The sequence below is a fragment of the Hemiscyllium ocellatum genome, chromosome 6 (assembly GCF_020745735.1).
Source record: "Hemiscyllium ocellatum isolate sHemOce1 chromosome 6, sHemOce1.pat.X.cur, whole genome shotgun sequence".
NCBI lineage: Eukaryota > Metazoa > Chordata > Chondrichthyes > Orectolobiformes > Hemiscylliidae > Hemiscyllium > Hemiscyllium ocellatum.
In genome coordinates this window covers 73,647,076-73,768,971 of record NC_083406.1, presented here as the reverse complement: position 1 = coordinate 73,768,971, position 121,896 = coordinate 73,647,076, and the positions used below count along the sequence as shown (strand labels likewise).

Below are 121,896 nucleotides of genomic sequence, written 5' to 3'. Positions count from 1 at the left end.
CTATAACACTATTCTGTTCCCATTGGTTTAAATGATGCTGTTATTACATGATTTTCTTAACACGGGATTGCACAGAACTATCACTATATCACAGACTGCTTAAGCTTTGACTAAACAACTGAGAAGTAACTTCACTCAAAACTTACATACACAAGGGAACAGTGATGAAAAGAGGGTGGAATGAGGAGCAGAGATTTCTGAAATACATCATTAAAATTATGCAGATTTGAACTGAGAAGCTGAAGTGCTCAATACTTGGTGAATTAAATTTTCCTTTGATATGCAGAATATATACATATTTAAGAATACATTTGACAGAAAATATTACTAATAATTTGAATATACTATGCCTATTTTGAAAAATCAGTTCTGTGCTAAGAAAATACAAAATTGTAGGCATGACCAAGTAGAATAGTTCATACAATGTAAATTTTATTATGTAATACTGGAGTACTGTATATGTGTGGTATACAGGGGAAAATACATTCTTTAATGATAAGATAACACAAATTTAGTATGTTTCCCATTACATCGCACTGGAAAATATCATTAATTTTCAAGAAATTAAATGTAGATGTTACCATTTAACTACTTTGAGAACATACAAGTAGGTAATTATAGAACTGACATTTGAGATGAACTTGTTTTCAGATTTTACCCCATCTCAAAACTTAGCACCAACATTTATTACAAGATTTAAGAAAAACTGCAAACTGTTTGGAAAAATTGTTACTGAATACTATTAATTGTCCAAGAGTTTTAATATTTAAATTAAACTTTATAAAACACTACATAACTTGCATCTGTTATTGATGACTTGTAAAATATCTATGCTGAACTGTAAGGTGTAACTGTAAAGTCACAGATTTCTTTAAGATGTGAGAAGTTTCTCTAGACAATGTTATACTTTTCATAGAATATGTGGTTCTGTTCGCCGAGCTGGGAACTTGTGTTGCAGACATTTCGTCCTCTGTCTAAGTGACATCCTCAGTGCTTGGGAGCCTCCTGTGAAGCGCTTCTGTGATGTTTCCTCCGGCATTTATAGTGGTTTGAATCTGCTGCTTCCGGTTGTCAGTTCCAGCTGTCTGTTGCAGTGGTCGGTATATTGGGTTACACTGACCACTGCAACGGACAGCTGGAACTGACAACTGGAAGCGGCAGATTCAAACCACTATAAATGCTGGAGGAAACATCACAGAAGCCCTTCACAGGAGGCTCCCAAACACTGAGGATGTCACTTAGACAGGGGACGAAACATCTGCAACACAAATTCCCAGCTCGGCAAACTGAACCACAGCAACAAGCACTCGAGCTACAAATCTTCTCACAAACTTTTCATAGAATATCAATAATATCGCAGTTGATCCATTTTGTTTTCAAGTACATGTAGGGAAATCATAGCACATATTAAGTGTTGTATTACAGTATTTACCATGCTAAATATATTACGAAAAACAATACTAAATTGATTTATCAGGTTTTTAAAAATAGCTCATGCAATCAAAGCTAATTTGTCAAATTTAATTATTGTAGCTATTACATTGAAGATGAATAAAGGTGGAAATGAATAGAGAAATGTAGAAATAAGCTACCAGATGGCATTTGGTGTAAGATTTTCCTGCTTTACATCTAACTGTTTTAGTTTATTACAGTATTAAAAATTAAAGCCACCTAGTCTATAATCCTTTATTTTTGAATGGATACTGGTAATTTAGCTTGACCTAAGCAATTTTTCTACCTTATGGAATTTTATCTGGCAATAATGCAGCTTACAATCAACACCCTATAGTGGTTACAAACTGTATAAAAATAGTAAAGGTTTATGCATATAGATTATTAGAACATATATATCGAAAAAAGGTTAGAATGACTGAAGAAATGTGAAACTGTGAATTTTGATTTAATTTTTTTGTAAGTGTCTAACTTCACAATCATATACAATGAGAAGAGTAAAGAAGCCTTGCCTTGAATACTTTATGTAGTGTAGGTTTAGCGTGAAGCATTTTAAGTATAAGCTATTTTAACATTAAGCTTTGAGTGATACCTTTACCCACAGCAGTTTTGAGTATTAAGTAGATAAGGATATGATTTGCCTAACTCTTAGTTACTACAAATGAGCAGATTAGACACTAGTTCCCTATGTTGTAATGGGTTTGAACAAAATCAGTGTCACTTCACATTTTCATATTTTGGTGTGCACGTGGAGATGTAACAGCATATACCAAAATGTTTCTGAAAATGCAATAAAACAGTACCATTTTAGAGGAATAATGTATACAATTCTCCACTTTTTGATGGAACTCTGTTGTAGCATGCAGACCAGCATGCCATTAGAATAGTGTGATTTGGGTTCTGAGTGAATTCACAAAATTAGTCAGGCCATTGACAAGGCACTTCCCTGTTGGAAGGGAGACGTACAATATACAAAAACCTTGTTCGTGCTGAATCACAATACTGCTCTGACATAACTCGTTGGGAGCTGTTGAGAGCAATAAAAAAGCAACAAGGAAAACTTCATCTCGAGAACAAAGATTTTCCAATAGGGTTTACGTTTTGATAGTATGTTGACCATATAGGTCTGCTTCTGTAAGGATAAAGTCATGAGTTTTGTTCCCAAAATTAATCTTTAGCACGGTCTTTTGGCTTTAAATCACTTGCATTGAGAATATTGTTCCAGAAGTACTCAGCTGACTTGCTTTTAGAAAAATGTTTGAATTTAAAAGAGCTACTTTACATATTTACTGTAAACCACAAGTAGGCTCCTTACTTCCGTCCAGTACTTTCTGCCAATTTCTTCAGTCTTTTCTTCAGCTCCAGAGGGAACTTCTCATAGCATTTCTTGCAAACTGGTTTCATATCAAACTCTACAAACTTGTTTCTATCGAACAAAGAAAGAACTTTTTAATTCGCCTCAATGGAAAAGGTCAGTGAGCATGCACTGTCACAGATCCTATCCTGTTTTAATCTTATAATTCAAGAATTTGTCATACAGTCTTGTACAGAAGCTTTAAATATTTTCTGTCAATTCAATGAAGGAGGTTTTAAACTGCACTAAAATATAAGTAATAAGAATTCAACAGGAACCATTACCACAATGTAATAATTAAACATTGGTATAACAAGAAAAGTCAGTCAGCATGTTCCAACAAAACCCTTTCATGCTACAAAGCTGAGCATGACAACAAAAAATCTGGGATAATTCAATGGATAAAATTTGATTATTTTGCTATCTGATTTAGTTTTTAACTTGAAATATCTTATCATGACTGCTGCTAATTGAAAGTAAATGTGAAATTAAATAAGTACATGAGAAACAGGAACATAAGACAGACATTGAACGCCTCAAGCACAACCTGACATTCTACCAGATTATAGGTGATCTGTGCCAAGCCTTTGCTCAGCTTTTGTGCCAGCTTCCCATATGCTCAACTCATAGGTAATCATAACACTCTAGTGACCACTTTGTTAAATAATTCCAGTGATCTAACTTCCGCAAAACTCTGGGGTAGAGAATTCCATACTTTCACTACCTCCGAGAAGGAATTCCTGCACACCTCAGTTTTAAGTAACTGTTCCTTTATTCTGTAACTATGTCCGCTATTAAAAGCTTTGAAAGTGGGAGATGTGTGTCGTGTAAACAATGTGCTCATTTTAAAGGAATACAATAAAGAAAGGGTTAGATGAGCCTTGGAGAGGTTAATTGATGAAATTGTACAGATATTTTTAATCCAAAGTAGCTGAACATATGGCCACCACTGATCAAATGTTACAAATTGGGCTGTGAGAGGTCAGTATTGGAGATCTTGGAAAGGCATAGGGAAGGACAAGCCAATAGAGTATTTTGAAGATATAAACATGATTGAAGTCAGTTAAACAGGACAATGATTCAATGATACAGAATGAGTTCACGTAAATATAAGACACGTGGAAAGATACTAACCAAGGACAGAAGAGAAGATAGAGGGATTGCTTACAGGCAGATATCCATCATTTTTTTCTTTTTCTGTTTCTCTTTTGCATCTCTTTCTCGTTTAGCAAGTCGCCGTTTTAACTCTTCAGGCAATCGTTCGTAACAATGCTTACAGACTGGTTTCAGATCAATTTCAACAAATTTGTCTCTTCACATAATTAATAGTAGACAGAAAAGGATAGAACACAAATAGAGTAATGTATGAAACAAGGAACCAATAGAACCACACAGAAAAAAAATTGAGAGTTGCACTGACAGTTATTTTTGAAGATGAAAACAACCAAAGCTTAATCACAGAAAGAAACTAATTAAAAGTTAAATGGTTTGAAAAAGTACACTTATCAGGTAACAAGAATTAAATTGCTTACTTCAGTGTCAGCTTGGTGTTGCAAGTTGAACAGGCAAAACAGTTAACACACCAGGCCTTATTCAAAGCAGATACAACTGTACAGAAAACAAGAAGTGAAATATATAATAAAATCACAATACTAGCATCTTATTTATTTATCCACTTGATTCATTAGAAATGCATTACATTCAGTTCTAAAGCAAATGGTCCAACATTTGACAGATTTAAAATTCAAAAGGCATGAAAACTAAACATATAAATCCAGATTCTTAGGATTACTGATTTGTTAAATAAGTACAGGGTCACCAGGGGGAGGAAGAGGAAGACTCAATACCATGCAGAAAATGGTTATAACTTTTTTTGCTACGTTTAAAATAATAAATAATACATTTCACTGAAACTGCATCAAGTCAGCAAACAGAAGAAAACACAAGAAATGGAGCTTTTTCATTATATAAAAATGTCACATACATTTTTCAGTAAGTAAATCAAGGAATTACTTAAAACTTACCATCTCCTTCAATCACACGATTACAGTGGTAACAGACATCACCAAATAGCTGAAAAAGATAATTTGTGTTCAACATGTTCATGACATCAAAAGATATCAATTCAAGACTAACACATCTCCTTCAATGCAAACTTTTATTTTAAAACTGCCGTCAAAACTTTGTTAGAATCAACTTAAGTAAACAGTAGCATTCTCACCTCCAAGATCAACATGGTGCAATTAGCATTCATCTTGAAAACTTAAAATACCTCACTTTAGTGCATGGTCACATGTTCTATGCTTTACATATGTTAAGGAAAGTGCTGCCAGTTTGTGTGGGCAAAAAAAGTCCATGAATATTCTAACTGATATTAATTTCTCAAATCAACACTGCCAGGAACAAATCAGTTACCTCATAGCTATTTGTGGGACATTGCTGTCTGCAAGTTTCTTGCTAAGTCTATTTTCAATAATAATGTCGACATTTTAAAATAACCTACTTCACTAAATGCTCTACATAAGTGGGACCTTTCTTCTTGGCATATCTATTCCGAATAAATGCAGGACTGGACAAAAAGTACTGCTATAGGTATTTTACATAATTGTTTTAAAACACGCAAATATAAAAAAAACAGAATTTGTGATTCAATACAAAAACAAGGATAAACAACACAAAAGGTTACTTAATCTATTAGCATAGATATTAATAAAAGATCGAACATGGCGGGTGAATGTATTCCAAAAGTAGCAAAAAAATGATATTCTTACCATTGGAATTAGAAACATGCCACATAAATATTAAATTTAAAATGAAGTAATATTGCCATGATTGTTCAAAAAAGGAAATACATTGTTTCTAAATTAAGTGTTTTGCAGCATTACCTGATTATAGTGAGTTTCACAATAAGCCAAACCCTTCCTTTCATAGTGGCGATGACCCAGAAAAGGTTTCTCACATTTGGCACATACAAAATGCTGCAATTAGATGATAACAGTTTCAGTTTGATGACTGATCCTTCTACACTAAGTAATTAGATGCAATCACTATGATTATCAAAGATCAGGAAAAATAAACAAACAAATTGTCAGAGTAAAGTATTATCAAACGTACGTGTATTTTCTTTACTCTTGTCATTCACAAAGTATAAAAATAACTTTACAAACCTACATGCAAACTGTTGAACAGGGTCAAATACAGAAAGGAAACCAGAGAGGTAAACCAAAGAATTCTGGTTGATACAATTAGAGAGATCCAGAGGATACGGTGGTGATGCAGGGAAACAGAATAAAATACAAATTAGCATTTGAAACACTCACTGTTACTTTGGCTACTTACATAGGTCCCTAGGATACTTTGAAGGCACACTACTCCACATCTCTAGAACAATTTGTTAGGAGGGTTTTTAAAATAAAAATCATGACAGGCAGATGTTGCTGACCAGCCCAGTATTTATTACCCATCCTTAAATGCCCTGGAGGTGCTGGTTGTGATGATGAGCTGTCTGCTTGAACTGTTGCAATCCTTGGGATGTCAGGACACCCTCCATGTTGGTAGGGCATTCCAGGAGTTTGACCAAGTGACAATGAAGGAACAGCAATGTATTTCCAAGTGAGGATGGATAGCTCAGAGAGACACTTGTTGGTGTGATGTTCCCATGCATTTGCTGCCATAGTGCTTCGAGGTCGTATTGGTCACAGTGCTGTCAGCGCAACCTTGGCTAGTTACTTTAGGGCATCTTGTAGATATTACATATTGCAGCCACTGCACTTTGGTGGTAAATGGTGAGGATCATGAATGTGTTATCAGTCAAGCTGGAGGCTTCGTTCTGATGGGGCCAAGCTCCTTGAGTATTGTTGGAGCTCCAGTCACTCAAAGAAATGGAGTGTGTTCCATTGCACCTGACCTGTGCATTTTAGATGACAGACAGGCTTTGGGAGAAAGGAGATGAATTGCACTGCAGAATTTCTAGCCTCTGACTTGCTCGCATTGCTGCAGTATTTATATGGCTGATAGAGTTGAGTTTCTTGTCATTATTTACCCCAGGATGTTGAGAAAAAGGGGCTTCAGTGATGGCAATGCCATTAAACATTAAAGGGGCAGTGGTTAGATTCTTTTACGATGGAGATGGTCATCGCCTGGTGTGATGTGAATATCAGGCCAAAGCCTGACTGACGCAAAAGCTGAGGCAGAGTCTACAGCACAGAAACAAACCTCTCAGTCCAACCCGTGCACAGATCAAACATCCCAATCTGATCTAGTCCAATTTGCCAGCATTTGGCCCTTATCCCTCTAAATCCTTCCTATTCATATACCCCTCCAGATGTCTTTTAAATATTGTAATTGTAACCTCCACCACCTCTGACAGCTTGCTCCAGACATACACCATTCTGCGTGAAAAAGTTACCCCTTGGATCTTTTTTTAAATCTTTCCCCTCCCACCTTAAACCTATGCCTTTTAGTTCTGGACTCCACTAGCCTTGGTTATTCACTTTACGCCCCTCATGACTTTATAAACTCCTACAAGGTCAATCCTCCGCCTGCAACATTCGGGGAGAAAAAGTCCCAGTCTATTCAGCCTCTGACTAATACTCAAAACCTTCCAAACCCAGCAATATCCTTATAAATCTTTTCTGCATCCTCTCAAGTTGAATAACATCCTTCCTACAGAAGGGCGATCAGTATTGTATTCTAGAAGTGGCCTCATCAATGTCCTGTGCAGCCACAACTAGATGTCCCAACTCCTACACTCAACGTCTGGCCACTGAAGGCAAGCAGCAAAATGCCTTCTTCACCAACACGTCTGCCTGCGACTCCACTTCTGAAGGAACCATGTACCTGCAACTACAGGTCCTTTTGCTCAGCAACACTCCCCAAGATGCTGCCATTAACTGTTGTAATGGTTTGCTTTATCTCAATGCAACACCTCATATTTTTAAAATTAAACTCCATCTGCCACTCTTCAGATCATTGGCCCAACTGATCAAGATCCTGTTGTACTCTGAGGTAACTTTCTTCACTGTCCACTACACTACCTGTGTCATCTGCAAACTTGCTAACCATGCCTCCTATATTCACATCAAAATCATTTATGTAAGTGACAAAAGGCAATGGACACAGCAGCAATATTTGTGGCACAGTGCTGGTCACAGGCTTCCAATCCAAAAAACAACCATCTACCATCACTTTGTCTCTCCTATTTCAAGCCAAATTTGTATCCAGTGGCTAGCTCTCCCTGGATCCCATGTGATCTAACCTTGCTAATCAGACTACCATGTAGAACCTTGTCAAATACTTTGCTGAATTTCATATAGACAACATCTACCACTCTTCAATCTTCTGAGGAATAATAACTACTAAATGTTCAGCATGATTTATCAGTGAGCATCTATATCTGACCTTATAATGGAAGAAGTATATCAGTGATGAAGCATCTGAAAGCAGTTGGATCTAGGTCAGTGCCCAGAATTGATTAATCTCACAACCAATTCCTATAGGCTCCAATTTCGTCATAGAGCTCCTTGATGCCATATTGGGTCAAATGCAGTCATGCTGACTTATGTGGGAGGAAGAGGAAAACATGAGGAGCAAAAATGTGCCTGCCATGCTTCCCATCCTGTACCTAATTGCCTATTTGTCCAGATGGAAAACTAAGGCTGTGACAGCGGTCTGTTTTAAAATGCCAGCACCAAAGTTTTAGATAACATTTAAATCACAACTAAAAGCTCAGTTACTAGTAGAAACTGGAGATATCTATAGTTACGAATACAAAAGCTTGGGTAGTTGTGCTGCAGCATATTTCCTACAACGTCAAAATAACATTCAAAACAATTACATAAAATCTTTAGTCTGGAGGCACGCTATCCTAATCTGAGACACCACTTTCAAGGCCAAGGGAAAAAGATGCTCAGGGTCACACTGAATGCCATTTTAATACATTACAAAACATATTTTGAGATTTTTTTTGAAACACGATAAGATGAATCCTTTTGTAACTTTCAATATTGATTAAAGTTACATCCCTCGTTCCACCATCAATGATCTACAAAGGACTTTAGCAGTGCAAATGCTAGGTTCACCAGGATGTGGAGCATTGGAGATGGGAGTGTTGTCTCTTGGGCTGTAAAAGTCTTCACAATACCACCCGCCAGCACTATATTATATTTTTAAAATACCATCACTTCGGTACATTATGGTACATGTTTTCAATCCTCATTTTCCTATTTTTAACAAATTATTTGTTTAGATGTGTTATGATACACCTTTACAGCAGGAGGACCTTTACCCAGGCCTACTGGCTTAGAGGCAGGGACATCATCATTGTGTCACAAGAAACCTTAATTAAATTCCAGCAGATGGAGTTGGTAGAATTTGAAACTCTGCCTCTAGAAAATTAGCCTGGGCCTTTAAATTGCTAGTCCAATGACACTACCATCTTTTGCCAACATCCTTCTTTTTCTACGCTGAAGCTAGAGCTCATATTATCAAATGGTAGAGAAAGCAAAGAACTACAGATGTTGTGAATCAGAAACAATAGACAGAAATTTCTGGAAAAGCTCAGCAGGCTGGCAGCATTTGTGGAAAGAAAACGACCCTCGACATCACCAAAATATTAACTTTGATTTCTCTCCACAGATGCTGCTAGACCTGCTAAGCTTTTCTAGCAATTTCTGTTTTTGTATCAACGTTATTAGCCTAGGTAAGGTCCTGGGAGAGTGTTGCTAAACAAAGAGATCTTGGAGTGCAGGTTCAAAGTTTCTTGAAAGTGGGATTGCAGGTAGATAGAATAGTGAACGCAGCATTTAGTAACTTCCCTTTATTGGTCAGTGCATTGAGTATAGGAGTTGGGAGGTCACGTTGCAACTGTGCACAACATTGGTTAGACCACTATTGGAATACTGCATTCAATTCCGGTTTCGTTGCTATAGAAGTGGGGTTGTGAAACTTGAAAGGGTTCAGAAAAAGATTTACAAAGGTGTTGCCAGGGTTGGAAGGTTTAAGGTAAAGGGAAAAGCTGAATGGACTGGGGCTGTTTTCCCTGAAGCATCAGAGGCTGAGGAGTGACCAGATAGAGATTTATAAAGTCTTGGGGGGCACGGATAGGGTGAATAGACAGGGTCCTTTCCCCAGGGTAGACGAGTCCAAAACTAGAGGGCATAAGTTTAAGGTGAGGAGGGAAAATATTTTAAAAGGGACCTAATAGGCAACTTTTTCATGCAAAAGATGGTGAGTATATGGAACGAGCTGCCAGAGGAAGTGGAAGAGGAAGAGGTTGGGACATTTAAAAAAGGTTTAGAAGGATATGGGCCAAATGCTGGTAAATGTGACTAGATTTATTTAGGATATTTGATTGGCAAGGACGAGTTGGACCAAAGGGTCTGTTTCTGTGCTGTACATTAGATTAGATTACTTACAATGTGGAAACAGGCCCTTCGGCCCAACAAGTCCACACCAACCCTCCGAAGAGCAATGCATCCAGACCCATTCCCCTACATTTACCCCTTCACCTAACACTACGGGCAATTTAGCATGGCCAATGCACCTAACCTGCACATTTTTGGACTGTGGGAGGAAACCGGAGCACCCCAAGGAAACCAATGCAGACACGGGGAGAATGTGCAAACTCCACACAGACAGTTGCCTGAGGTGGGAATTGAAGCCTGGTCTCTGGTGCTGTGAGGCAGCAGTCCTATCCACTGTGCCACCGTGCTGGCCACATCTCTATGAATCCACAATTCTAAGAGGCACTTAGTCTTCACATAAATGATTTTTATTACATAAACTGTACCTAGTACTATTATGCAAACTTGTTAGACATAATTACTGAAGGACTCGAGAGCTGGACAGGACACATCATCTTTCTGGTACTCAGACAACTCAACTGTTTCCACCCAGAGATCATATATACAGGCTGCTCTGCATGCATCATAATTTCCCTGAATACACTTTCTTCAACACAGAAGTTGCTGGAGCTGCCATGTTTCTCCAGTACTTTGCTTTTGCTTAGGCAAAATTCCAGTATTCATTTAGATTCAAACATATTTTCTTCTACAATCTCTCTGCAGCATAAGTTTACAACACAAGTGAATCATTTGTACATTCATTACAAAAAAATTTCAAAAGCCATTGCATCCATCACTTTTCTCATTCCTGACAAGATAAATAGCACACGTTTTCTAGCTACTTTTGTGGGATTCAATTAGTACAAGAGCTAGCCCTATTACACAAACAACATTCTCACTACATAATCTTTGAATTAAAAGTGACATCAGGACATTTGAAAAAAAATTGAAGTGAAATGTGTAATCAAATAATGAATTTTCACAAACATTAGACTGTGGACTTCAGTTTTCTTCAATACGAAAGGAGGATTGTATGAATTAATTGAATACTTGAGACAAACTGAAAACAGCAAGAGATAATAATGATTTTGTAAAAATTTGACGGTCAAGCTGCAAAGGCAATGTTTTAAAATAGGCTTATACCTAGACCAAACAACTACATACAATTGTGACCACTTTTCAAATCATGAGTTTGTTATGATTTCAGCTGCCGGGTCAAGGAGCATGTCAACTACTGTCTAACCAGCACCCTATTAAAATAACTGAAAAAGGAAGGAAAACTATCTGAGAAAACAAACAACCAGAAGATATTTTAAGCCTTTCTGCAGCAGTTTGGAGCTACTGCACGGCTAGATTATGATGCAGCGTGTTGGGAGGCTAAAATTACTCTAAGAAATAAAATGGGAATAATAGGTTTGAAAAAGCTTTCTGTAGGTTCAAGTGGATCACCAGTAAAAGATTTCCACTTATAATCAACAAGTCTGCTGCTACTACACAAAGCACAAGTATTTGAGGGAGCATCTTAATGAATCAGCATCTGATCAAACATGTATACATGTTAGGGTTGGGCAACAAATACTAGCTTGGTTAGTAATGCCCACGCCCTGTGAAAGAATTGTTTTTTCCACATGCAAAATCTAGAGTCAAGCTGCAAGGTAAACTGTCACAAAATATGATGGGAAATGGTTGTGAAAAAGGAGTTCTTGAGGCCAGCAGTGACGTTTTAGTAAAAACTAAATGGACTTCGGATGCTGTCACCGAGACTCAGTCCAGCCTACATTTGATCCCAAAATGTACTAACAACAAGTAGTCAAAGGCCAAGTTCACATTATTCAGAATCCAAGAACAATTAAAAAACTTGTGTTTGGATGTTTGGTATACCTAGCTGATTGACACAATGAAAACTTTCTGAAGGCATACGGCTGAGGAGGGATTTCAGATTTAGAACTGAAGCTTCTAACTGATCTCACCCAGAGGCTAGGCATAGAAACACACACTTCTGTATCCATTGCTCAGCACCAACCACAACTGGACTGCAGAGATGCTAACCATTATAATGGGATGATGTGTGTTCATGCTGTTGTCAGGGGTATGAATGGTGGTTCTGCTGGCTATACTATTAAAGGACAAGTGCTTTACTCAAACCCCTGCCAGTTAGTTATGAAAAAAAGTCAATTAGTTTCAGTGTTTCAGAGAAAGGACATATTGACACGTTAACTAGTTTCTCGTTTTGCATATGCTGCAAGAATTTTTTAAACAATTTCTTAACTCTGACTTTTGACTAGTCAGCTTGCTTTATGGAAGTGGCATAGATTCTTCCCCAACTTAACAAAACCTTTCTTGCAAAACAATAGCGGTTTTTGGTGGACAGCAGTGTAAGGTCAATCAGTTATATGCTTTGGTTTTGCCTTTTAGCTTGTGAAATTTCATAATTATTCTAATGTCATGAGGTCAACAGGAAACAGAGACTGGTCTTGAACCAATGGATGTGTACCAGTGAACCCACGGGCACTCCACTATGGAGGATTTAAACCCTAGCAGTGACTATAATTTGTCAGTAACTTGGATAATCTTAAATATAGTGATAGATTTTCACATTTGTTGGACACCTTGTAGACGCACAAATAAATATTCAAGTATTGGTTAGGTAGTCAGGTTCTTGGCTCTCATTGTTCTTGAGCGATGTAACCATTTTTCAGCATCAATCCAAAGAATCAATCAAGCTAAAAGAAACTTCACTGGTGAAATTAACTGTTCGTATCTCTCAGAATCATATAGGCCTAGAATTTCCAATCAGGATTAAAAACCCTATTTTCCGACTAGACAAAAGAAATCCAGGAAAACAGGAATGGGAGGCTCCCTTTTTCAGTGGTGGGTTTCATATTCTGGGATTTAAAAGATCTGGTCACCATTTTGAAAGCTATTGAGAAGGTAAGTGTGGAGTTATGTGGGTGGGTGTTGGTGATGAATGGTAAGTGGGTGAAGGAGGGTTGAGTGCCAATTGGGTGAGGGAGAGATAGAGTGATAGGAGGGTAGGGTGAAGGGAGTAGGCTGGCTTGCTAGTGGATAATTGCTTGGGGTTGGTTGAAGGGTCAGCTTGGGGTGGAGGTGGCAGTGTCACATGGGCTTAGGCTCAGTTGGACTTGTGGCGGGTGGCGGTGGGGGGGGGGGGAGGAATGTCAGTGGTGAGTCAAGGCTTCAGTTCAATAGTTACACAGAAATTACAGATTATTAATTTCACATGGTCATAGTGTGCAACTCTAACGTATGCTGCTTTAATGACTATCATCCCGTCAGATCATCTGGGCCACACTGCCCAACTCTAAAGATATGTTTGCATTATAACTTTGCATTTATTAGTAATGGAGAGTATAGATCAACATTAACTCATTCAGCAGCTATAGGGAAGTGACCCCAATTCCCTCTACTCTCCGTCCGATTTAAATCCATCAACCAGTGCTGAGAAGACTGCATTCTGGACTATATTTAAAAAACGGGAAAAAAGACGAAGGTTTGTTTATCTTGGCTACTCAAAGTGACGGTTACAACACTGGGAAAGAATAACAAATTTTCAGAAACAAACATTTTAAAAATATCGAATCCTTATATTTGCAATCATCACCAAATTTTAAAGAAAAAAAATAATGTCAAAGCAATGAAGTTGACTTGATGTTGATTAGTTTACCTCCACATGCCACTGCTTTCCCATTGCATTAACTACACGTCCTTCAATTGGCCGTCGACAAGCACCACAAATAGGGACACCCATTTTATCGTGGCACGGCAGGCAGTATAATTCTCCTTTCAGCTCTCGAGCTTCAGCAGTCAATTCTTTCCTGGTTAGAAAGGATCAAAAGCATACTAAACAATCAGTTGTGCATATATCCTCTACACAACTGATGACAGAGTAAGTTTGAAGAAAGGATTAGTTACATTTCCTCTTTGTATAACAGGTTTTATATTAATTTTCACAGCAAGGAAGTTCTCAACATATATTGTTGTGGTTCTGTTCGCCGAGCTGGGAATTTGTGTTGCAGACGTTTCGTCCCCTGTCTAGGTGACATCCTCAGTGCTTGGGAGCCTCCTGTGAAGCGCTTCTGTGATCTTTCCTCCGGCATTTGTAGTGGTTTGAATCTGCCGCTTCCGGATGTCAGTTCCAGCTGTCTGTTGCAGTGGTCGGTATATCGGGTCCAGGTCGACGTGCTTATTGATTGAATCTGTGGATGAGGGCCGTGCCTCTAGGAATTCCCTGGCTATTCTCTGTTTGGCTTGTCCTATAATAGTAATGTTGTCCCAGTCGAATTCATGTTGCTTGTCATCTGCGTGTGTGGCTACTAAGGATAGCTGGTCGTGTCGTTTCGTGACTAGTTGGTGTTCATGGATGCGGATCGTTAGCTGTCTTACTGTTTGTCCTATGTAGTGTTTTGTGCAGTCCTTGCATGGGATTTTGTACACTACATTGGTTTTGCTCATGCTGGGTATCGGGTCCTTCATTCTGGTGAGTTGTTGTCTGAGAGTGACTGTTGGTTTGTGTGCTGTTATGAGTCCTAGTAGTCGCAGTAGTCTGGCTAACAGCAGACAAACCAACAGCCACTCTCAGACAACAACTCACCAGAACGAAGGACCCGATACCCAGCATGAGCAAAACCAACGTAGTGTACAAAATCCCATGCAAGGACTGCACAAAACACTACATAGGACAAACAGTAAGACAGCTAACGATCCGCATCCATGAACACCAACTAGTCACGAAACGACACGACCAGCTATCATTAGTAGCCACACACGCAGATGACAAGCAACATGAAGTCGACTGGGACAACACTACTATTATAGGACAAGCCAAACAGAGAACAGCCAGGGAATGCCTAGAGGCATGGCACTCATCCACAGGTTCAATCAATAAGCACATTGACCTGGACCCAATACATCGACCAATGCAACGGACAGCTTGAACTGACAACCGGAAGCGGCAGATTCAAACCATCACTAATGCCGGAGGAAAGATCACAGAAGCGCTTCACAGGAGGCTCCCAAGCACTGAGGATGTCACCTAGACAGGGGACGAAACGTCTGCAACACAAATTCCCAGCTCGGCGAACAGAACCACAACAACGAGCACCCGAGCTACAAATCTTTTCCCAAACTCTCAACATTTATGCTCAGCATGTCAGTCCATGAAATATAAAACACAAGTCAAACCAGTGGGGTTTCTGGATTGTCTGGTGACATTACCATAGTGCCACTGTCTCAACTCAAAGTCTAATATAAAGCTTATTAACTCACAAGCATACAAAATAGGGTGACAATTGTTAAAACTTTTCCAGATAACTTCTCAATTTGTTCTGTTCTCAAATTTCATGTACATTAGATATTTTTGTTACTAATTAACGAATTAGAATATGTTTCATCTTCCTGTCATTTGGAACCCCATGATAATCACTAAACCTCAATGTGCATATAATAGAATTAAAGTAAACTGGGATGCAGCAAGAAAGAATGTTAATGGAAGTTAACTCTTCAGGAGCATAACATTTTGGAAAATGGGGAGATTACACTTAAAAATTTATTCAATCTCATCTCACAAATACCTATTCAATCCTGGGGGACTGTGTCTTACTTTAGCATTATTTATATTATCAGAGCTTGCAGAATCAAAAATCGGCACAACCTTGGGTTTAATATATGCTTGAAGAAATTCAATAGGTAGCTTATCTCATACCTTGCTGTAAGTCAAACTACATTTTTAATTTTGTAATATTTACTTGTTCTCAGGTTAGGCCAGGATTTATGGCCCATTCCCAAGTGTACCTCAGAAGGTGTAGTGAATCTAATTGTTAAGTCTAAAAAAAATACAGTAGGCTTGAGATTCCAATTATTTGGGGGCTGCCTAAGAGATGTAGTTATGCTAAGGAACTGAATTTGAACCATAAACCAAATGCCACAGGGTTACAGTCATTCTAAAATACACACAAAGTTGCAGCGAAAGGGAGTGCTGCCAGATGATGCAGACTCTCCCTCCACCTCTCTCTCTCTCTCTCTCCTCCCCCCTCCACCTGCCAAAAAGTACTCCTCTTTTCCTAATAAGATAATCATAAAAACTGCCGCCTTCAAAATGCTGCCGTTCACTGAGTTTTGCTGAATTTATATTGTATACCATGCCAAACCAAAGAATGACTATGTTCAGAAGCTTTGGAATATTGACAAAAATCTGAATTATCATGTTTGACTGAATTAATATTAAAAAAATGTTTTCTTAGCTACATTCCAAAGAGTTATTCGACAAATGACTACTAGGCAACCTCAGGCAAGAAAAGCTTTCGCTTGCCATTTTCTACCATGGATTCCTTACCATGAGATTAGGTGGCCATTTCCCTATCTTTCCTTATGACAGAGGTAGGACAGGATAAGGAAGAACAGGAAATACCAGAGGTGCACAGGATAAGGCTGGACCGAAGGAGATAATCTAGGAAATAACATTCCAGCACAGTCTACAGGCCAAGCAGCTCACTCTGATGTCTCAGATGATGTTTAAACACACAATGAATTATTAAGGCAGCAGAAATGGAATTCCACATCCTGTTGCAAAGTGACCTTGAAATATCTTTTCAAACATGAGGTTGACTTATTGGGCCCATGTTTGAAAATACAAGTTTTGAAACAAGACCAAGTTTCAGTATTTAGATATGAGCTTTGCACTATCCTTTCACAACTGTCTTTTAGCAATTTCACATTATACCAAAGTCAGATGCATTATAATAATGTACATACATTTACAAGAGTTATGCTGTCTCAGTGAATATAAGTTTACGCTTCCAAAATACAATAGTGACTCATTTGTAACTTTTAATGAAAGACATAAGTAGTGCAGCAATTCAGAAATCCTGTTTTGTTTTACTAATATTGATCAGTGTTTTGTTAATAGGCAACAAATATCAGCTACATTCAATTAAGTTATAGCTTCAGAAATTTTGAAATGCTAATTAACTAAACAGAAACAACTGTATTCTGGGCAAGAATGCCGTAGTTAGCCCCAGTAGCCAGGTGAGTCAAGTGCTTATTATTGACAATTTCCTGATTATGGAAGGACTGCTTGAGGGAATAAATGATCAAAGATTATCAACTGTGATGCTCAACCCATGACTGAATAGTCTGTCAATGCTCAAAGGACAAGTTCACATCAGAATGACTGTTTAAACAATATACCAGAACTGTAGTGCAGCAACAGAGCGAGCCAGAGAGCCAGCGCAAGTGAGAGACCGACAGACAGGTGCAGAGACAGAGAGGGGGGAGAGGGGGAGAGAGAAAATACACAAAATTTACACACACAAGCAGAAACAAAAAAAAGCAAGTCAGGGGAAAACAAAAAGATAAAGGAAATAAAATTTGAGGGAAAAAAGCAATGCAAAAAATGCAAAGGAAGTGATATAAAAGAGAAACAGACTAAGATGGACGGAGCGACACAAATGTTTATTGTTGAATCAATGAATGGGAATTGTATATTTATTGAAAACAATTGAAAATCCTACTTCCTTGTATTTACACTTTAATCACAGTATGCAGACTTATGGGGGGGGGGGGGGGGGGGGGGAAAGGCAGGAAGATGCATTTTTGGGTAAAGTGCTCAGACAGCTAGTGAGGCATAATGGGCTGAATGGTCTCCTTCCGTAATCATGAATGATAATTTCTCCAAGACAAGTACCCATGGTTTAGAATTAAAACGAAAATATACTGAAGGAACATGAATTAGTAATTCAAAATTTCTCACCCGCAATGGGCACAGTTGAAATGATCAGGGTGGTAAGGATCATTCTTGAATATAAGAGGCTGTTCATCAATGATGGCATGACATTTCTGACAGATATATTTTCCCAGACCTCTGGCCTTTTCACGGTTATGACATGGACGGCAAAGGTGTCTGAAAATAGAAAATTATAAAGGATTACTCATGAAATGAAGTATTTTCTCTCACTCTTCTAAAGCAAGTGTATACTTCTAAAATGGAATAACATGGTGACGCCGTAACATCTTTTTGAAGCAGTCTTGAAATCATTTCTACTCTGGTCCACTGACAGTGATTGAGAGGCTGAAGCAGACAGATCAGTAAGAATCCAGCTTGACCTCCAGTCAGTATTGGGTTAGCTGATCTCTACTAAGGCAGTGATTAAGGCATTACACCAAGACTGCATGATGGAACTAGGCATGGAGAATATGGGTAAGTCAAATAGACTAAGGTATTTTCACCCAGTCTCCAAGATACTTCCATCATAAGTGAAAACCACATCAGATACCTACTGTAGCACTGAATCCACAGCTTTAGGGAAGACTAAATTATTTGCAAGGAAATCTTGTGATTTGAATGCACGATCATAAATAAGATTTAACTTAAATCAATATTACTAAGTTGATAACATTTTCTAGGATGATCAGAGTGGTTTCAAATGAGCAAACCAATGAACTCCTGGAATTTGACTTGGCACGCCTCTCAATTATTTCCCTATTACTTTAGTTTTCTGCATTTATCTTCTATGTTTTGGTTTATTTGTGTGTTTTAAGATGGCTCCAGAAAGTGGTGACACTTTTCACTGTATTTTATAACAAAATACATGTGACAATAAATAAATCAAATCAAATAAATAAATCACAATCAAATGTAAAAGTCTGTGTAATTGACCTATATGTATGAACTGCTACAGGGAGTGCAGTAAAATCCAGTTCCACATTTATATCAAGCCCATGTAACAGGCAATAGCATTACATCAAATGAAGACTAAATTACAATGTACAGCAGATCCACATTAGCACATGTATAAGGAATAGCTTAACATATATCAACCACTTCAATTAAAAATACAAACCAAAAAAAATTAGTTCAAGGGAATACGAGTAGGAATGTGTTTAGAGGATTTTTTGATAAAGATTCTTGGTCATGGGGAGCATGTGAATCAAAAAACTGGTGCAGAGATAACAAGAGTCGAGAGTTTGATGCTGGAAAAGTACAGCAGGTCAGGCAGCATCCAAGGACATTTCAGACATAAGTCCTTCATCTGGGATGAGGCTTGTGGGTTGTGGTGGAGACATAAATGGGAAGGGGGTGGGGTGAGGTGAGGTAGTTGGAAAAGCGATAAGGTGGACGAAAGTGAGGGAGAAGATGGTAGGTCAGAGGGGGCAGTGATGGACGGGTCCGGAGGGCAGTGCCGAGTTGGGGGCTTGGGACTAGGATAATGTGGGGGGAGGGAAATGAGGAAGCTGTTGGAATCCACAATGGAAACCTGAAACCACACTGGATCAAGGCGAAAAAGAAGGAGTTCCTCCTCCAGGCAAAATCGGGTGGTAATGGTTTGGCAGTGGAAGTGGCCCAGGACCTGTATGTCCTTGATGGAGTGGGAGGAGGAGTTGAAGTATTCAGCTATGGGCAGTGGGGTTGGTGGGTGCCGGTGTCCCAGTCATGTTCTCTGAAACAATCTTCAAGAAGGTGACCTGTCTCCCAACATAGGGGAGACCACACTGGGTGCAATGGATGTAGTAGATGGCAGCGGTGGAGGTACAGGTGAATTTCGGATGGATGTGGTTGGATTCCTTGGGGCCTTGGACAAGGGTGAGGAGAGTGGTTTGGGGAAAGTTTTTGCACTTCCTGCAATGGCAGGGGAAGGTGCCGTAGTGGGGTATGAACCTGATGAGGAAGTTGCAGAAGGAATAGTCTTTTCGGAACATTGATAGAGGCGGGGAGGGAAATCTCTCTCTGGTGGTGGGGTCCGTTTGGAGGTAGCGGATGTGGCTGAGGAGGATACGTTGTATGCGGAGGTTGGTGGGGTGGAAGGAGAGTACTGGGGGGCTTCTGTCCTTGTTGAATTGGGAGGGGTGGTGTTAAAGGGTGGTGGTGCAAGTGGAGATGTGCTGGAAGGCATCAACCACATGGGAAGGAAAGTTGCAGTCGTGGAAGGAGGCCATCTGGGACTTGGTCATCCTGGGAATAAATGCGATGGAGGCAGAGGAATTGGGAATAAGGGATGGTGTTTTTACAGGAGGTGGGGTGGGAGAAGGTGTACTCTAGGTAGCGGAGGGAGTCTGTTGGCTTGTAGTATATGTCTGTGGTTTGTTGGTCATGACAGACAGTGATGGAAAGGTCCAGGAAAGGCAGGGAGGTTGCTGAGATGGTGCAGGTGAATTTGAGGTCTGAGCGGAAGGCGTTAGTACATTTGATGAAATATTCAACTTCATCTTGGGAGGATGAGGTGGTGCCGATACAGTCATCAATGCAGGTGGGGAGTGCTGCCGGTGTAACTGCAGAAGATGGACTGTTCCACATATCCGACAAACAGGCAGGTATAGCTGGGTCCCGTGTGGGTGCCCATGGCTACCCTTCTGATTTGGGGGAAGTGGGAGGATTGGAAGAAGTTGTTGAGGGCGAAGATCAGTTCAGCCAGGTGGATGAAGGGGGTTGGCGGAAGGGTACTGGTTAGGATGGCATGAGAGGAAGAAACGGAAGGCTTAGAGACAAAGGTCTCACGCCATCCTAACCAGTATCCTTAACTCCCACACCACTCCCCCCACCTCCATTCAAGGCCTCAAGGGATCCTTTCATAGCCATCAGAAATTTACCAGTACCTCTACCGATGCCATCTACTTCACCCGGTATGGTCTCTTCGATATTGGGAAGACTGAATTGCCTTCTTGCGGATCATTTCAGAGAACATCTCTGGGACACTCACACCCACCAACCCTGCCGCCCGTGGCTGACCACTTCAACTCCCCCTCCCACTCAATCAAGGATATGCAGGCCCTGGGCCGCCTCCACCGCCAAACCATTACCACCCGATGCCCGGAGGAGGAACGAGTCATATTCTGCCTTGGAACCCTGTAACCACATGAAATAAAAGGTGGATTTCAACAACTTCCTCATTTCCCCTCCCCCCACATTATCCCAGTCCCAAGCCTCCAACTCGACACCACTCTCTGAACCCATCCATCACTGCCCCCTCTGACCTATCACCTTCTCCCTCACTTCAATTTATCTATCACTCTCCCAGCCACCTCACTCCACCCCCCTCCCATTTATCTGTCAGCCCCGACCCAAGCCTCATTCCTACTGAAGGGCTTATGCCCTAAACATCGATTCTCCTGCTCCTTGGATGCTGCCTGACCTACTGTGCTTTTCCAGCATCACACTCTCTACTCTGATCTCCAGCATCTGCAGTCCTCACTTTCTCCTAGATCGAGTCCAAATGGTGTTGATCTGGTTTACTGAGACATGACGTGTCCTAACATCTTGGCTCAATTCTCTGATGGTTATACCCACTATAAAGTACCATAAATTAGAGCAAAATTTTATAATGTTAAACGCCTGTATCAATACCTCAAACATCTGTTAGCCTAAGGCACAACTCTGAGCAAATCATATCAAACATAGATACATCATCTGAGAGAAAAAAAAACCTTAGCTTAAGCCCTTTTCTATTCCTCTCAAATTCTAGCTTTGGGAAATATTTAAATTAAGGCTGAGTTTGTGCTTTCCATATTTCATTGTAATATTTTCAGGAGCTTCTCCCACTTCATTCCTATCCACGAAAAGTCGAGGGATTAACAATCAGGAATTGGTTGATCAGAAATGTGAGTATGACTTTAACTATAGCTTTTACTAAAAAGTTCCAAATATTCATCTTAATGTAAATACAGGCTTTGTAATTAATAACTATTTTAATCAACAGAAATACCAGCTTATCCTGAAGCTTTGTTTGGTACTGTGCAAGCAAGAAAGAAAAGGAAACATATTGTAAAATACATGCTCTCAAACTGCAATAGGATATAGTCTACAGTTAGGAAAAGGAAGCTTCTATTTGTGACTTTTGACGGAGATTCTATTTTCTTACGTGAAGACAGTGAATGGATCACTTGGAACGGTATTCCCAGAGGAAGTGCTTCCTGCATAATTAACACTGTTGTTGTAAAGCAGCTTTTAAAAGGTGGCATTGAAATTGCTTCCTTATTGTAATACACAGAATAAGTTGTTAGTGCAACATCTCACAGCTGCTAAGTATCTTACCACCGCTGTATAAAAGGATAGAGTTATTTTCACAGAAAAGGGCAGGAGCTGTACACTACTGGAATGATTGCTCTTTGTACAGCTGCAGACTACACCTCAGCAAAACTGTAAGTAAATCACGCTAAAGCTGGGAAAAGCCTCTCAGTTGATGTTTGTAATCATTTTCGCAAATAAATTTAACTGTCAATAATGTCAGAAGTTCGTTTTGTTGTTATAAATGATCATTAATATATTTTGCATGTAATTATATGTTTTCAAATGATATGAAAACATGTCCAGGTAGTCCTTCTATAACATGATGGTTACATTCTTGTGCAACCCCACATTATAAAAACATTGCACTTTAGAAATAGCATTTAATATTGGCCATGTAATTGCGTTACAGCAAACAGACAGCCAAAGTCCACACTTTAGAAACCATGTCCCCAATCCCCAATACATCAATCGTGTTAAATCAAACTCGCGCTAACGAAACACATAGCAGAACAACCTGTAAATGCATGCACTTATAATACATACCTTTTAATCTACATTTTGTTAATCTATTTTCTTCTTCCATTTCTTACAGCATTTAATGCAAGATATTAAGAGGAAAATATTTTAAGTTTAAAAAAGGAAAATGCATGAATTTTAGAATTTTCAGGTATAAAAGTAATCTTATTCTTAACTGCAGTCTACAACCATTAGACGGAACCATGGCTTATGATTCTCTGCACTGGACGAACACAACTATAGGAACCACAAAGCTGCAGTTGGTAACGGGGCCCAAATTCAACTTAACTGTTGCTGCAATTGAGAGGATGATTTATATTGTTATCTACAGCACTGTATTCACAGCTGGACTAATTGAGAATAGCATCTCTGTATGGGTCTTCTGCAGTCGCATGAAGACAAAGACTATAACCAGCATTTATATGTTAAATCTTGCAATTGCTGATCTCTGCCTCATTCTGACCTTGCCATTACGTATTACGTATCATATACTTCAAAGTCACTGGCCCTTTGGGGAGACGGCCTGCAGAATCACTGGCTTTCTTTTTCACCTCGACTTGTACAGCAGTGTCTATTTTCTTACCTGCATCAGTATCGATCGTTACCTTGCAATAGTGCATCCAGTTCGATCACTCAGCTTTCGAAAAGTCCGTTATGCAAAAATAATCAGTGCAACAGTGTGGGTTACTGCTATACTTGGAACTTTTCAACTCGCAGTGACCACTCAGTCTGTACAGGCACAAGAGAACACTACTGTGTGTCTACAATTATACAGAGAAAAGCCATCTCTCTATGCCTCTGGAGCTCTGATAGTTGGGTTTCTTTTTCCATTTCTAGTCATTATCTGTTGCTACCTATGCATAATCAAACATCTTCAGTCATACAGGAGACTCGACCATAAGCACAAAGCCTCCAGAATGATTTTCACAGTATTAACGGTCTTTCTGGTTTGTTTCTTACCATATCATGTTGCCCGCTTACTGTACATTATTATGGCGAACCAGCAATTGGGGGCTACGCCCAAACTTGAGAGTCTTGCCATCATTAATCGTGCTTTTTTTTGTTTAGCCAGCATTAACTGTTGCTTAGATCCAGTGGTTTACTTTTTTGTAGGGGAGAATTTTAGGGAGTCTCTTTGCAGAGAGGAAGAGTGGAAGACTACAACTGAATATATTAGCAGAGAAACTCGCCCCACTGTTATCACCACTGCAATAGATGGTACATAAATACAGTATTTGATCAAAAATTCAAAGACTAGCTTTATTTTTTGAAAAGGCTGTCTTTTGTGGCCTCACCTAAAATGATACTGCTCTCCATTTACAGCAGTAGTTTTGTGAAAGCAACTACTTAAATAAAAACAAATCGTTAAACAGTATACCAACGTGCTAAATTTAAATCACCGCAAGCCACTAGTAACCGTTGTCTCAGACAAATGATTTCATTTTCTCAGATTCCATCCAGTTCACTTCCCAACCAAAAGATTTGGCAAATAAACCAGCTCCTCAACCTTCCTCATTGTGAAGGAAGAACCTAATTTTTTTTTTAGGCTTTCATCAATGTACACTCAAAATTCTGAGTGAACAGCCACATTTAATAGCAAGGTAAACATTAGCTAACTCAAAAGTTAATCTCAGACTAACACAAGTTAGATTTTCCAAAACTTATTTTTTGGTTGTAATATATTGTGTGATAAAGTCTGATAACATTTTTAGTACATTCTATATTTGTAATGGTGATTTGAGATTGACTTGCAGAATGAAGTGAGCAGGAATTAGCAAGTTTGCAAAAAAATAGTCATAATAACAAAAGTAAATGGAAAAAGAACACCAAATGTAGCCCGAAGATCTATTACTCAGGGTGACATAGGAAACCTGATCATATTCTAGATCAATTTTAAACTCAATCACACTTGAAAAATCTAAAAATCGTTGTTCTTTCAATGTCTTGGTGCACCTCTTTATTATGATACTGAGTCACAGAATATTGTTTGTAATTTAGTTTTGAATTTGTACACTTAATTATGTAAATTAATAATTTACTTCATTTCAGTGAAAAAGTTAATACATTTAATTTGCCCAGAGTGGCCTGTCAAGTGGGAATTAAAATTTCTTTTTAGAAATTAATAGATGATTGGATGACATGACTTAATGTTTTAAGATGTACATTGTAAAAACACTAAAGGCACTACTAACTAAACCCTATTTTTATAGGTAAGCATTTATTTAAATCATGTAATACTTTTAACACAACTTAAAATAATCCATCATCCAGTATAGGTTACACTGTTCTTTTGGTAGCTTTCTAACACACATCTGTCCTTCACAGCAAAGTACAACTGAAGACTAGGCAAATCTGGTAGTCTTGTTCCAACTCCATCCAAATATGGTCCTTTCCGACACAGAGTGAGCTTCCATACATATTCTGGCGCAATGAATCACAGAGACCTTTACCCTCCGGCTGTTCTTCATCCCCACCCCCAAACCATGGCAGCCTAATCCATCCAGTGTTTTTTTTAAATAAGAAAGCCTGTGATATTATTATATTACAATAACCTTCGAATCTCCAAGTTCATTGCAAAATCTACTTGCGTTTTTGGACTGTTGACTAAAGAACTGGAAAAGATGCACTACTTTCCTAATTTAGAGCAGTAAGATGGTGTTTATAGTTTTACAGACAAGTTACTAGAACACAGACTTATATATACAACGTTATTGCAGTGAGTAGGTTAATTGCAAATGAAATAGTACAGCTTCTGTGTGTTCCAGGCACTTTGCCCAGTGACAAGCTTTGATTGGCTTTTCAAATAGCACCAGATGTTGAGAGAGAATAATTTGGCGGAAACATCCAGTCTGCGAAAAGAAAGCATTCATCTCTCACTCTATTCCTTTGGTGTGGAAAAGGGAAAGAAAGTCCCTAGTAGTTAGCCACTCTGCCTCACCATTCTCTGAGCTGATCTTATTGAAAACCTTCTATTGCAAGGGGAAAAAAAATCCCCTTCAGAGACACTGAAAGGATGAATCCTCGACGAGTGAAAGAAATACTGAGAATCAGCACATCGACAACCTCTATGTCATCAAAGAGTCAGAAGCAATTGAATGTGTCAAAAGAAAATGACTCAACAGTAATCTGGATTGGTACAAGAACTATGCTTCTTTCAATATTTTTTTGTCCTTTTCCACACAAAATTTGTGTCTCATCTTCTCCTTGTTCATGTGTATGGAAATTTTAAGAAAGGGATAGACTTTCAGTTATAAGAAGTTTAGATTATATATTCAACTTCTTACTTTTCACTGTCGTTAACAGTTTGATTACAATGAATAATTGTTTTCATGCTAATGGGGAAAAAGAACTGGTGTTCTATCATTTTAATTGGAATTAGACAGGTAGAATTGTGAAATTTGGTAATTAAATGTGCGCTTTTGTGCTGATTCTGGGAATAATGAGACATCATTTTCAGTGGACCACCCCAATGAATTGTGATGCTATCACGGCAATGAGAATCCAGGTAAGGATGCTGATGAAGTATTTCTAATTCTCCTTCACCTTGGAAAGATTGGCATTTTGAAGCACTGCCATTGCAATCCGTCATTCTCAACACTTCTCTGGGAAGTTCATCCATTGTTAGCATAAAAACTTTCCACTGTCACTAAACACAAAAATCTTGTATGTCCTCCCAGTAAAGAAAAAGGGCTCATTTTAGCCTGTATTTTCCTCCATCTGGGAACCAACAACATAGGCAGGGGAAAGAAGGCAGTTCTACTTTGTCAGTATGAAAAGCTATGCACCAAAGGAATCTGCAAAACCACAAAGATCATAATCTCTGCATAATTGCCTATGCCGCATTCAAACTTGCAGAGCAAAAATTAGATTAGAGAGATAAATGGCTTAAAGACTATAGTGGGAGAAGTGGATTCCTGTCAGTGGAGCATAGGCTTCAGTCCTGGAGAAAATGGGTTGATGCTCAACTGGGGAGGTAGTGGGGCTTATAAATAAGAGGGATAAGGCATCAAATTTGGGAAGATGTGCTAAATCAACAAGTAGTGTCAAAGAGGAATAATGTGTATCAATATCTGTACAGGAAATGATAGACTGCAGCAGGAAGGGATAGAAGTGATATTCTTTATAGATGATTTACAGAACAACCTCGGTTATCCAAACGTCAATTATCCGAATTTCGGATTATCCAAACAGGATCTCAAGGTCCTGTAAAAACGTTATCCGAACAGAATACTCCCCGTTCACCTTGTTCAGATGGTTGAGGTTATTTTGTATATAATTTTGACATTTATTTTAAGTTCGGATTTTCTATGTGGCTGAAATTAATAAGTATTTCTGTTGCATGGTGATTTCTTTTACAATAGTTCATGAGAACCTTTTGGGTAGCTTGCTGGATCTTTGTTTACTATAGGATTTTAATGACATTGCAGATAGATAACGATACCTCAAGGAAAGTTCTGGACTGGGGTTGTGTGTTTTTTTTAAACTTGGAGAACACCCATTGCTTGTTTCAGTTCCTCTTTGTTTTAGGAGGTTGTGTAAAGTCATTGCTTGGAAATACATGTGAAGAGTGGGCACTCGAAGAAATGTGGAAGGAGGGAAAGAAACATTACATTTGAGTGAGAAGTTAGACATAGTCTCAAACCAAAAGAGTGTTGACATACTATCTGAAGAGGTTTTGAAACAGAGTTGGTTTAAACTCAAGTGTACAATAGCTCCAGCAATAGCAGACGTTCAAGTCTAGCAGATAAAATCACAGGTTGAGATTTAGGGTGTAGGTTTGCTCGTTGAGCTATAGATTTGATATCCAGACATTTCATTACCTGACTAGGTAACATCATCAGTGGCGACCTCCAAGTGAAGCGAAGCTGTCATCTGCTTTCTATTTATCCCTTTCACCTGGATGGGGTTCCTGGGGTTTGTGGTGATGTCATTTCCTGTTCATTTTCAGAGGGATTGATAGATGGTATCTTGATCTACGTGTTTGTTTATGGCATTGTGGTTGGTGTGCCAGGCCTCTAGGAATTCTCTGGCACGTCTTTGCTTAGCCTGTCCCAAGATAGAGGTGTTGTCCCAGTCGAAATGGTGTTTTTTTTTTCATCTGTGTGTAGGGCTACAAGGGAGAGAGGGTCGTGTCTTTTTGTGGCTAACTGGTGTTCATGTATCCTGGTGGCTAACTTTCTTCCTGTTTGTCCTATGTAGTGTTTGTGGCAGTCCTTGCATGGAATTTTGTAGATGACAAACCAAAACTAACAAAACTTAAAAGACCCAGTACATCCCATGGACAAAACCAATGTCATCTGCAAAATTCCATGCAAGGACTGCCACAAACACGTCGCAGGACAAACAGGAAGAAAGTTAGCCACCAGGATACACGAACACCAGCTAGCCACAAAAAGACACGACCCTCTCTCCCTCATAGCCCTGCACACGGATGAAAAAAACCACCATTTCGACTGGGACAACACGTCTATCCTGGGACAGGCTAAGCAAAGGCATGCCAGAGAATTCCTAGAGGCCTGGCACTCCAACAACAATGCCATAAACAAACCCATAGATCTCAATGCCATCTATCAACCCCTCAGAAAACAATCAAGAAATGACATCACTACAAACCCCAGAAACCTCATCGAGGAGAAAGATATAAATAGAAAGCAGGAGACAACAGCTTCGCTTCACTTGGAGGTCGCCACTGATGATGTTACCTAGCCAGGTAATGAAATGTCTGGATATCAAACCTACAGCTCAGCGAGTAAACCTACATCCTAGATAAAATCACAGTTAAATGTATTGAGGTGACAGAAAATGATTCTGGTGCAAGTACTGTACAAAAGGTGTTGCCACTGTTTGAACTTGTAAAGAGGTGCTTTGGAATTAATGGAATTATACTTTTATTGTATGTTTAAACTGCTTTGAGTTTTTATTATTAGCACATAAACTGGTTTATCCCATCTTATCTTCATTTGTGTTACTGAAAAAATGTCTTATTATTCAAACCAACTCTGCAATATTGAGTACTTCTGTCTCAGTGAGAGATGACCTTGTTAAAACCAAAATAAAACATGATCTATTGTACAATTTTCAGCCTGGAATCTGTCCTGTAGCAGGAACCTAGTTTTGTAATTTCTGTATTATGACCAAAGAATCAACTATCAGAAAAAGCTAGGAGTTTTCAAAAAGGGTAGAAAGGATAAAACTAAAGGTTCTGTATCTGAATGCATATAAACATTCCAAACATGAACCCAGAGCACAAATAGAAATGAGTGTGAGAAATCTGGTAGCCATTACAGAGACAAAGTTGCATAATGGATTGAGACCTGGAACTGAAGGATATAGCACATCCAGGAATGGTAGGAAAGTAAGAGAAGGTGAATAGGTGGTTCGGTTAGTTATTGAAACGATTAGCAGTTCAGAGATATGACCCAAGTTCAGGAGCCCAAAATGAGGATGATGTTTATGTACAGATGAGTAATGATAAAGGCAAGAAGTGGTTGAGAGAATGGTGTACAGGCCTCCTAGCAATAACCGCATGGTAAAGTACAGCTTAAAGGAAGAAACAAAGCTTGAATGAATAGCACAGCAATAACCATAGGAGATTTTAATCTATATATTGACTGGAAATGCCAAATGGGCAAAGGTAGCCTTAATGAAGAACATTTTCAGGTTAGTTTCTTAGTACAAAATATTCTGGAGCTGATCGGAGAGCAGGGTATAATAGATCTGATAATGTACAAAGAGACACGATTAATGAATGAAATTATAATGAAGGAACCCCAAGGTTCCAAAATAGGAATGCATTATAAATTCAGTTTGAGGGACAGAGGAGTGGGTCCAAGACTATTTTATTATATTTAAATAAGGGGCATTATGAGGACAGGAAAGCAGAGCTGGCTAAAAAGTGAATAGGTAAATTAGATTAAAGGAGAAGTCAGTAGAGGGGTAGTGGCAGTCACTTAAAATGGTTATTTGCGAATACACAGCATTGGTCCTTTTAAATAAGTAATAATTCCAAGGGATAGACCCAGCATTCATGATTAATTAGAAATGTCAAAGAAAGTATCAAATGAAAATTAAGAGCATATAAGACAGCTTACAGAATATGAAAGAGCAAAGAATGGCCAAAATCATAAGGGAGAAATTATAGTGTACAAAATAATGCCAACCAGAAATACAAACACAGGCTGTAGAGTTTCTAATAAATATTTTAAGCATTAACAAAGTAAATAACTGGAGAAAGTGAGGCTGGAAAATTAAGGATAGAAAGTAAGGACAATAAGTGAATAATTTGAACAGGTATTTTGCATCAGTCATCACAATAGAAGATCCAAGTTACAGCCCAGAAGCAGCAACAAGACAAAAAAATGAAAGGGGAGGAACTCAGAAAAATCACAATTACTAGAGCAAGTTTTTGAGACAGATAGGCTGACAAGTGCCAAGTACTGATGGACTTTATTTTAGAGTCTTAAAAGAAGCAAGAGTGACAAAGTTGATGGGTTGCTTTTAATTTTCCCTTTTGTCGATCCCCTTTAGCATCTTTTATACCTCAATGAGATCTCTCTCATCCTTTTGATCTCTAGCAAGTACAGGTCTCAACTGCACAATCTCTTATTTGACAAGAGATTTCTCTCTGGAATGAAATCCTGTTTACCAGAGTAATACCGGAGATGAGAGGGTTATTTTTTGAGGAAAGGTTCCAGTGTATGCACTGGAATTTAGAAAAGAAGCAATTTGACTGAAGCAAACAAAATTCTGAGGGATGTTGACAGGACGAATGTGGAGAGGATGTTTCCTTTTCTGGGAGAATCCAGAACTGGCTGTCAATGGCTAAAAATCAGGGGTTGTCCATCTCAAAAGAAGATGATGTGACTTTTTTTTGACTTTTTTTTCTCTCAAAAGGTGACAAGTCTTTGAAACTCTGCTTCCGTCACCTTTTAAAGGAAGAGAGTGCTTGACCTTTTTTTAAAAAAGTGGATAGCTTCTTGTTGAGAAAAGGGATAAAGGTTATTAGGATATGCAGGAACGTGTATTTGATGTTATAATCAGATCAGACATGATCTTTTTGATTGGTGGACAGGTATTGAGGGGCTGAATGTCCTAACTCATACTTTCATATATGCATGCTATAACAATGAAACCATTCATTCACTTATTGTCAGGCAAATTTCAAAACTGGTGACAAGACAATGCTAATAGCATTTTCTATATCTGATTACCATTCAGACATCCTCCTGGATAACTAAATGCTGGATACCAGACAATAACAGGACTAAGTACAGTTATATACCTACAGTGTCAAGTCGTCTGCCAAAGCCCATCAAATAGACTTGGTGATAAAGAATGACTCTTGGTTGAGGAGTTAAGGATTGTTAGTGCTAACCAGAACTATATCCCAACATAAATGAATCATTTCAGGAAAAGCAATGAATAAACTAGGGAAGGGATGAAACTAAGATGCCTCTTAAAACAAATCACAACAATTTGTTCCTCTGATGCCAAGTCTTGGACTGATTCAGATTACAAAGCTGGCTATGTGCATCAGAACAACCGCATTGGGTATAATTGTGTTCAATGCTACAGCAAATTCCGAGCTGACTGAGATCAAAGTAAAGCTGTGAGATTTTCAGGATGTAACTTGCAAAGGATAGAAGAAAATGATCCAAACTGTAGTGGTGCAGTCGCTGGACTAGTAATCCAGCCTAATGTTTCAAGGACATGGGTTCAAATCCCATCACAACAGAAGGTAAAATCTGAACTGGAATTAAAAGCTAGGCCAATGGCAAAGTGCAATATTGATGATTGCTGTAAAAACCTCTGGTTGACTAATGTCCTTTAGGGAAGGAAATTTGCCAGTCACCTGGTCTGGCCTGCATGTGATGCCAGACCCACAGCAATGTGATTGAACCATAACTACCCTCTGAAATGACCAAGCAAGCCACCTAGTTATGCCAAATCACTATAAAATTTAAACAAATGAATGAAATTGGATGCGCTACCTGGCATTGATCTAGGTACCAGAAACAATGACCACAAACACTGCTCTGTCAAATCTATAAAGCTGTCTTTCCTAATATCATCGAATTTGCTCCAAAATTAGGACAGCTGTTTCACAGACTAGTCAAACAACAGCCTGACACAGTCATTCTTACAGAAACATACTTACAAATGACCCTCCCGGCATCATTAGTGGTGGTGACAGAAAAATGGTTTGCTGTCAGATGAGGATTGCCCTGGGAATCCTCAACATAGATCTCATGGAGTCTGGGGTCAATGGCATCAGGCTAAAAATGAGCAAAGGAACCTCCTGATAATTACCTCACCATCTCCAAATCAGTGCTCCTCCATGTTGAATACCACTTGGAGTCAGTAATGAGGGTGACAGAGGCACAGGACTTCATTTGTCCATCACTAAGAATGGCACAGTAGCAGCTCCAGTATTGACCAAGCTGATTGAGTCTTTAAGGACACAGCTGTTAGATTGGTTCCCTCACCATCTGCCGCAGACCCAACAAGAGAAAAATCCACTTGGCCTTGCTGTCTGAACTGACGCATCTGTCCATGACTGTATTGGTAGGAGTGAATACCGCAGTCCAGGTTTTTTTTTGAGACCAAAGTCCCATCTTCACATGGAGGATACCCTCCATCATGTTTCAGGCAAAAGGTCAGACTTCCAACAGATCCAGCAACCAAAACTGGGCATCCTTTGCATGTTGTTAGCCACTAAAACCAAAGCCATAATTTGTAACCCAACCCTATACAAAATTGCCTAGGTATGTTCTCACTCAAGAAGCAGTTCACTCCCAATTATAATTGAAGTAATAGATTATATGTGAAAATGGTAATTATCTCAAAGTCTAAATATCCTGCTTATCACTAAGCAATTTCATTCTTCTCTCTCACTGATTCACAGCCTCATTCTTTTAGGGGCCAAAGTTCAGATTAACCTTGCTCTGCCCTTTTAATTTGATTAACAAAGCTTTTGCTGTCCATTTTGTTATTACTTGCCGGTTTCCCTCAAAGTTAATTTCTGTTCTTTGGTCATCTTTTGTTGTTTTTAAAAGCTTTCCCAATCTGCTGACTTATCAATAATACCTTCCACTTTTTCTTTCAATCTGATGCTACCTTTAACTTACCTGGTTAACCTAGGCTGATAGGTCCCCTGAATCTAGTGGGCTGCTTTCTCTGATATTAAACTAACTACTGCCATAATGGATGAACTAGTTGCAATCTCTCAAGAATACTTAGATTCTAGAGAAGTCTCAGAGGAAGAGAATGCAAAGGAATACCACCAAAGCAAGTATCTCTCCCAGACATACACTATCCCTGCTTGGAACAATACTGCCACTCCTGCATTAACGCCAGGTTAAAATCTTGAGATTCCCTCCTAAACTGTTCCAAATTACATTAAATGGAATGGTATTGGTGATCAATAAATATTGGATTTGTCAGTGATGTTAATATCACAAGCAACTTTTTTCAAAATAGGATAGAAAGTTGGTTGACAAACAGTAAACAAAGAATCAGGATAACTGGGATTTGTTTGAACTGGAGAAGAGCAGAGTCTACTTATGTTCTCAATAAGTGGACCATTGTTCAAAGTTTGGGAGAAGATTTGTAGCTCTGGTGCTCGTTGTTGTGGTTCTGTTCGCCGAGCTGGGAATTTGTGTTGCAGACGTTTCGTCCCCTGTCTAGGTGACATCCCCAGTGCTTGGGAGCCTCCTGTGAAGCGCTTCTGTGATCTTTCCTCCGGCATTTGTAGTGGTTTGAATCTGCCGCTTCCAGTTGTCAGTTCCAGCTATTTGTTGCAGTGGTCGGTATACTGGGTCCAGGTCGATGTGCTTATTGATTGAATCCGTGGATGAGTGCCATGCCTCTGGGAATTCCCTAGCTGTGCTCTGTTTGGCTTGCCCTATAATATGTATGGTAGTGTGGCTAGTCCTTTGGGTTGCGGCATGTCCTCATTCCGTTGTCTACCATACATCACGAGCATTTCCGAACTGACAGCCAGACTACTGCAACCACTAGGACTCATAATAGCACACAAACCAACAGCCACTCTCAGACAACAACTCAACAGAACGAAGGACCCGATACCCAGCATGAGCAAAACCAATGTAGTGTACAAAATCCCATGCAAGGTCTGCACAAAACACTACATAGGACAAACAGGAAGACAGCTAACGATCTGCATCCATGAACACCAACTAGCCACAAAACAACACGACCAGCTATCCTTAGTAGCCACACACACAGAAGAAAGCAACATGAATTCGACTGGGACAACACTACTATTATAGGACAAGCCAAACAGAGAACAGCCAGGGAATTCCCAGAGGCATGGCACTCATCCACAGATTCAAATCAATAAGCACATCGACCTGGACCCAATATACCGACCACTGCAACGGTCAGCTGGAACTGATAACTGGAAGCAGCAGATTCAAACCACTACAAATGCCGGAGGAAAGATCACAGAAGCGCTTCACAGGAAGCTGCCAAACACTGAGGATGTCACCTAGACAGGGGACGAAACGTCTGCAACACAAATTCCCAGCTCGGCGAACAGAACCACAACATTGGACCATGGTATCAAAATACACTTTTTTAAATTGTTAATTTCTGAGATGTGTATTTACTGTCTCCATTTAGTTGCCAAAAGCAGGTGGAGGTGTCAGATCTCTTTCAACTTCTACAGCTATGGGTATGATGTTTCTACAATGATGTCCCATGAAGGATCCCACAATTACACCCAAGCACCAAAAGTAGTAATTTCTGTCAAAATGATACACGCTTGAGAAATTTGGAACAGCAATTCAGAAAATGGTGGTGACCCCGCAACACTGCTGCCTTAGGCATTATTGGTGGTTGAGGTGCCAGAAAAGGAAAAGTCTGTCAAAGGAACGTTGGTGATCCACTACAATCATTTACCTCGTATTATGTCATAGTGGATACTGAAACAAAATGGCAAGGGCATGTTTCAACTAAAAAAAACTTACTTACTTATTGGGTTTGTTAAACATTGCTGTGGGTGCACTCATCCAAGTGAGTGGCATGCAATCCATCACATTGCTGTCAACTAGGTTTTTGGCAGCATACAGCTACTCAGAGGAACCAGACTCTACCCTGTCCTTGAACCCACAGTGCTGGTATAACTACTTGATAACAGCAGTTAGATAAATGGCCCTTACATATGTTGACAGTAGAGGAACAGCATATTAATTCCAGCTGAAGGCCAAGAGAAAATGGTTGGGCTCTTGCTGAATGCTTTAACAGTACTTGCCACTAAAATCATTTAATATGGATTACAGTTGAATTGTTCCAAAATCTTTTCATTTAGGCATAAGAATGGAAAGCTATCAACATGGAATTAAAGGAGCCACAGAATTGTGTTTCTATTCTGAGACTGGCCATTCCAAAATAAAGGGACAAGTTGCAGTGTTACTGTGCTATGAACAAAGCTTATAGCTCAGAAGTAAAGCTTTATAGCTTGGATAAGCACCTAGAAAAGCAGAGATTCTCCATTTTTAGGTTATAAGTCATTAGGATATCAGAACAAGATCAGACTACATTTCCTCCATTGTTGGAAGAACACCTCAAGGCTGAAAGACACCCACAGACACGTAGCAGCCTTGAGAGGGATTATTTTGGGTCTAGAATACCAATTGCATGACTTCCAAATCATTTTAGGATTTAATTCAAGATTGTAGATCTGTTATTGTTTAATGTAATAAACCAGAGAAAAAACACTTGTAGAGAATTGTAGATAGAATTGTTATTGATAGATTAGGAATCTTTTGTCACAAAAATAACTAAAAAGTCTGATCATTGCTTTCACTTATCTGGCAGAGTTGTTGCCCAGTTCACTCAGGGGCAAACGTTACTTGACAATTAACAGTTCAAGCCTGGGCTTATTCTTGCTGGAAGTTTGCCAAGAAAATAATATTGCAGCTGTAGCCAAGTAAGCAAGTCAAAGGAATGAATGGAACTTAGTAATGTGGATCATCTGTGAACACTTCCCACCTCTGACTTTGAGGAGGAGGGAAGGACATTAACAAAGCAGCAGAACATGTTCTGACTGAGGATACTCAATTAAATACTGCCTTGATACGAAACATAGCTTCCCTCATTTTCCCTCAGCTCTCGCATCCAGATATGTTTCAAGATTTTAATGACATTTGGGTCTGAGCAGAATCTGAACAGAGAAGGTTGAAAGACTTGGATGTTATATAGTGCCATTCCTGATTTGCGAAAGCCCCAAAAACCTCATTAACAATAAAATCTCTTTTGAAACATAGTCACTTAAAAAATATAGTTAAAACAAAAAGCAGCCAGGATATGCACATCTTGGCCCACAATCAGCAATTAAATAATGAACAGATTAGCTATTTTGGTCATGTTGGTTGAAGAATAAATGTTGACCAGGACATTATGGAAATGCAGTACCAGGCCACTGGATTAGTAGTAAGAAATAATGTTCTGAACACATGAATTCAAGTCCCAAAATAGACAGATAATGAAACTAGAATTCAATAAAGTCTGGACTTAAAAAAGCTAGAATATGAACACTTAACCATTGGTAACTGCTGTAAAAACACATCCGATTCACTAACTGCCATATTTAGTTCATCTGACAGGCAGGATAGAGTGCTACATGTAATACCAGACCCAAATCAGCATCACCAATTTCTAGCTTTCTTGCTTGGTCAGAGAATGTTCAGTTCAAGACAACAAGGTTGGGCAGTAAACATCAGCAGTGTCAGGGATGCATCTCACGAGAGAGACAACTGCTCTTCTCTCCTTTGAAGCATTTTGTGGGATCTTTCAGTCACCAGAGAAGGCTCAATATAACCTTGTAATTGCACCTTGAATATTGCAGCACTGGTGTAAAAGCCTAGTTTTTATTCTCTGGTTTCTGATCTTGTGCTCTGGTTTCTGAAGTGGGATGTGGGAGATTAAAAGGGTGTCCAACAATATTAGTTGAATGGATTTTGAGAAGGCAAGACAAAGCTTAAAAAAAAGCTTACTGAATCAGTGAAACCTGATTAATGTGTGAACATACAAATTAGGGGCAGAGTGGCAATTTGACCCTTCAAGCCTACTCCACCATTCAATAAGATCTCGGCTGATCTGTTAGTTTTTCAAATTCCACATTCCCATCTACCCCGTTAATTTCCTTGCCTAACAAAAATCGACCTGTCTCGGTCTTATAAATATTCAATGACCCCATCTTCACTGCCTTCTGATAGAAAAAAAACATTCGTTTGATCTGTCCTAAATGGGCAATCCCTACTTTTTATACTAACTAAATTTAATATTTTTTATTAATTCCATTGGCTTAGAGGGGCAAATGGCTAGCTGGGAAGACTTTGTGTAGGGACAATAGTTACTTATTCAAATAGACAGGATGGGGAAGAGGAGCAGAAAATTGCAAAGGTCAGCTCATGGATCACAGATCCATGGCAGATGGAGTTCGACATAGGAAGGTGTCACATTATTCACTCTGAATGCAGAGAATATAGTTTTTCCTATATGGCAAGAAACTGCAGTGAGCAGATAAACTTAAGGACTCTAATAAAGCAAAATACTGTGAATGTGGAAGATCTGAAAATAAAAAGAAAATGCTGAAAAAACTCAGCATGTCTAGCAGCATTTGTAAAGACAAACAGAATTAACATTTAGAACCCAATAACACTTCATCAGAACTGAAGTTCATTTCAAATTATTGCAGATGGTTACATAGATTTGGAATGTGCTACGTTGAATATTGAAGAATAAAAGGTGATCAAATTGAAGTGCTTAAAATTATTTTGATAAGATAGCTAAAGAGAAACTTTTCCTTTGGTGGAAGAGCACAGCACAATTCCAAAACCTTCAAATTAGAAATACGTGGTTCAAGAATAATGCCAATTAGCACTTCTCCATGTATAAGTTGGGGGAGGGGGGGAAGCTGCTGGGGGAAGAAAGTCTGGAAATCATGTCCCCAGAAAGTTGTAGATGCTGGTTTTTTGAAAATTTCAAAACTGAGATTGCCTAACAAGCGTCAGTCAAACAGGTAGTTGGAGTTAAGATACAGATTAGCCAAGATAAAATACGATGACGATAACAACAACAATAACAACTCAAAAAACTAAATAGCCTACTTCTGTTCCTATGATCCCACACTCTATATGGGTGGGGAGTGCCATCACTAAACCAGGGTCAGATTTATTATGTTAGGGCATCATGCTACTATTGGTGATGTCTTGCATCACATCACTGATGATTGAGAGAAGGCTCAAAACACTGCAATTGGACAGGTTAGATTACCCTGGGAAATCTTTTGTTGTTGTCTAGGAATTGTGTTGGGCTCTTCCACCAGAGGAAAAAAGTTTTTCTCTAACTATCTTATCAAAATAATTTTACGCACTTCAATATACTGTAAAGCTAGGCAAGGACAATAGGTAACCTGGTTCCTAGATCTTCTGAACTACAGTTACCATGTTGTCAGGGCCTGTAATCTTTGTTGCGTTTCAGTGCACCCAATAGGTTCCTCATGGCTAGTTGAGTATTTCAAGATGGCTTGACACTGACATTGATAATGGTGTCGTCTCAGGAACAGGGCTTAACGTAAAAGGGTGAAAACAAGAAAAAGAAATATGCATTTATACCGTGCTTTCAGATCATTGTGATAACCTGAAGTCTTTCACAGCCAATTAAATACTTTTGATGGCTATTCAGAATTATAATAGAGTCAACTGTCTACATACAAAATTGACCATTGTAACTATTCTACTAACACATATAATATAAATGACAAATTCATTTAGTGGTATTGTGTTGGTTAAGACACCAACAGAACTCCCATACTCTTTTTCAAATACAGCAAATAGTTGTATTACAGAGGATATGCACTGCTCCAGTTTATCATTGGATCCAGATGATAGTTCCTCTAAAAATGAAGCACTGCTTCAGCATTGCAGGAATATGTTAACTGAGATTGTATGCTCCAAATCACTGGTTGGGTCAGGAATCTATTAGATATTTTATTGTGTAACCTGTTCAGAGATACTGTTATTACCTACTTTGGGAACAAATGGACCCAGGCTTCCTATCTCAAAGATAGGGACACTATTAGTGGAGAGACAGAATAGGGGCCACAAACATCCTCTTGCCAGTAATCTACCTTTTTTAAATGAAATGAACTTTCAATTCCAGAATTAGTTCAATCATTGTTGTAGATTTTTTGAATCAACCGATTCAGAGATGTTATTACATACCTCTGGAGGCAGATGGGGCTTGAATCTGGAACGCCAAGCTCAGAGGTAGGGATACTACCAGTGGGTCACAACAGCACTTCTGTCATGAATATATTGTTCAGTGCACATTAATTGTATGCAAGTGAAGGTACTATTTAGATGAACAGAAGTGAGATTGAAATTAAGATTGTTAAATAAATGCTTATAAAAAATGAGCAAAGATAGATTCCATACTAATGTTCACCATCTAGTTTTCTATAGAACAAAATAGAACACTTAATCTCCTGACCTGGAGGTGAGTGGGTTACCTCTGAGTTAAGACCAATCAATATTTAAAGTAATGGAAGATACAAAGCAAGTTGAGAATGCAAATTTGAAAGATTGATTTTGAAATATTGCAGCAAATATAACAAGATGGGCCAAATGATCTTCTCATGTGACAGAATTCTGTGCTTCTGTGACAATCATGTTTAAGTCAAGTCTACGTAGCAACACCTGATGTAAACATACACTGCAACATAAATGGGCTATCAAACATACTAACCTGCCAGCATTCTTCACAAATCCAATATCAGCAAGAATCTGTTGGCAGAGATCGCAGCAAAAGCACTCTGGGTGCCAGCTATTGTTCATAGCTTTAATCACACGGCCAATGATAAACTCACCTGCAACAAAAGGCCACATTTTGAAAAAAAAATTTACTTTGAGACAACATCCATCCCTCACCCTAACTTGATCTTTGATTCTAGTTATATTGACCACATGAAGACTAAACTGGTCAAGTCTTGAAGAACATAAAAGTCAGTTTGTAGAAATATAGGACATCAGTCTGATTATGTTAATGAGATAGACAAGATTTTAAAATGGCAGCCCAAATCTTGTGACAGACATGTTACATATATCAAACTTTATATTAATTTTGATGAAAGGTCAACCTTAAACGTTAGCAGCATTGTTATTATGAGGGGCATGAATAGGGCAAATAGGCAAAGTCTTTTCCCTGGGATGGGGGAGTCCAGAACTAGAGGGGATAGGTTTAGGGTGAGAGGGGAAAGATATAAAAGAGACCAAAGGGGCAACTTTTTCACACAGAGGGTGGTACGTATATGATATGAGCTGCCAGAGGAAGTGGTGGAGGTTGGTACAATTGCAATATTTAAGAGGCATCTGGATGGGTATATGAATAGGAAGGGTTTGGAGGGATATGGGCCAGGTGCTGGCAGGTGGGACTAGATTGGGTTGGGATATCTGGTTGGACCGAAGGGTCTGTTTCCATGTTGTACATCTCTATGACTATGAAAAAAAAGTGCAAGAACACACAAAGGGACAGAGAAGCAAAGAGTGAGAAAGGGAGGAGAATCACAGAATGCAGAGACACAGTCAGAGCAAATGAAAACTAGAATTATTTAGTTGGGATGGAGGGAAGCAAGACCAAGAGTGACAAAAGGAGGAGTCACAGTAAAGGAACGGCAATATATTTCCAAGTCAGGATGGTGAGTGGCTTGGAGGGGAACTTGATGGTGGTGGTGTTCCCATGTATCAATGCCTTTTCTTTCTAGGTGACAGTGATCCTGGGTTTGGAGAGTACTGTCTAAAGGATCTTGGGTGAATTTCTGCTGTGCATCTTGTAAATAATGCACTGGTGCTCACAGGAAGTGGATGCTTGTAGATATGGTGCCAATCAAACAGGCTGCTTTGTTCTGGATGGTGTCAAGCTCGAGTGTTGCTAAAGTTGCACCAATCCTGCAAAGCTGGAAGTAATTTCATCACACTCCTCACTTGTGCCTTTTAGACGATGGATAGACTTTGGGAAGCCAAGAGGCGAGTTACTGCAATACTCTTAGCCTCTTTTTATATGGGAGTCCATCAACTTTGTATGCAATTTTTCAATTAATGAAGCAATGGCTACTATTTCTAATAATTTCAATGGTACAAGTAGATGAGCTCTATTCAGTACCAAATCATAACAGCTCGTGGTGATTATTACCTTGACTATTCTCCACATGAAATCCAGAAATTCTTTCTGAAAATCGATACGTGCTTATATTTTGACACAGGACTAAAGGAGTTGATCCTGTGTGAGGCTTCTTGCTGCGAAGCTATCAAAAGGACTAAAGTCAAATTATGTTCGTTTCGTCATGGGTGTCCAACACACTTATACAATCCAATGTACCTTTCCACTACGTTTGATTGAAATACATTGATGGAGTAAAGCAAAGATATTTTTAAATTCTACGAACACATATCAGTATAAAGGATATCAGTAAACTAACTTTATCTGATTATTAATTTGGCTGCTATTTTGTTATAAATTGACTATATTTGAGAAAAAAAACGTAAAATTTCAAATATCCTACATTCAAGAGTCTGGCTATTTGAAAACTATTAAAACCCAATGACCAGCAGCTAAGACGCCCCATTGTGCTAACTAATAATCTCATCCCCACGAGATGAGCAAGTGATCCAAGTTTAGCTTTATATTAAAATTAGCTGTACATCTGAACTTGTACTTTTGCCCTACAGGCTTAAGCTGATTGAAGTAAAATGTTTTCACCATTGTACCTTTAAGTTTTTATAATAAGTACTCAAGCAATCTCTCTGATCATTTGTGGATAAGTATTCAGAGGAAATGGAAGCTCTTTCAAAATGTTAAAAACTTGAAGCCATTTATAAATGCAAACCTCTCCCAGAGTTAGAAATGGAGTGTGATTCACACCTTAGTTCAGTATGACTAATTGAAGACAGTACCCTGCAGCAACTGAAGGAAAGCAATCATGCAATATAACGGAAAAGATTATGCATAAAGAAAGAATTAAAGTAAGAGAGAGCAAGTGATTAACAGCATACAGTTAGAGCTATAGAATTGTAAACCAGAAAACAGAGTTTATTCGATATATAACTTAATTAATGTTGAATACTCACCACACTGATGACAACAAGGTGCAAAAAGCATCTGAAAGTCATGCTCACAGTATTTTCTCCCTTCAAACTGTAAATAAAAATATGAAAAATAGTTATTTTAAACTAAGCAGGAGTCCTAAATTTTAAAAGTATTATTTCCAACAAATAAAAACACTAAACTTTCCTGACAAAGCAAGATTACAGGAGAAAAAAACTTAAAAAGATATGGAGGGCACAAAGCCCTTTACAGTCAATTAAGTACATTTGAAATATAGCCACTGTTGTAATGTAAGAAATGCAGCAGCTATTTTCACACAGTAAATTTTCAATAACAGCAAGTGATAATGAACAGAAAATATTGTGATATACAAGAATATGATCTTCCTTTGCTTTAAAATACTAAAATTGTTGTTTAAACATTTAACTTTTAACATACAAATTTCTGAAGTACATGGTTGCTAAATTGAAAGTTCTACCTTCTTTGTTTTATAAACAATACAGAATAAGCTCAATGATCAGTTGGATCGGCAATCACCCCAGCTGAATTCTTATAATGTCAGATCACCCTACGGAAACTACATCTAAACCCTGCTGAGCCTCGAATGCACTTGATCTGGTGTCTCAAATGGTATAATTTATAGAATGCCCCTTCTCATCTTGACTTTTAGTCCCTCTAATATTTCTGCAGCGAAATTATTTTTGTGGCCTGATTTTCCACCATTTTCTGTTGCAGCACTTTCCATCCTCGTCTGATTAATCAGAGGGTTTTCGAAGTAGTGCCTCTGTACTGTGACATATGTTATACACAATTAATGGTCACTGAACATTGGAGAGATATTCCGCAGCTTTTTACAGCTTAATTTTTTTCAAGATTGGGCCTTGGAATCCAACGTGTCTGCTCCCAATATGCTCTCTTTCTTAACTTCATACTTCCCCAAACTTCCTTCATTCATCTCTTTTTATTCATTTGTAATATATTCAATAATTAAATTGATTTTCCAGTTTACAATCTCTTGAAATGCTTATGTCTACATATTCCGAGACTGGGCTCTTTGGGCCGTTCCCACCTTCCCTGACTGTTAAGGTCCCCTCCTGGATGTTTTCAAATCAAAACTCAACCGCAATACCACTGTTTATCCTCAAAAAAAGTATATTTTTCCACTTCATTTAACTTATAACTTCAGTCCTAAATATTTATTCATGTAAATAATGATAAATCATACTTCATTTAATAATTTTAAATACATTACTGCAATTTTACTACTCAAATTATGAAAGATAACCGCTTAAACTATTTCCCTGATATTTTGTAAATTATTTCCATACTTTACTCAATATTTATTTATTATTTTATTATTTTACTGCATCAGACATTGTAATATTGCACTGGATCCTATTATTTCATTATTCTACAGTGCATCAAATTATATAGATGGTAGTATTTGAGATGGTAAGAAACATGGCAGTGTGTATATTGTCACAAATGAGACAAGAAAAAGAAGAGGCCTGGTAAAAAGATGGGCATTTTTGGGAACTTTCTCCTACTACATTTGATCCAGAAAGGCAGGTAACATAATAAAAAAGGCTGGTGTGGGCAGTGAAGGCAGTGACAACATAATCAATCAATTATCCTATTGGAAAGGGATGGTAAAGTGGTGGGGTTTTTCGATAGATTCCATTTGGTTAGACCCAAGGAACAAATCAAGGAATATGACACTTCTAGGTGAATGCTATAGGCCAAGTCCTAATGGGCAGAAGACAGAGGACCAAAATTGAAAGCAAATTACAGAACTAGAGTAACGGCAGGCTTCAATTATCAAAGTTTTGGAAAATGCAATAAACAGCAAGGAAGATGGTACCTATGACCTAGGGCCAACAATCTTAAACTGCCACAGATGACCTTCACTCCATTACAAAGGATGGTCACTGATGATTGCACAATTTCATTGCCATTCACACCCTCTTCAGATATTGAGCCAATCCTACTCAATAGCCTGCTAGATTTGGACAACATCCAGCTGAAGTCTGATAAGTGGCAACTAAGATGTGTGGCACACAAATACCAGGCAACAACCATCTGCAACAATACAGAAAATCCAATCACCACAACCTCTGACATTCAATGGCATTACCAAAGGTGAATCACCCATTATCACTAACCTGACGATTCATTATAAACTGAACTGGACTAGTAACATTCAAGAATAGGAAGACTTTGTGGCAAGTAACTCAATTCTTGATATCCCTAAACCATCAACAAAATAAAGCAAAAGCCAGGAACATGATAGAAATACCCTCCACCAGCCTGGATGACTGAAACTCCAACAACATTCAGGACTAACAACCTTATCCAGGACAGCCAGCACCAATACATATGGCAACAGTGTGTATCACCGAAAGATGCACTGCAGCTATTCACCATGGCTTTATTGATAGCATCTTACAAACTCAAACATTTAGAAGTACAAGGGCAGTAAATGCATGGGAACATCACGTACATGTTTCCCTCCAAGCCACTAATTTAGAACAGTATTGTTATTCTTTCACTGTTATTGGGTCAAAATCCTAGAACTCTCTTCCTCATAGCATTGTGGATCAATGGACTGCAGCAGTTCAAGGCAGCAAATCACTCATCTTCACAAGGGTCATTACAGATGGGAAATAAACGTAGACCCTAGCCCGTAATGCCCACATTCCAGCAATAAAAATAAGAATATGCAAGATGACTAACTGAATGAGCAGACACATGAGAAGTGATGTGTTTTCGGAGAAATACTGAGAAAAGGCAATCTTAGTGCTAAGCTCCCCATACTATATAACATTAACCAGATGGTACAGTTACATGCCCAGATACCTGGCCCTGCATGTACAGGGATTTTTTACAGCAACAAGAGAACTTCAATAGGCTGTTATAAAGAAGCAAGATGAATACGAACAGTGTGAAGGATGAAGAGGAGGAGAAACATGTACAAGAGAAAATTCTTGATCAGTTTACTTTCAATGCATTGAGGAAGGAAGTAATGTTGGATCTACTTGACAAAAATTAAACAAAGCAATGGGAAGCATTGGTGAATAGTGATCATGTCATTGTCAGGATTGGAATAGTTAAGGAAAGTAACAAAAACCAAAGTTAAAAAGATGATGATCACTGTTAATTGAAAAAGGGCTTGGCCCCACAGGTTAGAATCACCATTTGGTGGGAAAAAGGGAGAGGGAAAAGGGAAAGGAAAGGAATCCTGAAGCTGTGGCTTCTTGCATGACTGAACATCTAGAGATTAAAACAAAAAAGGAAGAGGCTGTTGTTGAATGTGATATGCATAATTTAGCAGAAACAACAGTGAAAATAGAAACTACAGAGAAAAGCTATAAAAAGGAATGATAAGAGGGGCCAGGGACAACATTAAATTGCTGGAAAAAGTCAGGTCTGTCAGCACCTGTAGCATGAAAAATAATTCATATTGAATCCACAGATGAAGGGTCACTGGATTTAATGTTAAATCTGTTTTTCTCTAAGTTGCCACCAGACTTGCTGAATTTGTCCCTGCACTTTGTTTTTGTTTCGGATTTTCAGTACTCATAAGTCTTTGCTTTTATTTTATGGTTAATTTACACAAATGATTTGGATGCGAGCATAAGAGGTACAGTTAGTAAGTCTGCAGATGATACCAAAATTGGAGGTGTAGTGGACAGTGAAGAGTGTTACAGTTGAAAATGTGTTGCTGGTTAAAGCACAGCAGGTTAGGCAGCATCCAAGGAATAGGAAATTCGACGTTTCGGGCATAAGCCCTTCATCAGGAATCAGTGAAGAGTGTTACCACAGATTACAACAGGATCTGGACCAGATGGCCAATGGGCTGAGAAGTGGCAGATGGAGTTTAATTGAGATAAATGCGAAGTGCTGCATTTTGGGAAAGCAAATATTAGCAGGACTTATACACTTAATGGTAAGATCCTAGGGAGTGTTGCTGAACAAAGAGACCTTGGAATGCAAGTTCATAGCTACTTGAAGGTGGTGTTTCAGATAGATAGGATAGTGAAGGAGGCATTTGGTATGCTTTCCTTTATTGGTCAGAGTATGGAGTACATGAGTCGGGTCATGTTGCAGCTGTACAGGACATTGGTTAGGCCACTGTTGGAATATTGCATGCAATTCTGGTCTCCTTCCTATCGGAAAGATGACGTGAAACTTGAAAAGGTTCAGAAAAGATTTACAAGGATGTTGCCAGGGTTGGAGGATTTGAGCTATAGGGAGAGGCTGAATAGGCTGGGCTGTTTTCCCTGGAGCGTCGGAGTTTGAGGGGTGACCTTATAGAGGTTTACAAAATTATGAGGGGCATGGATAGGATAAATAGACAGTCTTTTCCCTGGGGTCAGGGAGTCCAGAACTAGAGGGCATAGGTTTAGGGTGAGAGAGGAAAGATATAAAAGAGACCTAAGGGGAAACTTTTTCACGCAGAGGGTGGTACATGTATGGAATGAGCTGCCAGAGGATGTGGTGGAGGCTGGTACAACTGCAACATTTAAAAGGCAATGGGATGGGTATATGAATAGGAAGGGTTTGGAGGGATATGGCCGGGTGCTGGCAGGTGGGACTAGATTGGGTTGAGATATCTGGTCGGCATGGACAGGTTGGACTGAAGGGTCTGTTTCCACACTATACATCTCTATGATTCTATGACTAAAAGGACAAAGGAGGCGTGGGAGAAATTTCTTGTGGAGGCGAAGGGCTCAAACCATACTTCATTCAAGGGACTGCTATCAATGTTATACACAAGGAGGTAACAGCAATAATTTAATAGCGTAAAAATAAATAGCCGTTACATAGAAGGTTGATAGTGGTCAACATAGAAAGGTCACTTGGTGCAGATGGGATGCATCCCCGGTTACTGAGATGCTTGGGTGGAAACTACATACTCTGTAGTCATAGGGTATCAATCCTTCTTAACACGGGCTAAGTGCCAGAAAAATTGCAAATGTTACACCCTGTTCAAAGAGGAGGAAGAGGAATAAACTTGGCAGTTCGTGCTTAGTCAGCTAAATGGTATTTGTAAACTTTGAGATAATAATTTCAGACAAAATTAACTGACATGCAGAAAATTATGAACTCAAATTTTCTAAACTTTAATTCTTTTTGGCAAATTGGATTAAAGCAATTTTGTAAAAAAATGAAATTGATGAGAGCAACAAGATTGATATTGTGTATTATGAAAACATTTGATGAAGTACCACATTATACACATTTAAAACAGTAATTTGAATACAGACTCACAAGGATCCCACTTTCCCATCTGTTTTCTACACCTTTAGCCAATTCAATATTGTCATGTCCTTTTTAATCCCAAGAATTAATTTAATTTTAAATGTGTATTATGTGGTACTTTATCAAATGCTTTCATTGGGACAGCACATCCATCCTCGGATAAGTCAAACAGAGACACGCACAAGAATTCCGAGAAGCATGACATTCCAACCACAACTCTATTCAACAAACACATCAACCTGGACCCTATTTACCACCCTTTGAGAAAAAGAACAGGAATTGACATCACCACAGGAAATCACATCACCAATCCCAGGAAACCTAAACACAAATAGAAAGTGGATCACTAACACCAGTGCTTCACCGGAGCTCATTGATCATGTTAGTATAGTGACAAAAGGTCTGAAAACGAACCTTCCAGCTCAGTGAACAAAAACTTACATCCAGACGTTTTACTATGTTAAAAGTTGCTGCATACATACAATTTATTTTGTTTGGCAAAATGATGTGACACATTTTTCTCGTCTCCCAAAACACAATTTATGCTTTTTCCAATAGTTGGCTCTTACGATGTTTTTGCCAGATAGTACCCTCCCCAAAGATCAACTTTACACAGAAGATGCAAGAATGTTGATGCGGTTTGGAAATTAGACTAAAGAAAGATGGAAAGTATAGGTTTATACAACTCCATGACAAAAAAGTCACAACTTGGATATCCCAACATGCATCATTTTTTAACTTTCATTACTTTCTCAAACTAATGATTTTAGCAGAATTTTCTTAATTCTTCTGACAATTTGTAACTATTGTCATTCTTGCTTTCATATTTTATTTCTTTCTGGTAAGATGGTGTCCAAGCTCAACAGCTACTGGATCATTACCAGCTGTGCAGGAATGCAAACAGATGTATGTTTGTGGCACTTTCTCCTCCAAGCTGCCTAGATAGCTTTCCTGACAAAGACTGGAGAAATTATGAAAGACAAGTCATGATCTGTGAAAATAGTTATAAAAGAGGAAACATCCTTTAGCATTGATAAATGAGTTATTCAAGGACTTAATGGGCTGTGCAGCTGTCCCACAACTGTCCACTCACCTCATAGAAGAGTCCCTCTGGGAATTGTTGGAAGCACTGAGCACATACAAAACACTGCTCATGATACAGTTCTCCATTGCTGTTCACTATTCTCTCAGCAGGTGCAAAGCCACTTTTACATCGCTCACACATGGCATTAGCCAGAGCATTTGCCATGTTGCTGCAATAAAAGAGTTTTAATATTAAGAGTTAGATTGACGTAAAGCACCATTAAATCACCAGAATTAACTTGTCAAGCACATCATTTTAAACAAGTTTCAGATTGAATGTAAATGATCTACATTCTTATTTAAATCACCTGTACCCTCCTAAGTGTAAAGGAATTCACACAAATTCAATGGACCTACCATTAATGTTACAGGACGATATTACATTGCTAGCTTATTACTACTCATTAGCTGGTGACACAGGCATCCATTCCAGAAATAATGCTGTATCTGAAGCATCGATTTCTAATGCTAATTTCAAAGCACCATTGCAAATTATGAAATCAAAATCTAATGTATGCAATGCTATAAATAAATTAAAAATCTGATGTCCTGTAACATTGTTCACATGTATACCAAGATCTTGGGTACATTTGGAATATTAAGCCAATAACATGCCAAAGGTATTCCCCAAGTTTTCCCTAAGTGGTATGATAGTCTCAGAAGGTTGAGCTGATATATAGCTAATTGCTGTTGCTGGAATTCTCTGAATTGGCAATTACTTGGCTTCTCTGATCAAGGAAGGACTGCTTATCGGTCATTTGAAGGTTTGAGGAGAAAAAAGGTTAAAAATTCAGGTTCTTTCAGCTTTGACACACTTTGGAATAAGGAACTATAATACAGCAAACAAGTTACAAGTGAATTATAATGTTTGGCATGAGATGGATATTCCTATTTATGAAAATACTTGGATTTCCAAGTGATGTGGCTATAAATTGAGATTAAGCATAACAGGAGAGAAGATGCCCACAGATTGTACCATGAAAATACTTGCAAAAGATTTTTCTTCCTTCCCCCAAAAAGACAAGATAGATTCTGGTATTTACCACCTAGGCTATGAACTAGACTAAAGTAAACATCCACCAAAACAGTTAGCTCAGCATTTATAGAACTCTGTGGACTATTTTTTCATTCATTTTAATGCAAGGAAAATAGGATTAATTGTATTTCAAGTGTGCAATTTTCCTTGTGAAACCTTTTCTGTTGTTTGCCCAGAAAATGCTTAAAACCAGGCTGTCAACATCAAATTCTTCTCCAGTGTCTCATCCGAGGGGGAACAAAGCACCCATCATAACTGCTGAAAATCTGAATGCAATGACAAGCTAAATGGTAGAAGTGAAAAATACCAATTTTTAACTATTTCCTTTCTCCTAAATAATAAAGCTGCACACAAGTTTCATTATGCCTTGCTCTACTCCTGGCAATAAGAGCCTCAATCTGGGAGGGCCTTAGATATAGGAATTCAATCATATACTTCTTGATCTCTCCATCAAAAACTGTTCTCAAAACAAATCAGTGAATCCTCATCTCTCCCTTTCTGACTGGCAGCCATTTCCTCCTTTATGCCCATGTATGAAGCGGTCTGATTTGTTTAAAACATGGAAGATACTTAAACCACATAAGCATGTTATTTTCAGCACAAAATCCCAGCTCTCATTCAGAGCAGGAGAAAACATAGTTGGAAACTCAAGATAAGACAGAATCATAGAGTAGCGTAACAATGCTGGAATATTCAGCAATACCAAGTGAAAGAGATCCAAAATTCCAACTACTCAGCCAAACCCCTGCACTTCCTCAAAAGTTGCAACAGCTTTTTAAAGCCCCTAAGCACATCAGCAAACATGGTATTTTCCAGGCCAAGAATTTATTATATTGTTTTCAGATGTATCTAGGCAAATTGGTGGCATGGTTCATTTCAAGATGGTGTGAACAGCCTCATCAGTTTTCTAATATTTACACCAAGTACAGCTGTCTAGATTAATAATTGATAGTCTGTCAAAGTACAAAACCTGGGAACATCATACTAAATGTATTAATTTGATCATAAAACAGAAGAGATGAGAGTTTGCAAGGGTATGACAAACTCTCAACACAATTTTGTTGAGGGAAGTAACCATCAAGAACATACCTGACAGCAAAAATACAGGAAAAGATAGTATGGCACCAAAACTCAAAACAAGTGAAATGACTTACAATCTGGCATAAAAATCACAGAATTCCTTATATATTTTTATATCACTCCGTCTTCTCTGTAACTTAGCCACCGCTTTCTGAGCTTCATTGTTTTCAACAGTTTCTGGGCCACCATTGATGGCATTGTGGATGACTAGTTCTGTCTCTGGAATAATATAGGTCAATGCTTTTTCTCCAAGATCCATAGTATATTGGTAAAATGATCCAAACACTCCGATACAGAATACAATCTGAACAAACACGCTGTGCTTTGTGAGGTACTAACAGTCGTCTGGTGATTACTGCAACACATTCTTCCAAAGCTGTGTAAACTTTTCCAACTCCCAGAGAGAGGAGTGTCAGCATAACCTTTTGGAGATAAGTTACAGCTTCAAATTAAGAGTTCTGCCAGAAGAAAGGTCAAAACTTCTCCGATGGGATGCATGGGATCTCATAGCAAACATGTAAAGTAGCGCATGTGCTTGGTACAGCTGTTTGAACAATTTTATGAGAAAAAGGCTGTTATGTCCATTCAATCACAGAATCACAAATCTCTACAAAGCAGAAAGAGGCCATTCGCCCATCAAGTCTGCACCAACCCTCTGAAAAGCCACCCACACAAACCCACAAACATTTTAAATCCTAATTTACTGTAAAAGTGCAGCAAATGTAATAAATAGTCTGTGACTTCACGGATTTCTTTAATTACCCGTGTATATATTTTGCTCGCAAAAATAAAATTCTGGATATGTTTTGAGCAATGGCTCTGCTGAACCTTTAATCTGTAGACATGCAGAATAAGAAAATCCATAAGTTGCTCTCAGTGAGTCTGTGCTCCTCCACGGGATGTAGTAGCAGTTTTCATTGGATGCAAATTCTATCGTTAAATCATGATGACAAAGACATCCACTGTTAGTCTTGCTTTGAAGACTTACTGAGAAGGTATATTATTAAATGACGTGCAACTGTTTAACAAAGACTGACACCGAGGCCAATTTAATATTCGTGGCAAGTCCAATTTGCCCACAATGATGAAAATATCCACATCCTTATCTCTCTTGTTCTAAAAAACATTGTTCATTTTAGCGGTCTTAATCCAATAGTCATTTTTTTTGTTATCTGAATTTTTTAATTAAAAATGAAGTACTAAAATTTCCTACTTTGCTGTACATGGATACTTCAAAATAATCAGCCTCTTTTCTGCTTGGTGGCAACACTGCTACTGCGTAGTAAGTCTTGGCACTAGACTCAAACTGATGATAGAGAGAAAATTTAGGTCTTAAAGATTGTTAAGTAGCAAGCACCCTTATTTTACTTCTGACCACAAAACTCTAAGCTATCTTCAGTAAAGTGTATATAAATATAATGTACAAGAAAGAAATGCCTTTGGAATTTGACTCTATTCAACAAACAAACCAATGCTTGTTTTTTTCATATGCTACTGTCCAGAAGTGAACTGCTTTCAGTGACTAAAGTATTTTTATGAATAAAATGTATTTTATGGAAATAAACACCTTCAAAGTCAAAAGCTTAGTTTTATCTTCTGAAAAGTTTATCCACAAGTTGAAATATTAATTTAGGATTGATAGGAGTTAACATAAGGTTTAAAATCTGTTGATAATGAAGGGTGTAAATAAATCTAAGTAATTAACTATTTTTCCACAGCAAGTTTGGAGATTTGATATAAACAGATGTCCAATTTCTAAATATTGTCAGACAATAAAGTGTAACTTAAATGACAAACATATCTACATCACAAATTCAATGTGATTTCTCTGAGATACAAAGAAAATATCACAGGAAAATAACACGTATTAATCACCAATGTAGTATTCAGTTTAAAAACAAAACAGAATCTTGAGTTCGCTTAGAGGCCTACAAATAGTTCTACATACGTTTATAAACTCTGCTGGAGGAGGACTTTTACACAGTAAATTATGTAAGCAGTCGTGCCTTCCGAATATTTTCGCCAATTCCACAAATAGGCACACATGGTTGTCTCATTTCCAAACAAGGTGCTTGATGACAACAGCTGCTCGAAATGATTTAATTTGGAAATAGACTGCCTACTGGTCTGATTTAAAGAGATATTTACAGATATGGCGTCATTATGGTCTTCACTGGAATAGAACTACCATATAGTATGAATCAAATATTGGTTACTGTGAAGTTCCCTTTGTCAATGCATAACCTTCCCAACAGCCATGGAAGTACAACTGATAGTTATCTGATGTGGAAGTATAAAGCAGTGTTAAAATATCAAAATGTCAAATTTGCAGTCTTTTGGTTAATACTTCATATGACCATGCCAATTTGCCCCTTGGGTATATGCAAAAGTATTCTAGGGGCTCGCATACCTGGCTGCGCTGCTGAACTGCAGCTCTCTGATCAACAGTTTATGGGAATGGATAGGGGAACAATCAGCGATAAATTGATTGGCTACCACTGACAAAGTGGTCCTGGGTCTAACTGACTGCTGAGCGGAGTTGTCAAATCCTCAACTTTAGGGCTTAAAGCCAACACTAAGACATTCCTATGCTTTTCCCCACCCCCTCAACCTCCTCGAGATTGCTTACCTAGCAATCACAAGAGAATTCAGCTGCAGTTTGGAATATCTTTGACAACAGAAACATAATTTAGAAGTTTCTTGTGGTACAGTGGCAGTGTCTCTACATCTGCGCCACAGGTGTGTCATAAAATCTCTGCACTGGTGGATTAGAAAATAACCCACATACATAATTCATGGGCCGTATATGTTTATGCCATAGTATCCTTGGAAATGATGCCCACCTCTACTCTTGATGCCTTTAGAGACAGTTGGGTACTGCAGGATGGGGAGTGCTCAACTCCAAGAGAATTGTGGGGGCCTAGAGTGTTGTAATGGAGCTGGTCAGCTAGGCTGGAAGTGCCTCGTGCAGGTTTCTGGTCTGAACCAGCCTGCATCCTTTAAATGGCACTGAAAGAAGTCTGAAACTCCAGGAATGTGATCAGGAATTCCAGAACTATGCCCTGGTTGCCATTTTCACCTTTCCTCAGAGTCTTTCTGACTTCATGAAAACCCACACTGTTGCTATTAATTAGGGTAGAGTAAAAAAAATGATAATACAGTCTGTAGGGATACACAAAAAAAAAGATGTGATTAAAAAATGTTTGGAATGAATCATAGCATTGACATAGATCTGAAAGTATGTTGCCTGTCTGTCGCCTCTCTTTTGCTAAACGTTATACCAAAATATACCATAAAAGTATTGTACTTGTATTGTAACTGATTATTAATTCATACTAGATTAATATTAAACTTTGTACAACTTCTTGCTGTTTTCTTACAAGCCATGTGCCACACTTTAAAGGTGAGGGGACTGAATCATTGTTTCAATTAAATGGTTGATAACAAATCTGATCAATCCATTTAGAGTGTAACCAATGAGATCAGCAACTTCCTGTTTCAAGCTGCATTCTACCCACAATGATAATGTAGCCAAGAGCAAACAAAACGCCTGTTCAACTCAAACAGCAACTGATGTCAGAAAATATGGACTAGATTTAAGAGCAGAACTCATTTTTTGAGAGTGTGGTTACAGGAATCAAAATCCAAATTGGGTTTTATAAGAAAATATGGATACCAGCAGCATCCAAAAAAAAACATTTTCCTCTCAGGACACCTAGCATACTACAAAACGCAGTCTCATTCTAAACAGTCCTCACTATTTCACTGAATAGCTAACAAAACATTGAGAATATTTTAGTTCTTCTTGCACTGATGATAAACATCGGGCCCCTGCTAAAATAACAACTGCTTTTAAAACTGAAAGCTATTCATGCTTGCAAATTCCAGAACTCTAAACCTAGTTCCCTGCACATTCCTATCACAGGATTTAAATTGATATTCACAACCTTAGGATTCAGATTCATTAGGATGATATGCAAGTGACTTGCACACAATTCAACAAATGCAGTACATAAAAGTACTTGTTTAAATGCAGAATGCACTTTCAATTAACGTACTGAGATTATAAATTACGTTTTCTAATCATCTTGAGGACTCTGCATGGTTTTACTTATCAGCACTTTTCCAACCATTTCACATGTAAGTGCACAGTTAATATGTAGAGACCATTTATTACATTCCTGATTTAAAAATAATTATAGTATCTATGAGCAGAAATAAGCTGAATATTGACAATATGAGAAGGCAACAACACAACTGCAACTTCAATCATGAGAAAGACAGAAATCAGCTTTTAGATACCAGGCTTATTCTTGTGTGTAATTACTACTATATAGATTTCAGCAATTGTTAAATCTCAAATATTAAGGATTTAGCTCCAATGAATAAATGAGTGTTCCAATTATTTTAAGCAAAATTCTGCAATAAGTGTTATAAACGTTTGCATCCCTTGCTGGTGTGCAAATCAACCCTCACCTCCTGGATACTTTGGAAACTGCGAAGAGGCTCTAAATGTGCCACAAACATTCCAAAGTGATGAACAACATAATTGCAAGTGGTAAAAAGACTTACCCAACAACTCTGATCAATGATGATGTGGCACATATTCACTTCGAAGGTTTGAACAGAAAAGGGAAAAGGCAGTTGAAACATGTTACCAGAAGTTTAGACAACTGATTTATTAACAAATAAGATGTATTAATTTGATTTATTGTAGTCACATATACCGAAGTACACTGAAAACCTTTGTTTTGTGAGTAGTCCAAATAGATCATTGCAAACAAGGACAATGAGATCACAGGATGCTCAAAATGAGGCATACTGAAGAATGAAAGAGATAGAAATTTCATTGTTTTTCTTAATGATTCTTCACAAACCCACAGAAAAAATTAATTGTCAAAGTATCCTGTTAAAAGGAAACAATGAATTTTCACTGAGTTGGATCCAAGAATCTAAATAATTCCACCACTCCAAGGGGTCTTGAGATTTTTTTGTTTTTCTTTTGGGTCTACTTTTTTGTTTTTAAACACAAGGAGCACAGGATATAATCCTTCATTGATATTTTTGCTCAATTTTGGATTCCAAACACAATTCCTAATTTACAATCATAAACTAAGACCAGATGATCTCAAATTTCAGCTATTTGACATCACAACAGAAATCAGAGGGCTCCAGGAGAAAAAAATGGATGCAAGACTCCACAAAAGGTTTAACACGATGAACGAGATTCAATGTGGTAATCTAATAAAGATTTTCAATTCTACTTGAGCTTCCTCAGTCTGCAGAATAAATATGTTTGCAAAGCAATTCTGGTTTATGGCACTTTGTTGGAAACAGCTCAAAGCACTGTTACTGTTCCAAAACTAAGAGAACAGCACCACAAGATAATGTTCAAAAACCTTTCTTCACCCACCACACACACACAGAGTGATACACATACAGAGTCTGAGCTGCTGCCCAAGTTGTAAATCTGTTCCAGTTGAAGCTAGGCCTCAAGTTGCATACAGATCCCACAGGATCAGAACCAAGACCTCCTAAACTTCCACCAGCAGCTGAACAAAAGTAGAACTGTGTGCAGGGAGCCTGATACACAGCTTCACTGATAGACAAGTAGCACAAGCAGCTCAGGTTAAAGCAAAGACCCAAATCTTTCAGAACCAGTTTCCAGTTCCCCATCAGCCATATGCACCAGGTACCGTTAGTGAACAAGGGTCAGTGTGCCACATTTGAGACTGGAGGTTCCATCTACAGTCACTCCCAACAAGATCCTGAAGCTACCTGATAATACAACCCATGACAATAAAGGGAGTTCACACCATTCTCTACCTCCTACCTGCAATGAAGAAGAGTTCAACAAGCTGCTGGCAAGACTCACCAAAGCCTAGGACAGCGTCCTGCCCAACATCCAAGCTGTACTATACTGCCCAAGAAATTCTGGCATCCGTGCAGAGTTAAAAGACAAAATTTAGGGGAAAAAACCCACAGGGGAGAGGAAATCTCTGATTGGAAGAGCCACTGCAGCAAAGTGGAAGAAACAATGTGAGATTAGAAAAGGGATACTTCAAGTTCATTTCCTGTACTCATTGCTCCTCCTATCAAAACACGTGGACATGACCTTTCTTAAATTTTCACCTTCTGGTTGAGACTCCGACTATGCCTGAAAGATGCAGCACAGATATCCTCTGATTTTTATTTGGAGTAAGACCTTTGTCAGATCTTAAGCTTACCTATGTTAGTCAATAGCGAAGACAGTCAGAATGTGATCTACTCAAGGACTGATAAGAGCTTTTTTCCTTAGAATGGTGATATCACAGTGGAAGTTAGACCCATCTGGTTTGTAAAGCTAAGACTTCCTGACTCCGTATTTGCATTCAGCATCAGCAATATAAGTGGCTTGACAGTAGGAGATAGGTAACAAAAATGATCCATGAAGCTAAGAGCAAATACAAATCAAAAAAATGCAAAACATGAGGGAAATGAACATCTCACTCTACTACAAAATATCTCATGGTCCACACCTTCAGACAAAAGTTGAAAACAAGTTTATCTCATACATTTCCACAACAAACAAAACACATCAAGCTCACCAGCAATTTTTAAACCAAACCAATAATGCAATTCTATGATGTGCAAGCCTTGAAAGAATCACATTTTACAAAGCAAAAGTAAAGCAACAATCTTTAGGAATCCCTAATGGTAGGAAGTGAATATCGGCATAAATTCTGCACTAGGTTTAGTTTTTAATACTGGCTAATGCAGATGCACATTTCCAAATAGTTTTGTATTTATAATCCTGGTATTTCTAAGGACTCCACGTGATGAAGAATAAACAGAATATGTTGGAAACACTCAGCAGATCAGACAGCATTTGTGGAGAGAGACAGAGTTAATGTTTCAGGTTGATGATCTTTGCCAGATCTGGAAGCAGGTAGAAATGCAACTAGAAATGTAACAGGGTTTAAACAGAGGCAGGGAAGGGAAAGGGGAAGGGAAAGGTAGAGTACAAAAGGAGATTTCTGTGATCGGGTAGAAGGCAGGAGTGATGAAATAATAAAATGTCTCAGATGGTGGGAAAGGTAAAAGTGGAAAACATCTTCATTGTAGAAAGTTCTATATGCTACACATACTTGGAATAATGATTTATTTGTAGTTTTATCAATTTTGCAAGCCATTTCTACTGTTCTCAATGTGGTCTGTTCTATGTTTATTCAAATACAGATCGTGATGCTGTTTTATGAACATCTGTTGAATTTGCACAAGCCCAAATTTCCGTTAACATGTCATTTTAATGTTTCATCCCAGTTTGATCTTGACCTCTTTTACTGTTCAAATAAGCTCAATGTGATCTGAAGGAACAGCATCTTATCTTTTGAAGAGATGCTTTAAAGCCTTCCAATCTCAGAAGTGTATTCAATTATGCCTAATAATTGCATTTTATTTTTGGCTCACCAATGATGGTAACGAATCTGCTTTTCTTATTTACACTTCCTCGAGATTCTTTTGTATCTTGTCATGTCACTACTAATTCAGCCCCACCATCATCCTTTTGGTCATTTGATCACTCTTGCTTTGCAGCGGATTCCCTTTTTGATTCTGCCCAGTCTCCACACCTGCCCTCACTTCCCCTCCCTTTGTGTTTACTTGAGACCAGTTAAAACTTGAAAGTTTCCATTTCTGATGAATGCTCATTAATCTGGAATGTCAATTCTGCTTCTCTTCCCAGATGCTTCAAAGTGCTGGTTGCATTTTCTGTTTTTAAATTCTTATGGTACCATATTTTCCTATTATAAAGCCGATATAGGACTGAGTTTAGGAGGAACTTCTTCACCCAAAGGGTTTTGAATCTGTGAAATTCCCTGCCCAATGAAGCAATTGAGGCGATCTCATTAAAAATGTTTTTAAGGCAAAGATATATAGATTTTTGAACAGAAAAGGAATTAAGGGCTGTTGTGAGCAGAATGACAAGAGGAGCGGATTCCACAAAAAGATCAACCATAATCTTATTGAATGGCAGAGCAGGCTCGACAGGCCGGACAGTCTACTCCTGCTCCCATTTTTTATGTTCTCATGTGAATAGAACAAGTTAAAATGGGGAGGCGACAGACTAGTGAAACTACTACTAGTAGACTATTAATGTGGAAACTCATGTATATTCTGGGCACCTGGATTCAAATCCTGTCATGGCATAACTGGAATGAAGAGTCTAATGAGGAGCATGAAACCACCATCAATTGGCGAAAAGACATCTGGTTCATGAAGGTTCTTCAGCTTCTGAAAATAAACTCGACATTCTTACCTGGTCTGGTCTCCATCGGACTCCAGGTCCACAGCAATGTGGTTGACTCTCAACTGCCCTCTGAAACAGCTTAGCAAGCCATTCAGTTTCAGAGAGTTATGGTAAAGTTACCATAGTCTCCGATGACCATAGGACTTGCTCTCGAGGGAGGTAAAGAGACAGCGGTTGATTTAACTGGAGGGTTTCCATGTTCCAGGCAAGGGGACAGATCAGAAGGACAGGTTTTCCACGGTAACCTCAGCTGGTGTGTGAACTGAACCCATGCTGCTGGCAATTCTCTGTTTGGAATGCCTGATTTGCAATGCAATTTCATTAACCAAGAGATGAGGTGAATGTGACAGACCTTAACATCAAGGCTACATTTGACTCAGTTTGGCATCAAGGAGTCCCAGCACAACAGGAGTCACTAGGAATCAGGGAAAACAAGAGTGGTTGAAGACATAACAAAATGGTTGCAGTTGTTGAAGGTCAGGCATCTCAGCTCGAGTTCCTCAGGGTAGTGTCCTAGACCTATGCATTTTCAGCTGCTTCAATGGTTTTTCTTCCATCACAAGGTCAGAAGTGGATAAATTCACTGACAACTGTACTATGTTCAAATACCATTCCCAACTTCTCAGATACTAAAGCAGTCCATGTTCAAAAGCAACAAGATCTGGACAATATCTAGGCCCAGGCTGAAAAACAGCAAGAAAATGCAGCCACTCACCATCTTGACTTGGAAATAAAGTACTGCTCTTTCACTATCGCTAGGTCAAAAACCTCAAATGCCCTCCTGTGGTCTCCCTCCAGCACTTGAACCATAATGACTCAGGAAGGTAGATTACCATCACCTTCCGAAAGGGCAAATGTTGGCCTAGCTAGCAATGCCCACATCCCCAAAAGACTAAGGTAAACTTAGCATTGAGCTTTATGTTCAAACCAACCATAAAACTATCCTTCCTTAGGAAAAATTTAAAATGTAGAAAAACTAACTTTAAAATTAAAAGATTGTCCTCGAAGGAATCTTTTCACAAAATTGGATGTGCATGTGCAAAAGCTTTGATAAATTATTTTGGTACAAAAATCCCTTGGACAGAACTGTCTTTTATTTTAAACTACTGATTATTTATCATTTTTGTGTGCCGCACTATATTAGGAACATAGGAAAATTAGGCCATTCAGCTCATCAAGCTTGTTCTACCATTCAATGAGTTCACAGCTGATCTGTGGCTTAACTCCATACATCTGTCTTTAGTTCATATCCCTTAATACCTTTACTTAACAAATGTTTACCTTTGTCAGATTAAAAATTAACTGATCCTGTAGTTTCAACTGCAATATACCATGTTTCAATCTGGTATCAATATACAACTCAACAATGCACATAAGTATTCTTTGACCAGCTCAACTCCCTTGATTTCCAGTCCTAAGCAACATTGTATCCCATCCCTCCCCATCAAAAAAGTTTGAATAAATTTATACCAAACCAAAAATTGTTCAACAACCACATCATCTATCCAGGAATATGTTTTTCTTCATGATATTCTACTTGACTCAAGCCACCATGTCAGGAAATAACAGATGAGGACCTTTGGCAGAACAACAAGTCACCTGAAATAACCATCCTACTGTATATCCCACCCTCGCCCTCCCAGCTTTCATCACCTAGATCGATTGCGAGCTTTTATAACTATTTCTGGATTGGTCAAAGGTCCCATGCAGCCTCTCAACATCATTGGAGTCACCAATAACATTTAGGTTGCAGCTGTGGTGTAATCCAAAAATTGCATTCATTGTTGAGGATTAAACTTGACTGAACTTCATGGTAGAACTAAAGAATTCCATCTAGCCACTGAGGGGCTATGCTTAGTTTTTTGATTACATGTATGCTAAATTAATAAACCTATAGATTATCTATTTCAATATATTCATGATTAGTCTCCCTTATTCTAACCCTAAATATACGAAAGTTCTTCCAAAATTCTGCTGCCTATGTTTTAATTTGTACTAAGCCCTATTCCTCTATCATTCCTTTGCTCAATGACCTACATTCAAAGTTCCCAGTCATGTTTTGATTTTAGAAGTTCCATCCTTGTTTTCAAAATCCTTCCGGTACTTTGTCCCTTCCTAACTCAATCTACAGTGCCCCACAATTCTCAAAATATCTACACTCTAACCCTGGGTGCACGTGCATTCTCAGGTATAGTTGCTCCACCATTGTTGGCCAAGTTACCAGGGTTCAAAATTCTGGAATGCCCTCTCAATACTTCTCTAAGTTACCTTCCTACATTAAGACAATTCTTAAAACTTATCGCTATCAAACGTTTAGTTACCTGACCTAATGTCTCATGCGTTTCAGGATCATACTTTGTTTTATAACACCTCTTAATAGCATTTTGGGATGTTTCATCGCTTTAAAGATGGTATAAATCTAATGCGCTGTTGCACTCATTGTCTAATTTAAGGTATTTTATGTCACTATCCATTACAAATGGCTTTGATTAATTTATTACTTGGGAGTAGAGAACATTAACATTGCTAAAAATCAAAGGTTGTTTGTCTTACACTCATTAGGATTAGGATGCAAAGAGATTTGGAAAAAAAAATACCAATTTATACAGCATAAGGAGGGGTTGCTGATTGGTTGGGCTATTGTTGTCATGGCAATGCAACAGAAACTTAACTGTCTATCATAGTTCTCAGACCAGGCAGGCAGACTGATTCACGAGGGTGTTGCTGCAGGAATGCAGCAGAAATCGACAATTCACACTACATCCGAATGATTTCACCTACATAAAACAGATCCAGTGCTACGTGTAAATGCATCACACTATGAGCCAGTGCTCATTTGAATTGGCGTCCCAAGTCAATTTCTTGTATTCTAGCCCTAGTGAGTTTAAGACCATTGGTGAAATTAGAAATGAAACTGACTACCTTCCTTACAAATCTGGAAGTTCAGAATAGGCTCTTCAAATTGCTCACTTGCAAAAATCATTTTGAAAGTTTGTTAAAAACCTCTGAATATCTCTGCTTCTATTACGTTGGCACACACACAAGGCCAACAATAATTATATCATTTCTATTTGTATAGAAGGATACAAAAGATGAAACTAAAGTAAGAGATATGAATCCTGGGTAATATGAACACAAGTGCTTGATAAAACACTCAAATTACTGAATGATAACCACACAGAATTGAAACATCAATCTTCAAAATTTGGCTGGCTTAGATTCTCAGCAACCTTTTGGTTTTACTTAAGCAATGTATCCATTCCGTGGACAGAAGAAAAGCAGCTGTTGAATTTCTTACGATTGATCTTCGTAAACATGTACATGGTTGTAAAAAATGAATCCTCCATTAATAGTCACTTTAAAACTGTGCACATCTATAATGACCAAGGATCACATTGAGGAGCAAGTCATTCAGTGTCATCAGGCATTGTCTTATAAACCAGTGACCTCCAACCTTATGTATAGAAAAGAAAACTATGCGCTGCCTGACATCCCTGCAGGCATGCTTCACCTTAAGACTGAAATGGGGACATCTGCAGAATGTATTACATTCAGTATCCAGGTACATGTTGAGCTGGCTTATATATTAAAAAAGTGAAAGACAAAAGCAGACACTCAAAAAATACTCTCTCATTTCTCCACTGGCAGGGCTGCTTTCAATAAGATTTCTAATTCGCTGTCTGTACACAGTGCTCTGTTGAAAGTCATGAGATATTCTTGATTCTGCCAATGTCAACAAAACAATTTTCAGCTCAATAAACACCAATCCACAAAGTAAATGAAAATTATAATGGAATGTCTAAACATGTACAAAATCATTTTAATTTTAATTCTTAAAATCATACACAGAATTAAGTTTAAGTACTTCACTAAAATATACAAGAGGCATCATGGCTTGAAATACTCTAAGACTATCATAAGTCTAATATCAAGCTTAATCAGTTGTCACATTACTTTCTATTGACTATTAATCTAGGACTATAAGAAAATTTTTAAAACCTGTACACCTTTTAAAACGCACATTTACCGGATTGCGCTTTGCAAGGAAATGCATTTTGTACATTTTAAGTCTGTCCCTTCAAGGTATGAATTCCTTGAATTCCAAATTAGCTGCATCAATGTAAGTAGGATTTTTTTTTGGAAGAGTTTCTTGGTCTAGTTCATACAACATAGCTGTAGTTAATAATATACTTACCTCAAACCTTTCTTCTCCAAACCTGCAGATCCAAAGCTGTCATGACGCTCTAGGCGCCGTCGATACAAATCAGACTGGGAAAGTTCCTTCAACTGCAGTAAATTCATAATGAGGTTTGCAGTGTGCAGGGTGTAGGGCTGTTATTTCCGATATCTGTAGGTCTTTACATAAACCACCATATGGACGAGCCCTGCCCAGTTGTAGATGAGCTAGTTATCACAAAAGCAACTCCTAATAGACGCTTACACCTGTAATACTGTGGGCATACTTTACAATGTAATCACTTGCTTCCGGATTTTCCACGCCCTTCTAAAAGTTACAGCGTTTCATTTGAAAACTGCATGGACATAGCATCAATTTAACTAATGGGGACAAATGCTGGGAAATCTGTCATCTGCACACAAAATAGATAACTACATTTTTAATTATACAGTCCTAGTCAGTAAGTTTCCACCTCTCTCCCAAGTCCTCCAATCCCAACAAAGTTACAAAAGAATAGAAGTCTCCACCCTGCTAGGAGTTACGAGTAGTACATGATTCTCTTACCCCTCCCTTCCTGAATGAAGTTGTACAAGTTTGACTACGTCACAGCTGGCAGGCATTTGATCTGTAAACAGAGTCAAAAGAACACCTTTGCGCAAGACCATTGTGCAACTTTTCAGTTCCTCCAGGTCCTGTTTACATCTCAGCTATCTTTGTCTTGTTAAGGTCAAACCAATCGAATACGAAAGCACACAAGACTGAACAGGTTAATTTTGCATGACTAACCCTCTCCAAGGTGTGTTGTATGCACTGTTTAACTCCTTTCCGACCAAGAGGAATTTTCAACATTTAGCAAAATTGATTTCAGTTTGATGTACATTTCTGTAAAAATGTTTAATGCGGAATCCAAAGTTAGAGAATTAAAAAGTCTTTCTGAATTTCATACCGTAAATCAAACAAAAAGTGAACTAGAATTCAAGTAGCATGCATTGCAGTTAAATATATTTTCGTGAAAACAGGGGATGGAGAGATAACTTTAGATATAATACTTTTGATAATAACATCCAAATAATATATGCTTTTATTGAAGGAGATTCAAGCTAACATTGGAAGAACTGTCCTAGTTCAACATAATGACAATCAGACATCTAGAATCACACCTAACAGCAAACTATCCAAACTCCTTATCGTTACGTGCATCCTGTTGCACCAGCAGGATAGATCCACCAGAAGAAGGAGCCCAGTAGTAGCCAGTAAAATGGATAGGATGTTGGGTCTTCTCAGTGTGGATCCTGGACCCCAGGAAGTATCAGACCTCACAAACTTGAATATGTTCTAATCACAGCTCTCAGCTGATAGCTAGCTCTCCCATGTCGAATGCTAGTTGGTAGAAAGACCGAGTATCACAGGCACAACAGAGTCTTTGGTGCAAGACTTCAATGCCCTTCAGCCAACAGTGGCTTGATTATACCACCACTGACAACATGTCCTGGAAGACAGTTGCCAAACTAGATTCATGGCAGGTTATAATAACAAACCTACCTTTAGGTCAATATCTTCGAGTAAAAAATGAGGTCTGCAGATGCTGGAGATCACAGCTGCAAATGTGTTGCTGGTCAAAGCACAGCAGGCCAGGCAGCATCTCAGGAATAGAGAATTCGACGTTTCGAGCATAAGCCCTTCATCAGGAATAAGAGAGAGAGAGAGAGCCAAGCAGGCTAAGATAAAGGGTAGGGAGGAGGGACTAGGGGGAGGGGCGATGCCCAGTTTCCTCATTTCCCCTCCCCCCACCTTGTCTCAGTCGGTTCCCTCAACTCAGCACCGCCCTCCTAACCTGCAATCCTCTTCCTGACCTCTCCGCCCCCACCCCACTCCGGCCTATCACCCTCACCTTGACCTCCTTCCACCTATCCCACCTCCATCGCCCCTCCCCCTAGTCCCTCCTCCCTACCCTTTATCTTAGCCTGCTTGGCTCTCTCTCTCTCTTATTCCTGATGAAGGGCTTATGCCCGAAACGTCGAATTCTCTATTCCTGAGATGCTGCCTGGCCTGCTGTGCTTTGACCAGCAACACATTTGCAGCTACCTTTAGGTCAACCTGGCTCTGTTGTACATGTGTCAGATGTAGCGTACTGTCTAACACAAAAGTCTTATTAGAAACAAAAATATATCAGAGATTATTAACACAGTCGTGGTGTGCCACTACTACTGTTCTTAAAGGGTTAGTTTCAGAACTAGTTCAAAACATGGCTTTCATTAACTCAATGTCATATTCCACCACAGTCTGTAATTCCATGGCTTGACATATCCCTCATAGATCCATCACAGTCACATTAGATAATCACCTTGATAAATAGAGAAGTAATGCAAAGAACTACACCAGACAAACCCAAAATGATATCACCCTCACACAGCTGAAAGATAACATGTATACTAAACATCCTTCAGACACAGCCACAACTAATAGATTAGGTCAAAGATGGCATTCTCGCTACATCCAGTCAATGGCAGCTAATTATCCAACAAATGGAAAGAGTAAATTTTTGTTGAGCTTCAGCCAGAGCTATCAATTGGATGTTCTGCTTAGGTTCCCACCATTATACATGGCCATCATCAGAAATGTACAATGGCTGTGTTACTTGGACAGATCAAAGACTTAGGACCCTCAGCTACAGTGCAGAAGATGTGCGAACCAGAATTAGATCAGAAGGTAACATTCTTGCCCACAAGTACCAGGCAAGACTCTCTCTTACAAGAGAATAATCATAATTTGTCTTTCAACAAAAATACCATTGCTGAATCCCTATCATGCTAACAACATCCTGGGGGCTACCATTGAGCAGAATCTAAATCATAGCAGAACTTAAATACTATGGCTTCAAACAGCAGGTCAATGGATAGGAATGCTGCAAGCACTAATCACCACAGGTTTCCCAAATCCTGTACACTATTTAAAAAACATGAATTGGTACTGCTTCAACACTGAAGAAACTGAACACCATCCTGAACAAAGCAATCTGCTTGATTGGCATTTCACCCACCACCTTAATCAGAGACTCCCTTTGCCACTGCTACAGTGGTAGCAGTATGTACCTTTGCAAGATGCTCTGCAGCAACTCACCCAAAATCCTTCATCAACACCTTAAAAATTTGCAAGTTTTGTTAGCTAGAAGTACAACAAATGTGTTGATAGACGACACATTGCAAATTTCCATCCAAGCCATGCACAATCCTGACTTGGAACTACAATACTACTCCTTCACTGTCTAAATCACAATCCTGGAATTCCCTTCCTAAAAAGCACTGCTCTTCAAGGACTCAATCAATTTAAGACATCATTCATCACTACCTTAACAAAGGCAATTAGGAATGGGCAGTAAATATGGCTTTGCTAGTGATGTCTACACCTCATGAACAAATAGAAAACAATAACATATCAATGTTCAAGTCTATTCACACACCTTTTCCGATAATGGAAAACATTCAAACCCACAAGCAAGTTTCAGATATGATCTAGGCATGGTTTGATTCATGGTATTCATACAACAAGTACAAGCTATGACCTCTCAAAAGCCTCTATGCCACCAATATGTCACAGTATAATGAAATACTCTTCACTTGCTTGGATGAATGCAGCTACTATACTGAAGAATTGCGCTGACATCTCAAAAATCAGCAATCTGCTTCACTGGCACCCAAGATCAGCATCTCTCCCATGGTTAAAACAACTACTCCCTCCAAAATTGTGTACCATAACTGCCGGGTGTATTATCTACAAGATGTACTGCAGAAACTCAGCAAGACTTCTTCAGCAGCTCCTCCCAATTCTGTGACTTTCATCATCTAAAAGGAGAGGGATAGTTGTGTGGATAACACCATCCCCCTGAATCCATCACTTGGAGCAGCATTCTACAGTCAGTGAGGTTTGCTGGCTCAGGGTCAGCAGGGATAACAGTAAAATGAGTTTTTTTCTGTTCTGAAGAGTATTCATTGGCTGGAAACAGGACTCCTGCCCTTCAGTGAGACAGCTATCCAACCTCAGTGCTGCTGCTGCCATTTCCACCTGCACCAGTGGTAGCAGAAGCCAGGCATAAGACTATAAACAGTATCCAGATTCTGTGTTTCAAAGTCCAGGGCATCTCATAGTAAAGAGGGAAGGTAAGGCTTGGGAAATTGGGGAGGAGAGTTGGCACATGATGGGGTGCACATTTTGGGGGGTGGAGGACGGCAACATCCAATATGCCAGAGTTATCCCTAGCTATTTCTACCCAGAGGCATTGGAGGAGGAACCGGCTAGGTTTACTTCTGGTCCCTGATATCCTCCTGCCAGCCTCCAAATGGAGACACAATGGTAAGCAATCTTCAATTTTCAGAGGGAGACAAGTGGGAAGGCCATAAGGGAATTTTATAGCCCCACAACTCAGTCGAAAACCAGCTGGAGGAAGGCCATAAACTTCTGCCTTGAATTTTTTGCTTCCCAGTCAAAATTCTGTAATTCCCCACAAAACATCGCTGGAGAAGTGCTTCACCACTTGAAGGTGCACTCCATTTTCTCAAAAGGCAACCAGAGATGGGCAATAAATGTTGGCCTTGTCATTATTCCAAATGTGCAAAAGTTCTTAAAAAGCCCATTAGCATATGTTGAAGAAAACAGTATTACATATTCAGAAAGACTGGAGAGCAAATATGCTAGAAATCAAATTCAAGAGGCCTAAGTTCACCAGTAGAAGTGCAGGACATTAGAACTTTTGTTTCTCCAAACACGAGCATAAATCTCATCCCAATCTCTGGGCTTGTATCTAAAGTGAATACCCATGATGGCACTATGGTGGCACATACCGAAGTCTGTCATAGTGAGACGACGTAGCCTACAGCTATCTTGGCACTAAGGCCCATCCTAGACCAAAGAATTGCATTGTTAAAAAAAAGACTTCTGGTGGGAGCATTGCAGACACAAGTGTGTGGATTGCCTTTATCTATAGCACCAGAAAATGTTTCTACCTCTCAGCTGGCAAGCATTGCATTTGTACTGCAACTTTCATAATCACCAGAAAGTGCTTAACTACTACTGAAGTACTCACAGAAATGTAGTCGCCGTTGTAATGTAGGGAACTTTTTTTATATAGAACAAATGCCAATATAGTTAGGACCAGATGATCTGTTTTGTGATTTTGATTGCTGGATAAATATTGGCTAGGACATGGCCCTCATTCTCCTCTTCATAAATACTGCCATGGGATCTTCAGCATCCATCTGAAAGGGCAGGGTTGCCCAGTTTAATACTTTATCCAAAAGATGCCACTTCCAATACTATAAAACCCCCTCAGTACTGCACAGAAGATTCAACATTGAGCTCTTCTGTCAAAGCCCTGGAATGGGAGTTCAACTTCGCAACTCAGAGGCGAACTAAGTGACAGTTTATTTGATTTTATAACTATACTGCTTCAATAAGAGGCAATACAGCCACTGAATAATATTATGTAAAAACTAAAATGGCTTAAAGTTAAATAGGAGACAGAAGGTGCTAATTCACAACTTGAATTTTGGAAAGTTATGGACAAATCATGTAATTGACGCAGAAGTTTACTATTGCGCAACTCTGCTGATAAATATTTGGACAACAAACAAAATTAGTTTTGGAAACAAAATTATATAAAAGGTTAGGTCTAGAAATATGAAAGGCAAACATTTTTCTTATCACAAATGAAAGATTGTGAACTTAGGGATTCAAAGATATAGTAATAAGTTTGACAAAAATTAGATCAGATTAGATTGCTTACTGAGTGGAAACAGGCCCTTCGGCCCAACAAGTCCACACTAACCCGCCGAAGCGCAACCCACCTAGACCCATTCCCCAACATTAACCCCTGCCCCTAACACTACAGGCAATTTAACATGGCCAATTCATCTAACTTGCACATTTTTGGACTGTGGGAGCACCCAGAGGAAACCCACGAAGACACAGGGAGACTGTGCAAACTCCACACAGTCAGTCGCCTGAGGCGGGAATTGAACCCGGGTCTCTAGTGCTGTGAGGCAACAGTGCTAACCACTGCAAAAGATGGATATACAAGATAGAGGCAAAACTGAAACTGATGTTCAATAATTTCCAGAACTAAAATATTTCTCACAGGACATACCAGCAATGTCCTATCAGCCCAAAGGATGCACACTCAATTGATGCATCCTAAAGCCTACCCACGCCTTCCAAGACCCCATCCAACATAAAAAAGCACTTCACGATCAACTCCCTGTCCCTTAATCCTATCTACCCTAACTTACTTAATAACTCTTAGTCTTATCCTCAATTCACAAAAGATGTGTATCCAAAAAGGAACCATTCTTTAACATAGTGCTGCTAATTTGTAATCTATGGAAACAAAAAGTCAGGTACTGGGAATTTTTTTTTAAATGAATTCTAGATCTGGCAGAGTTGCAAATTTAAATTAAACTTCTGCAGTGCAACCAATATCAGATAACAGATCACTAGTTACAGAAGACCACAATTCTTTCTTGTGTTGATCTGGGGACTCTTCAAGTGAGTTATTGTTGCGGCTCAGGTTTTAAGCTCTCTCTCAAGGTTGCACGTTTGGATGTGAATGAAGGTGACTCGTTTGGAGTGTGTAGATCTCAAGTACATGTGCTCAAATAGTCCCACCAGATTAACTTTGCTGGCAGCTCCACTCTGAAAGCTCAAGTCTGTACTGACTTACTGAAAGATGTACAAACTGAAAAAAAAACTGCAAACGCTGTAAATCAGGAACAAAAACAGAAATTGATGGAAAAGCTCAGCAGATCTGGCAGGTCTTCCTCAGAGGAAGGGCCATTCTACCCGATACTGAAACAGGCCTTTTGAGAAGCACTGGAAGTGGGTCAGCCACTTGGTAGTTATGGATCGCCTTTAGAAAGGAAGTGCCAGTCGAGTGCAATGAGGATTCCGTCTAGAAGCAGGCAGAATTAAAATGAATTGCTGAAAACTACACACTCAACTTGCTGATGCTTAAATTATTTATCAATTTTGAAAAGCCTTCCAATCCAGAAATAACTGCTTCAACAAAAGAGATGTTGCTTTGTTCTGCACGATGCCAACCCCGAAACATTCATGAGCCGGTTTAGTGTTTCTGTCATCTCATCTGGGGTAATCACCCAGCAATTTGGGAAGCTCTGAGCTAGAGTTCAGTTAGTTTACATTTTACTACTTTGCAGCGCAGGATGCTGCCAAGCTTTCTGCTCATTTTCTATTGCATGAAGGAGGTTAGATCTTCAAATCAACCTTGTTCAAAGAGGTTTTTACACACCTGTGGAACAGGCAGGATTTGAACCTAAGCCTCCTGGTTAGGAGGTATAGACATTGCCACTGAATCACAAGAGCATCTCAAATGTTTGCAGTTATCTGGAGCTGATTGCATATTTATACGATCACATGCTATGTGTTGATTGTCTCTGGTTATGAATAGACTGCTACAGAGGATCAACAATTTCAAGCCACTCATTGCAAAGATGGACTTTAATTTTTTTGTTTCATTCACACAGAAGATGTTAACATTGCGAGCTAGGCCAGTGTATATTTCCTATTCCTAGCTGCCTTTGAGCTGCCTTCTTGCACAGCTGCAAGTTAGGATACTTTCAGATTCTCTCTCTTGCCTCAACGAGAAATACTAACATGTCTTCCTGAGCAGTATTATAACTACATACTTACTACTGTATAATTATCTTGATTAGGTGGTTATCCTTTTATGCATCAGATGGCAAAATGTGATTTACTTGAAATAGGCAAGTTCAATGAATTGCTCAGTCCCCCATCAATTCTGTTGTAAAACTTAGAGAGTTGAAGGAAGCATATGGCGTAGGTAAAAATGAAAAAAGGAAACCTGCTTGAATGATATATATAATGGGTTCATGCCACCAATTGACACTGATTATGTTGAATTAGTCAATGCTGGAAGCTGTGTTTAAAGTACAATAAATAACAGTTCTAATTTTCATTGCCATTCAAATTGTTGGTTTGATGTTGGCAGTGTGGTAGGTTAACAGCAGCAAAAAAGGTTAATTTATTCTTTAAGAGAATTGTGCCATTCATTGCTGTATTGTGTACTGTGTGTACACATTTCTCCCTCAAGGATTACAGGAATGTGGCGAGGGACAAAGAAGGAAATTTTGAAGAAAATACACTTGGTCTGCTTTAAAAGTATCTTAAAAAAGAATTGCTTCAGGGAACCACACGTTTTCAATGGCAACTTTCAATTTGTTTCATTCTGATGATCCACTTATAAATATTTCTTTTTTTCATGGCTTTCTACAAGCTGGGAGCCTCCTTGAATAAAACTATAAAAAAAGTTTATTCTGAAAGATACTGAAAGAGTGGGTTACTACAATCCTATACCTAAAATCTGTGATGGAGATTGCCCAATTACATCTTTCACAAAACCTTTCTAGCAAACAAATGAAATTTAATTCCAATATTAATGCTTATTATCAAGGTTGATAAAAAGGAATTATGCCCTGCATTTGCCTTCATTTGTGAATACAAAGCTTACTTGAAAACAACAATTAATGTCTACCTACCACAGGCACTCAGATTACTACTATTCTGTGGTTATGAGGCAAGGACCACCTAACTGGAGTCACACAGAGTGAGTATCTAGATACACTCCATCACCCTTGCTTAAGATTTACGTGCAACATCAAGTGGCAGAGCAAAATTCTTAATACCATGTTCTTGCAGGGTGCTGTACAGGGGTGGTGCAAAATTCACCTTTAACAACTGCCAAAACATCCTGGGAAAATTCAAACAGGGAGGTAGAAGAAATGTTACCTCCCCTAAACAGAAGTAACAGCATTTATGAGGAGTCTCTCCTCCAACAGCAGGCTGGTTCTATGATGCATTTGCTACCGATTGTCTTTCTCATGTGTCAACTATAAGCCTGAGTGATGGTAGGGGAAGTGAATGGCAATTGTGAATAGTCATCGAGACCAGAGGGCCTCGAAGCTAAAGAGAGGATGAGGTTACCAAGGCAAGGGTTGGGGAGGGGATTGGACAGGAAGCCAAGCTCCCAAAGCTGAAGGCCTGGAGGGGTATGGCAATTGAGGTTGGGGGCAAGGGGCTGCAAAAGGGAATGAATAGTTTCAAACTTAGCAAATAAATATCCAGGGAGCTAGAGAAACCTGAGGTCAGACATAACAAACTCCTAAATGAAGTTCAGAGTCTCTAGCTTTAGAGTACATAGGAATAATACATCGTGGTGTTATTGTAATGAGCATTGTATCTACGAGAAAATTTAATAATGAGCAGCTTTATTTTATGACAATTGGCATTGTTGTCACATCTAAAAGGATTTCGTATACTATTACTGGAGATGTTATAAATAAACTTGCAACTAGGCAGGACCTCACCACTTCATGAAAAACATGTTTAGGGTTACGACTCTTTCTGCACAGAAATACATCTGTTTTTAAAAATTATCCTTTTGTTTTTATTTTATGCCTGCTGTCATGTGGGTAATTAATGCCTTTTTGTATGCTGGGGCTTTAAACTTAAATGGAGTGCTGATAATTGAAGATATCCATGAATCTTTCTAAAACTGCTTCTGGACATGTCTCAACATCCTATGTTCAACACAGATACAGATTTCATTACCTCCATTATTGGGTGGTTGCATCACCTCAAAAGGAGATAATGATAAAGGAATCACTGAAAACCAAGAGAATAGTCTATGAAAATCAAAAATAATCCAGGGAAAATCTCAGAAAAAGTACTTGGTCAACATGGCAATTTTCTACAGCCATTTGAGCTTCGGAACCCACGCCATAAGAGCTGTCATTGCTTTTCTTGCCTGTCTTGACTTTCAAATTGAATTGATCCAAATTTCATACGGAAAAAAAGAAGAACTAGCTATTTGGATGTAGAACAGGCTCAAAAGTAGAAGACAGAGGGTGGTGTTGGAGTGTTGCTTCTCAGAATGGAGACTTGAGACTAGTGATGTGCCTTAAGAATTACTGTTGGTTTCAGTGCTTTTTGTCATTTATGTAAATGATTTGGACGTGAACATAGGAGGTATGGTAGTAAGTTTGCAGATGATACCAAAATATGAAGCGTTGTGGACAACGAAGTGGTTACCTCAGAGTACAGAAGGACCTTGATCAGATGGGCCAATGGTCCAAGGAGTGGCAGATGGAGTTTAATTTAGATAAATCTGAAGTGCTGCATTTTGGAAAAGCAAATCAGGACATGACTTAATGATACACTTAATGGCAAGATCCTGGGATGTTGCTGAACAAAGAGACCTTGAAGTGCAGGCTCATAGTTGCTTCAAAGTGGAGTCACAGGTAGATAGGAAAGTGAAGGAGGCATTTAGTATATTGGCCAGTGTATGAGTATAGGAGTTGGGAGGTCATGGTGTGGCTATACAGAACACTGGTCAGGTCACTTTTGGAATATTGTGTGTAATTCTGGTCGCTGTGCAATAGGAAGGATGTTATGAAACTTAGAAGGGCTCAGAAAAGATTTACAAAAGATGTTGTGAGGGTTGGAGGGTTTGAGCTATAGGGAGAGGCTGAATAGGTTGGGGCTATTTTCCCTGGAGCAACAGAGGCTGAGGGGTTGCTTTATACAGGTTTATTAAATCATGAGGGGCATGGAAAGGGTAAACAGACAAGGTTTTTTTTCCCCCAGGGTGAGAGTGTCCAAAACTAGAGGGCATAGATTGGAGGTGAGAGGGGAAAGATCTAAAAGGGATCTAAGGGGTATTTTTTTCATACAGAGGTGATAAATGTATAGAATGAACTGCCACAGGAAGTGGTAGAGATTAGTATAATTACAACATTTAAAAAGGCATATGAATATGAAGATTTTACAGTGTTATGGGCCAAATGCTAGCAAATGGGTCTAAATTTATCGAGGCTATAAGTCGACATGGACAAGTTGGACTGAAGGGTCTGTTTCCATGCTGTATATCTCTAATTTTGAGGTGGAATAGAAATTAGAAAACAGGAGCAAGAGCAGGCCATTCAACCCATCGAGCATGCTCAGTCATTCAACAGTATTAGCCGTGATTATGTCTCAAATTCCATCATTTGTGTACAAGCTCTTTGAGCATATTGACTTCTTGTCATGTCTCCTGCCTCTTCCCACACCAGTTGTGATTTAAATAGAAACAATGCCCTCTTGAATGACTCAGTTAAATCTGCCTCCAGGACATTTTCAGACAGCGCCTTTTCTCACATTAAATTTGTTTCTTTTGCAAAACACTGGAAAACCATGACCACTTGTTCTCAATCTTTTTTACAAGGAGGAACAATTTCTCCTCATTCTCTGTCAATGCCCACCACGATTTTGAAAACTTCCACTTAATTCCAAGGAATCCCACCCTCTCCAATCTATCCTTTTAATGAAAATTTCTCATCATTGGAACCATTGTTATAAACCTCTTCTGTACTCCCTCTAATGTGTTTGCACCCCTCCTGAAATATGGCACACAGAACTGGATAATTGGCCTCCAACGCTTTCTGTGGTAGAGAATTCCACAGGTTCACCACACTCTGAAGAAATTCCTTCTCACGTCAGTCCATAATGGCATGCCACTTATTCTGAGAATGTGATCCCTTGCTTTTAGGTGCCTCACTAGGGAAACATCATTGCTACATCCAGTTTGTCCAGCCCAGTCTGAATTTTAGATGTTTCAATGAAATCCTGTCTCATTCTTCTAAACTGCAGTGAATGCAGACCCAGGTGACCCAACCTCTCCTCATACTGCAAACCTTTTATCCTAAAAATCAGGCTGGTGAAATGTTGCTGCATTTTCTCCACAGTAAGCACATTTTCTTTTAGCTATTGACACTAAAACTACACAATGATGGGGCTGTTTTCCCTGGAGTGTCTGAGGCTGATGAGTGACCTTGTAGGGGTTTAGAAAATCATGAGGGGCATGGATAGGATAAATAGACAAAGTCTTTTCCCTAGGGTCTGGGAGTCCAGAACAAGAGGGGAAAGATATAAAAGGAATCTAAGGGTCAAATTTTTCACGCAGAGGGTGGTACGTGTGTGGAATGAGTTGCCAGGGTAAGTGGTGGAGGCTGGTACGATTGTAACATTTGAGAGGCATTTGGATGGGAGGAGTTTGGAGGGATATGTACCGAGTGCTGGCTGGTGGGACTAGATTGGGTTGGGAAATCTGCTCGGCATGGACGGGTTGAACCAAAGGGTCTGTTTCCATGCTGTACATCTCTAGGACTCTAAAATGCAGTCTCATCAAGCCCTTGTGCAGCTGCAGTAAGCCTTCCTTGGTCAGTACCCAAAACTCATCGACACCCACACCCCACAAGTGAGTAAAAATAAATAATCAAGCAATCTCATCATTTAATAACTGCTCTCTACATAGCAGCATCTTCAAGCTATGTGGTGAACAACTCGTGCAGATAAGTCTCCTTCCTGCACTGTTATCCAAAGTGCTGAGAGAATTCAGATGAAGGAGTCCCCCACCCTGCAACTGACCCCCTGTCAAACAAGTTTTACATTTTGGATACTGATTGGGGGTTGGGGCGCGAGGTGGGGGGTGGAAGAGGCCCGTTAGGTGACAGCAGCAGGAGCCAGAACAGTGGCACTGTGACTCTGACTGTACGACGAATCTCTGTCGGGACCTTTATTCTTGACATAAATAAACCCTCTCAAACAAGTTAAAAAGCATAGTTTCGCGATAAGCAGATGACAATACTCTGTTCTATGCATCGGGAAAACGCAAGATCGCCTCAAATCCCTCAGGATGACTTTCTGAAATTCTTCTTAAAATAAACTACCCAATGACCTCTTGTAATGCAAAGGTAAATACAAAATACAAAAACTCCAAAACAATACGTCAACAATCTTTCTTTCCAAGAATGATCCCACAATAGAACAAACTACCAAAAAAAATTTTCACTGTCCCATTATTGAAATTTTTATTTCCAGATAATTCTCACAAGTTTTTTAAAAAAATCAGGGCTACCACTGAAGGTTTAGCTCGTACTGCCCATATAAAATATTGATGGAATGCAAATGTTACCCTGCAAGAACACAACTGGAGCGGAGCCAAAGGGTTTCAAACATTAAAAAAAGGTACGGCTGCCTGCATTGTCACTATGTAATTAAAAGATTAATCACGTTAAAATGCTTCTGTAACACTGTACAACTTCGCTTGACATACCAAAGAAACACAACATAACAAAATCAACAAACATATAGGCTATGCCCAAACTTGTCAGTTCCATTCCAAAGCAACTTAAGAATGCATAATTGACAACGTAACTAATGACATAAACCATCTGTTCATAAATCCAACATGTTCACAGAACAAACAGTATAGTTAAAGTTAGACTATAACAGAACAAAGGAAACAATAGATTTTTACGAGAAAAATTAATGATAAGTAAGATACAATTTACTGTCATTTTCACCCTGTGTTAAAACTTGCCCATAAATGATCGTAACAACCTTTCCACACTGCAATCTTAAAATGCTCCACACGGAAAATAAGTCTAGTTTGTATGAAAATACTGCTCCATCATTAAATGAAGTCATACTAAATAAGTTAGAAGATAACACTATTTAGCTTTTAAGAAATACAATTACAAACATTTCACTGATAAACTTTTTCTTCCTTCCTAGCCAAAAGACATTGACCCATGGATGGTTAATAATTGTGCAGAACTTAGTTATTTTATGTTAGCATATGCTGATGGACAATTTTACAGCATTGTAAAAATGACCAATTAATACCTTTGTGATGTTGAATGAGGGATAAATATTTGCTCGGATAACAGAGGGGAATGCCATCTTGACATTTCAGCTTAAGCCCCAGGGTAGGCCAACATAGTCATATGGCAACTTTTGCAATATACATCCTTGGGACAAAGTTTAAAGTCAAGGATTTGAGTATTTTCAATCCTTCAAAGCTTCAGGCCATTTATGCCACTATAATTGCATTGCTAACTATGTCCCAAGAAACTATGTTTCTTGATACAATCAGTGTTTAATTATTCGTACAATCTCTTTCAATCAATAGTGAAGCATGTTTGACAGCTTTGCAGCAACATGCAAAGTTTTATCTTTCTCTCCTCTATCCTATAGCCCTTAGATTTAATCTGGTATCAATCTTTGTTCTAGATCCCTCAGTCACTAGATAGGTTTGTTTCTAATGTACTGTGCAACTTGAAATCATGTATTTAAAATCGTGTAATCCTGAACCCCCACATCCAACTGTCCTTTCACACATGGCTTTTATTCAAAAGAAGAAAGCGACGCTGGAGATCAAAGTCGAAAAGTGTGGTGTTGGAAAAGCACAACAGGTCAGGCAGCACCCGAGGTGCAGGAGAATCAATGTTTCGGGCACATTCCTGATGAAGGGTTTATACCCGAAACATCAATTCTCCTGCTCCCTGGATGCTGCCTAACCTGCTCAGCTTTTCCAGCGTCACACTGACTTGTATTCAAAGGAGAGTTACTATCCCTTTCCAACAAAATACCTTAATATATGCCATAGCCATAACAAAGCAGGCAACAATCTGGTTCGTTGTATTCATTGATAGATGCAGCAATCCAAAACTAATCCCACTGCTCTGTTCTTTCCCAGCTGTGCATCTCTATCTTCTTTAAATTTTGATTCCATTTTCCCTTTTGAAATTCAAGCCTCTGTTAAAGAGCATCTTCTTAACATCTCTACAATCTGACCAAATTTATTCTTTCCGCTTTTTTGAAAAAGGAGAAATAAAACTAATAGCAATTCTAAAGGTAGCATACACAATTTGTGTATTTGAGGATTAAAAGTTGTAGGCAGAGTCTCTGCTACCTATTTTAAAATAATCTTGGATGTATTCAATCAGGCTTCGGTGACTTACTGAATTCTGTTAGTACTTTCAGATTCAATTCCATTGCAAACTTTATTGCTGATAAAGATTCTCCAGCAGAACATTTCTATTTTACTTTCAATAACGTATTTAATATCCATTCTTCCTATCTCCATCCTTCACAATGGAATACCATCATGAGAATCCTGAGAATTGCTGTTTTTAAATTTTTGTAATAATGTATTTAATATTAACTACTTTTTAAAATCATATTCCCTTCTATAATCGCCCTTGTCATCTAATTTTTACTATATTCCTCATCACTACAATGGCTAGTAAAACATTTATGTCTGCCTCCCCAACAGTAATTTAAGTTTAATCAAATTTCTATAAGCACCAGCTATTTTTGCAAGATGAATCACAACAGTGCAGCAGAAAAGGAGGTCATTAGGCTTACAGTCTGCACCATCTGTATTGACCAATAATCCTTTTAGTTGAATGTCCCAGCCTTCAAATTTCCCAAATACTTGCAATTGGTTTCTTCTTTAAATATTTAATGTAGCTCCCTTTTGAATGGAATTGTTAAATGAGAATTCTCTACCCCTACTAAGCTGGGCATTTCAAATCCAATCCATTCATTGCATAAAATAATTTTCCTCGTGCTACCTCTTTTGGGATTCTAAAGAGTCATTGTAGGTGATGATCTAATGGTATTATCTCTAGACTATTAATCCAGGGACCCAGGTAATGTCTTTGGAACATAGGTTTGAAACCAACCATGGCAGATGGAAGAACTTCATTTCAATAAAAATCTGTAATTAAGAGTCTAATGATGACTGTGAATCCATTGTCAATAGTTGGAAAAATGCATCTGGCTCACTAATGTCCTTCAGTGAAGGAAATTGCCATCCTTACCTGGTCTGGCCTACATGTGACTCCAGACTCTTAGCAATATGATTGACTCTCAACTGCCCTCTGGGCAATTAGGGTTGGGCAATAAACATTGGTTTGTCTAGCAACGCTGGCCTACCCAGCAATGCCCTCATCTCGTGAATTGGAAAATAAAATACCCCCTCGTTATTGATCCTTCAGACATCAGAAGTATCTCTTTGTTCTAGTTTGGCACTCAAATTATCCTCTTAATCTTCTTGCCTCTAAAGAGGTCAACACCTGCTTCAGCAGTCTACCCATAGAAAGTCTAACAATGTCCAACTTGAATTCTATTTTAATAAAGCTCTCTTTTACCCTCTCCAAAGTCTTCAACACGCTTCCTGAAATATATAGTGCCCAGAATTGAACAGAATACCCCATCTAAAACTGAAGTAAGGTTTTATTTTGATTTAGGGGAGAAAGTGAGGTCTGCAGATGCTGGAGATCAGAGCTGAAAATGTGTTGCTGGTAAAGCGCAGCAGGTCAGGCAGCATCCAAGGAACAGGAGATTCGACGTTTCGGGCATAAGCCCTTCTTCAGGAATCAAGAAGAAGGGCTTATGCCCGAAACGTCGAATCTCCTGTTCCTTGGATGCTGCCTGACCTGCTGCACTTTACCAGCAACATATTTTCAGCTTTATTTTGATTTAGTTCAATTTCCTAGCTGTTACAATCTGTCTCCATCTATAAAAAGCAAAAAGATCAGATTATGCTTAACTGCTTTGTTAACCATCTTCAAGTATTTATGCACAACCATCAGCAGATTGCTCTCAAGCCCCCTTAAAACTGTATCAGAAGACCCAAGGTATGGGAGAATTAGACCATTCAACTAGAATCTGCTTTGCCATTTGATTGTGTTGATACGATAGGTTTATCAACTCCGTTCTTCTCCACATAATCCTTGATCCCTTTACTAATCAAGAACCTCGGACTTAAATACACTCATTTAGCACTTACCATTTAAACAGTATGAGTAAGGAGAGGCAGTAAGTATAAATTTTAAAACTGCACCCTCCAACCCAGCCTCAAGGCCAAATGATGAACATCAAAAGTAGCATAGCATTGGTCTTACTGAACCTACTGCTTTCAGTCCAAAACACAGCCATTTAACAATTCTCTGTTCTCTATCCCTGGGTCAATTTCATATCATTGCTGTTTGTTACTCATACATTTATCCTATGTACTTCAATTCTCCAAACAAGCCAAATACACATCAACTGTACATCCATTTTCCAAACCTCATCAAAAAAAAATTCAATCAAGTTTGCCAAATATAAATTGTCCCTCAGCAAAGTATCAGAAGACCCAATTCTCCTTAAAATGAAGAACTGCAGATGCTGGAAATTTGAAACAAAACAAACTACTGGAGAAACTCAGCAGCTCTAATAGTACCTGTGAAGAGAAAACAGAGTTATTGTTGAGTCCACTGGAGCTGAAATGGTGATATCAATTTTCATTTATTAGGCTGTTATTGTCCAAGGCAGTTTTAACTTTTGTTTCTAAAGCTTTCTCATCACTGACATTAAGCTGACTAGTTTATCATTGCCAGGCTTACTCTTTCACCTTTATTGAATAAAGATGTAATTTTATAACACATCTGATATTTTCAATCCTCCAGTCCTTTGCTGCCATTCCTGCATCCAAGCAGAATTGGATCACTGTAGGTCAAACTTTCAGCAATTTCTACTCCTATTTCTATTGCAACCAAGGATGCATTCCATGTGGTCTCGGAGATGCATCCAATTCATGTATTTACACCTTTAGTAATAAACATCTTTATGCATTGTCACATCATCCAATAGCCTGAAAAATTTCAAAACAAAAGCTTTGTATAGTCTTCTTCCTTATAAACACTGAAAGTAATATAAAAGGCAAAGAGAGCAAATAATTCCTGAAATATGTATAAAGGTATAACATCAGCTGAGTGAACCTGCTGTGACTGCCTTCAATGCCAGTATACCTTTCCTTCGATATGTGTCCAAAACTATACACAGTATTCCAGTAACTGCTTCAAGAACACCCTCAGGGTCTCACTCATGAAGTGCAGCAGTCCCATTGACACCTAGGAATCACTTGCCCAAGACCATCCAAACGTGGAGAAGCAGTATCTGGCACGTCAAGCCTGTTAATGCCTTGTATAGTTTCAGGGAGACTTCTCTATTTTTATACTGCAATCCCTGTAAGATAAAGACTGGCATTACATTTCCATCCTTATTCCCTGCTGAACCTATATGCTAGGTTTTCTGATTATTGGCAAATATGTTTTATTCCAATTTACACATAGCCAGATCATGAAATAACACAAGTATAATAAATGATTGTGCAATGATTTACCCTCTGCCCTCCAAAATCTGCCACCGCATCTACTGCTGTGCTTTCCTTCATCGTTTTAAAATCTTGTCATTAGGATTAATATTTTTGTGCTACCATTTCATCTCAGTTTACTCTCTCTAAAAATCAAGAAGCTTCAAGCAGGATTTTGAAATAATGGCTTCTTTGCATATTAAAGAAATAATGTTCTTGTAGAATGTCTTTCATGGTTAAGTAAAGAATTTTGAAATGTAGTTACATCTTAAGTTAGCAATATGGCAACCAATTGTTAAAAAGCAAGGGCACACACACAGCCATGAGATAAAAACGTAGAACCTGGCTGTTTTATGAAGTTGGCTGATGGGTTAATAATTTCTATGGCACTGGGAAAAACTCACTTGATCTTTTTAAAATAGTCCCATAAGATCTTGAATGGGAACCCAAATGGGCAGAGTTTTTAAATGAAACTTAGACTAAGGCCTCCTGCCTCCCACGGTGCAAGATATGTTCAGTTTTGCACAAGTGCAAGATGGAATAGTATCACACGGGACATTCAGCCTGGACCAGTTCTTTCGAAAGAGGAAACCAATTATCCCTGTTACACTTTTCTCCCCACAGCCCAACACAATCCTTACCCAGCTCAGACCCACCAATAGTGACCCACAAAAGTTTTCACATAATTTGCTTGATTTTTTTTTACGCTAGCATCCTTGATTATGTATGCACATGTATAATCGAGAGATTTGAAACCACCATCTCCTAGTTCAAACATAAGAGTGAAAACCCTGAGCTATGGCTGACCCAGCAACTTCACGACTGTCTGCCGAATCTTTGCCTGCTCCTACATTGGGGTTCTACAAATAAATCTTCATTTTGCGTTAATTCCAGTTCTTCTTGGCCTTCAACCATTCCGAAAACATTAATCCCTCCTCATTGATCCTCAAAGCAGAAACCATCCATTTCTGAGAAGAGATAACAGATCTGTGTACACAACTGCAGCTATTATTTAAACACAACTTGGTCAATAGAAAGCCAAGCATATAATACTGTGACAGAATGCCCTCTGCTGTATAAACCACAGTATGTCCATACCCAGTGCTAGTACAACTATGAAATGTACATAGTTCTAACTTCAATGTGCCAGGCTTGGCTTGAGAAATAACTGATCTGACAATGCATCTTGTCAGTAAGGCACAGGTCAGACAGCAGGTACAGACTCTTTAAAGGGATATGCTGCATGTTGTGAATCTACATAAATTGCTAGTCAATTTACACCACCCCACAAATCACTTCACTCATACAACAGTTCATCCTTAGCCTTCCACTCATCCTAATAACTTGCTTGATTGCCACATTAAAATAGTAATTAAACTTACCATGGCAACATAATCTTGTAATTGAAATTGCAAATTTTCTTTAAGATGATAATTGCAATGATATTCAACCTTTCCATCACAGAATGACAACAATTTATATTGCCTGATTACTTTCCATCAGTTTTAGGACATATGCCATTTGTCCCATAATTTACAGAACTCCCAAATGTTTTGTTGCCCTTTCCATACAATGATCAACTCAATTCCAGCAAAAAAATTGAGTTGAATGAAATGTCATACGACACAAATTGTGGCACTTGTCCCACCAGCCCAGTATAAATAAACCAAAAACTTCTTGTAATTAATTTGTCACGCAGTATTCTGTAGTGGATAAATTGTGTGATAGGATACTAATGAAATGGGGTTTTTCTTTCTAACAAGTCAACAAGAAAACGAATGGTTGCATTCTGTAGTTGAAAACAAATTAAAATGGCTTGCGAAATAATTATGAAAATGATGTGTTAATTTGATGAAGAGACAGACTGCTTATACCGGCCTAACAGCGAAATACTGCAGATGTTGAATATTGGAAATAAAACAGGAAATGCTGGAGACACTTAGAAGCTCTGGCAACATCTATGGGAGAGAAAGAGTTAATGTTGAGTCCAATATGATTCTTTTGAAGAGGAAACAGAATAGGGGACATAGAAGCTGCCAGAGCTGCTTAGCTTCTCCAGTGTCTTGAGTTTTTATTCCCAATTACCAGTCTATTGACCAACACATTAACCAGAACAAAATATTTAGGAATCTTGAATGCACAGGGACTGGGATGGTTCAATCATTTGGAATAACAACAACATTGCCATAATTTTTTTCACTCCCATCCCTCAGTTGGTGAGGAGAATGATTCTCAGAGTGAAAAGCCATGTGAAACCATTCATCAACATTGATTGAGGAAAAATATCCTTTTTAAAATTTCAGGTCTTTATAGATCTTGTGTTGAAACATTGCACAGATAAACAAATGGTCTGTCAGAAAACACGCAGCACAATTTTAAATCATTACTTTACAAACACTATTTATCTCTTCCACAATTAAGTTTCCCTAAACTTGAAGCTTAAAATTGAGAGGCATGTGATAGTACAACAAGAATTTCAAGTAGGAGGAATTCACAGGACTGTAAATCCAGGATGTCTTGTCAGCCACCTCCACCCAGGTTCCTCCTCTGCATAAGCTTATCCACTGTAGCAAAATAATCAGACTGCTTATTTGATATCTAATTTCAGACAAGTTGATTTTTCCTCAAATTAAACATTGAGAAGTTAAAAGTTCAGTTCCCCTCTTGATTTCTCTTGATCAGCAGCAAAGCAATGGAAGAGGTTTTTGACAGTACTATCAAGTCTCACGTTCTCAGCACTGCTCAATGCTGCAGTGAGCACAATGAACTGCTCACTGATGCAGTGTTTGGGTTCCACCAAAACCACTCTTCTCCTGAGCTCATACAACAGCCTTGGTCCAAGCATAGCCAAAAGAGTTAATGGTGGAGACAGAAAAACTCCTCAACATCAAAGCAGCACTTGACAGAGTGTGGTATTTAAGAGCCTGAGCAAAGTTTAGTCAATAGGGATCAATGTGAGACCTCTGCACTGGTTGGAATCGTACCAAGTTCAAAAGGAAGATGTTTGTGCTTGTTGAACATCAATCTCAGGACATGGAGTGGGAATTCCTCAGAGTAGTGTTCTGGGACCAAACAAAGCTACTCCATTGATGACCTTTCTCTCCATCATATGGAAATGCTGGTGTTGGACTGAGATGGACAAAGTCAGAAATCACATGACACCCAGGTTTAGTCCTACAGGTTATTTGAAATCACAAGCTTTCAGGGCACTACTCCTTTATCAGATGAAGTCTGACTGTCATATCATCAGAGGTGGGGATGTTCAATGATCATCGCACAATGTTCAATTCTATTTGCAATTCATCAGATACTGTGTAAGCCTTGTGTCCATGTGCAGTAAGACAATATTCAGACTTGGGCAGTTCAGTGAGAAGTGGGAAAAAAAAGCAAAATTTCCAAGCAATGACCATCTCTATAAAAGCATAATCTATCCATTACACCTTGACATTCACTTGAATTCTCCCCACAATCAACATCATTATTAATGTTGACCATAAACCAAACTGGACTAATTATCATCTAACAAGTAACTATCAAACCAAAAAAGAGGATTTGCATACTCTATTAAATGACCCAAAACAATCTCCTCCTTCTGATGCTGCCTGGCTTGGTATGTTGCTCCAGCCTCCTGTTTGTCTATTTTGGGATCCAGCATCTGTAGTATTTTTATCTCTATTGAATGACTTGACATTGCCTGTGCACATCTTTTGAAGTGCTGGTTGTCTTCCCAAATAAAATCATCTTCATTCTGGCTGGTCACAAACCAAAGACTCCTGCAAGTTGACAAAGATTTTGAGATCACCTTTGAAGTGTCTCTTCTGTCCTCCTGTGGCAGTCTACTGCCATAACTGAGTTCTTGTAAGTAGAACAGTTGCTTCAGAAGTGTAGAATCAGATTCAGGAACAGTATGCAATAAAAAGAGGAATTGCTGAAAAAGCTCTACAGAGAGAAATCAGAGTTTACATTTCGGATCAAGTGACCCTCAGTTTGGGTTTCTTCTCCATTATAACCAGATCACATAGGCCTGACTCCAGGCAGATGTTTAGAATAACATCCATTCCTTTTTTGCATACTGTCTCTTCTCCTCTTCCGGACCCTTTGTTTTGATTGTTCCAACACTTACACAGTGCAGAATAATTCAGACAAATCTTGTGTTTGTATATTTAGTTAAGGTGTTCAATTATACCAGATAAAAAGTATTTTTGTGCTTTACTTAGCAAAGCCTAAACACAATTGTTATCCTGAATTGAGCTATTATCTTGTTATAGACATTTTCTTCAACTTTCTAATATTTAACCAGCTCCATTTAACTAATATCTTGCTTTTCTCCCCTTCTGCTAATTACTAGTCAGTCAAAACAAAAACTGTTCCCATTAGAAGATGGGACAAGAAGAAATTTAAAGATCTGGGCAGGTACACAGTGAGTGATAATGACCTAGAATGGTCTATGTACAGTGGTGTAAGTAAAGATATTTAAATAACTTTAAAAAGAAACTGGATGGACACTTGAAAGAAATAAACAAGCAGGGCCATGGGAATAGAATAGGGCAATGGAACTGACTGGATTGCTCTAAAGTTAGCCAATGTTAACAAAATGACCTCTGTGACATAATTACTCAATATCTTTTTTGAAATTTAGATCAATGTTAAAAAGGTTTTCTTCCTCCTTTAAATCATTTTGAGAGATTGTTTCCTCAATAAAAGCCATCAAATTAAAATGAGGCGGCCTACTATTTCTGAAGTCCCATCAGCCATATAGTGGTTTGCACACAAGTTACATTCAGAGTATGATATTCAGATATCCTTTATCTTGCCTATCCCAGCAATTATGTTATACTTTACATAAATGGCCTTCCATTCTAAGGTCAAAAAAAATTTAACATTTCCTTCCTATGCTGGGTTGCTCCAATAAACAAAATCTGCCAAAACATTCTACTGCTTTTCTGCTTCTACATGAGCAAAAAATTTGAAGCTCTCTGACAAGATGCATGAATATTTACGGCATTCAGCTTACTGACAATGCTGCTGTATCAATTCACAGTTAGAGGTGTGGGATACAATCAAATCTTGGGACAATACCCATAATCAAAAAGATCAGGATGATTAATAAAAACAAAAATTCAGTAAGAAATGTAGCTAAGAAGCATTCACTAAAAATTTAAAAGGGGAAGGATAAATGTCTGTCGGTATTGAAATGCAGGTGTCTCTGGAGGTCTTAAGTTTTGATGGTAAAGAAGATTCCTTGCCACATTTAAGGAAAGCACAAAAAGACATTTAGGCAAAAGTTGAAGTTCACGCCATTGCATACGATAGAAGTTATTAATAAATCCACAATATGCAATGCACAAGGCAGAAAAACAAAACAGCAAAGTTTGAAAATCTTAAGTATAAAATGGAGGAGAGGAACTAAATCTCACCTCACAAAGTTTATTTGGCAAAGGTCTGTTTTTCACATAATGAGTATCTGCAGCCAGAAAACCTAACAATTGTGCAGAACAGCTTTACAAAATATTTAATGAGGCAGGGAATTTAAAATCCAAATTAGTATAAAACAGTTATATCAACAAATAAGACCTTACCAATAATAAGCTTTACAAATAAAAGGATTTTCTCTCAAGGATATAGTGCTCTTCCAATTAGAAAGAAAATTAACTTCCTGTTTTAATGAGAAGTAGAAATTCAAAAAGCACAATTGCATCAAGAAAATATCTTTGAATATTTACAAGAACGTACATTCCTTCTTTGAGGGGCTACCCCAGGACTCTTATCATGCATCAAAAAAACCCTCATGCTGATTGGTTAATGTGGCAAAAGTTGCATCTTTCCACACTTCAAACTTGCAATGATTAAAAGGCACAAAGGGAGGGGTCCAGGATAACTCTTAAATTTCCTTCTATTTTGCAAATAAAGGATAAGTTATGGCCCTAGTTCCTCCTACTGATTAAAATTCTGGACATGGTATCATGGACAGGAGTTCTCATCCCACATGAATGTGGTGACATCATTCCAAAGACACTCCATAAAATTTTGGTAGTTGGGTGCGGCTGAGAAGCCAGAATTGAACACTATTTCTAAACACATTAAGATCAGAAATAAACAAATAGACTACTGACATTCACCTTGTCACATCTTTTACACGTTTACAGCATTAGGTGGGCAGAAATGTTGCAAGAAAATCATAATACTACTTACGATCCAAAGAAGAGGCTCACGTTTAATCAATAGAATTCCTCACTGTCTGATGATTGTACCAACTCTACTTGTATGTTTTATCTTGAGACTTAATATAGTTATTTTGAAAAAAAAACTTCAGTGTCTGATGGGTCAAACCACTTCCTACTTTACTGAGCACCACTTCCTGTGACATTGCCACCTAATAAGGAAAATGTCAACTGGTATCCACTCTTAGAGTGTTCCTCCACCCCAATTCAAATTTATTTAAAAAGTCACACTGTCACTACCAAAGAACACAAGCTTAATCTAAACCATTTTACCTTCCGGACATCAATCTTCTAACCATAAATGTGCTTATCCACAGAAACATCTTCTTCCTGTTGTGTATAAGCTTTACTCTGAACCTTGGAATAACAACATATCTTACATTTTGCAAGAATGATCACATAAACTTTTCACTGAAGCTAAAAACTTCAAAATTTAATTTCATAATTTTGATTTACAAGGCCCAAAATTATGCTTTTAGCTCACATTCCTAACGTTGACATTATTTAAACAAAATGTATGAAAACACTTCTTCATTTCTCTTTATGGTGGTAACGTATTTCTTGGAGAACTACATCACCATGTTTGGTTTTGTTGCAGCTGCTTGTACAGACTCTATTGCCACAGACATACAGGACTGATTAGCTGGTAATCACACACCAGCCAGGCTCACTCTATTCGCGGAAGAGCAACAATCTGCATCCAAATAATTAAACAAATTCAAATGTATGTATTGAAATTTCATGCAAGCGAAGACCAGAAAAATGAAAATTTTGGTTCCATTCTTTTGAAAGTAGTGCAGATTTGTACAGAACACTGTTTGGAATTTGTTCATCTGTAAACCATCATTCCAAGTAACTTTGTTTCAAGTACACGTGCACGCATTTATCATAGTGAAATACGCAGCGAACCACAGTGCGAAACAAAACTGTCAATCAAACAAATTGGCAAGCAGCGATACTCTATTTCTGGCAGAATAATGTCACTATAAAGCTTCCTGGTTTCATTGCCACAGTTTCAAATCCTCTGTAGCCCATATAAGTCATTTCTTGATCTTGGTATAAATCCGCACACAAATATTTTGAAATGTACCACAGACATATATAGCACTTCACCTTATTTAAGAAAAGGGGTTACGCCAGGGTGCTTTCATGTACCTGTCAGCATGCTATTCAATAGCTGATCTGATCAATCATTGACAATATCATCTTGACTCAAGACGAAGGAATGAAGACCCAAGCATAGCTGGATTGGGCATTTTCAGGGAATAGAACATGGCAGGTTAGAGCTCCAAAACTCTTTGAACTGCAGGTTTCTGGCCAAATTTCAAGTAAAAACCATCAACCGATTTTTCCTAGGGTAGAGCAGAGTACAGCATGATGGAAAAGCCTTTACAAATAATGTACTGCTAACATCTTCTTAAAATTTATTGATGGGATGTTGGCCTCACTCTGTTGTCCATCCCTATTTGCCCTCTAGAAGCTGGTGCTGAGCCGTCTTTAACTGCTACAGTCTATTTGATGTACGTACACCTGCAAAACTTTCTGACAGGGAGTTCCAAGATATATACTCAATCACTGAAGAAACAATGATATATTTCCAAGTCTGCATGGTTAGAGGCTTGTAGGGAACTTGCAGGTAGTGGTGTTCCCATGTATCAGTTGCACTTGTACTTCTAAATGAAATTGGTCATGGTTTGGGAGGTGCTAAATAGGGCACGGTGAAATTTCTGCAGTGTCTCTAATAGATGGTGCACACTGCTGTTACTGACCATCAAATGGTGGAAGAGCTGAAAGTGGTGGATAAGGTGCCAAACAAGTGGGCTCCTTTGTCCTGGATTGTGCCATGCTTCCTGAGTGTTATTGCAGCTGCACCCACCCAGCCAAGTGGAAAGCATTCCATCACACTTCTGACTCTTGCAGATGGTCGACAGACATTGGGAATCAGGAAGTGAATTACTCAATGCCAGATTCCTCGCTGACTTCTTGTAACTACAGCACTCGTGCAGCTAATCCAGTTTTGTTTCTGGCTACAGTATCTCACAACACAATAACAAGTTACATTTGTATAGCGCTTTTAACATTAAAAAGTGTAGGCAGGAATTTAGAGCTCAGAGCAAATTTAACAAAATGGCTAAATCTTCCGAGCAGAGTGGGAAGTCATGTCAGTCACAAATTGGACAAAAAAACTAAGAATAGATCAGTTTTTTTAAAAAAAACTCCATTGGAGGAGCAAAACGAACTCCCTCACTACAAAAGGAAAAAGTGGTGAGGTAGGGGTCTATCTCAGATGTCAGGTGCTGCAAGCTAGTCAAGTCAGGCCAAGGGTGGGGTTGGACAGTCAGTGCAACTGAGTTAGTTTGGGGGAGGGGGGGTTCATTTGCATTGCTAACCAGGAATACTTACTCAGAGAAGTCCCAGTCCAACTCTTCAGTCATAATCCAAATATGTTTTAAATTGTGTTAAGTCTCCAACTCAGACTTGGAAGGTCCCAGTGAGCAGGAGATTGGCCATTAGAAGTTCAAACTTCATAGACAACTCTGACACAGGTCAGCATATTGAATTACCCACAGGATCCTGATGGTATAGCCCAGGATTCCTATCAGTTTGTGATATCAGTCCAGATATTCCAGTCTCAAGATATGTCATATGATGCATAATTTAAAGATGTTGGTATTTGTACATTATCATCTTCATCCTTTTTAGTGACGTGGTCACAAAGTGAATGTTATTAACATAACAGTGATGAGTTGTGAAATGCATCTGCAGATAGTATATACTGCACTCATTGTACACAAAATTACAAAGCATCGGGTCTCGGTTTTATTCTTGCCGCAAGTATTAATAACAGTCAGTTTAGGTAAACTTAAAGCTAAAGATGAGATATATAATAGTCAGCTCTGCCATAACACGATAGGTTTGTTCTCTTGCAATCAGTGTTATAATAAAAGTGTGTAATAGCAGCACCATTTAAACTAATGGGCCAGAATCATATTATAACCAATACATGCTGTAGAAACTGTGATCCCAATTTGTCAATCGCGTTATAGCGAATGTTAACAAAATGTGCTTTACAGCAGATGCTTGTAGTATCTGTGCAGTTGAAGATATTAGAATAGGTGGTTGACCCTTTCTTTTCTAGAAATTATAGTTAGACACTTATGACATGTGTTATCTATCAAAGTATGAATGCAGTTCAGGTCCTGCAAAACAAAAACTGGTATGGACTATTTAGTTAGAGAAGTGGTGAACTGAACTCAACAATGGAGAAAATAATGAATAAAAACAATAGATACAATTGTGAAAAATTCTTGTAACATTATCATGTGGTTCTAAAGACTGTTCTCCAACTACCATCTTCCTTTGTGGCAGAAATTAGATTTCAGAGTATTTTCCAGTACATCACCTTTGGCCCCAAAGTAAAAACTACCGCATACCATACTTAGTCAAGTACTGGTTATATGTGGACGGTAAAAATGGTCATCGTTCCACAGATATACAGCTCTAACATCCATCTTGGTTGAAGAGTGCAATGAATTCTAAAGTCATACTTTGTTGGTGGAAGCAGAACTGAAGACCAAGCACAGAATTGATAAATTGATGGCACTGCTTTTTCAAAGAAAAATATTTTTCGTTTTAATATTATTAGCTTACAGCTTTACAAACAGCACAGGAGATTACTGCTTACTGCACATAATCAGGGCAAATCTAATGGCTGATGATCTGTTTCTATTTTTCATAAGCCTCAAGCAGGATGAAAGCTACAACTTCCAACACTAATTTCTGCCTACAATAAATGTCAACATTTCTAACATCAAATCCAATTTGAAATTGACAGAGAACTCAAGACTTTACCCCAATGATTGCAGATTGAGAATTTGTTTCAAGTATTCCAAACATTAAATAATATGTAAAAACTTAGATTTAAAAAAAACATATAGAGTATAGCCCATAAAGAGACTATTGGGTCCATCACATCTGCACTGGCTCATTAAAACAGTTTGTCTGATTCTCCTAGCTTCTTCACATATTCCATTTCCTTTTGTGATTCATAGCTAAGTTATTTTCAGTTCATTCATGACTTGCATTCTCCTCACACCTTTAAAGTAGTAAAATGTCACATAGCACATCACAGGATGTGGTTTTACAGAGCCCACAAAAAGGAATGGTCCGGCAAGGGAGACCCAGAGCATAAAACCAATGCAGCTGAATACATGATCATCAATGGTGAAGGGTAAAAAAAAAAGTAGAGGTGCAAAAGATCAAAAGCAGGGAGGATTGTAGGGTAGAAGGAGATTAGAGATGGGCAATGGGCACATGGACAATTTGAAAACAAAAGATTAATTTTTTTAAACATAGAAGGCATTATCAGATTGCGAATCAATGTGATCATATAGATATTGTGAGAAAGATATTTTATCTGAGTTAAGATACTGAGATCAGAATTCTATCCGAGCTCCTATTATGGGTGAGGGTTTCAATAGAAAGTGAGCTAAGGCAGAAACCAAGGCTGGCCACATTATAAAATTGAATTGCTTACATTAGCAGGTAGGTTGGAAAACCAAAGGGCAGAGATTTGAAGGAAATAGAAAAAGAAATAAAAAGGTGACATGAGGACTTTGCGTTTTCCTCAGTAACTGGTTATAAGTCTGGAATGCTGTGCCAGAACAGAAAAGCGCAGACAAATTCAATTCTGTCTTTCAAGGAAGAACTGGATAAATATTTGTGGGGAAAGAATTTGTAGAGAGCTAATATGCATTTGATGAGTCAAATAGCCTCTATGTTATAATTGTTCTCAGATTCTATTCTATGGTTCTTGATGACAGGGGATATGCAATCGGAAACTCTGTTCAGGATCAAGTAGTATGTCAAAATTATAAAACAATGTGAGAAGAAGATGGCACTAAACAGCACTCACATCACTTGGGAAAGCAATGTTTGGATCTACAGGAAGAAAAAGGTTAGAGGACTAGAAGTAGGTTGGTAATGAATAAGGAAATCAACATCCTGATTGGCAGTACATACATAGGTGGTAACCTGCAGTTTGTTAACAGTTACACAATCATCAGGAAATTTAAACATGTTCTTTTTGGTTCTAGGAATATACAAGATCTAGCTGCACTGCATTTTGCTTATTTCATGTTTATGTCAAGCACTAGGGCCAAAATCTTTGTTTGGGAACACATCTGCTGACATTAGAAGCTTTCATGTAATTCATGGTTTCCAGGAATCTACTACTTAATATACAGTATTGCTTTAGCAAATTTGGGATAACGATATCCAATGTTTTGAAATCACTGCAATGCCTACCTTACTTTTCTGCACAGAAATTATCACAGCACACCTACTGCAGTAATGAATGATTTTTTAAAATAGTTGCAGATTCATAACTACATTTGAAATGTTGATTCCTTTAAGAAATAAGAATCTCAAGTTTCACGGTTTTGAACAAATGTTGTGCCATCTCATCCTCCATTTAATTTCTACACATTGTAGATATATCATTTCCATTCTCTTAGCTATCTTGACACTAACCAATTTCCAGACATTTCCTTTCTAGGTTACAACCCCAAAACATCTCCAACATCTCTTCATAACTCTGAAGCTTCAATAGGCAATACTGGCTTCTTTACACATTTTGACCTTTTTAGATACTAGAATTTGGCATTCATTCATGGCATTAAATAATTGTGTTTTGATAGCTTAATATTTTGTCTTAGGCACAATTGAAGAGTGTGTGTGTGTGTGTGTGTGTGTGTGTGTGTGTGTGTGTATTTTATATATTTCATAACATTACAGCTCTTAGTGTTTAAGAGAAATTTAGTAGATGCTGGAATTCTGAAGCAAAAACAGTATGTTGAGAAACAGGATTTGGCAGCATCTATTGAAAGTAAAACCACTAATGTTTCGAGTCCAGTGACTTTGTCAGACCTGCTGTGTTTCTCCAGCATTTGCTGTTTTTCTACCTTTCTTTACATTGCCTGCAGCATTTTAAATGGGTCTCTCCCTCGTTTCCCAGTCTTGAAAAGTTATTAGTTTTGGATCATACTGAGGAATGCCCTGCTTAAAGGGGATGTTGTGAAACCATTGAAGGTAAAACTGTTGCATTTAACACCATAGATTTTACAACATGTTTAGCCTAAGACAACATTTTGAAGAAGACAGGCAGGATGGTACAGTGTTTAGTGTCCATTGCTTTTAAGAAACCCCATTTGAACCACAAATGCTTAACAAGCCCCCAATTTTTTTTCTCTTCTCGAAGATAAAACACAAACCTGTTAAAACACTCCAGATCCAGATTATGAAGCATAACTTTGGCAAAGAAATAATCAATAAGAACATAAATTAGAAAAGGGAATTTCCAAATAGATTAAATTTTATTCTACTTTGTGCTAGATCAGCAAGCAATGTAACTAAAACCTTTCATTCATGTGCTTCTCTTGGGCTTCAACAAATATGTAGTTTAAAACCTACATTACTGTACATTTTAGTGACTAGCTTTAATAACGTATTGCTCAATACCTGGAAAACACATCCAATGCCTTCACCAGCCAAAGTGAAAGAAGGTAGAAAAACAGCAAATGCTGGAGAAACACAGCAGGTCTGACAAAGTCACTGGACTCGAAACATTAGTGGTTTTACTTTCAATAGATGCTGCCAAATCCTGTTTCTCAACATACTGTTTTTGCTTCAGAATTCCAGTATCTACTAAATTTCTCTTAAACACTAAGAGCTGTAATGTTATGAAATATATAAAATATACACACACACACACACACTCTTCAATTGTGCCTAAGACAAAATATTAAGCTATCAAAACACAATTATTTAATGCCATGAATGAATGCCAAATTCTAGTATCTAAAAAGGTCAAAATGTGTAAAGAACTAAGTTCTAAATGTTGTAACACTGATTCCCATCAAGATGAGTTCTAAATTACAATAGAGCAACAAGTTTGAACATAGGACAACATGGGACAACACAACCTTGTTGAAGCTGTGGGAGGTATTACCATTTTAAAATCACACACAAAGGGACTCTGTTTCCAAAACATTAATGATTGCCATATTCTACGCACAAAAGTTGAAAAGGCTAGACAAGACAGCATTCAAATGCAGCAAACAGAAAATACTGGCTTCAATTATTCCTTTCAGAAAAACATCAAGGCTACAGTGAGGGCATGACTAAAGTTGGAAACCCAACAGTTTCTCAGGAGATATGGCGTACTGACTTAGACTTTGAAAAAAAACCAGTTACGATTCAACATTTCACCAGTGAAATCCATTGTGTGATTTAAAATGTTTGTACATGCCTTGTACAAACTATACTTGTTACAGAAAGTCTGAACTGGTCTGAAACAATGCAAAAAGCTAGTCTGATTTGGTGTTACTTGAATATTTGAATGCACTGATTTTATTTAGCACCAATGAACCTCTCTCGCAACATGAAAGTTAACTTTTACAAGTGTGGAGTTCCACTTCTGCAAAATTTTTTTTTAAATCAGAAAAATTTTGAAAAATTTTTTAAAGAAAATTTCCTCGAATCCAATCTTTCTTTTCTTCTCTATTTCTTTCCTTGAACCCACTTGACCACATTCACCCAATCTAATTTATATACACTTCTCAGTCCTTGCATTTTTTATTTCACAATAAACCAGAAAACTTGCCCACCTCATTCAGGTCTGAATTTAGTTTTCCTCACTGCACTATTACTACTTTACATTTGCAGCAATTTGTAATGCAGAGTATCATCAAGGAGAAATGGGCAACAGCAAGTCAATCCCACAACAAATTATATCATCAATCTAATAGTCCTTGGGATAAGTTACCCTAAGTTCAGACTAACTTAAAAAAAAAGACACTTTCTATGCACGAGGAACCTTGATTATCCAAAGGACATGGGTGGGGAGTATTTTGTTTATTTAAATCGAATTCTGGATAATTGAATGCCGGATAACAGTTTAGTCAAGCATCGGGACCATGTGCTTTTGCCAGATAATCGAGGTTCCTCTATAGTGTGGGCAGCACCACAACTATGGCGTATTCAATATTTGTAAGAAAAAAAAGACAATGTTAGCATACAGGTACAGAATGTAATCAAGGCAGCTCATGGGATGCTTTCCTCTATTATGAGAGGAATTAAACACAAGAATAAGATTATGCTTTAGTTATACAGGGCACTGGTGAGACCATATCCTGAACAACATGCAGTTTTGGCTTCCTTACTTAGAAAAGGTATGTAAACGCATATGTAGGTTTACTAGATTGCTGTCTAGATTAAGGGGGTTGACTTGAGGTGGAGAGGCTGAGTTTTTTTTTAAATCGATTAGAGTTCAGAAGAAAGTGAGGAATGACGACTAAAAGAACAGGAAATGTCTCTACATGGATTGTATGCTGCTTCTTGTGAACTAGTCCAGAACAAGGGGGCAGTGGTTTTAAACTGAGGGAGCACCCTTTCAGAATAGAGATGAGGAGAAATCTACTCTTTCAACGTTGTGCATCTCTGAAACTCTCCATCTCAGAAGGTGGAGTCATTAAATATTTTTAAGACCGAGATGGATAGAGTTTCAGTGGAAATCAAGATATATAGGGAGCACACAGGCATGCAGAATTTGAAACACAAACAGATCATCCATGATTTTATTGAATAGCAGAGTAGGTTAAAGGGGCCAAATATTCTACTTGTGTTCCCATTTTGTATGTTCATATGCAATACAATGATGTGGTTGAAAAAGAGAAGTTTTAGAACAGCTGCAAGCTTTCTCCAGCTTAAAAACTTCAGTTGACAGCATGTCAACTTTATCAGTCCATTAGTCAGAAACCACAATGAATGTCAAATCTCAAAAGGAAGCCAAAAATGGAATTAAAATGAGCATTAAATTCCATCTGAAATTGTGAAAAAATCATCAACTTGTAAGATAACTAATAATTGACTGGCAGCTATGTAAAGCCATCTGCAACACTGTATAAACAGAAAAAATATGAACAACTGCAAAGTTCTATCTGAACTCAACAGAATTAGCAGATATTTACAACTCCACTTCGAGGACATTTGTGCACAGCACAAAGCTGAAATTCAATACCATTAAAACTAGAAGGTAAATTAAATATTGTAAACAATCATCACTAATAAAAGCATGATTTTGCATTTATGCTGCGCATCAAACACTGGACATCTTAAATTTAGATCCTTCACTAATGCAATGTATGCTCTTACACTCTGGAAAAAAAAAGGCATATTAAAAAATCAATCTTTTGAAGAATTGTTAATTCACTTTAGGATCACTATATTAAAAAATGTTTCTATCCATTGGGTGAAATCTTCAAAACCCCTGAAAAAAAAAGTGGACTACAGCGACAAGTTTACAAAAACAGGAGAAATGCTCAGCAAGGCCCTCCTCTATGTCAAGATCAAAAAGATGCATTTTCACCCAGCCTACAACCCATCAGATAGAAACCAGACACAAGGAATTCCAGACATGGAAGTCTGAGCAGCTAGCTAGAAATTTCAGTTCAATGCTGATAACTCCAAATCTCCATCATTGGACACGAATCACAAACATCTCAAGGCACATTCCGTGGGCTTTGAAACCTAACACTGTTGCTTCACTGTCATTCAAAATCCTGGCACTCCCTCCCTAACAGCGTTGCAGGACTGACCTTGGGAAAGAAGGCTACTGACACACCATCTTGGAAATGAACAGCCTTTATAGTTTGTATAGATGCCTACCTTCACTGTGCCATTGCCAGGGGGCAGCACATTTGTTCTGTCCATTCTTACCAGTTCATTCTCTTTAATAAATCATGCTCAGTCCAGTTCGCCATTCTTTGCTGTAATGAGTCACATTCAAAATCTTTGATCCAGAATGTGACACTGGTATAGTTTATCATTCTAACTATAGCATTTGTGGCACAGTGGTAACATCCCTACCTCTGAGCTGGGAGGCCCAGGTTCAAGCTCCACCTGCCCGAAAGGTGGGTAATAACACCTCTGAACCAGCTGATTAGAAAATATCCACTATTTTAATTCCTGCAGCTCACCTTTTTTTTTAGCATAAAAGGAATATGCATCACAGCAGGATCATGTGAAACTACAAATTGGATACTTTTACTGCAATGCCAAAAATTCTTCTTCAGAAATTCAAGAAGCCATGTATGTTTTGAATGGTACTTGCTGACTGTGGAATACTCATTAAGGATTGCTTTTTGATTAAGTTGAAGAGTTGGGCAAGACTTTCGTGATAGGGAGGCCAATGCCATGGAGGGATTTGAAAAAATAAATTAGGACTTGGACTTAAGCAGTGCTGGACTGCAGATAATTTAGGTCACTTAGGCGTGATGTGCAGGACTTACAAGAAGCTGTGAAGCAGGCAGTAGTTTTGTAGGAGTTTAAGTTTCCAAGCATTAAAAAATTAGAAGCCGGCCAAGAAAACTCAGACGTAGTTGAGCCTATAGGTAACAAGAACATAAATGAATTTCTTCAGCAGCTAAACTGAGAGAGGAGCAGAAATGGCCAATACCAGGAGGTGAAAATAGGCAGTCTTGGTGATGGAGTAAATAAAGTTTGATGTTCATTTACATAAATGATTTGGATGCGAGCATAAGAGGTACAGTTAGTGAGTTTGCAGATGTCACCAAAATTGGAGGTATAGTATACAGTGAAGAGGAGTACCTCAGATTAAAACAGGATCTGGATCAGATGGGCCAATGGGCTGAAAAGTTGCAGATGGAGTTTAATTCAGATAAATGCGAGGTGCTGCATTTTGGAAAAACAAATCTTAGCAGGACTTATACACTTAATGGTAAGGTCCTACGGAGTGCTGCTGAACAAAGGGACTTTGGAGCTCAGCTGCACAGCTCCTTGAAAGTGGAGACACAGGTAGATAGGATCGTGAAGGCGGCATTTGGTATGCTTTCCTTTATTGGTCAGAGTATTGAGTACAAGAGTTGGTTGTGTTGTGGCTGTACAGGACATTGGTTAGGCTACTGTTGGAATATTGGTCTCCTTCTTATCGCAAAGATGTTGTGAAACTTGTAAGGGTTTAGGAAAGATTTACAAGGATGTGGCCAGGGTTGGAAGATTTGAGCTATAGGGAGAAGCTGGGGCTGTTTTCCCTAGAGCGTCGGAGGCTGAGGGGTGACCTTATAGAGGTTTACAAATTTATGAGGGGCATGGGTTAGGGTAAATAGGCAAAGTCTTTTCCCTGGGGTCAGGGAGTCCAGAACTAGAGGGCATAGGTTTAGGGTGAGAGGGGAAAGATATAAAAGAGACCTAAGGGGAAACTTTTTCATGCAGAGGGTGGTACGTCTATGGAATGAGCTGCCAGAGGAAGTGGTGGAGACTGATACAATTGCAACATTTGAGAGGCATTTGGATGGGTATATGAATAGGAAGGGTTTGGAGGGATATGGGCCAGGTGCTGGCAGGTGGGATTAGATTGGGTTAGGATATTTGGTTGGCATGGATGGGTTAGACCGAAGGGTCTGTTTCCATGTTGTACATCTCTATGACTCTATAGTCAAAGACATGAGTCTCTGATTCAACTGGAAATCATTGTAGGGAAAACAATAAATTCAACTATGTAAAGAAGGAAACAAAGACTTGTATTGTGACTTTATTTTTTCACAATTGCTTGGTGTGTCAAAGTGCTTTGCAGCCTATGAAATACTTTGGCAATATAGGAAAATGCAGAAGTTTTCATAGGGCAGAGACCTCTAACTGTCACCGAAACAGGAAAGTTGCCTCGAAGGTGTGCAGCCACGTAATTGTGCAGTTGCCCAAGAGGTTCCACATGTGTCAATTGACATGCGAATGTATTGATTTCCATAAGTGGAAATTGCAACTGTGCAGATCTGCTCAACAGGAAAAATACAATTTGGGGTAACATGACCAAACAGGCTGAGGGAGTCACTCAAAAGATACTGCCTCCAAAAGGTCCAACACACACTGCACTGCATTGGAGCTCAAGTTTTGACTTTTGTTCTTGACTGGAACTGGAACCTGGCATTTCAGGTGTGACTGGGATCAGGATAGCAGGCCCCGGCAAGAATGTTTGGGATGGACATATTAGACGGGGGAGGGGGGGGAAAAACGGTGCAGGGAAGAGATTCAGGACACAAAACCATGGAAAGAGGGTGTCCCATTTGACAGAACAAAGTAGGACACTGTTACTAACCAGCCCACAGGTTTAATATATACCAAAAACTTACTGGCCCACCTGCCAATTTTCACATGTGGCTACTAAAATTTAGCCCTGGATGTCAGACAAGTACTACAGAGGTAGTGTTGCGAATAAGGAATAAAACCCAAGGTGTTCAAAGGAAAATGTGTCAGTCGTGGAGAGAGATCATTGTGTGGTTTAGAGTTGAGTCACAGTCCTATGACTTTTTGTCAGGAAAGCTTTTGGAAAGTATAAGCAAAGAGGCATCAATGAAGGCACGTAATTGGCGCTAGCAAGCCAAGTTACAGCAAAAGTCAGGATAGTGATGCAATCATTCATATGATTATGAAGATCTTGAGAGATGATAAAATTCTATTATTATTGGCAGAAAAATTTAAGCTGGAGAAAGCTATTCAGTAAGATTCTACAGAGACTTCGCTAGTCAGTTAATCTCTGCAGAAAATCATTGAAACAACTAAACCAGACACTGCCAACTAGTCTGTACCATTCATAGCCATTGGTAGTTTGGCTCATCATCAGGATTACGTAAATGTACTTTTTTGAAACAATACATCTCAAGTTTCCACAAGGAGGTTGGCATTCATTTGAGAGAGTTCAGCTTTCATTGAAACAAACTAGGTTCTCATTGTTAAATCAAACTTTAACAATTTTGTTAACTCAGCCACTTTAGGTTTGAAAGTGTCCATGGATAAGCAAGTTTTGAGAAGATTTGTAGCTCAGGTTGAGGTTTTGGATGTAGGTTTGCTCGCTGAGCTGTAAGGTTCATTTCCAGACGTTTTGTTACCCTCCTAGGTAACATCTTCAGTGGGCCTCAGGAGAAGCAATGCTGAAAATTCCTGTTTTCTGTTTATATGTTTGGGTTGGTGGTATCATTTCCTGTGGTGAAGTCACTTCCTGTTCCTTTTCTCAGGGGGTGGTAGATGGGGTCTAACTCGATATGTTTGTTGATAGAGTTTGGATGGAATGCCATGCTTCTAGGAATTCGCGTGGGTCTCTTTGTTCGGCATGTCCTAGGATGCATGTGAAGTCCCAGTCAAAGTGGTGTCCTTCCTTATCCATATGTGAAGATACTACTGAGAGAGGGTCATGTATTTGTGGCTAGTTGGTATTCATGTATCTTAGTGGTTAGTTTTCTGCCTGTTTGTCCAATGTAGTGCTTGTTACAGTCCTTGCACTGTATTTTGTGGATGATGATGTTCGTTTTTCTCATTGTCTGTATAGGGTCTTTTAAGTCCTTGGATAAGCATATGGATGATGATAGGGTAGTGTAGGGGGCAGGCTTAGATTAATTCACAGGTTGGCACAACAGAGGGCTGAAGGGCCAGTTCTGTGCTGTATTGTTCTATATTAGATGTGGCAGGGAGTTAAATACTAAAATTTGAGGGAGGGCCATTGAACCTAAAATGTCAACTAATTTCTCGCTACAGATGCTGCCTGATGTGCAGAGCGTTTAGAAAAATTTCTGTTTTTGTTTCTCGTATTAAAGTTGATCTTGCTCTGCATCTTATCTGTAGCTGTGATATCGTATTCTGCATTCTGCTGATGTACTTCGGTAAGGTATGATATGCCTGGATAGCATGCAAAACAATACTTTTCACTGTTATCTCGGTTCATGTCACAATAATAAATCAAAACAAGTATACTATATTTGGAAGGATACAACTTGGATTTGCTCGAATTATAAAGGGAGATTACACATTGAATTCCCTGGAATTCAAACAGAAAGGCATGATTTTAATGAGGTTTTCAGGGTTTGGGTGGGAATGGGTTTCTCACTATTTTACATTCAAAGACAGAGCAGGGACTAAAAATTGCAGTCAAACTTTTCAGATGCAAAAATATGAAAAGACCTATACACAGACACGCACAGTTGTGGGAAATGTTTGGAAATCTCTCTTTTACAAATAGCTGATTGCAGACCAACTGTTGTTAAATTTTAAGTCTAGGGCTTTGGTTAACAAAACATATTAACAAATATGGAAGAATGGCAGTATATAGAGTGTGGGGTGCTGGAAAAGCATAGGTGGTCAGGCAGCATCCACAGAGAAGGAGAATTGACGTTTTGGGCAAAAGCCATTCTTCCGGATGAATGGCTTTTGCCAGAAACATCGATTATCCTGCTCCTCTGATGCTGCCTGACCTCCTGTGCTTCTCCAGCATCTGCATTCCTCACTTTTGCCTAGGTTATCAAGGTTCCAAAACTCATTGACATGGTCCAACAGGCTCAAGGGCTAAATGACCTACTCCTATTTCTATATAATTTGTCCCAAAACTACAACTTCACTAGCTTTAAGATTGTTGGAATTTAAAAACCAAAAGAACTGCAGATGCAAAAATTGAAATTGCTGGAAAATCTCAGCAGATCTGGTAGCATCTTTGGAGAAGAATCAGAGTTAACATTTCAGGTCCAGCGACCTTTTACAATTGATGGTAGCTAGTGGGTGGATAGGTAAGGAGTAAACGATAGATTGTGGAGCCCAAAGAGAGAAAAGAACAGTTGGACAAACAAAGGAGTAGATAGTGGTCAGCCAAGGAGAATGAATGGCTGCTAATGGGGACTATTAATGGCTAACAATGAGTAGTGTGTAATAAGTAGGCCTGGTGTGTGGGGGTTGGGGTAAAGTCATGGGAGAAGGAGAAAAAGCAAGGTTAAATTTGTCAAATGAACCCTGTATAAATTTATGCTTAAGCACATCAATGATACATCACATTAATAGGTCTCTGTACCATTTCCTTTCCCTGTTCTATATATGTTAAATAACAAGATGCTAAATAACGAGTGTAGATTTCAAGAGGAGTAAGACTCTCTACCAGAGTGCAAGTCAACAGAGCAATAGACCTATCCACTCTGGTTAACACTTGCTGTTCTATGGAGAGCTTGAACCTGGAATATGCTCTTAAGGCAGTCAAAGGAAGCATACAGGGAAACTGAAGGTTTATATTAGGAGTTTTCACTTTGATATTGAATTCCGAGAGAAGTCTGGCCTGAATCTCAGAACCCACTGTAACCAAATAAAAACAAAAAGGCGTAGCCTTAATCAAAAGAAAGCACAGCAGAGGCAGAGTGAAAGTGCAAAGAGAGGAAACCTTGAGCCACCAAGTCATCCAAAACTGAATCATCTGTGGTATCCTGTCTTATTAGTAGTGGTATCTTCTGAGCAAGACTGGCCATAGCAGTCACATAAATACCTACCAAATACTTCAGATGTGAAACACTGATCAATTACACTTGAAGAGTGAACACGATTGAGACAGGAAGATTAGAGTTACAGTGGAAGGCTGGAAGACTGGAATTTTTTTCCCTGGAGTATGGGAGGCTGAAGGGTGACTACGTAGAAGTTTATAAAATCATGAGGGGCATAGATAAAGTGATTAGCCAATATCTTTTCCCCAGGGTATGGGAGTCCAAATCTAGAGGGCATATTAAGGTGAGAGGGGAAAGATTTTAAGATGGACCTGAGAGACAACCTTTTCATGTGGAGGGTGGTGCATGTATGGAATGAACTGCCAGAGGACATGGTAAAGATGGATACAACATTTAAAAGACATTTGGACGGGTACATGGAAGGAAAGGTTTAGAGGAATACTGGCTAAATGCAGGCAAATGGGACTAGTTGGGCCAATGGACCTGTTTCTGTGCTGTTTGACTTTAAGATACACTAAATAACATGCTTTAAGCCAAATATAAAAAATGCATGGTCTTGTCCCAAGACTGCATATAAAATTTCTTAATAACTGACCTGTTTAATAATGTCTCTTATTCAATTATGTATTTTATTATTCAAATGTAGAAAAATCAGATTCATTCCAATTTGTGGCTAATTATTCAAAACATGCTCAAAGTGTACGAAAGAAAAAAAGCAGACTTGAAAAAAGTTCAGTCGAAATAGCTAGATCAAAGATAGCCCTTTTAGTAGCTGACATTATAAAATGTCAGTTTTGCAAAACTTCTATTGAAATATTACCTATGGAATACTCTGCAGTAACTGACTAATTGAAATATTAATTTTTAAAAAAGGGCCTCATATTAGTTACTTACTTTTCCCCCCTCCAATCAACCAGCTCCATTTTTTTTTATTTTCTTAAGGGTATGTTTGTGTTTATATTTGAGACTATGAAAGCATGAAGCCTGTAAACAGAGCCTGAGGATATGGCGAGATTTACATTTTGGGTGGAGATACTTTGAAATGATCTTTATTAAATGATTCCCAAATCTATTGCAAATTTAATCTCTCTTTAGATGCCTACTTTTATAATTGAGATTTGGTATATGTTAATTGACGCTCTTAATAATTGAATCAATGTTAAAAACATTGAAAATTTTAGTCATTTTCTACTTTATTTTCACAACTCAATGGCAGTTATCTTTTACTTTAAATCTTTTCTGCCTTTTTTCTCTCTTAGGGTTCCATATTAATCCACAGCTGGCTACAATTTATCATTTCTAACACAAAGTCGTTAGTGATGTATCTCTGATTTTAAAATGTTGCAGCTTATCAATAATAGCTACACCAGATTTGAACATTTTTTTCTCCATCATATCAGACATAAAAGAACGCAAGTTAAACAGGCTTTAATGTACTCACCTCAATACATGGGTTCTTCTCCTAGTTGAAAATTTAAAACAAGATGGAATTACCAAGCTGGTAGAAGTCGTGTTTTAAAGATGTTTTGTATTAATCTTTTCAGCTCTGAGTTAGAAAACACTTTTACTGAGAGTGCTGGATTCACATGGATCGTTACAAACATTTGGACCATCATGTCTATGTGGTCTCTCTGCAACAGCAACTCAGTTAATTTCACTCCTCTGTCTTTCCCACGTAACCCTGCAAATTCTCTCTCCTCAAATCCAATTCCTTTTTGGAAGGTCTGATTGAATTTCCTTTTTCTACATGCTCAGGTAGTACACTCCCGATCTTTTAAATAAAAAAAATCACAAAGAAAAACTTTATATTACCAAAGATACATGATGCCACAGGTTTTAATCTTGCACTACAGAAGAAATGGGTGATGTCATGTCAATGAGAAATTAAATGTTATTGCTTAAAATATATAATTTGTGACTAAGATTTGGTTACTAGCAATCATACAATGCAAGATGACTCCATTCTCTGGAAGGTGTTAAATTAACAGGACAGAGCTTAGACACTATCTGCCTGCAATATCACACCTTTGCATCATGTGGGCATTCAAGGAACCCAATGAACAATAAACATAATTCCACATTTGGGTTGAAAGAAAGTTATCAAAATTCATGCCTGAGAAACGTGCTAACATCACCCCACCCCAACCCCGTGCATTTGATACATTGAACAGTGATTTTTGAGCAGAGCATAGAATACTTATTTTGTTATATTTCTGGAAGCAGTAATAGCCCCATACATCTCCTGGTGAACTACTGATGTTTGGCCAAGGTAGATCGAAACTAATTGACAAGTTGAAACTGGATCCTTAATGGACTTGTCACATGATCAAAACTCCTCTGTTCTTTGAAAAGCCTTATGTATACATTTCGTCTCAATCTGCTATAAATCTAATGTTGGTAATACACAAACCAGAACACAGGCTAACAGCTAAGCCTGTTTCAAGCCTAAATGAGGGCGGCATGGTGGCTCAGTGGTTAGCACTGCTGCCTCACAGCACCAGGGACCCAGGTTCGATTCCGGCTTCAGGTCACTGTCTGTGTGCAGTCTGCACATTCTCCCTGTGTCTGTGTGGGTTTCCTCCCACAGTCCACAAAGATGTGCAGGATAGGTGAATTGGCCATGCTAAATTGCCCATAGTGTTAGATGCATTAGTCAGGGATAAACACAGGGTCAGAGAATGAATCTGGGTAGGTTACTCTTTGGAGGATTGGTGTGGACTTGTTGGGCCAAAGGGCCTGTTTCCACACTGTGGAGAATCTAATCTAATCTAAACCACCCTGAAACTTAATTCCTAAGTATTGGACTGAAAAACAGACAAAGTCTTATCGACGTTTTTGGTTTTAAAATTCATCATTGATAAAACTCTTGGGGTTTGATCATAAATGAATAGCATTCTTGATTTAAACCCTAGAGAATTTACTGCATTTAATTTTAAAAATTGATTTCACAAATGGGGGCTGGGAAACATATCACAACCTATTCAAAATTAGGCCACTCAGCTTATAGACAGACGAGGAGAATAAATGGGTCCATTGTGTGTGTGTCTCTCTCTGGGGAGTCCATAACTTGCCAACCTATCAGCACTATTGAGTCCGATTGTCCAAGACATTATCGTGGAGAAAGCAACAGGGAACTATGGTCTCCATAAACTTCTAGTAATTAAAAAAAAGGCTGGAACATATTCTTTATGTTTGGAGAGAAATGTTCATTGAAAATGCATGTATGTCATTTCTAGCAAGTGGAATAAGTGAACCATGTTACAAGCTCAGCTGATTACCTTAAATTAGTGGTTAGTGTAGTTATCAACACATGCAGCATTGTTTAGCAAGTGCTGGCCAGTTGCAGAATTGAATCTTAGAGACTGGAGCTCCTTGGATGCTGCCTGAACTGCTGTGTTCTTCCAGCACCATTAATCCAGAGTCTGGTTTCCAGCATCCGCAGTCATTGTTTTTATCTCTTATCAGAGACTGTTTGTTCTCGGTTTTATAAGGACCAATGGCCCTTTTGCTATTTACATCACTCTTATTCACTAATTCTAGATCTTGCACCAATGGAGGAAAGAAATTCTTTGTCTAATCTACTTACACCTATCATGATTTTCCAAACCTCATGAAATCACTTCTTAATGTCTCTTTTCTAATGAGATAAACCCCAGCTTCTCCAATCTATACACAGAACTAAAGTCCTTGGCATGACTACATAAATCTTCTCCATTCTCTCTCAGGCCTTCATATTCTTCCAAAGGTATAGTGCATAGATTTGGACACAATATTCCAGTTGAGGCCACAGCTGTGATTTATAAAAGTTCATATGGACATTCCTGCTTTTACACTCAATGCCTCCATTTATACAACCGAGGATTCCATATATCTTAACAAACACTTATAAAATTTTTCCTGCCACCCTCAACAACTGGCGCACATGTACCTCCAAGACACTCCATTCCCTTAAGTTAAGCCACTTAGTTTACTTACCTCCTCACAGATATAAAGTATCATTTTAGTATCTCAGTTATGCCCTATCTTCATGCATAGTTCCCATTCTTACCCTTTAATCCACTCGCCTCTTTTTTTAATTGGCAAACAGACAGTAAGGTAGCAAGACAGCTTTTACATTTCTTTGTACAAATGCAATTAACTGGAAATATGTTCCTCTGATTTGGATCAACTTGGCCATTCCATGTGTGGAGTGTAGTTGCAAACTGTTGAATTGGAGTGTGGCCATTGTTGCTTCCATTTTTATTTTAAATAGACAGAGTTAATCCAGGTACTTACATTACAGTTAGCTTAACATCTGTGCTGGAGATATTTTTAAGAGTATCTAATTAAAAATGAAATTACTATGTGTCTAAATAAAATGGAAAACGGTTACTAGTTGCTAGCATTTCAAAATGAACAATTGCTTTTGATGCAAATTTCTTGGAGAAGAATAAAAGCACTTCAGAGTGAAAAAATATGACACATGTAGGGCACATTGGCTTTAGAAAAGCTTTTGACAAGATATCATAAAGGACAGCAAGTTAGATGGAGCACAGTGATTGAAAGGTTTGTTTGTAGGAGAAATTGGACAGTCTTCAAAATGGTTATATGTTGATAATGATGTCCCACAGGACTCATCCTCAAGGGTGATCAGTTATTTGGTTAACAGGAAAAGGATCCATATAGGGGCATGAAATATAAAGAAGATGGTTATGAAATACAAAGTTAGCTTAATTAAGTGTAATTGAGCCCCAAAGTCTTAGTCAACTCAAGACTGGGGATTAAAAAAAGGGATTTGGGAGCTCAGGATCAATCATAGGAAACTCAAGGCCACAGCTTGTTAAAATAGCAGGAAGAAATGCAATAGAATTCTAAGTAAATATAAAGATCATGAGCTAATGAGGATTCTACAGAAAGCTGCAATAAGATCTCAGAATACTGTGCACAGCATTGAGCCAAAGTATCCTCCTTATTAATCAGAGCCCAAAGTACAGCACAGATTTGACTGGACATTGCATTTGACAAGCAAGGTTACATGTGAAAAAAAGTTACAATCATAGAGTTTGCAGAGTGATATGATACAAATGCTTAAAATTATGAAAGGACGCAGTAGGATACAGAGAAACAGAAGCAGAGTCTAGAATAAGATTGTTAAAGTTACAAGATTGCATGCATGACTTTTAGAATGGACAGCAAAAGAAACCTTACGTGGAGCTCTACATGTCCACGGAGTTAACTTTCAAGTGAGCAGTTCAGACAAAAAAAAAGAAAATCAACATTCAAGCTTAGAGTGTATAGTTGAATGAAGAACAAGATGTTGAAGAAATATTCAAACTGAATGGAAAAACACAAGTAGCATCGTTTGGGCTAAATGGCCACTTGCTGCCTGATTTTTTTTTGTGTACTCCAAGTCCATTTACCTTTTTGTGTGATAAGACAAACTTTGAGACCAAAAGGTAAAGTCACCATAATCCCAGAGGTCCATAGGACTGTTCTCTTGCTAGAACAACTGGTGGAGGTTGAACCTGAGAATCACCAGCCGGTAAAGCCGAAAATGGATGGCTTCATTCTGTTTGTAAAAACCAACTTTTCAACCAACTGAGCGAACGCCTGGAACCTTCTATTAAAAACTAGGTAACGTCAGAAATGGAAGGTTATGACTTGATTAAGCTCAATAATTATTCAGGCAGTTACATCATTTAAAAACCTACTCTAACTCTCGAGTAATTATTATTAAAGTGACCCCAACTCACCAGTGAATCTTCCACTAAACAATGCCCAACCCCTTTGTAAAATGGCCCCTGAACAAGAACCCCTTGTCAGCATCCACCTACTGGTCCCAACACCCTTCATCCCTGTTTCAATCACCAGATATCCCATCCCACCTATTCACACCATCCCCTACTCAATCACCTGACTGGTAGCAACAGTCACCCAAGACCAGTAATTCCCGATCACCATCTCACCCTCAGAGTTATGAAACCTACCATCTGTCAGATTGGAGACCCCCAAACACGGGGGAAAATGCTGGAAAGTGGATGTTACAAATGTCGGATCAGCCATGATGCTATTGAATGGCAGAGCAGGCTTGAAGGACCAAATGACACGTCTGTTCTCATTTCTTATTACTTTATGGTTTTCATTCACTTTCCCTACCAACATCATCTGGCACATTAAGACTCTCAAGCAACTGTCATATTAAACCCCCCGCTGAGTTATACATTTATCTTTTCACTGGAACTGTGAATATGGCTGACTATGTACCTAAACATTTAAATCAGAGAACACACACTGCTGTAAAAGGGAACATGATTTCTACAAAGATCTTCTTCATTGGGAATCTACTAATCCATGACAGGATCATTACAGGAAGGCCCGGCTTAGGAATATTAGTAGAATACACGTAAAGCTAAGTAGGTAAGTTTTAATCCTATAGAATCAGAATTAGGGTTTTCTGCCCTGAATCAGACCCTTGACGGACCTTAACGGACATGCTGGAACGGACCACAGGCACTGGGGAGTAGAAGTAGGATTTTGCTGCTGCCAACAATGTGACAGAAATGAAAGTGATCAAGATCAAAAGTAAAAAGTACCATTGCTTTCTAGGTTTTTGACACAGCTTGGTTAATTAAGGCATTATTAAGACATTCTTAATTATCTGCTGAGAAAGATGTTTTTTCACTATCGAAGTTCCCTCCAGAAACTGGTCATTCTATTTCACAAAAAAAATCTTCTTTCAACAGTTCAATTCACTATAATAAATCCATGTGGAATATTTCTCCTAATTCTGTATTTTTTTTGGCAAGGAGACCAAGGTAAAGATTCAACTTTTAGTTTAAACTTCCATCCTTCTCTCTTTCCATCACCCTCATAGGTCTGTGTCTCCCTTTATTAGCACTGAATTAGTCTAATTTTTGCTCCTCCCAAATACAAAATTCCCCTCCACACATAATTGATTTTCCCTTTCAATTCTGTGTTAACTTCCATATTTACCTCAATTATCCGCAAAACTGCAGAATTTCTTAGTTAATGCAGATCATTATTTCCTTCTACTAAACTAGGTTTGGTTGCATTGACACCAATTTGAGTATTCTATAGGAATGAATATGTAAAAGATCTCACTGTATATTTACCTCACATTGGTTTGCTGGAATGCTCGTCATTCAGATCAAAATCTATACATCATGAAAATTAAGATGATTCGCCCATGTTAAGTATTACCCAACAAAGGCAGTCCTCCTCCACCACAATCACAAGACCCATCCTCACTATCTGGTCCAACTGACATCAATTCTGCTGGGGATTCTTGAAACCAGATTAGGCCAACGTTGCCAAGATGCCAATGACAGTCACCTTCACATTACTGTGAAATTCAACTCGTTAGCCTATATTTGCTATTTAAACCCACTTTAATCTAATACTAACAATTGGAAAATTACCAGAATTGCAATCCACTCTTGAAAATGAGTTCAGAATTTCATTAAACAGCTCTATTTTATAGTTACGTAATTGAATACTGAAGACTAATTTTCCATCAATTAATCCATTGCAACAAAGAATTTCTAGCTCTACTCAATTTTATTTTAAGCTTCAGTGAAGCATCTTACAGGTACTTGAATAAAACTGTTATGAGTGGTGTTTTTGTTTCGTGCTCAGTGGAAACGCAGCAAAACAAACTTAGTCAGAATTTCAGTATCAGTTTTGGGTGCACTGAACATTTTAGTAAGTTAAGTTACTACCCATATAATGGTTGCCTTGCTGACATAGCATCATATCAAAGCTGTAACTGCAATTTGATAATCTATCTCACTGCATGCTTAGTCTCAAATTGTGACCTTTGCAGGGGTGAAGAGAAACCACAAATTCACCAGTATTATAAATGTCAAAATGCAAAAAAAAACACCAATTAATATATATCTTTGAACACACTGATTTAGAGGCTTTTAGAATCCAAAGCTATTAGCTTTTATTGTACAGCTTTGTAGAATATCCACAAACATTGGCCACTTCAAATTTCTCAAATTCCACAGATAAAGATGCTTATTTCTGTCCAGATTAGATCTTCATTTTAAAAAGATCCAATATGTTCCCCCATGTCCATCCCCCAACTCCACATCGTCTGTGCTTTCTCAAATAATTCAAGAGTTTCAACAGTCACTGCTCCATCCTGAAATTAATTCCAGAATTAATTCTGTAACAAATTTCTCAACATCAGTCCTAAATTTGCCTATTTATCTGAATGCGTATTTCCTTGTCCAATTTTCTGTTTACTTTGAAGCAATTTTTTCCAATCTTTGCTTCACCATTTACAGTCCTTTATCTCTGTAAGATTACCTCCTTTAAATTCTGAAAGGCCCAAGTTTGTCCAGGCTTTTCTACTAACCAGCTCTCTGATAGGACTGCCATGTGGAAATCAATCTTGACTGAACTATCGCCAATCCATGAAGGTCACTTACATACCTTGGTGACCTGAGTTTAATGCAGTATTTGAGGTCTGATCTGGGGCAGTGCACTGTCCAGTGAGGACAATAGTTGATCTGTACTCCAAACAGTTCAGCATTCCATTTTGGTCTTTATTTGGATAGTTACTTTGCGCTAGTCAGATACAATCATTACAGACATTGGCCTGTGACCATCTCTCCACCTATCAACTATCCCATGTGGTCCTCAGTTGGAAACCATAAGACCAGTAGACATAGGAGTGGAAGTAAGGCCATTCGACCCATTAATCATGGCTGATGGGCATTTCAACTCCACTTATCCGCATTCTCCCCGTAGCCCTTAATTCCTTGTGACATCAAGAATTTATCAATCTCTGCCTTGAAGACATTTAGCGTCCCGATCTGCACTGTACTCTGCGGCAATGAATTCCACAGGCCTACCCCTTGGGCCAAAACACAGCATTGACTAATAGTAGCAAATAGACTGAGTGGTAAGTGTGGCATTGAAGATCAAGTTAATTTATTTAGATCAAATCCAGGATGTATACAAGTACTTTCTAGGACATAAAGAATATATTCTTAATACCTGTAGAAAGAAATAAACAAAAACAATTCCAAGTTTAATATGTACTACCCAATTTAATGTAATGCTGAGCAAACAATTTTCACTGCAATAACTTTTAACAAGTTTAAAAGGAGTCCAGTAAGATAATGATCATTATATTTTTCAACAAAGTATCACCACAAAGTTATTCCTGAAAAAGTTCACAATGGTATGCCCAAACACTAAACATGCCACAATAATGGCTACTACTATTCAGACACCAACATGAATGTGTTCAAAACATCTTATTTATTGCCTTTGCTTGCTGACAAGTAATTTATTGTTCAGTTAAAATTCTAGGTATTTATAGAAAGGGTCAGCAAAGTGCTCCTTGAATTCATTTTTGAATAAATGACTATGCATAGTGCCTCTAATACACGAGAATACTTATCTACTTTAAAATATTGAAGAATATCAATAAAGATTAAAAATGAATCATCTGATTCATACCTAAGTTGGGGTGTTATAAGGTGATGAAATGTTAAATAAGTTGGTTCTTTATCCACCAGACATTAGAAAAATGGGAGTTGATATTATCAAAATATTATAAAATCTTAAGGAGATTAGATGGAGTGGATGCTGAAAGAACCTTTCCCCTTGTGGGGAAGACCAGGACTAGCAGAAACCATTTAAAAGTAAAAAAAAAGGGGACTCGCATTAAAGACAAAAGAATGAGGAGGATTCTGTTTCAATCTCAGAAGGTTTTGAGATGTTTTCAACTTCCCCAGACAATGGAGGAGGCTTTCGAGTCAGCAGTAGATCAATTCTTAACTGCATTAATGATTATCTGGATAGGTGGGGATATGGGTTTGATCAGCCATGATTTTATTAAATGGCAGAACACGCAAGTTGAATGGGCTACTCTTGCTCCAAACTGGAGTGTTCATATGTATATGCACTCAAATGTCAAAGTTTGTTTGTTGCTTGCTATTAAGGTTGCAGCTTTCATCTCTACAGAGGAACTGGTGAAGCACATCTGGAATGTCAACGAGAGTTCTAACCATTCAAGTTTCAGTCCCAACTGCTGTGCACATTACACATTTTGACAAGCACTGAACTGGGCTTGGCAACAATATCTCCATTGAGAGATTTGATTATGGAAATGACTGCTTGATGGAATACTGGAGAAAACAGAGAGATATAAACGACTTTAGCAATGATGGGGATAAAACTGGGAACAACAAAAAAAGTACCTTGCATAAAACACAACTCTTGAGGAGTTGATCTATCTACCAGAGGAAATAAAGCATCCTTTTTGGTGTACTGCATGAAAAAGATTTTGACAGTTCTTGTTAAGGGTTACCATAGATACTAAAATCATTTTTATAAACTGTACTGGCAAGTTTGTTACTTATTGTACACTTTAGCATCCCATGTCTACAATTGAAGTTGTGCACTCAAGGGTTAGGTTTCTATGCATTATAGCATTTGGGAACATGTAAATGCTCTTACAAAGTTTACATTTCATTGGCGAAACTATTTTAATAGGTTCACAAAAATTAATTCATGTTGTGTCATGGATTTGACAGCACTGAATTGTGTCGTTTGGTATACATGCAGTGATTCTGGATTAGTGGTGCTGAAAAAGCACAGCAGTTCAGGCAGCATCCGAGGAACTGTAAAATTGACGTTTCGGGCAAAAGCCCTTCATCAGGGATACTTTTGCCCGAAACGTCGATTTTACTGCTCCTCGAATGCTGCCTGAACTGCTGTGTTTTTCCAGCACCACTAATCCAGAATCTGATTTCCAGCATCTGCAGTCATTGTTTTTACATACATGCAGTGATCACAGGAGAAGGTGTACCTGAGAGGGATTAAATTCAGGAGAAAAAGATGAATGGAAAGATGCAACATCCCTACACAAATTAGCAACACATGGATGAGGCAAGGGACAGTGTACAGTACAAATTAAGAGCATGCTACTTGGCACAAGAAAACAAAAATACGAAAACAGATTTGCAATACTTTGATTGTTTTTTGCTGGAACAGAATAGAATAAAGGACTACTTGATTGATGTATTTGAAATTATGAAAGTACACACAAGAGTTGATAGAAACAAATTTTTTCATTATGGTATCAAAAATGAGGGAGACAAATATATAAGTGAGTTAAGAAAGCATCATTTAAAACCAAAATAAACAAATATTTGACTGTGGAACAGATTAGCAAAATTGAAGCAGAGACTATACCAGTGTGCAAGAGTCAATTAGACAGGTGGTCAGGGAAAAGGGAAACCAAGAGTTATGGACATAAAAGTAGTCAAACAGAATCAAGATTACTGTGTGTAATGAGTCTGGCAGGGTTTTGTAATATCTGCATAAATATACTATTCAATGTCAGATAATGATCAATAATAATCAGCACGTGGCACAAAACTCAAGAATTTCGCTGGAAACCAAAAGACAGGATGTGCAGTTGGTAAATCCTGATCAGTACAGCTGAGGTGACATTACTTACACAGTATAAAAGTGCACCACTGGGGCAATACACTCACCCATATCACCTCCTCTAGCCTTAGTGGAGATCTGGTCGGTGTGTCATTAAATGTAATTTGCAATTATGATTCAGCAAACTGCACATAAATGGCCTAAGAAATGGTTCCTCAAAACATAACTCCAGAAAGATAACAAAATGCATGTTTTCATAAAATAGCGGCAATAAGTCTAATTAGATAACTAATATTTGGCCATTTTGCTCAAATTTTTTTTAAATAACATAATCACTTGAAAGTTTCTTACTCAAAATACATCAGCACCTTCTTCTCTACCCATGTTCCAAATGACAAACCTTGCAACTCACAACTGTAACAATATAATAAAATTGGAGTATTACATAAGAACACACAAAAACAAGTCATTCAGCTAACCCGGTGGTTCTCAGAATGTGATCCATGCACTGGGCCATATTGCAAGTTACAGATACGCAATGCCACTTACAAGGGCTTGAGACAACAGGCCAGAAGCCTCAGCTTCACCACTGATGCAATATCACACAAACTTACCAGTTTGTGCACGCAGCATAAATCAATGTAATTAGAAAGAACAAAAATATTGGTTTTCAAAGCAAAATGTAACGTTACTATTACACCATAACTGCAAATCTGATTTACTTTCAGCCTCACAACTTACTAACAAAGAGGAGGAACTGCTTTTCTGCTGGTTGTGGAGGGGAATGTTTGAAGGAACAACAAAAAGAAAGGTCTGCCAATGGAGCAAGGGTAGGAGACATCAAATGCCAAACATGTCATGGAACACACAGCAAAGGGAGTGCTAATGATTGTAGGAAAGAAAAAGACATTTGCTCAGAATGTGAACAGAATAATGAATAGCTAAATGTGAAAGCAAAAACAAACAACAAGATTAAGAATCACATGTGACTAAAAAAAAAATCACAATAATGACTGAAGTTCATGGTCTGAAATTGTAAAACTTAATGTTGACCTCAGTGCAGTGCCTAATCAGGTGTTGCTCCTCAATCATTTCCTAAATTTTTGCTCTCATTCCTGCCTTTCCTCCTGTGAACTGTAACAGATTTCTTTGCGCTCATTTTCCACCTCAAGTTTCCACCACATTTGAAGGATTACTGGTTGTCATTTGCACCACCTCCAGCATAATGCCCCCATCAAAATTCCAAAGAGACCATTGCCTCCTTGGCACCCTTGCCTATTCCTCAATCACTTCAACCTCTTCCCACACAATCACAGGTTGCGTAACATCTGCTCTTTTACTTCCTCTCTGTTTGCCCCTCCAACCCCAAACATGTCTTCTAATAAGGGGAAAGTGATGACTACAGATGCTGGAGATCAGAATAGAGTGTGTGGTGCTGGAAAAGGCAGCACCCAAGGAGCAGGAGAATCGACATTTCAGGAATAGGCCCTTCAGGAAGGGCCTTCACCTGGCTTCTAGTAAAACAATGATGAACTCCTTCCAATTTAGTATATTGTCCTTCTACAACATGTGGCTTCTACTTTGGAAAACCAAATGCAGATTAGATGCTTTGTAGAACTCCTTCACACAATCCACAAGCAAGATCCTGAGTTTCTGGTTGTTTGCATTTCTAATTTATCACATTGCTCTTACTTCAGTTGTTGGCAACATTATATATCACAGGATATCAAAATGTAATGTATATGTGAAAATTGCAAACTAAAAATAAAATACTTCAAATACACATACAAATTGTGTAAACATAATATTAGGAATGGTGATATACAAAAAATAAATCACTTGTATGTATCTGACTTGGGTATTCAAGAATAATACTATGGTCAATTACCTGTTTAGTTTTCACAACTATTCTCTACATATTATAAATTTCACCAACAATGTATTGACTACAAACACAAAAACATTGCACATGGTGTTGTGTCCCACTAGTGTATTAAGTGGACTGGAAGAGTGCTCTACAGTTACTGTACATGGTTGTCATACCCAAATAGAGCCAGACTGTATTTTCCAACAGACAGTGTGATGGTCAACACATCTCATGAAGTTTACTTGCAATGATCAGAAAAAAAAGGGAAACTGGGTTAATGCGGATATATGGTAATTATTCAAAGTGATAGAAAAACCCCCTTGGGAAGAATAAGGGCACAGAAAATCTGTACCAAAATGGAGATAAATAAAATATATTGCAGAACCTTCAGCAATTAATTAAAAGCAAACATGGATGAAATCTGAACAACTCTTAAAATGTACTTGGATTAGCACTCAAAATATCATAACATTCAAGGCTAAAGAGCAAAGTGCTGGAAAGTGGTTCTCGCAGTTTTAGAGTACTCTTTGTCAGTGCAGACTTGATGGGCTCAAGGGTCTCTTCTGTATTGTATGATTCTATATTTAGTTATAGAGGGCATGGTACAAGAATAGTGGCTCTTCCACAGCTTTTCATACATTCATAGAGATGTACAGCATGGAAACAGACCCTTCGGTCCAACCCGTCCATGCCGACCAGATATCCCAACCCAATCTTGTCCCACCTGCCAGCACCCGGCCCATATCCCTCCAAACCCTTCCTATTCATATACCCATCCAAATGCCTCTTAAATGTTGCAATTGTACCAGCCTCCACCAATTCCTCTGGCAGCTCATTCCATACACGTACCACCCTCTGCGTGAAAACCTTGCCTCTTAGGTCTCTTTTATATCTTTCCCCCTCACCCTAAACCTATGGCCTCTTGTTCTGGATTCCCCCACCCTCAGGAAAAGACTTTGTCTATTTATCCTATCCATGCCCGTCATGGTTTTGTAAACCTCTATAAAAGGTCACCCCTCAGCCTCTGACGTTCCAGGGAAAACAGCCCCAGCCTGTTCAGCCTCTCCACATAGCTCAAATCCTGCAACCCTGGCAACATCCTTGTAACATCCTCAAAACACTCACTCTAAAGATGCTGCCTAATCTGATGTTTTCTTTCTCCAGCACTTCAATTTTGTCACATATCTCCAACATCCAGAGTGTTTTACTTTTACTTTAATCTACAGTGCTCTGTAGGAACAAGCATCCAAACAGATAAACATTTTAAAAATTTTAAACATTTACAAATGTAAATGGACTGAAACATTCATCCCAGATGCTCAACTCATAATTGACTCTTCTCTTGGCAGCCAAATAGGGAGCTTAGCAAATTTACTCAGTGGTTTCCAAAAACTCTTGCATCACCAGCTGATATCCAATAAGTTGAAAAATCAAACAAAATCAATTGATACTGTCGTAAAATTTAACTTTTATAGGAAGTTATTGAGATTCAGTATTCTACTTGCGCAGAGCTCATCTTCCAATTGATCTTCTCAGTCACAAAAGACTTGATTTGTGCTGTTTAAACTACTTGTAAATCTAATTAATTCTACCTGGGCTTGCCTCAGTTCATCTTCTGCTGAAACGCTCATTCATGATTTTCTTACTTTCAAACTCAACTAAACTCCACTGACCCACTTCCCATTTTCTACCTTCCATGACCTTAATCTCATTTTGAACTTTCCTACCCAGATCCTAACCCGCCCAAAATCCTGCTCACATAACAACTATGAACCAAATGAATGTCTTGAAGAGCATAAAGAATGTAGAAGCATTCTCAGGAGGGAAATCAGGAAGCAAAGGAGAGAAAATGAGATAGCCTTGGCAGATAAAGTTAAGGATGATCCAAAGAGATGCTACAAGTATATTAAGAGCAAGAGAGCAACACGAGTGTAAACATCAAAAGGTCATCTTTGTATTGAACTTCAAGAGATGGGAGAGATATTGAGTAGTTTGCTTCAATTTTTACTGTGGAAAAATGGAGGCTAGACAACTTGGAAATGAATACTGATGTTTTGAAAACAGTTTCCATTACAGAACAGGCATTGCTAGTGATCTTAGAAGACATCAAGGTCAATAAACTCTCCACAACCTGATCAAGTGCATTCCAGGATACTGTGGGAGGTTAGGGAGGAAGTTACAGGACCCAGAGCAGGAATATTTGTATCATCTATAATTACAGGTTAGGTGCCAGAGGACTGGAGGATGTCTGTTGTTGTGCCTTTAAGAAAGGCTATAAATGAGAAACCTGGGAACTACAGACCTATAAGTCTGACATCAGCAGTGGGCAAGTTGTTGAAGGTGGTTCTGAAAGGAGGGATGTACATGCATTTGGAAAGGCAAAAGGATGATTAGTGATGGTGACCATGGTTTTGGGCGAGGGAGACTGTATCTCAAACTTAACTGAGTTTTTGAAGAAGTACCCAAAAAGGATTAATGAGTGCAGAGCAGCCGACATTGTTTACTTGGACTTTGGTAAAACCTTCGACAAGGTTCCACATAGTAGACAAATTGGTAAAGTTAGATTGCATGGGACTTGGGGTGAACTTGCTAATTGGGTTGTTTTGCAGACTGGAGGCCTGTGATCAGCGGTGTTGCACAGGGATTGGTACTGGGTCCACTTTTGTTTGTCATTTATATGAATGGTTTTGGATGAGAATATCGGTGGCATTGTCAGCAAGTTTGCAGAGGACAAAATTGGTTGTACAGTGTACAGTGAAGGTTAATGAAAATTAAGGAATCTTGATCAATTAAGTCAATGGGCTGAGGAGCGGCAGATGGAGTTTAATTTGTATAAGTGGTAGGTATTGCATTTTGCTAAAAATCAACCTATACAATTAATAGTAGGGCACTAAGTAGGTCTGTAGAACAGAGAAACCTAGGGGCTCAAGCACAGAATTCTTTGAAATTTGCATCACAGGTAAATAGGGTGGTTACGTGGATTCAACATGCCTGTCTTCACTGCTCAGCACTTTTGAGTATAAGTTGTGGTTGAAGAAGACTTTAGTGAGGTCTCTTCTGGAGTACCATGTCCAGTTCTGATTGCCCCATTATAGGAAGGATATTATTAAACTGGGAGACGGTTCAGAAAAGATGTACCAGAATGTTGTTGGGACTGTAGAGTTTGAGCTATAGTAATAGGTTGGGACTTCTTTCAACTGGAGCGCAGAAGGTGAAGCGGTGACTTTGTAGAAGTCTATAAAATCACAAGGGGTATGGATAAGGTCAATAGTAAAAGTCTTTTCCCACAGTGGGGAAGTTCTAAGCTCGGGGGCATATTTTGAAGGTGAGAGGAGAATGGTTTAAGAATAACATGAGGGGCAACTTCTTGTTTTTACACAGTGGCTCGTGTGTGGAATGAACTGCCAGAGGAAGTGGCAGATGCAGGTAGAGTTACAATGTTTAAAAGACATTTGGATAAGTACACGAACAGGAAAGATCTGGAGGGATGCAGACCAAAAGTAGGTTGGACTAGTTTTGGAAACACAGTCAGCATGGGCTAGTTGGACCTAATGGTCTGTTTCCATGCTTCTATTCTCATGGTCCCCTAACTTGATTGTAAAACCTCTTTTTCTCATGTTAAATTCCCTCCATGTCCTCACTTCTCCAGCACTGTAATCCTTTTGCATTCTACTTTCTTCATCGGCTGTTGGCCTTCAGCAGTCTAGATTTAGTTCTGGAATTTGCAGTACAAAACTATTGATCTCCTGAAACAGCTTCCTTAAAACCTACATCTATCCAACATCTTTTATTTGGTTTCATGTAAATCTTTTTTGTCCGATTACACTTGAGAGACATTTTAAAAACAGTCAGGTTGCCATAATCTTACTCACTGGAGACGACTGTTGGTGAGTTTAATCTAAGGGTGACCACACTTCAGGTTAAGAAGGAGACACCTTCATGGTAACCTCAAACAATATAGGAACAGAACCCACACTGTTGGCATTAATCTGCACTGCAAATCAGCCATCCAAACTAAATGATCTGAGAGATGTTTTATTAAAAGATCTACAAATTTAAGTTGTTAGGAGAAAGGGAGGACTGCAGATGCTGGAGATCAGAGCTTAAAAATGTGTTGCTGGAAAAGCATAGCAGGTCAGGCAGCATCAAAGGAACAGGAGAATCGATGTTTCGGGCATAAGCCCTTCCTCAGGAATGAGGAAGGTTGCCAAGCGGGTTAAGGTAGGGAGGAGGAATTTGGGGGAGGGGCATTGGAAATACGATAGGTGGAAGGAGATTAAGGCGAGGGTGATAGGCCAGAGAGGAGGTGAGAGCAGAGAGGTCAGGAAGATGATTGCAGGTCAAGAAGGCGGTGCTGAGTCTTCGGTTGGGACTGAGAAAAGGGGGGGGGGAATGAGAAAGCTGGAGAAATCTGCAATGATTCCTTGTGGTTGGAGGGTTCCTAGGCGGAAAATGAGGCGCTCTTCCTCCAGGCGTCGTGTTGCCATGGTTTGGCGATGGAGGAGGCCAAGGACCTGCATGTCCTTGGCGGAGTTTAAAACTGAACTGTAAACTAATCAGTTACATCGATTTATTTTTTGGTTTGAAGCTTTGCTGCCACAATTGGAATTCATCCTCAGAAACTAATTTTTAACTTTCAGAAATATCAATGAGGTTTACAGATTAATATACACAGTCACCTCAAAACTGGATAACATATAAAATATTTCATTTGGGTACGATAAACTCAGCCTTCCTAAATGCATCTATTTACAGTTAAATGATTTATTGAACAATTCAAAACGGTTCATATCCCGAATGTTAGCCGGAAGTGAAAATGAACACACTTATATGGTCATAACTTAGAAAATGAGAACCTTCATTGTACTGCTGGTTAAGTCGATGAGTAACTTCTTGGCTACATCATATGTTAAGTCCCCCCCGCCCCCGCCCCTTGTGTTAACATTTTCCAGTCTGCTCTCCCCTCGCCTTCCCGTTAAACTCCCTTCCCAGGTCAACCTCCCGGACTTTGGAAAGGAGCTTTCTACAGAAAATAACCACGGATCGCTGCTGCTGTTCATTGTACTCGAGGTCTGCACCAGTTAGGCCTCAAGTTACAGAATCTGATACATTGCAGCTTTTTTAAGTCAACATGACTAATCTGGCATTACAGGGTGGGGTAACCCTAAATTCAGCAGCTCGAGCCAACTTCCAGCAAATCCCCCGCCCAGACCGCACAATTGACATACTCGCCAAAATTAACTTTAAAATGTTCAACTACGAGCTACCGGGACTAGAACTTGTAGTTTAGTACCAAACAGAATGAAGTTTTTTTGTCCCCCCCCCGGTCCTGTTTATTGAATGAAGAGAATCAAAAAAAATACAAAAAGGGAATATGAAAAAAAAAGCACTAAATGAAGTCATGGATTGGCGGGTGGATGCAGCAAAACTGAAGACAGCCTCAAGTCAATGCGAAAGTAGAGACAGAGAGAGTGTTTTAAAAAGAATCTGGTCACCTTCCAGTCATTCCAGCGACGGCGAACATCACCCGCTCGAGCGCTGCAAAACTGACCCCAGTATCTGGCTCAGTATCGGCTGCTGTGGTCAGTGCTGTCCGCGACGGGCTGAAGCAATGGCGATGCTGTAAACTCCCTCCCACTCGGCTCCAGCCTCCCTCTCTGTCTGTCTGTCTGTCAGTCAGTCATTCTCATACTCGCTTACTCCCACTGCTTGCATCGCTCAATAATTGCGGGAGAAACAGTGATTGGTAAGTACGTGTGTCTGGACGCACCGACAAACACACACACACTCAGGAGGCGGAGTAGCAATGAGCTAAATCGCTCATACAGACACGTGAGGGGCTATTCTACATAACACACCGATGCAGAGAAGAAAGGATAAATACCTTCTGTTGCAGTGGGAGGAAAAAAGTTACAGTGCTAATTTTATATTAGTTAAACTGGCTGGAAAATGTATGTTTGGCAGATTAGTGTTTGGGAATGCAATTGGGTGTACACTATCAATACATACTGAGCAAAATATTATATGCCTGAACACGAAGGGACTATTTTGGATGCTAAGAACTGTAAATAGTGGCAATCTAAGTAATGAGCAATGATGCATTGCACAATAAATTAGTGTTAAAACCACGGTGTATCCATTTGCAAACCTGGATTTTTAAATTGATTGGCAGCTTCACAAAAGTTGATGCAGTATTGAATAATGCAGATTAAAAGTGCCTAAAGTTTAGTCATCTTGCACGAAAAATTAAATGTCCACTCCACTCATCACAAATTAGTCATCCACAG

At 38.6% G+C, this 121,896-nt stretch overlaps 2 protein-coding genes across 6 annotated transcripts; one reads left to right on the top strand and one right to left on the bottom strand.

Annotated features, from left to right (window-relative positions):
- Positions 1–1,165: 1,165 nt before the first annotated feature.
- On the bottom strand, positions 1,166–121,370 carry lims2 (LIM and senescent cell antigen-like domains 2). 5 transcript variants are annotated; one of them, XM_060826029.1, is made up of 10 exons: positions 86,979–87,066; positions 48,168–48,327; positions 41,836–41,902; positions 39,458–39,578; positions 17,918–18,067; positions 13,835–13,985; positions 5,692–5,784; positions 4,831–4,879; positions 4,339–4,414; positions 1,166–2,878 (listed from the first exon to the last, which is right to left on the bottom strand). In XM_060826029.1, the coding sequence occupies exons 2-10, from the start codon at positions 48,321–48,323 to the stop codon at positions 2,764–2,766; spliced, it is 978 nt and encodes a 325-aa protein (XP_060682012.1). In that variant the 5' UTR covers positions 48,324–48,327; positions 86,979–87,066; the 3' UTR covers positions 1,166–2,763. The 5 variants fall into 5 exon arrangements, with proteins under 5 accessions (XP_060682012.1, XP_060682010.1, XP_060682009.1 ...); XM_060826027.1 differs by lacking the exon at positions 86,979–87,066 and adding an exon at positions 62,756–63,311; XM_060826026.1 differs by lacking the exon at positions 86,979–87,066 and adding an exon at positions 50,348–50,561.
- Positions 22,885–24,091, top strand: LOC132816754 (uracil nucleotide/cysteinyl leukotriene receptor-like). Its single transcript, XM_060826668.1, has one exon. The coding sequence runs from the start codon at positions 22,888–22,890 to the stop codon at positions 23,908–23,910; it is 1,023 nt and encodes a 340-aa protein (XP_060682651.1). The 5' UTR covers positions 22,885–22,887; the 3' UTR covers positions 23,911–24,091.
- Positions 121,371–121,896: the final 526 nt, after the last annotated feature.

Bases quoted from the DNA above. Each gene is read 5' to 3' on its own strand.
- lims2 (XM_060826030.1), bottom strand. From the start codon at position 50,532: ATGGATCTTGGAGAAAAAGCATTGACCTATATTATTCCAGAGACAGAA. The intron at 13,986-17,917 runs GTGAGAAATTTT...CTTTCTAACCAG, and splicing joins TTCAACTGTGCCCATTGCGG to GAAAGAATTGACTGCTGAAG. The intron at 5,785-13,834 runs GTAAACTAATCA...ATCTAATTGCAG, and splicing joins GAAAGCAGTGGCATGTGGAG to CATTTTGTATGTGCCAAATG.
- LOC132816754 (XM_060826668.1), top strand. From the start codon at position 22,888: ATGGCTTATGATTCTCTGCACTGGACGAACACAACTATAGGAACCACA.